At 40.8% G+C, this 103,721-nt stretch overlaps 1 protein-coding gene across 1 annotated transcript; it reads right to left on the bottom strand.

Annotated features, from left to right (window-relative positions):
• Nucleotides 1-6,457: 6,457 nt before the first annotated feature.
• On the bottom strand, nt 6,458-73,742 carry C13H1orf87 (chromosome 13 C1orf87 homolog). Its single transcript, XM_074376374.1, is given in 13 exon segments — nt 6,458-9,243; nt 15,373-15,580; nt 18,514-18,593; nt 25,873-25,937; nt 38,624-38,721; nt 45,571-45,736; nt 48,916-49,031; nt 51,437-51,567; nt 51,570-51,699; nt 52,257-52,385; nt 61,330-61,546; nt 72,467-72,596; nt 73,646-73,742. Coding segments are annotated over 12 exon segments (1,608 nt in total). The 5' UTR covers nt 72,574-72,596; nt 73,646-73,742; the 3' UTR covers nt 6,458-9,082.
• Between the last annotated feature and the right edge of the window lie 29,979 nt (nt 73,743-103,721).

Below are 103,721 nucleotides of genomic sequence, written 5' to 3'. Positions count from 1 at the left end.
TATATATTTATATTTATATATATATTCAGATTATTTTCCATCGTAGGTTATGTTAGATATTGAATATAGTTCCCTTTGCTAAACAGTAAATTGTCATTGCTTCTCTATTTTATGTATAGTAGTTTGCATCTGTTAATCCCATACTCCTAATTTATCCCTCCCCTCCTTTCCCCTTTGGTAACCATTTGTTTGTTTCCTATGTCTGTGGTTCTGTTTCTGTTTTGTATATAGATTTGTTTGTATTTTTTTTAGATTCCACATAAAAGTGTTATTATAAAATATTTGTCTTTATCTGACTTCACTTAGTATGATAATCTCTAGGTCCATCCCTGTTGCTGCAAATGGCAATATTTCATTCTTTTTTATGGCTGAGTAGTATTCCATTGTGTTTATATGCCACATCTTCTTGAACCAATCAATTGTTGATGGGTACTTGGACTGTTGCCATGTCTGTTCTGGGCTGTTGTAAATAGTGCTGTCATGAGCATCAGGGTGCATGTATCTTTTCAAATTAGAGTTTTCGTCTTTCCCAGATATATGCCCAGGAGTGGGATGGATGGATCATATGGCAACTCTTTTTTAATTTTTAGAGTAATCTCCATACCATTCTTCACAGTGACTGCACCAATTTATGTTCTCACCAACAGTGTAGGAGGGTTCCCTTCTCTCCGCACCCTCTCCAGCATTTATTATTTGTAGATTTTTTTAATGATGGCCATCCTGACAGGTGTGAGGTAATACGTCATTGTTATTTTGATTAAGAAGCAGAAGGATTTTAATCATTAAGAGCATGGTGGGAGCAGCTACAGCGACCTTGAGTCCTGCCCCTGCTCCCCCTCCTGGCCCCAGCCTCCACTCGCCAACCCTTCACCTGTCCTCCCAAATTGACTGGACTGCGGCCTGGAAGCGGGGGAGGGGAGGTCAGGAGAATCCATTCAGCAGGGCCTCATTCAGTCGCTTCATTCAAATGCAGAAAGCTCCCTGCTCAGGTCGGAGCCTTTGACCTGGCCTCGAGCTCCTCTCCATTGAATGGTTTTTGTTTTTTGGTTTCAGTTTCCCCACCCTTAGGCCACCCCTTCCCGACTGCACGGAAGGAGCGGGGAGGGAGGGTGAGGAGCTTGCCTTGTCTCAGGCAAAAGGAGTCCCCTTCTTTTCCTAACCCGGGAAACCCCGCTAAACCGTTTGAGAATCATGGAGGCGCATGGAAGCGGACCTCTGACTTGATATATTCCTCTGGGATTGGAGACTTTTTTCCCCCCGCTTTCAAGGAGGGAGAAAGGAGGGCCAGAGTGTCCCTCTTGCCGTGGTCAGTTCTTTTTTTTTTCAATCATTCTTTTGTTTTTTCCTTCCAGTTTTATTGAGACATAGTTGATATACAGCACTATATATATATATATATATGTATGTATGTGTGTGTATATATATATATTTTTTTTTTTTTTATATTTTTTTTTTTTTTGGTGCAGGGAAGGGAATTAGATTTTATTTCTTTGTTTTTAATGGAGGTACTGGGTATTGAACCCAGGACTTTGTGCTTGCTAGTGTGAACGAAAAATACTGCAAACTATATCAGTAAACAAAGAATGCTGAAACCATCAAGTCATCAGCTGCTGCTGCCACCCCCCAGTGAAGACAAACCTGCAGCCCAGCCTCCGCAGCCACTCACAATGGTGCCCTCTGAGGGGACTCAGAATAAAAAAGGACAGGATGCTGGCCCTAGAGAGCTAAGTGCCTGTCAAAGGAATGAATTCAATGAGCCCAAATGTTTGCTTCCTCCCATACATAGAAAAGCACTAAATTCTTTAACTTGAGATGTCAGGTTTTCTTTAGATAACAAGCAATCTTTTATTGTTCCAACTACCTAGTCTTTGTTGTAAAGCTCCTATATATCCTAGCTCCTCCCCTCCCTCTTTGGAGCAGCACCTCAGAGTGATCTGAGAGGCTGTCATCCCGGCTCGAGTCCTCCCGCCAAATAAAACATACCTCTCAACTTCTAGGCTGCGCATTTGTTTCAGTCAACACTAGGCATGCGCTCTACCCCTGTGCTATTCCCTCCCCCTTGGCCAGGTCTGAAGTCATTTTCACTCAACATAATCCATCAGGCACATTTTGGGGCAGCCTACTCTGGACCCCAACATTTTCCTCCTCTGTAACTTCCCTGAAATTTTTACATATTAAAAGCTGAACTGGTTTAAAAAAAAAAAAGCATGGTGGGAGGGCAAAGAGATAGTGGAGAAGGCCCAGCTGTTCCTTTAAACATCTGGCCAAGAAGAGACACATATGACTTCAGTTTACATTCTTCTGGTGAGAAATAGTCAGAAAGCCATGGCTCAGTGCAAGGAGTGCTGGTAAATGGAACCTCTGCTGGGCAGCTACTTTCTACCTTTAACTCCCCACAGTGGAAGAGGAAGTCAAGATTTTGATGGACAGCAAGCTGTCTCCACCATAGTGTCCAAAACAAAGTCTCTGTGACTGAGACAGAAAGTTCAGAGAATCTGGGTATGCAGCTTTACCCTGCATAGTTCCAAGGGCTACTGAGAGAACTATGTTCCACTTCCTCTCACTTGCAAGGGCATCTATATAAGCTTAGCCAAGTTTTGTCACGATAACAAACAGTCCCAAATTCTTAGTGGCTTAATTTTTGTTCATGATCCAAGACTGATTTTTGTTTATGTTTTACATCCATGATAATGTCTGTGCTATGATTTCCATTCTTCTCCATGTTGCCTTTGCTCCAGATCCCAGGCTGCTCTGAGAGAGCTTGCTAGTTTGTGGTAGAAGAAATTGAGAACGTGGAAGAACCACACGATGTCTCTTAAAGGTACTGTTAGGAGTGTGTGTTCCTTCTACCCATCTTTATTGACCAGAGTAAATGCCTGGATCGGCAGGATAGGGTTGACAATTCTACCACTGGGAAAGGAGTCACAAGTCACAGGCCAAGGCTGACATCAACGAGATGGGAAAGTGCCATCCCCTAGGGAGAGGATACAAGTGTGTAACGGCAGATATTTTGAAAAAATAATATAATACACTATACGGGGACCCAGAATTCCCACCCTTTGGGGTGAGGACACTGGAAGTTCCTGTGGAATTGCCCACCAATTTCAGGGGAGAACCACACCCTCAGGTGTTAGCAATCACTCAGCAATACATAAGGGGTTTAAATTTCCAGTCTTGTGAGTGTCACAGGTAATGTTGCTCGCTTGGGCTGCTCTCAGCACCACTGGAGCCCTGGTTCAATGTTCTCTGGAGGACAGCACATGTGATGAGGAAAGGATCCCAAATTGTGGCTTATGGAGGTGAGGGTAGAGTCTGTAAAACCTGGGGGGGGGGGTGTTTGTGTGTGTTGGGGAGGACAGGATGGTGAAACCTGAAAAACCATCAGATGGAAAAGAGATTCAATGTGGTTTGCATATTATCTTCCTTTTCCTGGAAAGATCATCACCCTTTACTCACCTGGAAAAATCCCACTCAACATCCCGAGGTGAGCACAAGTGTCTTCTCCTCTAGGAAGCACTCACTGATCCACTCAAGTGGAACAATTACTCCCTCTGTTTGCCTTCCTTATTCCCAGGAGAAGTCTAAGAAAGTGTTTGTCACACATACAATTACTTATTTGCTTGCAATTGTGGGTTGAATTGCATCCCCACATAAAAGACGTGTTGGAGCCCTAACCCCTAGTACCTCAGAATGTGACTTTATTAGGAACTGGGGATTTTATAGAGGCAATCAAGTTAAAATGGGGTCATTATGGTGGCCTCTAATTTAATATGACATGTCCTTACAAAATTTTGGAACAGAGAGGGACCAGCGCTACAGACACCTTGATTTTGGAATTTTAGCCTCCAGAACCGTGAGGTGGTACATTTCTGTTGTTTAAGCCTCCCAGCTGACAGTCCTAGCAAGCTAATACACCTGTTTACACATCTGTTTCCCCCAGTTTTCTCCTCCTTCCAGAGCCCCTCCCCAACCTGAGTCAGTTACCAAGGAAAGAAGCAAAGTTTTTTTCTTCCTTCTCTTCCCCCTCCCTCTTCTTCTTCCTCTCCTCCCCCTCCACACCCTCCTCTTCCTCCACATCTTCTTTGTCCACCTCCTCCACCTCCCCTTCGCCCCCTCCCCCTCCCCTTCCCCTCCCCTATGTCCCCTTCTTCCGCCTCTCCCTCCTCTCCCCCTCCCCTCCACGTCCCCTTCGTCCCCCTCCCCTCCCCCTCCACGTCCCCTTCGTCCCCCTCCTCCTCCTCCACGTCCTTCTTCTCCTTGTTCTCCTTCTCTTCCTCTTCTTCTTAGTCTCTGATGCCTAGAAGGCCAGGCACAGTGGTGGTTCAGTTGTTGTAAAGACTGAGCAAACTTTACATTCTCTTTGGCCCCAAGGGAGGACAGAAAAGGAATTAAAAGTGTAACCAATTTTAGAAGAACAAATTGGAACTGTCTGGGGAGCAAAAGATGACAAGTAGTGATCCACATCCCTGAAAGTGTTCACATATGAGGAGGCTGAAGGGAACACTGCTTAGGGCTGGTTCTACGAGAATGTGGAGAAGCAGCTTTGCTGGCTGGACTTTCCCCGGGACTTGCCTACTGATGAACGTTTTGGAATTCCAGAGACAGAAGCTCATGGAACTGTGGAAGACTGTGTGGGAGAGCAGGATGTGTGCTTTGAGCAGGGGCTTCGTACAAGGCGCCAGTTGCTCTCCACCAGACAAGTCTTTGTCAGAGCTCAGTCTGCTTGTGCATTTGTCTGGAATCCATTCCCAGCAGCACCATCTGTTCATGATTGTCCCACCATCTGACCACTTACCCTCTGTCACCCCACCTCCCCTGGGCACTCTCTCTGCCACTTAGAGTCCACCCATTGCCGGACCTGGATAAACTGAGTCTGAGGAGAGACTGGACAGCACAGAGTGGGAGGAAGAGGGAGACCTTCCAATGTGCTGGCATCAGAGCCAAGACATGTCTGGGGAGATTCCACCATGCCGTCACACAGAACCTGGGGAGGGAGCTTGCGGCTGAGCCAGGGCCATATTGTGTCCCCGGCAGGCTGATGGCTCCACAAATAATATTGATGCCTTTTGTTTGGAAACTCTTTGTGGAGGCTTCCCATGTCCCAACAAGCCACACTGAATGCTGGGCCTCCCCCAAGCCACTTTGCCTCTTACACAGTCCTGTGGCCAACTGTGCGGGCGGATGAGGGGCCCTGAATGCTAATGAGGGGAACGGCTGGCATTCCAGAGGCACCGGCTCTGGGAACCCCGCCTTTGTTGCTAAGGAGTGCTGGAACCAGAGCTGAAAGGCTCTCACAAGAGAGGGAGTGAGAAGAGGGGGAGCAGAAAGGCGAGCGTTTGTTTTCAGAGCCGTCCAGTTCTCCGACCAGCTCCAAGCTGTCCAATTTCTGATCCCAGTTAGAATATCAAACCCCGTTATTGTTTCTCTTAATGATTTTGGGAAATTCCTCTGAGGAGTCAGTGAGCACTTAGCAAACTCTCCGGGTGGCGTGATCTGTGCAGCGGCGCTGCTGCTTGTGCTGACGTGTCCCCCTTTATTCTCATCCCCAGAAGGCGGTGATGAGCTGGGAGGACTAGAAGAAGGCAGAACGCTGCTGGGCTTTCCAGATGTTCATATGGGGGCACCAGGTGCCCATTTGATGGTGAATCTGGGCTCCGTGCTGGGACAAGGAAGAAGACGACCTTGGCCGTAGCTTGGCGTGACCACTAGGCTTGCTGGGGAGCCAGGCTACACACACTAAAGGGAATTCTGTGGGTTGTTTGCTCTAACTGTGCCCTGCAGGTTGTGTACTGGGTTCTAGTCCTGATTCAGCCCCTCACTAGCTGTTAGTCCTTAGGGGAGTACACTTACTACTCTGAGTCTCAGTGTCTCATCTGTACAATGGGCATAGTAATGCCAACCTGGTTGGGTTATGGTAAGCAGTAAGGGGAGGCAAGAGAATGAAGAGTAGAAACTTGGAGCACCTGGTCTCTGCCCTCCAGGATCACACAGTTAGTGAGCTAAATGTTTGCTTATAAGGCGTCTATACCTGGAAAGTGTGCACAATAATTTGGCCCATTGAATATGGTAAAAGGAAATACTGTGTAAGAGTAAAAGAGAAAACCAGTTTCCCCTGATGGAGCAGGTCTGTGTGCTAGGTGTCGGCCGGGCAATTTGCACACATTATCTCCTTCAATACGTGTGACTCTAGGGGGAGGTAGTGAATTGCTCAGGGTCACATGTCTTGAAAAAAATTCTGCCCATATGGTGAGATCCAGCCTCTGTCATGTCTTCAGTGCTCTTTCCATCTTTAGAGGCTGAGGTTTTTGGACAGTTGGGGCAGACACAGTTGAGACCAAGTCCCTCCAGGGCATCCTGTAGGTTAATCAGTCTACTTCATATAGACACCCATTTAGAAAATTCAAGACCACAGACACTAGACTTCCTCTACCCAGCGTTTATTAGAAATTCACGGTGATACAGCCATAGGGAATATACAAAACACCACTGGTCTGAGAAAAGAAGGGCAAAAGGTAACAGGTTTTTCATGAGCAAATCACAGGGATGGCCTAGCATAGAGGTCATAAGGAATATTCTGAAGCACAGTGACCTCACAGCATTTTGCTGTTTGTGTCCTGTGGTTTGCTTCACAGCCAGGCCTCGTTTAACCTCTGCTGTCACGTTGTCACCTAGATAACCCAAGCAGTTCTCTAGGACTTAGGTTGAATTTTCATTTTTTAAAAAAGCTTACTTAGAGCAAATCTAATGAGAATTTACTTCAGCAAGTGCAGGTCTTGCAAATACGCCCCGTCTCCTGCCCCTGTCTGCGCCCCACGTATCCTGGGGTAAAACAGTGGAGAATTTCAGATGGCAGATGATCCAAGAGCAGTTGTCGCTTGGCTCTAGAAGGCAGAGATAGCTCAAAATTTGTTTTTGCTGTAGCAGTAGCCTCACCTCCATATGCTGTGTCACACGGACCACTGTTCAAACTTCCCGAGGCTCAACAGCTAAGGAAGGGAATTAAGCAAGGCCTGTCTCTACTGCGTGCAAGGAACTGTCCCAGTGGCATGGTTTGCAGTGTTCATAACACTCCCCTGAAAAGTACTGCTCCCATTTTACACCTGGAGGGACTGAAGCTCAGGGAGGTCAAACATTTGCCAAGGCTGGAGGGCTGGAGCTGGATTTTGGCTGGTTTTAAAGCTTATTCTTTCTCTGCTCTCTGCTGAAGGGTGGGTGGTCATGGTTAGGGGGTGACTGTGGGTCCAGATCTGGCCATGGCTACCCCAGTTATAGAAGCATTCACTCAGCCAGCACCGCAGGAGTATAGGGCACGCACGACCTGAGTCCCATGGTGTTGGGGGAACCTGTCACACTTTATTCTGTGTTGGTGGAGCCCCTTCCAGTTGTGCAAGTTAGTAGGTGCTGAGGCTGCTTTTCAGGAGCTTTACTAGATGCTGGGCACAAAGAACTGGGCAAGGTAACATCACCGCCCTTCAGGACCTCAAGACTGAGTCTAATTACTGCAGCTCCATGTTTAGAGCCTCTCTTCATCCCGATGCCTGCTCCAGTAGTAGGGCATTCTTGAGTATCATGTGCCCAATGCTTTTCAGAAGGTTCTGTCCCTCTGGCCAATTATCAACAGGCACAGGCCATGAGTTTTCTTCTGCTTCTCTTCTCTAAGCCTCTGTTTCCCCATCTGTGAAATGGAGCTGTACAACCTGCTGCCTCGAGTTGTCACAGTTAGATGAAACAAAAGATATCAAGTCCCCAGCACACAGTGGTTGCCCAATGCATATTAAATTGTCTGATCTCATATTCTAACTTTCCCCATTTGGCATTTTGGTAGCATGGGAAAGCCATGTTGGCTTACTTCTCTGCCCTGAAAGGTAGCTAGCAAGTCGGAGGGTTCTGGAACATTCGGGAGGTTGTCAGTCTGCCTCCAAAGGCTTTTTTTTTTTTTTTTTTTTTTTCTGGGCAACTCAAGGATTCTAAAAACTAGAGCAAGTCAGACTAGAAGGTCCTTTGAGATAATTTCTGTTAGTGGATTCAAATTATTTTGTTCTTAAAGTCTAATTCATAAGATTTTATGAGACATCCCACTACATAAAATGGATAAAAGCAAATGCTCAGGGACCTTGCTGTGTGCTTTTTCCTTTGACCTGATTCCTTCATCCTGTCTCCCACACAGATTTGAAAATCAGGATACAAGTCCCTCAGCATTAATGATGGTCCTGGGAGCACTTTTGTCTCTGAAGCCCTGGGCTTCTTCCTTCAATGAGCTTACACTGCCTGGGCTGTATGATGTGCATTAAGTGTGTGTATCGTGTGGGAGGTGCAAGTTGCAGGGGGTGGATGTTAAGAACAGAAGAACTATGGGAACCATGAGAAAGTTCTGCTTGATTTTCCTGCCAGAAAGAGCTCAAACGATGTTACCTATTTCCAGAATCCTTTGTCCCAGGCGTCCCTCCTCAAAACTTGTATCCAATACTCTGGGAAATATCCCTGGGGACAGTGTAATATCATGCAGTTTTTTACTAGGGAAGATATTGGACTTGCTTAGAAAATCTTATTTGAAATTCTGCTTCTACTGCTTAGTATTAAGATAATATATTATTAATACTTCTATTTGTCTTACAATGTGGAAATCCTAGAATAGTGACTAGAGGAAAGGGGCTGACTTACGAATCCAAAGAAGATGTATTTAGGTCTGTTATGTGTCTATTTTTAGGAGCTGACAACACCTAGCATGTTTTTTACTATATGGAATTGCAGGGTTTGCAAAAACACAGTTTGATCAGCAATATAGGGAAAAAAAAAGAATCATGGAATATTCATAATCAGCTTTATAAGAATAGAAGGGGATTTTAAGAGATTGGGTCCTTGCCACCTCAGAAGAGAAAACCTGGTTTTCTCGGATCACTTTGAGCTGCTCATGAGTGGGCATCATAGCCAGGAACCAAGTCCAAATTCAAAGTGCCTGCGATAGCTACACCGGCCCCGCTCTGACAGCGCCTCCACCACTGCACGCGAGCTGGGGAGAAACACGTGTCTGGGTAAAAAGCGAGATAAAGGGAACATCTGCTCTCACAATATGGGCTTGTTATCATAGCTCCTTTAAGTACCGAAGCGCTGGCTCCAAGAGCGTGTTTCCTCCCGCACGGAACCTCCGCAAGGCTTGGTCGATTTTCTGAGGGCTCAGGGACAGGTTGTAAATGAGATTGTAGTTGTGAATGAGGCGTCTGGCCCGTTCCTTCTCCAGAACTCCTGTCATCGGGTTGGGTGGGTGGGAGTTTTTTAAAAGAGGATGGAGGGGGGAAAAAAAAGAGGAAAATATATTATCCTGAATGACTTCTGAGCAAAAAGTAAGTGCTAATACTTTGTAATTTTAAGCTTCTTGGAAACCACTTGGCACCCTAAAAAAGAGATTTACAGTCCTGACTATGCATCATAGATGTCGGGAGAAATTTGAGAGTGATTTTGGGGAGAGGAAACAGAGCCCAATAAAATCCGTAGATATATTCTCCAGCAATTTCAGCTCTTCTTTGCAGCCATAAAACTTTAAAAGGCCAAGTTTTGAAAATGGTGGGCGCACCTGCCTGCTAAAAACAATTCCTAATTGCTCTGCTTTATTTTTATCTTATTGCGGTATCCAAACGTGTTCCTAAACATGCAGGATTTAAACAGCTCATTTTTATGCATTTCTGGACATGTGTTTACTGTGACTCCCTCCAGCTAGCTGTGTGATCACAGGTAAATCATCTAACTTCTTGTGGCTCAGAGTCTAACTCTGTGTAATAGAGATGGTGGTAAATGTCATCAGACAATATACTCCGGTACCCACATGTTTCATGTTCCAGTGCCAATATGTTTTCCACGCCAAGGTTAAGTGGATTTTGATAATTGAAGAGGAGTTTAAGTGTAGAACATGATGTCAGCAAAGATAAATAACTCATTCATAAGCCCCTAATTATAAGCTTATGTATGTTAAATACTGTGCCTGGAAATATAGAGGATTTCGAGAAGCCGTATGTTACCTTAGGAAGATCCTCAACCAGTTGGGGTGATAAGAGATGCAGAAAATTAACCAGAGTGCAACAACAATAACATATACAATGTCTCAGGCACCTGCCCCCAAACATTTTATCTGTACTAACTCACTGAATCCTCACAACAATGAATTTTACAGAGGGAGAATCTGAGGCATAGAGATGGTAAGTCACTTGCCCAAGGTTGTTCTGGTCCATGCATTTAACCACTAGGCTGCATTATAGAACAAGGGGGAAGAGACTGTTTCAAGTTAGGGCTCAGATTGTCTCCCATATATTTTCCTTGAATTGGTCTACGCTACACCGTATCTTTTGCAGGGGTGAAAGTCCCATCTCTTCTATGTTGCTTTTCTATCCTCCTGTCCTTGTACAGACTGTAATAATGATTGTGAAATTCTTTCTCAAAGAATCCAGAGGGAGTGGTCCCCGGGCCATTTTGTAGAAAGTCACGGCCAGTTTATTAGAGCTGGGCTCTAGTGGACACCTTTCGTCTCTGTTTAAGCTCTGTCTGTATTTAAATGTGTGAGGACAGCTGAGTGTGATGGTCCCCTTTGAGATACTCTCTAATGTGTTCTTAGCGGTGGACTACAGACAGCAGAGTCCTAATGTGACTTATTCCATTCAGTTCTATTTGATTGTGTCCTGATCCACCCCTTCCTTTCCCTTCCCATCCCACCTTATTCTCACCCCATCCTATCCCATGTCACCCCATCCCATCCTATCCAGTCCACTTTTTAAATTGTCTCTTCCATTCAGGTTTGTTTGTTGTCTATTTCTCCTGTTAGAATGCTTGTCCTTTCCTCCGCAGAAGTACCTTTCTTTGACTTGGCCAACTGCATCTTTGCAATTTTCTCGACTGGGTGGCTGCTCTTGATCTGGTCTAGGTTGGATCCCTCAAGACATTTCCTCATGCTCTACCTCTGGAAATATAAGTCCTGGGCTTCGGAGTAAGTGTCTGATTGAGGAAGGTACTTTAACTTTTTGAGCCTCAGTTTCCTTGACTTCAAAATAGGGATAATGAAATTGTGTAAAAATTAGTACAATAATAAGTGCTTAGCACAGTGCCTGGAACTCTTACGCACTCATTAATGCAGGTATTATTATAGGATGGTTATAATAGTTATATCATCAACATTATTTAAAATGCATAAGAATATATTTTAATTAGAATACGTTATTAAATATACATATAATTTAGTTTATGTTTTAATTAAAAATTAGAGGTAATGTTAAAAAATACATTCAAGAACCACCACTGGGGGGGGGGGGTGCTTTTCTTCTGTCTTCTAAGCTTTACTATTGGTAGAGGATTCCTAGTGTCAGACAAAAGTCCCCTGACTGAGATCTGTCTGTCAAATTAGCTGTCATTAGGGGATGCCCAGGACAGCTGCATAAAATAATGCTTACCATGCATCTTAGTGCTGGAAAGCCTATCTTTGTCCCACAAGAACCAAAATGAAAGAAATAAGAAGTCCCTCTTTACTCTCCACTTCATCTCACAGTTTACGAAGAACTTTTAAATCTCACCGGACCCCTTTCCAATCGGGGAGGTATGTTTCATTATTATCAGTGCCATTTTATAGACAAGGAAAGAGGCTTGGAGAACGTTAAGTGACTGTTTTTCAGGGCTCAGCAGTTGGTGAGGTCTGGACTTGAATCTCAGTCTTCTGGTTAAAAACACACAAAGAAACAAAGCAACAAGAAAAATCTCATGCTGTTTCTGGTATGTCCTGGGAGACTGGTATAATGGGGAGTCTGATAGAACTGGGTTAGAATGATGCCCTAACTTTCCACGGGCTGATATTTTATTGATTGGAGTTTGGTTTCTCTTCTGTAAATAAGGACATTAATCCCTTCGGCATGTGGCTGATGTGAGGAGCTAGTGCTGCAGTGTAAGTCAAGTCCAGACCCACGCAGAGAAGGTCCTTGAGGACTTCCATTGCATTCTGCCTCCTTGAACTCGACACTGTTTTCTATCTAGCCTTTAGTTCACTGGGAAAATTCCTAATCTACCAGCCACTCAAACATTTATCCCAACCACCCATCTTTCTTTAAAAAACACGACCAGTTGTTCTTAGTCATTCCTTATTCTTCCTCCTCAAGGATATTTTCTTGACAACCCCCATTAAAGCATAAGCATAGAGCAGGTTCCCAGAAATGCTAATTTGGTGATGGATGCTCTGCCTTCACCCTGGATGAAGAACACCCTGGCCTACATATTTCCTTGCACATAATAAAGAATTCATCTGATTCATCAGTGCACAAAGTAGGGATCATCTGCTCAGTGTCTGGAGAGGGCCGTGGTGGTCTGCCGAATGCTGGGGCTAATAAACCAACAAGATGACCTCAGTTAATCCTCTCTGCTCATTACAGACAGTTGTAGATGTTTCCAGATCTGGCTGACACATTCTTTGGCTATTGAGGAACGAATGAATTTCATAGAAACAGAGAAAACAGGCATAAATAGTGAAAAGGCCATGAGAAAGGCATTTCACATCTGCCGGAATCTGCCCCAAAGTCAACAAAACACTGTTTTTCCCCCAGAATAGTTCAGAAGTATGAGAAAGATCCTGGTCTTTGGGGAGTCTCTTAGCAACTAAGTTTATGATCCATCATCTGTCATCACAACTCAGCATTTGTTTCTTTAGAAATGTCTTTTCTCTCCACTTGATTTTTGGGTTTGTTTTTTTTTTTTTTTTTTTTTGTCTGTCATCCCCTCACCACTCTCACAGTCCTGACATGGACACTTAGACTCGTGGTTACTTCAGTAACCTTTTGATCTCCTTTGTTTTTTCCCCCAGTATGTTTCCTAAATTATCCATCTCAGTTTTCACTGTGTTCTCTGGTTGAACCCTTGGTGGATACTGGGTAGAGAACTAAGCCTCACCCTAACCCTCAGGATTCACAGTAGGATCTCAACTTCACTGTCCAATCCAGCATGACCCCCAGTGCTGTCTTGCTCACTCTCTTCCCCATCATACTCCTTCTCACCTTCAAGCCTTTGCAGAAGATGGTTTCGAACCGGAATGCCCGATCCAGCTGTCCCAAGCCTGCCTCTCCTCCAGGTTCATCTCAGGTTCTCTCTTGCAGGGAGCCCTCTCTGAATGCCCAGCCCACGTTAGACCAGGAGCTTCTCTGCATCTCTTCTCTCCTTTCTTTGGACTCTTAACTCTATTTTGTATCTTCAATTATAACACTTTACTTTATTCTGTCTTTAAAAGTTTTGTTTTACTGGCATTGAATTGGTATTTCCAGTCTCTGTGTCTTAACTAAAAGTTCCTTGAGGCCAGAGACCGTGTCTCATCCTCCCCGGTCTCCCTCCTGGTCCAGATGCTAGCACAGTGCTGGGCTCATAGCATATGTTTGATACATGAGCTTCTCATTCAGCTGGATGAATTTTTCATTTAAAATTTTCATCTTCCCTTCTCTTTGGTGTAGCTATTACAAGTCCTGGGGTATGGTAGGGTCTTTTTACTTCATGTGGTCTAGAATTATGTTGCATTCGAAATTCAAAGCAAAATGAAACAAAAACACTGAGAGAATGAAAAGACATTGGTGTTGTTACATGATTACTTCTAGAAAGTACTAATGTGTACACTGACTTTTATTGTGATGTAATGGACATATAACATTGCATAAGTTTAAGGTGTACAATGTGATGATTTGATATACATATATATTATGAAATGTTTACCACAATAAAGTTAATCAACACATCCTTTACCTTAAATAATTACCATCTTGCTGTTGCTGTCGCTACGGTGAGAACATTAAAGCCCTACTCTCATAGCAACTTTTAAGTATACAATACTACATTGTTAACAAAAGTCATCATGCTGTACGTTAAATCTCTGGAACTTATTATTCACCTTATAACTGAAAGTTTGCACTCTTTGAGCAGCATCTCCCCATTTACCCTGACAGCCACCACTTCTGTGTGTTCCAGGTTTTTAGACTCCACATATAACACTAACTCTTCATGGACCACAGTCTACAATTAAGTTCAACAATTTCAGTGTATGTGTTCTTGTATCTGCTCCCTCTTTTCAATTCCACAGTTTCTTGACCTAGTTCTGCATTTCATTCTCTCTCACTTGAACACAAAACAGTATCCTTTATCCTTTTCCTGCTTTCAATTTCTCCTTCATCCTGCACACAGCCATCAAGGATCTTTCTGAAATACAACTTCATCATACCACTCTTCGGCTTAGAAGCTCAAAGTGCTGCTCACTGTCTTTGAACTAAATCCACCTTCCTTGGTCTGTCATTGAAGGTCTTCCTAGATCTGGTCCCATCTTGTATTTTCACCTTTATCATTTAATCTTCTTCTTAATAGCCATTATATTCTATCCAAACCAAATTCCTTGTATTGAGCTTCACACATAATGCTTTGCTTGGCTAACCTGCACCTTTGCCAGAAAGGGCCCTCTATTTTATTCCCTTGTACACAAACTGTACTTTATCTTTAATGATCAGCTTCACACTAACATAACCTTCCCTGATCACCTCGCTAGGAAGGAAGCCTCCTCTCTCTGAATGCTCACATAGCACACTTTCATGGCATTTATCACCTTCTATTTTGGATTTAGTTATTTCTTTACATTCATTCATTTATTTGTTCCCTCAAAAAAAAAAAAAAAAAGATTGAGTAGAGTTGTGCAAGGTGCTCAGGATAAAAAAGGAATATAGTCTACTGGTAGATAATAGTAAGTCCCAAATAGAAACATACAGTGTATCGCATATGATGATGAGAGTTCAGGTGAAGGTTGGCCTGGATCTGACTGGGGAAATCGTGGGAGTCTCAGAGGAGCAGGGCTAGAGTTCCAACATAACAGATGTTAGGCACTGATTAGCCAGATGGACAAGGTGAGGAGTTGGCACAGGTAGGGTAGGTAGAGGAGAGGCAGACAGCTCAGGTGGAAGGCGTAGGGTTAGAAAAGGCACAGCCACAGAAGAAAGCAAGGCATGTTTGAGGAACTTATGATATGACAGCCTAGGATATGCTGAGAGAATTACAACGGGAAGAGAAGAGGCTGGTCGGGTGGCCAGGGGCCAGCTTCTGCCTTGCTGAAGAGTTTAGAGTTCAGCCTGTTAGCAGGCATGCTGAAGGTTTCAATCAGGAGAATTACAAGATTGAACTGTGGGTCAGAGTCAGAGAAACTGCAAGCACCCTGGTGGGGGATTCACGTCTGATTCATCTTTGTGTTTTGTGATTGTGCTCAGCACATGCCAGGCACACGATTTATTTACAAACTGTATTTGTTAAGAAGTGATAAAAAGGGAGGTGTCTGCTTTCAGCCTACAACACAGATAGAAAGGCATGTGGGCTGTACAAGGCACACCTCACCTGTATTACTTAGATCGCAGAGGTAGAGGGCATTTTCTAGCTTCCTGAACCTGTCGATCCACGTCTCACGTTCTTCAGGCCCATTTTTCATCACTGGACTCACAGAAGGCTGTGAGACTGGCCTCATCTTCAAAGGGCTCAGGGGATATGTGGGGGCTGAAGTTTTAGCAGGAGGGTTTTCTGGCTGCAAATCCTCTTCTGGAGTTTTCTATGAAAACAACACAAACATCTTGCTGGCAACACATTCTTCCTCAATCTCTTGGCCGATGATGAGGACACACAACTAGCAAGGTTTATTGCACGTCTAGTGAGTTTCAAGTCCTTAGTGCCACAGGACCATATTGGCCAAGACTTGCTGGATATAGACTACTATGTTGAGTGTCTTCTTTTTTCTTTAAGAGAAGAATGAAATTGTGGCTTTTATTCAGTTTGCATTTCTGATTACACACACACACACACACACACACACACACACAAAAGCGCTGGTAACTGGCTAAGACTTTCCATGATGTCCTCCTATGTTTTATACTAGTGGGATCCACAGGCAATGCTGACAACGTTTTGATGGGAGAATCTCTGGATCATGAGTGTGAGATTCTTGACAAAAAAGTGATTGAAATAATAATGATATTATCTTGGGCTTGTGGGCTGATAGTAACGAATCATAAAGCACCTTTAGTTCTGTCTGTTCTGTTCATTCAACAAAGGAAGCTGGAGCCCAGAGTGGGGAAGGGACTTACTAAGGTCATACAGTTAACGACAGGCACAAAACTAGAATGAGGGTGTAGAGTTATGCTTAGCTCATGCTGGTGTCCTAACCCCATGTCCAGTAAAAAATACAGAGATGTTTTAGAATAGACAAATGAGTCTCAGTAGAGCCACGTCAAACATCTGTCACCTACCATGTAGAGGGAGTGAGCATCTCCTCTTTGATCTGATATATACATATGCTTCTCTATCCTTCTGATCAATTCAGTTGGTAGAGTTGGCTATGTTAATTGCAGTCCAAATAATCTTAACTTCTTTGTCATAGAAGCAGCCCTCTAGCTTTGTATACCGTCTGTGCTTCTCCCAACTTCCAAATACCTGAATTTTTCCAGTTTTTTACCTTGTCTCAAACTTCTCACATATAAACTGTGGAAATCTCATTGCTCTAAAGAAAAGTAATTTCAGTAAAGAGGCCATGTTTTGCATTTGTTAACAAACATGGATTCAGCTGCTGCTGGGGAATGTGAAGAATTGCCTTGTTTGAAATAATATAATGCTGTATGGAGTTGTACTCATACGATGACCAGCAGCCAGTGCATTTTAAGAGGATATACAAGAATTCTGCTTTGATAAAAATCAATTTTGGAAAAAGCTGGAAGTTTTTATAAAGTAGATAGAGTAGTGGTTCTTATACTTTTTAGAGCTTTGGACCACTTTAGAAATCCAATGAAAACTTTAGATAATCTACCCAGATAAATGCACATTTACATACAGTTTGGTGGATGATTTTTTAGAGAATTCAAAAGGGGCTCCTTGGATCTGACCAATTGACTTTAACTATTTACATGTTTCTTCAGATAATTCAACACTCTGACTACTAAAGACAGGGAATGGGGGGATATGTATGGGCCTGAATTAGTCTCAACCTAGTAAATGAGGAAGTAAGAAGTAACTAGCTGGCTAACTAACTAACTAATCCATGCTCTACTGTTTTGGTCCCACTGTGTCAGAATGAAGTCCAAATTCCTTGTTGCCCATAAGATCATTCAAGTTCTTGTTCTTGCTTCTTTTTTTTCAATGTATACATCCTTTTCTCTAGCCATAAAACCAGAAAAAAAAAAAAATGAAGCTGTTTTATGCCTATGCCTATTACATGCTGTTTCCTCTGTTGTAAAAGCCCTTCTTGCCACCTATGCCTTAAATGAGTTGGGCTCCTACTCATCCTACAAGACCCCACTTGTATTTCACTTCTTGCAGGAAGCCTTCTCTGACAGCCCCAGGCTGGGTGAGGGGCAATTCTTTGCAGCCCCTTTAGCCATCACAGTGCTTATCATGGGATATTATAATTGTCTGTTAGAGTATCTCTCCCCTCCCCCAGACATCTGGAGACTGGGCCTGAGAGATAGTCATTTATGTATCTTTAAGGTCTGGTTAGTGACTGTCACATGGCTGGTTCTCAAAATATGTTTACTTTGAATAAGTGAATGAATGAGTGAATGATTTTCTCTGAGACAATAGGAAAGTGGCTTTACCAAACCTCTGCTTCAATCCCCCTTTCTAAAAAGTAGGACAACAAATGCTGCTTAAATAGGAATCTGAGAAGAATCAATAATTTCAGAGATACAGCAAAATCTTCAGACAAGAGGCAAAATAAAAGAGCAAAGTATATATTTTTTATAATCTTATTCACAACAGACTTAACACTCAAGGAGAAAAGCATTTGCTGTTGTCTCTTGCATGGCAAGAGGCTTGCCAAAATGGATACTATTTTCTAAAATATTTCAAAGTGTGAAGTGCACGAAGAGGCCTCCCGTCATTTTAAGATGAATTATGTTCTAATCCGGGCATTTGAAAAACAACAACAACAGAAAAACTCAGGCTGTTTTTCAATTCTGTCTGCATCTTCTCCTGGCTAAGCGCTGGGAATATTAAAATGGATTTTTAACTGCTTGCCAGATTTTCTTTTTTTTTTTTTTTTTTTTAAATCAAAGAGTCCATTACATTTTAAAATGTGATGTCTGAGGAAAAGGTCACCCTCAGTTTCTGGAAGCTGGACTTAGGATGTTATAAGAGGTCTCATAACCACCCTTCATTTTTGATGGCAGTTGGTGGACTGGTCACCAGCTTTTGGAAGGACACCCACCCACCCACATGCTACAGGTTCAACTTCTGGGAGCCGAAGGCAAGCCCATCACCAAGTGGTGATGAGAGGTTTCTGCATGCAAACCAGTGAGGACAGGTACCAACCACGCTCTCGGACTCTTCTGCCTCCCTTCACTGCTGGAAAAGAAGCTTAAAGTCAAAGACAGTCTGACATCAAGGTGTTGGGAGGAAATAAAAAACCCAGAAGGGCAGACCCCACCCAACACTGGAGACTAGATGGCGAGGGAGTGGTGAGGCCCTTCCCCGAGCTCTGTATAGCTAGCCGCATACCGTATGTGCAGTTTTGCATTGAGAAATCTCAGGAACTTCAGGATCCACTGGAGTGGCAGAGGTTTCCTTTCCTTTTTTTCCTGGACAAGAAAAAAAGAGATGGTTTTAGTTTGGCCTTTTCATTTTAACATCCACATATACACCCAGGTGAAGAAAATCTTGAGACCCTGCCATGTGGTTGGCACTGTATTATGGGGATGGGGATACACTGGTGGACAAGAAAGATCTAGTTTCTGCCCTGATGAAGCTCACAAAGGGGAGGTAAATGCTAAATAAGCACTCAATATTGTTATTTAATTACAAACTGCCATAAAAACAATAAAGGAAAATGTGAAAGTATTTCAAGTTCTTTTGGGTTAGGGGTATGAGTGGTGGAGGATCAGAGATGACTTCTTGGAGGAGGTGACACTTAAAGTGGGGACCTGAAGGATGAATAGGAGTTTCCAGGCAAAGGTGATGGTGGGTGTGTGAATGGAGCAGCGAGTGCCAGATAAGCAGAGACATCAGCCTGGAGAACTGCCCTGAATCAGGAGGGTCTTGACAGTTTGGGGCGAGGGAAGGAGCCTCTTCCTGTGGCCCAGCCTTAGAGAAGCAGGCACTTCTGCCGCCCTTTCCACTAAGGTTTGAAGGATCAGGTAAAACCTTTGTCTTCCCCCTTCTTGGTTCCTTTCAGTGGTCAGAGGTCCTGTATGGGAAGAGGTTTGAGCAGCATCCCTAACCCAGGGGATCCTATGCCCAGGTACTACTTGCTCAGGCTGCTGCCTTCATGAATAGAAGAAATTTCCTTAGGATGCAGGAAAAAGACATGAAGCCCGTCAGCTGATATCCTCCATGGCTTATTATGGGTATCATTCATTGATCGCTCAGCACCTGCCATCAGACTTGGCGATTTATCCATTTATTGTGCAAATCCATGTGATTACACAGCACAGATTTCTGGGAGCTTCAGCCTCAGTATTGGTGACCAATTCAAATATGCCATTAACAAATACATATAGTTTCTGAGTTGGCTGTCACCATTTTCAATAAAATGGTTCAATCAATGAATTTTAAACAAAAGGTAGAGGGCAATAGTGTGACGTAGTTATAGAATCTCTGAAGCCAGATGCCTTGGGTTTGAGTCCTGGCTCCTCTCTTGATTAGCTGCATGACCTAGGGCAAGGTACTTGTCCCTTTTGTGTCTCAGTTTCCACTTCTGTAAAATGGGGAGAAAGCCACCTCTAGGTTATTATGAGGATTAAATGGACCAGAAAATGTAAAGCAAATATCTGGAGCACAGCAAGTACTCAATACATGTTAACTAATAGTGTTATCTATGTAAGGATGTTTATATAAATTCACATATTAGATTAAAAAGACTTTATTAGAGCTTTAACACTGCACCTGCAACTCATTATGAATCTTTCCCCTCAGTTTTATGATGGAGAAGGCAATGTGATATTATAATTTTCTCTGAAGCCTCAGCACCCATCATTAGAATAAGTACTCAATGCATGTTTGTTGACTGTATGAATGAATGAATGACCACGTGCCCTAATTCGGAGGGTGGAAAACAAAGTCACTGTTCTGTTCCATTTCTGCAACTCCTTTTCCGGCCCTGTGAGAGGAGGGGTTTCTCTCTGCATCTCTTTATCCTCCCATACCTAATACAGATGCTATAGAAGAAAACTTAATGGCTACTCAGTGAGGACCGTGATGGTAGCCAGTTAAAGCAGCCCCTTCGAGGCAGATCTGATTTAATCTGTTAAAAATTTGTCATGGGAACCCATCGTCACTGAGTGGCACTGCTCATGCTTATTTCACTTAGTATGTGAAAGGAAAGCTGTTTACTACAGGTGGAAAAAAAGGTTCAAATTCTGAATCACAGAGCTTGAGAGTTAAAGGGACTCCAGAAGCAGTGCGTGGCAGGGGTATATAGCACAAGGGCTGGAAGATGAACTTTGATGTCAGATCGATACTATAATCCAGATGCTTCCCTTTACCAGCTGCAAGCTTTCAGATCCTAATTTTGGCAGATATGAAAAGGGAATGATAATCGCATTTTGCAATACTATTATGAAGATTTTAACAAATTACCAACATAAAATGCTTAGCATAGGGGAGATGCCCAATACAAGGTACTATTATTTGTTATTGTGTTGTTGTCATGTGATCTTAAGCAAGTCTAGTTTCCCCAGAAAAGAGGACCTTACATTAGTTATGATGTGCCAGGTTATTTTTACATGCACAATCCTTTTTACTATAAGATCTAGAACCTAGAGTTTGTCCCGGTTCCGTTTCTCTACCATCTGCACAGTAAAAGTTTCATTAGGAGAAAATGCATCCCAGTCTCCCTGTTCTTCTAAGCTTCCCTTTCTCCCTCCTAATGCCTGTAAGCATATTAACAAAAGGTAACGGTTTGCACATGTTAAAACTGAGAAACCCAAAGCAGATCTGATTTTTTTTTTTCTTTCTAACACAGCAGGAAGGATAAATAATAACCATCTTTCTAGCCTGCCAGTTGAAGATTTGTACTGGAGGAAATATGCCAAGCTAGCTTCTAGAGATTTCCAGGTGTTGGAAGGGCCAGGTTTTACAGGGCTCTCAGTGGATTTGGAGAGTTACACACAGCCAGCCCTACCATCTCACCCCAACACCCACTAATGACTTGAAATCAGTGGTCTTCAGCACTGGCTGCTAAAAATTACCAATGCCAAGGTGTCACACCAGACCAATTAAATCAGAATCTCTAGGGGTGAGAAACCAGTTTGCAACTTCTAAACAATTCCCAGGTAATCAACTCTAAAGTGAAGATAATAAAAGATTTAACTAAAGAATCTGGCCTCATTGGATCTACTGGATGAAGCTTTTGAGAGAAGGAAACAAATATATGTCAAATATCTATATATGCTAGACATTTCCCACAAGTTTCCTTACTTAATCTGAAGAATCACCCTGTGAGGTAGAAACAATCTCCACTTGACAGGTGAGGAGACTGAGGCAATGAAAGTTTCAGCTACCTGCCTGAGACAAGAGGTAGGGTTAAGGCTGGGATTCTAACCTGTGCGCTCATTCAACAAACATGTGTTAAGTGCTTACTATGACACAACAACGAACAAGGCAGAGTCTTCTCCTGGAGTGCACGTTGCAGTGGTGAGGGCAGATAGGCACGCAAAATAATATCAAGTAGTGACAAGCGCCAGAAACACAACTGAAGCCAATCATGGGCAGAGGAAGGAATGGCGGTTGCTATCTTAGAGAATTCGCCAAAGGCTTCTCTGAAGTGACATTTAAATAGATGGATGCATGTTACTATATGTGAAGTGGATTAGCAGCAAGGACCTACTGGATAGCACAGGGGACTATGTTCGATTTCTTGTAATGAGCCATGATGGAAAAGAAATTGAAAAAAATATGTATGTATGTATGTATGTATGTGTATGTATAATGGAATTGCTTTGCTGTACACCTGAAACTAGCATTATAAATCAACTACACTTCAATACAAAAATAAAATAATAAAATAAAATAAAATAAAATAAAATAAAATAAAATAAAGTAAAATAACATAACATAACATAACATAACATAACATAACATAACATAACATAACATAACATAAAATAGAGCCCCGAGTGGAGAAACAAGGGAGAAAGCCTTGTGAATGTCTGGGGAAAGAGCAATCCAGGAAAAAGCTATCACAAGGGTGAAGACCTCAAGGGAGGGAGGAGTGCTGAGTGCATTCAAGCAATAGCTGAGGGAAGAGCCTAGCTGACACGGATGAAGAGGGAAGGGAAGTGGGTTAAGTATTCACAGAACTAAAGGGTCTTACAGGCTATGCGTGTGACCCTCCATTACCCCCTTCTAGTGATAGCAACTATGTTTTGCTTTGTGGGGACCACCCCTCCCCTATCCCAGTGCTGTGGTTTGGTAGAGATGACCCCCATTTCCAGCTCCAACCTTGGTTTCCAATTAATTGAAGACTATTATGATATCCTAAATGCAGTCTTGGTTCAAAGATGGACATGAAACTCAACCTGAGTTTCTGAGAAGAGAGGCGGTATCTGTGACAGGTTTGGTTTGTTTTTTGTTTTGTTTTGTTTTATTTTGTTTTGTTTTGTTTTGTTTTCCGGCTAGTAAAGTTCTCTCCTTCTTGGCAAGACCTCCCAAAAGAGAGTGCTGTGAAGATGGGATGAACTTAGCTGGCAGAGCTATTTTGCTCTTCCAGGAGGAGAGCCCAGAGCAGTTGGGACACCAACATTTAGAGGCTGAAAATGATGCCAACATCAGGCAACCAGTGAGCCAGAGAGAGAGCAGGTTCTTGATCTGACACTCGAATGGCGAGGTCAAACCACATCTATAGCTCTTGATGCTTCCAGACTCTTCAGTTACATAAACCAAATATTTTTGTTGTCTGAACCAACTGAGTTGTCTTTTCTGTCACTTCAATATAGGTAGTTCTAACTAGAAATTACTACGGATTTTTTTTCCCCCTAATAAAAGGGAGATTAAATTCTGAGCCCTTTTTCTGTTATCTTCAGTGATAGGTTTTTCAGGAAACATTTGAGGGGATCAGTGAACCTCTGAGGCTACCATCATCGCTCCTTATTTCCCCCATCAGCAGCACCCTATCCGTGGCTTCCTGCTTCTTCCTCTCCCTCACTCATAGGCTCCCTTGAGAAGAGATTCAAAGTTGGAGCCACACTTCATTTTTGTAAAATATTAAGACCTTAGAACACACCATGTTGGGAGGGGGCTAAGGTCTTTTTTATTTGTCTTCATATGAGTTTATAGCATTTCTTGGATCTGTGGCTTGAGATAATACATCACTTTTGGAAAATTTTCAGTCATAATTTCTTCAAATATTGCTTCAGCTCTAGTCTCTTCCTCCCATCCTTCTGTGACTTCACTACATGTATGTTGGATATTGTCACCATTTCCTGTATGTCTCTTACATACTCTTTTTTTGCATATTCCATTGTCTTTTCTTATTCATGCTTCAACCTGGATATTTCCTACTGAACAATATTCCAGTTCACTGATCCTCTCTTCAGCTGTGCCCAATCTCCTGTTGAACCCCTCTACTGAGTTTTTTTTAATTTAGTTTTTGTATTTTTTTAGTTCTAGCTATCCCATTTGGTTCCTTTTATAGATTCAAATTATTTGTTCAAAATTCTCCATCTTATCTATTTTCTTAAACGTATTAATTACAGTTATTTGAAAATCCATGCCCTGTTTTGTGTCATTCCTGATCATTTCTAATTGAATGCTGGACATTTTGTATGAATAATTATAGAGATTTTATAAGATGTTAACTTCTTCCACAGAGTGATTTTTCCTCCCTTCTGTCTAGTTGTGCGATTTGAATTCCAAATAATAGTTTTCAAAGAAATATTATTTCATACTTTATATAGTCTTCTAGTTGATTTTGCCAAGTCCATTCTATCCTTAGTCTAAATCAAAGATATTAAGTATTTATGTGACATTTAAAACAAGTTCACAGGATTTTTGTGATTCTAAATGTGATAATGTTCATAATATGAGACTATATATATATAAATGAATAATTTTAATCGGGTTATCATAGAATCTTTGAGGGAAAAAGGGCCCCAGGAATGAGAAAATTCATAATTATGCACATCCAAAGTGACTAGCTGTCTTTAGTGTCTTATAATGCCCCCTTTTCCCTTTTATGACGCTTATCTGTGGGGCTAGAGAACAAGCAAATAAATGGCCCACGCAGTGCCCAAGAGCATTTAATAATCATAGTTCATCTTGATAGTAAAGTACAAATGGGAAAAGATCAAGACATTTTCTCAGTAAGCAACAGTCTATTACAACAATGCAACAATAGCACCCCACACTCCTGTTGCTCTGCAGAGCAGTAATATTGCCTGAAGTTTTTTTTGTTTGTTTGCCAGACTCACAATCACTCTATGAGATCTTTGATTCTACTAATAGTACACCTTCTGCCCTAATGATGGTATTTTCTTCCTACAATTACTAATCTCTGGGTTACCCCATGGTCATGGGTTGAATTGTGTCCCCTAACACAGGTATCACTGAAACCTGTTAGTGTGACCTTGCTTGGAAACAAGGTCTTTTTACATGCAATCAAGGTAAGATGGTGTCATTCTGGATTAGGGTGGGCCTGAAATTGAATGAACAGTAGTGTCTTTGTATAAAAAAGGAGAGGGGAATTTAGAGGCAGAGACATAAAGAGACAGAGAGGGAAGAAGGCCACACGTGAAGACAAAAGAGATTGGAATTATGCAACCATAAGCCAAGGAAGGCCTGGGGCCACCAGAAACTGGAAGAGGCAAGAAAGGATTCCCTCCTAGAGTCTTGAGAGGGAACATGGCCCTCCCGACACTTTGATTTCAGACTTCTAGTTCCAGAAACATGAGAGAAGAAATGTCTGTTATTTTAAGCCACTTGGTTTATAGCACTTTGTTAGGCCAATGTCCTAGGGAAGTGGATACACTCACCGTCCTCTTTTGCTCTTTCAGTCTTCCAGTATTGATATAACCAATCCCTCAGTCCCCTGCTATGAATTTCTTCTGTTTGAAATACCTAGTGAGGTTTCTGCTTTTCCACTGGAATGCAAACTGATATACTAACCCCCCTCAGACTCTCAGTACTTTGCATTCTGATCCAAAGAGTAATTGTTAAATGGTTGATGGATGGAGTAAATAGAGAAATTGCAACAACAGATTAATATGAATGCATATTTTTTCACCTGTCATAATTAGCACTTCCTAATTGCTAAATATTTTGCCCAATTCATCTTTATCATTTTACTTAATAATATGTCTTGGAAATCTTCCTGTACCAGGCCAGCATGTTATTTTACAACTGCACCGTTGATCAATTGAATATGATGTAATTTAATTAAATAGTCCTTGAAGGATCTTTTCATTGTTTACACTTTTAAAAACATGTACAAAAAATTGCATGTATATATATATGTGTATGTATGTGTGTGTGTGTGTGTATATATATATATATAAATCTTGGAGAGTTTTTTGATGAGATATCAGTAGGATAACTACCTAGCTGTGGGATTCTTAGGTCTAATGGACTGTGCAACTGAAATTCTGATGCATGGTATCAGCTTCCTGTACAAGTGTGTTATATCTATCTTAAAGGGCTATCACTGAAGAATGCTTTATGATATAATACAACTTAGAGAATTATGCCTTTTTTGATCCAGCTGACCTAAAAGAATAGCCATTAAGGCAATCCTCACTTTTATTTTTTCTTCTTTGGAGAGCCATTTACATTTCTGGGAGCAATGAGATGAAACCCAACAAGGAAACCATCGGGGCTAAGCCATAGAGACAACGATAGCTCTCTCAGGAACAACATAACCAAACTCACCTATAGGCAAATCAGATGATAAATCAGAGGAAGCTCTGCTCAACAACTCAACGAAATTCCGCCATCTGTGCAAGAAAAGGAAACATAATATTGATGATCAATGTCGGAAACTCTGGAAGAATGTGTAACAAAGCTTAAAGTTTGTATGGACAGTGGTGTTAAAGGTATCTTTGATGCCTGTATCATTCAGGACACAATGAAGGAAACAGAAACTACATTAGGTGTCTCTACTAGAAATGGCTTTAATATAGGAAATCAGGTGCCCACAAAATTAAGGCAGGAGTAGTAGAATGGAGGTCAGTGTTTGCTGCTAAACTAAGGGCTAGGCCTCAGCAGATAGTCTGGCATCCAGGGAACCACAGGAAACTCTGGCTGACGTCTCAGTTGCCCCCGACCTTGAGTTTGGCAACTAGGCAGTGCAAAGTGCATTCTGGCCACTGGAAAAACTGATGCCTGCCAGGGTCTGAAGTTGCTACTGCTGTAGGAAAATAATAAATACTTAAAATATCACTGCCCTTCTCCCCATTCTTCCTGTCATTCAAATCTCCTGCAATTGCCTCTCAATGATGGAAATTAAATCAATTCCAAAATACTTCCCATACTTGGGAAGGCCGAAAAGAGCATTTCCAAAACTCCTTGGGAAGTATTGCAACACAGGAAAGAACAGAAGGGGATAGAAATAGGTGCTGAGTGCAAACAGACAATATTTAGTGAACTCCCCAAGCAGAAATTTCATTGAGCAACATGTGGGCATGTGACAATCGGGAGCTATTTAAAACTTACAAGTAGTTTAAAAACACTTTGGTAGTGAAAATCACTTATATTTGCTTGCTCAGCATCCACTCTCCACTTATATATAGATACGTTTCTCTGGGGAATGGGCTACAGTCAATGTCCCATGTCCTCTCCTCGCCAATGTTGTGACCCACCTTGTCTAAGAAATCTCAGTCTATCTATCACTTTCCCCATCCATCCCTTCCTCCCTTCTTCCCTCTCTCCCGCTCTCTCTCTCTCTCTCTGTTTCTCTCATTAATTTTTGGTTCTGGTGCTTCCTCAAGTTTCATTTTCCCCTAACTTTGTGTGTAACTCCATATCCTTTCAAAATATTTCTTTTTGCTTAAGTTAGCCAAAGGCAGTTTCTATTGTTAGCAACCAATTTGCAACTGATAAGAATTTTTATCACCTCTTTGCCCATTAGGAGTCAAGAAAATATAAAGATCCAGTTGTGAGTCTACATCCTGGGTTTTCTACTAGAATTTTAATGTCATGTGATTTTATTCTCTTTAAATGAAAACAATTCATTAGATATGTTAACTAGTTTGTTTTGCTTATAACTCATAAATCTTTTCCTATACGTCAAATCAGAAAAATTCTTTGGCCAGCATAGAAAATGTGACCTCCAGAGCTTCATGTTACTTTGGGGACAAGAATAGATAAGGCACAGGCATGCAGAGTCACAAGCTGATGGCTATATCAGCTGCTGAAGGGCTAGGCAGGGAAAAGAAAGTTGAAGTAGCACTCTTAAGAAATATTAATAAGCATACAAAGATCTGATAGTTGCACAGATCTGGAAATGAACTGCAGTAGAAGCATCTCCTGTCTTTTGCGTTTCCTGCAACTCCCTCCTCTTAGGAGGGTCAGGTTCACGGCTACAGCATCTTCTGATCCATTGAACAACAATGACAACAACCACCCAGAAGCAAGAGCATGGATCCACTGATACTTCCACATCGCATAACATTTATTTTTTCAGAGCTGTTAGAAGTTATCAAATGTGCAATAAGGGATCTGGACAAAATGGCGTCAGAAAGTCTCCTCCCACTTCTTGAATGTTTGCTGATAGGCAGGGAAAGAAATTGCAGGAAATTTTTCTAAGTATTGAACTTGGGTATTTCCTGATGACCGATGACATCCTTAAGATCCTTCTAATATCATGTTTTCTTCCTTACATATTTTTTACATTACTCTAGGAACTTTTAGAAACATTGACAACTTAAATGTGAGAATGGGTTATTGTTGCCATAACAGACACTATAATTCTAATCACAGAAGCAGGTGCCAAACTCCCCATGTTGAGTGAGGGAGGTCAAGACTGGAGAACGAGGTCTGTGAGCCTAGATTCTGGCAGGTTCTGAGTTCAAATTCTAACTTCAACCAAATTGGTTAAATTAAAATGGACTTTAGCAAGTGTTCTGGGTCCTTTGCGTGCATTCTCTCATATAAATGAGAAAAACAAGTCATCCTGTGAGACAAGTAATGACTCGCCCAAGGCCACACGGATCAATGGGGCAGCCAGGATTTAACCCCTGACTGTCTGATCCAAGTCCTGCGCTGCTGTACTCCACGGCCTCACACATGGATGCAGTGTAACTTGGTTTCAGCTACATTTTCCCCTCTTTGGAATTCCCTGAACTTGGCTCCAGTGTCTTCTGATATTTATTATTGCAGAAGTTTGAGGTCAGTCTGATTTGGGTTCATTTATCATTGTTTTCTTTCCCTTTGTTTGCTTAGATTTAGTTTTATTTTGTTTTGACCTGCATCCTTAAATGATTTTCTTCGTCTCTGTAACACAGCAGTTTTGTCAGGCTAGACATAAGTACATGTTCTTCTTAATTTATCTTAGACCACAGTGAAGCCTTTCAGTCTGTACACAGAGGTTTTTGTTTTTTTGTTTTTTTATTTTTTCTTTTTTCCCACATCTGCAAAGTTTGTTTAGTTGTGGCTTTTGGTTTTGCTTCTTGTCCAGTTCTTCTGTTTCTCATTCCACCGTGCCAAGGCCGCTTACGCTCAGTCTCCGTTCTTATTCTTCTATCTCTACTATCCTTTCTTCTTTTCTTCTCTGTCCTTTTTCTCTAGATTTTGTGAAAACTGCTCGAGTTTGACATTCTGCACTAGATTTTCTCTAGTTTTAATTTTGCTATTTATTGATTTCTGATTACCTTTTTGGGGGGTAGTAAATAATTGTTTATTAAAACATAGCCACAGTCATTTGTCACACACAGTTTTTGGCTTCTTTCTGGGTATAATGTCATAGTTGAGTAGTTGCAACAGACTACAGACTCACAAAGCCTAAAATATTTATTATCTGACACTTCATAGAAAATGACCTAAACATTTAAAATAAATGTCTTAATACCATTAAGTATCTAGCAATATTCAGATTTCCTTGATTGTCTCATAATTTTAAAATTGAGATACAATTGACATATAAAATCTTAGTTTCAGCTGTACAACATGATTCTATATGTCCCTGTATTGCAAAACGATCACAATTAAGTCTAGTTAACATTTATCACCAAACATAGTTGCAATCCTGTTTACTTCTTTCTGCTGTGAAAATTTCAGTTTCCCTGAAACTATCCATACTTCACCAAGTTCCTTTTAATTTCTTCTGTTCATTTTAATAATTTCCTTTTAATAGCTTTTTAATCTCATTATGCTTATTACTTTCCAACTCATTCCAATAGAGACATGGCTCCTTACATTCTATAGAGAACACCAATGGCTTTCTAAATGTTTTCCAGCTTCTACAGTAAATCGTTTTTAAAAGTTTGTTGTTATTTGGAGTCTGCAAGATCGTGATTACTGCTCCATGTTGCACAGTATTTTTTAAAATTAGGCCTCCTACGTTGGGGTTTTCTCTTTATTCAGTATCAGATGAGGAACTGTTTACGTTCAGCACAACCCAACAGAACTGCATAGATTCCCCTTGGCCCTACTCCCTGCTCATTCAGTGCCTCAGTCAAGGGGTGAGTGACAACTTCCACCAATGCCTGGTGCTTCTCAGCCCCCTCAGTTAGGACCACCTCAAGGTGAGACCTTTTCACCACACCTGCTGGGTATCAGACACTACATTGGTGTAGTGTGCCACAATGAGTACACTCGCTGGCCTGAAACAAACAGACTGACAGATGTTTCTCCAGCAAAGATGGGTTTACTCAGGATCAGCAGAGAATGGCAATTTGTGGTCTGCAACCATGGTGAGCCATATGCTAGTCCCTGTACAGCAAGGGAAAGAGGACATTTTTAATAGGGAGGAAAAGGGAATCGGGACGGCTAGAGTAAACAAAGGGTCTATGGGACACTTGCCAGGGAACAGGAGGAGTCTTTCTTCTTCCTGTTGGGTTTTGCTGTCATCACAGGGCATAGGAGCTCCCTCTTCTAGTCTCCTAACTCTACTTAATTGAGATTTCTGTTTATTAATTTTTTACATTCTCCTCAGCATATGCAAATACCAGGGACCTCCTCTTTCTGCTCGAAACCAAGTGACTTTACATTTCCAGGAATTACATTACACCAGAATCAAACACTGCAGCCAGGTTTAGCCATTCCTGCCTTCTTCACCCCAACTTTCTGCTCTGTTATTCCTGGGATCTGTGCTCTCTGCATTGGTATAGAAAAGCAGTGTGTGGGCAAATGTGTGGGTGTGTAATCTTGGGTAAAGGAAGGAGAGAAAGGAACAGTACTCAGTACTCAAGAAAGTAGCACCTTGTGTCCTGCTCTGGTTGGATAAGACTTGGGCCTCCAAGTCAAGCAGAAGGCTGTGGTGAAGGGACAAAATATCTTCCGTTTTCTGCACTTCTTCTAAGTAGGCAGGGCAAAGCCTGGAGAGCTGACTCATTCATGTTCCCAGATTCTGTTTATAGTTAGTGGAGATTCTTTCTAGATTCTGACACTGGAGTGCCAATAGGTTTTTGCCTCTGGTGTGTTTTTCTGCCTCTTCATTTGTTCATTGGAATTTTAATAAAGGGTTTTTAAGCAGGTGAAATCTTATACAAAAAGGTCATTATCTATTAATACAAAACAAAATAAAAGTTCAAACACATCCAAAACAGAACATGGGGGCTATTTCATGGAAACAGTCTTGTAATCTTGATGAAGTAAGTTACAAGGTGACAGGTTCCACTATGAGCTTCATACAGGCTTAAAGGAAAGGTGTGCTGGTGTTTACTTCTTAAGCTCATCACCATTCTCTACCTTGTGAAATGTGTGCTCTGGTCATAACAAACAGTTTGCAGCTCTCCAAACTTGCTCTGCTTTTGCTTGCTTATAAAAAATATTTTTTTTATTGAAGTATCATTGATTTATAATGTTGTGTTAGTACCTGGTATACAGCATAGTGATTCACTTATACATACCTACATATTTTTTCACTATAAGTTATTGAGTATAGTTCTCTGTGTTACACAGTAGGGTCTGGTTGTTTATCCATTTTATCTATAGTAGTTTTTAATCTACTAATCCCAAACCCCCAGTATATCCTCCCCCCTTTCTCCTTAGGTAACCACACATTTATTTTCTGTGTCTGTAATACTCTTTCTGTTTTGTAAATAAGTTCCTTTGAAGCATTTTTTTTTTATTCCATGTATATCATATGATACTTGTCTTTGAGTTTCTTCACCTAGTGTGATATCTCTAGGCCCATCCATCGCTTGCTTTTTCGTCCTGGCACCCACTGCTCCTTCTGCCTCTGAAATGCTCTTGCCGTCTCTCATCTGGCTGGCTCCTACAAGTCCCACCAAGCTCTGCCGAGACACGGCACTGAAGACTGCTGAAGAGCCAGCTCTGTTAAGACTGCTAGAATCATAGGTTAAGTCCCATGACTTGAAACGTTTAACCATTAGAGCCATTCCCTTGGGGATCCTGTTACCTACCGTTCCAGCTGAGGGGCACAGAAGCTGCTGGGAAGGGGAGGCAGGTGGGCAGCAGCCACAGAGGAGGCTGTTCGCCTTCAGGGTCTGTCCGGTGTGCTCGGGCTGCTATAACAACTCACCGCAGACTGGGTGGCTTAACCAACGGAAGCGTATTGTCTCACGATGACGGAGGCTGGAAGTCCAAGATCAAGACATCAGTAGGTCTAGCTTCTTCTGAGGCTTTTCCTTGGCGTGCAGATGGCCCCCTTCTCACTGTGTCCCCACACCACGGTCTTTTTTCTGTGTGAGCCCACCCTTGCTGACTCTGTGTCCAGATTTCCTCCTCTTATAAGGATACCAGTCAGACTGGATTAGGGCTCACTCTGATAGACTCGTCTTAACTTAACCATCCCTTTAAAGATCTTATCTTCAAATATATGGTCTGAGGGCCTAGGGTGAGGGCTTCAACTTACAAATGGGAGGGGGATAAATTCAGCCCACACTAGGAACAAAGATTTAAAGAACCCCAACTGGGAACAATTTACTTTAGGTCTCTGAACTTCAGTTTACTCATCTGTGAAGTGGATATAAAACATGTTAATTCATGGGACTGTTTGGATTATGAAATGAGATGAGCCATGTAGCCCCATGCCTGGACATATTAGGTGCACATGCATCAATCCTTATGCCCTCGAGTCGGGAGCTCATTTTTCACAGCATTTAACTCAGCTGTTGGGATGTTCATCCAACTGCATCTTCCTTTGCTTTCACCTTCTTAATCATGTAGCCTAAACTGTCCTCTTCTTGCCTTCCAGTTTACTGTGAGAAGCAAGCCCTTCCCTGATACACAGGCAATAACCTCTCTAATCCAGATGAAAGGATTCTTTTTCCATTTGACAGATGGAAAATTACAATTCAGAGAAATCAGTTACTTGCCCCCCTTCTCAATGCAACCGCATTTCAGTGCCGGAATTTCCATCTAGGCTCATGTGATTCTAGTTCTCCTGCTGCTCCTCTGCACGGATCGGGGCTTGAAGGGGTAGTGGAGGTGTTAAACTTGTGAGGGGAGGCTGCCTGCAAGCCCCGGACATCTTTGGATCATACTTGCCCCGGAACATTTGTGTTTGTGTCCTGCACCTCTCCTGGATCCTAGGGCAGGAGGTTACTGAGCTCCTTAAACCCAGAACTGTGCTCAGCACCAAGCCCAAGGGTGGACAGTTTCCCTGAAGCCCCTGTGCCTAGTCACTATTCTAGAAGTCTTTAAGTTTCACTGGACTTGTAGAAGAGCTGGTACAGTGTATTGAAAGACAGCACCTCGAAGCTACAGAGCCTGCACTTGGCCTAACCTTACTGATGGATTCATTTATCAGTGACATGCTGGTTTTAGCCTCTGTGAGTCTCAACTTCCTCATCTGAAGAATAATAGTACCTATCTCACGGGATATGTGCAAGGTTTAAAAGACTTAATATTTATAAAGCACTTAGAACATTGCCTAGAATATAGCTAGCACTATATAACTATTGGCTAATAATAATAATAATAATAACTTTATTAGCAATATATTATTATTATTGTTATTGTTATTATTATTATTATTATTATTATTATTATTATTATTATTATTATTATTATTATTATTATTATTATTATTCTCACCCCATATGAATTACGGGATCTGGAAGCAAAGATTGGAATTAATGAACTCTTCAAAGCTACATCTGGTTTCCAAGACCCAACCAAGGGGCAGATCCACACCACGTCCCTAATGGCTCACTGCCTAACAATTTACCTATTCCCATTAAAAAGTGATTGCTGAATCAGACACCTCATGTTTCCCTTATCTCCTAAAATCCTCTGGTTGTTCCTGGATTATCAAACCAGTCCTTTTCAACCTAATTGCACTCTCAACAGTGGGCCAGATGTGTACGGTAAGTTCTACTCATGGCTGTGTCAATTACACCACTCTATTTATGAAGCTTCCATTGCAGCTTCATTCTTTATCCCCTCCCCCAACACAATTTGGCTTGTGAGCCTACGTTTTAAACTGGGTTTGAAGCATTTAATTTTGCCAATACAATTTTAGAGTATTAGTTTGCCTCCTGTTCTCTCTCTGCCCTCCTTAATTACCATTTATTGCTAAGTCACACAGAAACATTAAATGCTAATTCTGACTTACGTGTTTCTGGCCAAGAACTGGGATAATAATTTCCATCCAACACAACCCGAACTCATTTTACATAAGGGTGATTCAGAGTAGAGATTTGAAATTGTAATCAAGTCTTTCTCAAAATCGCCTTACCCTGGCAGTCATTCACTAATGTCTCTGCTAATTGGTAGGCAAATGGCAAAAAACAAAATCTCCATGTTAAAACACACACACACACACACACACACACACACAAACACACACAGACACAAAACAACGTTGCAGCAGCGTTCTCAAAATTGCTCCTCTCATCTGCTCTTGCAACGTGACAGTTTAAGAAAAGAACACAACTCATTTTATTTGGTTAGATGGGGCTAATCCCACAAACCATAATCCCTCCTGATGTTTTATTGATTCTAAAGGACATTTAATCAGGAAGCAGCTCAACACTAGAATCCTGCTAATTAAGCAGCCACATTCCAAATGGGTTCCCAATTGAACAGCAGATTAATGGACAGTATGTACTAAAATAATGATTCGTGCATTCAGCTTCTAAAATGTGTGTCTAAATTGCATCTTTAATCTCTTAAGGATATAGGTTTGCATACAAAGACCTTAACGGAATGGATTTAATTCAACAGAAGAAGCTTTAGCCAATGACTGTTTAAGGATGAAACAGGTTTATCACTTACAAATGCAATTCTTCATTGGTCTCATGGTTTTGATGTCCTTGAACATTCAAAGGTCAAAGACAGGTGAATAAAAAAATCAGAGTATTTCTCGGAGATATGCATAAGATAGTGTGAAACTGAGAATACTGATGTAACTATAGGTTCCTTAAATTCATATGCTCCCCAATCCCTCTTCTTATTCTCATGTCTCTGATTCCCAGAATCTTGGTTCTGGACCCCAACTTCTAATTAAGTATACTCTGTACCAGGTATAATGTGAACTTTGATACTTGCATCTTCTGCCTTTATACTGGTACCTTTAGGGGACTCTCTGTTTTAGCATATTGATTTTCTATTTGACTCTTGGCCCACTTTTTGCTTTTGCTGTCTAACCACCCGCCCTCACTCTCACCCAAAGCCCCCCAAGATTTTAGAGAAGGGAAACTCCCATGTCCAAATCTGGTCCAGTGGAAATTCACAAGCCAGGCTCAACCTCCTATCATCACTTATTTGTCACTTGATATTCCCAACCTTTATCCTTCTTTGTGTTTCTGTATTGTTCTTATCACCGTGTGATATGGCACATATTCTAGCTTGTTTATTATTTCTCTTCCCCAGTAGAATACAAGCTTCATGAAGAAAGGGGCTTTGTTTTATTCATATCTGTATTCCCAATGACTAAAATAGTTATTGGTATATAGTAGGCACTCAGCAAATATTTGTTAAATGAATGAATAAGTAGATTAATCTAGTATTTACTGTGTACCTACCATGTGCCAAGCACTGGCTCACAAAACATTGGAATATAATGTGTCATGACACTTGCAGCATGGAGATCACTATCTAGACATTAAATAAACAAATCACACGAATAAATACATAATTACAAATAGTGATAATTGATAGGGAAGAACATTACTGAATACTAAGAGAGAATACAGCACAAGGAACGTGATTTTGATGAGATGGTTAGGGAGAGCCTTCTTCAATGTGACCATGAGCTAAGGATTAGGCAGAATCATGTATCTGCGTCCCTAAGAATATTTTGAGGCTTTATTCTTCCCCTAGTTCAGTTCAATTCCATAGATATTTATCGAATACCTAGTATGTGCCAGGCGCTGGTCTGGACACTTGAGATATATCAATAAAGAAAACAAAGATTCTGCCTGCTCTATAGTTAATCAGAGATAGACAGATAACAACAATAAACATCATACACCAGCAAATTACTTAATATATCAAAAGTTTATAAATGTATAGAAGGAAGAAAAAGGAAAGCAGGTTAAGGGGGAGAACATGTGAGGGGATTACAACATTAAGTAGAGTGTTCGGTGTAAGCCTCATAGACAAGGTGGCATTTGAGCAAAAACTTAAAGATGGCGAAGGAGTTAGCATGAAGACGTTTGGGGAAGGACCATTCTGGGTTGGGGAATCATTTAGAAGGTAGGTGCTAAAGTGGATGTGTGCCTGGTGTGCTTTAGGACGTCAGGGAACACAGTGTGGCTAGAACAGGAGTTGTAGATGGAGCCAGAAAAGTGATGGAGGCAGATCATGTAGGACCCTTTAGAAGGACTTTGATTTTTTTTTTTCCTTTAAGTGAAATATGATGCTTTTGCAGTGTTATGAGCAGAACAACAGCATTAACTTTTTTAGGCTTTGATAGATCACTGTAGCTGCTATACTGAGGATAAACTAGGGACAAAGAAGAAGCAGAATTCAGTTAGGAGGCTATTATAGTAATCCAGGAGAAAGACCATGGTAGCCTGGATGGGTGTAGTTAAGTAACAATAAAGGTGGTGGGAAGGGACCAGATTCTGGACATATTCTCAAGACAGAGTTGATTTACTAATGGATTACTGTTGGATTGGATATGAAATGCAAGAAAAAGAAAAAAGACAAAAGATTACTGGTATGTTGTGTTTTGATTTTAAATAAATTTAATTAAAAATATTGTCTAATTTCCCCTGTGATTTCTTCTTTGACCATTGGTTATTTATAGGTGTATGGTTTAGTTTCATGATGTTTGGAGAATCCACGGTTTTGTTTTTTTTTTTTAATTTTTGACTTCTAATTCAATTACTTTATGGTTAACTGAGACTTGTTTTAGGCTCAGAATAGAGTTTATCCTTTAAATATTTCATGTATGCTTACAAGGAATCTGTGTTCTGCTGTTGTGTGGAGTATGGTTGCCACTTACATTAAGTTAGTTGATAATATAGTCTGTCTTCTATATTCTTACTCATTTTCTGTCTACTGGTTTTATCAAATACTGACAGAAATATGTTGAATTCTCCAACTATAACTGTGAATTCATTTCTCCTTCTGGTTTTACATTTTTACTCCAAGTAACTTGGAGCTGTATTATTAAGGACATGAACATGTATGTTTGTATGTCTTCTTGATGAATTGAATTTTTGGCAATGCCCCTTGATTTAAAATCTACTTTGTCTGACTTTAATGTAACCACTCCAGCTTTCTTTTCATTAGAGTTAGTATGGTCTATCTTTTCCACTGTTTTATTTTTAGTGTGTCTATCTTTATATTTTAAAGGGGTTCATTTCAGACAACATTTAGTTGGATCTTGCTTTTCAATGAAATCTGAAAACTCTGTGAAATATGTCCCAGGTAATTGGATAGGGATTGCATTAAATCTGTAGATTGCCTTGGGCAGTGTGACCATTTCAACAATATTGATTCTTCCAATCCAAAAGCATGGGATATCTTTCCATTTTTTAAAGTCTTCTTTAATTTCCTTCAACAATGGTTTATAGTTTTCTGTGTATAATTCTTTCACCTCCTTGGTTAGATTTATTTCTAGGTATTTTATTACTTTGGGTGCTATATTAAAGGGGATTGTTTCTTTACTTTCTTTTTCTGTTGACTCATTGTTAGCGTAAAGAAATGCAACTGATTTTTGAACGTTAATCTTGTAACCTGCTACCTTGCTGAATTCTTCGATCAGCTATAGTAGTTTTTGTGTGGACCTTTTAGAGTATTCTATATATAGTAACATGTCATTGGCATATAGTGACACTTTTGCCTCTTCTTTTCCAATTTGGATCCCTTTTATTTCTCTCTCTTGCCTGATTGCTGTGGCTAGGACTTCCAAGACTATGTTGAATAGGAGTGGTGATAGCGGGCATCCTTGTCTTGTCCCAGATTTGAGTGGGAAGCTTTTGAGTGTTTCACCGTTTACTATGCTGGCTGTAGGTTTGTCATATATAGCTTTTATTATGTTGAGATATGTTCCCTCTGTACCCACTTTGGTGAGAGTTTTTATCATAAATGGGTGTTGAATTTTATCAAATGCTTTTTTTGCATCTATTGAGATGATCATGTAGTTTTTGTCCTTTCCCTTGCTGATGTGATGTATTAAATTGATTGATTTGCATATGTTGAACCACCCTTGTGTCCCTGGGATGAGCCCCACTTGGTCATGATGTCTAATCTTTTTTATGTGTTGTTGGATTCCATTTGCTAATATTTTGGTGAGGATTTGGCATCTATGAAAATTGCTGCCTTTTAATTGGTACATTTGAATCATTAATACCTACTGTAATTATTGATATGGTTGGGTTTAAATTTATCATCTTTATTTATATTTACTTTCAATTTGTTCTATTTCTTGTTTTCTTTTCCCTCTTTTTCATCTATTCTTAGTATTTACATGTGATTATGCTCCCTCATAATTGTCTCTATTAGTATTTCAATACTGACACATTCTTTGTTCAAACAAAATTATACTCCTTAGCTAATAGTATAAGAACCTTTTTACAGTACACTTTCAGTCTTCACAGAAAGACTCAAAGGCAACTCTGTGGAAATCTCCAGAAGGAATCCTCTGGGGATCTCTCCTCTCTGCTACTTTGCACTGGGCATCCCAGCCTTCATGGCTTTCCTGCACTTCATGCTCTATCCCTTTAGCTTGGGGAGAATGCCGGTTTCAGTTTGGATTCCCTCTTCTTACCTCACTTCCTTCTTCTGGGAATCACTCTTCTGTGCTGCCTGATGTCCAAAGTCTGAAAAGTATTGCTTCATCTATTTCGTCCTATTTGTTAGTTGTTTAAGGTGGAATGGCAAATCTGTTTCTTGATAGTCTATAATGGCTGGAAGTGGAAATCTACTGCTTTTGTTTTTCTATGGTCAAGAAGACCTTTGGTCTTAATATAAGCAGACATTTCTTAATTTTTTCTTTAGCTGATAAAAATGATGGCTTCAGACATAAAATTTCTATCCTAAAGACAGATCTCTGTGTTTGATATTCTAATAAAAAACTGTGTGAATAAAAAAATCAACTTACTTTATTTCACCGTGGTGGCCCAAATCTTCATGGTTAAGCAATGTTTCCAGAAGACTCAAAGTCAGATGTAACCCATGTTTCCCACATATAGCCTTGACCTGCAGATAAGGCAATATTTGAAATTTCAATATAACAAAATGAAGGTTTGAATTTCCCTCCCATAATTAGAACTTTTATGAATTTGACTAAGAGTTAATAACCAAGAGTGCATTATACCCTTAGGATAGCATTCAGGACAAGAATGTCCACCTGAGTGCTTGTCAACAGCAAATGTTTATTTGGTTGACACAGAGGTATAGTTCATTACTCAGAAGCGACTGCATTTTGAAATGCTGATCTTTCATTTTTGTCAACCATGAAATGAGTGGTCAAAGCCTAGAAATTATACACATTTATTACACAGGTAAATTGCAAAGTATTTTTGTGCATCTACTTTGATTTACCAGAGAAGCTTGTTCCATTAGTAAGGTTACTATTATGGTGTGCATTTTGTATATGAGGAAACCAAGACTTAGAGAGATTAGCATTAAACATTTAGCATAATGTTTAAACATACAGACTTAGTTATACAAACAAATGGTTTATTTTGAGCAGCAGATAGGCTGCCTATGATCTACGTGACCTCAGGAAGTGACTGAACATTTTTATGCCCAGTTACTTCATCTACTAAATAAGACCAGTGTTTTCTACTTCCCAGGAGAAAATAAGCAGTTAGGGTAATGTCTGGATATTAGTAGGCATTTAATTAACATTTGTTGAAATAAAAGAAGGAAAGGAGTGGAGGAAGGAAGGAAGAAAGAGGCAAAGAAAGAAAAGAAACATCTAATTTAGTGTGTGGACTAATTGTAGCTACTGTTGTTATTTTGAGAAGAAGTTCAGTATAGTGACTGCATTAAGCATGTTTTTTTATTCTGATGCTTTGACATCATGGGGCCTTGGAGACCCTGGAGAGACAGCCCCTCCCAGGGCTAGCCAATTCCTAGAGAGAGCGAAGGACTGGCTTGAAAGTGTGCCTTATATCTGCAAACTAACTACCTCCTTTATTGAGGCGCTCACACTTGGGCCACTATTTCTGTGTCCTAATTTCTCTAGGGCCAAGTACTACGCAACTAGGGATGTCTCCTATGCTCCAGAGCCCACTGAAATTATTCGAACTAGCCAATGCTAAGCCTGCTTACCCTGCCTTACCCATTGCACAGTGAAGGCTCTCGCTCACATTTCCTCCTCATCCCTTCTGCAGCCTGACCTACCTTGGTTCTTCCCCGTGTGGACTGTGCGGTGTGCCCGGCCCCTCCTCTTGGGAACTGCAACAAACTCTCTTTCAATGACGTTCACCTCCTAATCTATTGGTCTGATCATACTTGAATAATAATAGTACCCAGATTTTAATACCATAACAAAAAGCTAATCTTCATTTGTCTTTAAACCAATCTGGGTTTGAAAGTTGCACGTGTTAGTTACTAGGTGTAGAGGAGTATGTCAAGGAAGGAAAAAGATCGATTTAAAACACGAAAGAATGATTAATAATTTGCCAGAAGAATAAGGAGTTAAGGAGAATTCCAGACAGAAGAAAAGCATATGTAAATAATGGGTGAAAAACAGCATAGTGCTTTAAAGAAACTGCATGCAATTTGACATAATTCATTCTATTATAGTTTTATACCCCTTTCTAGGCTGGGCAGTAAATATCTGTTCATTAGAACTTCTCCATTTATTTATTTATTTTATTGAGGTATAGTTGATTTACAGTGTTTTGTTAATTTCTGGGGTACAGCATAGTGATTCATATATATATTTTTTCATATTCTTTTTCATTATAGGCTATTACAAGGTATTGAATATAGTTCCCTGTTCTATACAGTAAGACCTTGCTATTTACGTATTTTATATATATAGTAGTTAGTATCTGCAAATTCCAGACTCCCAATTTATCCCTCCCTACCCCCTTCCCCCCCAGGAACCATAAGTTTATTTTCTATATCTGGGCGTCTGTCTCTGTTTTGTAAATAAGTTTATTTGTGTCCTTTCTTTTTAGATTGCACATAGAAGTGATATCATGTGGTATTTTTCTTTTCCTTTCTGCTTACTTCACTTAGGATGCACACGCCCACCATTTCTAGAGCTTTTCTAAAAGACAGTGGTTTTCTTGGGGCTAGAATTGTGTTTCCTTTATTTTCCTATTACCATTGCCTAGTACAGTATTGAAAATAATTATTGAATAAGCAAATACATGGATGAATAAGGAATAAATGAATGAGTTGAAGACACTGAAGAGTGGAATGCATATGGGCAGAGGTTAGCAAAAAATAAATCTGGAGAGGTAGAAATTAGTCACATGCCATTTTGCTCCATAAATAAGAATCGGCTTATCCTCATGATTGGAGTATATTAAAGTATTTTTTAAACAATAATATTAACAGGTTATTCTAAAAACAGTTTACTTACTTCTGGCAACACTGAGTTTTGCTCCAGGCTAAATGAATAGCAGACCATAAATAGTACATCAGGGTTCCTAGAGGCAGATTGATTGATAGCTACTGAGAACCGACGGCTGACAGTTGTAGAAGAGCAATAGAAAACATCTACCAAAAATTCCTGGCAATTTACTGTTAGTGTTAGTTAACAGTTATTTTAAAAATCCTTTAAAGCATGAATATTCATTACATGACCCTTGTTCAATAAGAAAATGTTTGATGATGTGTAGTTTCTTCTGTTTAATCAGGACCCTTTGAAAATCAAATGTAAATAAAATATCTACTTTATTTAGAAAATGACATGTGAAATAAATACTCAGTTCCTCAAAAGGCTCAAAAGAAAGAGTGAAGCACAGATGCTCTCTCAGCTCCCTGCCTTCCCATTCATGCCTCCATTTGCATTTTACCCCATCGCTCTACTTAAACTGTGCTTACCAAGTCACTGGTGAACTTCCCAGTTTCAAATTCAATGAATACTTTTTGGTCCTGATTATAGATGACCTCTTTGCAGCATGTGATCCTGCCGTCCTTCTCTAAAGCTCTTCTCTTGGCTTTCTTGACCACTTCCATGTTTCTTTTGATTATTTTTAGTCTCCTTTCTTGGCCTGTCTTTATCCACTTACTCCTTCACGATAAGTGCCCTCCGCAATCCTCTCTTCTCACTTTCCGTTATGGCCTTGAGTAATCCTAATTACTCCACATTGAAGACTCATTAAATCATTATTTTGGCTTTAACCTCTCAACACACATCAACATGTTCAAAACTGAACTCATCATCCTTTCCTTTACCTCTCCAAACTGCCTCTTTCCTGTTTCCTATTTCAGAGAATGGTACCACCATCCACTAAGTTGCCAAAACTAGAACCTTGCCAGTCAGTTTTGATTCTTCCTAATTCAGGGCCTACATCCAATTAAGTCTCCAAGACCTACTTTACTACCTCCATAATATCTCCAACCTTCCTGTTACTGCCCTGGTTTAAACCCTCCTAATTTCTTGTTTGAATTACTGGAACAGCCTTTTAAAGGTTCCCTTGGCCTCTAATTCTATCAGAGTGCTCTGTTCAAATTTCAAGTTTGATCATGTCCACTTGCTTGATACTCTTCGATGATTCCACTGGGGCTTCAGGATAAAGTTCATGCTCCTTAGAAAGACCCTTCATAACCTGATTCCTACTGTCCATTCTAATATCAGCTTGAGCAGCAGCCCCCGCCATCCCCAGCCACCAGGAGCTTACTTTATTCTGCCAATTGAATGATTTACAGTTCCCTGAATTAGCCATGTTCTCTCTCATTTCAGTGACATTTCACATTGTGCCTTTTACCTAGAACACCTTTCCTGTCCCTCCTCTGCCCTTCCCCCAACTCTCTGCCAAATTCACATGCGCTCTGAGATGCAGTGCTTGTATCATCTCCTCTGGAGAGTTTCTGGGCGAGGTTAGGCTGGTGTTCCTTCTCTGTGTTCAAAGTTACTGCCATCACTGCATTTGTCATACGGAATTGTAACCTGTTTAAAATATTACCTTTTCCCTGAGCTCCTGGAGAACTCTGGAATGAAGATCATAATAGCGTGTTGTCCTCAGTACCTTATCACACTACCCAGAACCCACTGAGTGATTAATATGTCGAATGCAAGAATAAACAGCCACACTGATCAGAAAGATGACTCGGCTTTGGAAGAAGGGAATGATTCGAAACTAGTAAAAATCGTTGTACAGTTTTAGGACAGAGTGTACTGATATAGCAACAAGCAGACACAAAAAGGGAGCCTGGCAAGCTGCAGAAGGATGTCTTACATTTCTGGTCACTTTGTAAACTAGTGTCATAGTGACAGTCTTGCCACGGGAACAAACTTCCCCTTCACAAACACCAGTTCCCTCAGTAATGGGACTCCCTCTTAAAGGTAATGAAGACGTTGCATGAAAATGAAGCAAAGAGTAGTCAGATGTAGAACTACCAGAGGAGTTTGGGCTAGCTTCTCCTGGCAGGAAGGGCGGGAGTAGTCTGGGAGGGCTTTGTGATGCAGAGAGGAAAGAGGATGAGTCCAAGAGTTGAGACTGTGGATTAGGTATGAAAGTGCTAAACTGAGCCTAGTGCTTGGAAACTCCTTAGGTTCTATGGACTATTTCAACTACGCCTGACTTGAATAATGGTCAAGGAAGTGAATAAATATATGTATGTGGATCCAGGACGAGGATGAGTGAGCCCATAGAATGAGGATGACAGACACTAGATACGTTTTTATACTGTTCTTTGAGAATGATGATAATGCCGTTGATTTGCGTGACAAGACCCATAGACCACCCTTCAAAATTGTGTTTATTTATCCGAGAAGCTACAGATGCCCAGTGAACCCTCTGGAACGTTGGCCATGAGGATGCGCTTTCTTCCCTCTCTGGGCGCAGGGCTCACAGATTTCAGGAGAAACTTGAGGAGGTCTGGGATTCTCTCCCTTGCACCTCAAAGGGGTTTAGAAGTGCTGGTCCAAAGGAGAAACCCTTCCAGCTCGGATAGCCTTTCCCAGTCCACGCTGAAGCCCTGCGTCCAGGAACAAGGATGTTGCGGTGAAACTGCTCCTGCCTTCTGTGTCCAATGTCCTTTGGGCCTCAATTCGTCTCACGTTCTGGGGAGACAGAATTCTATTTGACATGCCTCCCAGAACTGTAATATACTTTGAGTGAGTTCCAGATGTCTTAAGAGATGCCAGATGGCTCACAAGAGGCAGACCAGCTTCGAGGAAAATGTGCCCCATTTCCTTGGCTATGAACCACAAATTTAAGCTTTCAGGGCCAGCTGTGAGAGGAAGACATTCAGGGCCTGCTCTGATAGCCAGTGCTCAGCTGGGCCATCACTTAACCCTGGGAAAGATTCTCCTCTCTTAGGCTATTCTGCAGTGATAATTTCACCAAACCCTGATTTCTTTTTTTATAAGGAAGGGAAACATATTTACTGAGTGCCTCATATACCAGACAGTGCGCTAAGTGCCTTCACACACTTATCTTGCTTAATCCTCCCAATAGACACAGGAGGTAGATATTTGGAACCCAGTTTTTCCAGAAGGAAAATCTGACACTCAACGAGTTTAAGCAAATTTATTTTGATGTTCAGGTCATTTATGTTCCGTTCTATGAGTGTCATCTGAGAACATTCAAGCTTCACTGATGCTGTTAGGTATTTCCGATCTAACAAAAAATTGTTTCTTCGTAGTCAATTTCCACTGATCCTCTCAGTAACATAATAAAGGACATTTATGATGTGTGCAGTTGCTTGTAGGGGTCTCTCTCTCTTCCAGTGAAACATGCCTTCATGTTTAATATTCACATAGGTAATACACACGCACACACACGTACACACTACCACATGCTTTGCCTTCGCTTTGGTTAGTTCACTATATAAATGAACGCCCAGGGAGAGCTACTTCTGCCCTAGAATAAGAATCCTCTTCCAGCATATCGTGTCCTTGTTTCCTTAGTAAAGATCCCTTGTTCTTCTGAACTCTATGCCTCTCTCAGTTCTTAACCCTGTTCACCTAGACAAAAGACATTTTCCAATCTTTCCTACAGAACTTTTTTTTTTGCCTGTGAATTCCAATCCCTTCTACTCCTCTGGAATTCTAACTCCTGTATCCTGAACTCAGTCGAAACTTCAGATATGTTCTGCCTGTTGGAGTTCCAACTCCGTCTCTCAGTTTCCAGTATTCTCCTGTATTTTGAATCCCAGCTCTGCATCTTGCTAGCTGTGGTCCTTGAGTGATTCAATTGTCTTCTCTGAGACTCTTTTTTTTTTTTTTTCATTTATTAAGTGGATACTATAACATCTACCTTGACATTGTACTTATTTGTAAATGTTAAATGAGTTAATGTAAGTAGAGCATTTAACGCAGTGTTTGGCATTTAGGAAGTACTCAGTAAAGCCTGGTTGTGAATGGAATTGCAGTAATAGTGATCATTATTATTTTACCTGCATCCAAAGTAACCTCATGCCTGGGGTTGGTTTGGCCCAAGACACACGTGTGTCAATACGGTTAATATGGTTTTGGATTCTCTTTCATGAAGAGTAATCTATACTCTTAATTATTGCTCCAAAACAGCATGCTAATCTCTGTTGGCAATTAATCACATCAGCCCCTACAATTTGATCCCTAAGGAACAGGGCACCACACACTGACCTCACTGGAAGCTGTTAGAGGGTGTGGAAAATGAACATTTGTCCATTGTTAAATATGATTTGCATGTTATCATACCGTCTATTGTTAATATAAGACATAGACCAGTGTAAGTAATTCTGGGACCAATGCTGCACATTTCACAATTCCTTTTCTCTTCCGTTTTTCTTCTCTTGAGCAAAAAACACAAACAATTGTGTAACATAATCTACAGGCAGAACGCAGATCATAACCCAGCTGACTAACTGTAGACCCAGTGCCCCGAGGTAGCCTTCTAGAGATGAACGAATCTGAAACCTCATTTTGGTTACCTTGGGTGGGGGCAGGCAGCCGGAGAAGGAGCGATCTCCTTTTCGAAAACTCAGGTTGAGGTTCTCTGTGTTGAGTTTGTCATTGGTTGTCTTTAGCGCCATCTTCAAGATCTCCAACAGGCTCTTGTTCACTCCTGAGTGACAGCTGGAGTCTTGGGGGGCAGGACTACTTGGAGAGGCAGGAGAAAGGCTGTGAGAAGATGATCCACTCAAAGCTGCTGTGTGTTCATTTCATATCACATCTCTCACCCCTGATATACACTGTGGAACCAGAGAACCAACCCAGTAAGACCTTCTAAATCTGGGTCCCTCGTCATGGGACTGCATGGGGAAATGACATAGAGTTACTGAAATCTGTTCCACTCTAGTGAGCATCACTGTCTCTTCTTCCAGAGGTACCAACCAGTTTGACCAGAACATACACCAACATCTGTAATCCTCTAATTCTTTTTTCCAGGTGAGAATTGGCCACAGCAGTTTGCTCTGCCAGCTTGATTTTGCTTAATTCCAGATAGTTATTGACAGCAAATCAAATTTCCAAACTCCATGGCCACAAGCAAAGCAAGGCAAAACTGACCCTGCCAGATCCCTGTAACCAGGGAACCTATATAGAAGGAAATCTTGAACCAGGTGAACTTCCTGCATTGTCCTCGACTCTGCTCTTTGTATCTGAAAAACCCAGAAAAGGTTTGGGAGTAATAATTCACTTACTGCCTGGCATGTGAACATATGTAACTATTAAGATAGTGTATCTGACTATTGTTACTTTAAATAATTGGTGAAAAACAGCAGAGTGGTAAAGTGCTATAGTCATTTACTCCATGAGATGTTTACTCATCTGTCATTCAGATGTATGTGTCCTTCCAAATCCAAGCTGAACTATCTTCTACACGGTGAAGCTTCCCTAATTTCCACTGTCTCAAGTGCCACTTCCCTAGAAGGACATTCTATGACATCTCCCAACATCCACTCATGTAAAGCAGTTTCCTTTCAGTGGTGTGCCAGCAAATCTTGAAAGACCAGCTCTCCAAGATAAACCCCTAATCTGTAACATTACTAATTTTCACAGTGTAAATGCTCCCAGCATGGCTGATTTCAAGTTGCCAATCTGGTGTCACTGAAGGAGGAGCTGGGAACTGATGGTCACAACTGGCCCTCCTGGTGCTCCGGAACCCCACTGCTCGACAGATTCATAGTTCTTTACCTTAATGAGTGCCCCTCCGGTTGCAATTGCTTCTTTTTGTCCTTAGCTGTTGTCTCCTGTCTGATTTAGTAGACTGCGCTGTTTTTGCTCCTTATTATTTCCTGTGAGCCGTGTACAGAGTGGCGTTGCCAATCTGATGTATCTGTCCCAGATTTGAATCAGAAGTTTTCCTTCCTCCTTCCTTTTCTTGTTAACAGCGGTTCCCGTGGGTAGCAATGAATTCATAAGGCTTTGGCCCTCGGGTCAGTACACCGAGTCCTGAACGGCTCAGTGTTATATGGAACCCATTTACTGCAGCTGGTAGGGTTTCTTAGAAAAACCTGCTGCAGGAGTTTATTTCATCGGGTCCAGCTTAGGAGATGAGGGTGGTTGCCATTTCTGCTGCCCCTGGTGATGCTGGAGGCTTTTTCAACATCACAGAGCTGCCCCATTAAAGGCTCTACTTGATAGGACATGCGAGGGCATTTCTCTGAGCAGTAAGTACATTAATTAACAAAGAACCTGGATTCATCACAGGCCATCAGTTCTGCATTTTCACAAACACACTGTCTGGTTTGTATAGAGCAGCAATTTCTCTGATGAATTAAAAATGATTTCTTTATGCACCTTTTTTATATGTAGATATCCAGATGTCCCTGTAGGTGAAGTGATGCAGGCTCTTTGGATACTTGGAGGTGCCAATTACATTCCACAAATATTTACTGAGCATCTCACGTGCCAGGAACTATGCGAACTACACTGGGCACTGAGTTGGCCAGGAAAGACACTATTCCTAACCTCAAAGGTCAAATAAGTAATTACAAGCACAATGTCTGTAATGAAGCGCAAGGGCTATGGGGGCATACAGCAGAGAGATAACCTAGTCTAGGGCTCAGAAAGGCTTCCTATCTAGGATTCGAGACCCATACCTGCCAATAAGTGGCCATGGGTTCTAGTGCACAGTCTGCTACCTCTCAGAGCCCAAATCTCACTATCTGTACCATATGAAGTGTGGTTGCTGATTATTAAGTGTTGCTAGGGCTTGATGGCTCTCAGTAGACATCTACTATCAGTAGTGACATTTGACTGGCATTTCCACACGGCAGCGTCACTTTCTTTGGACTATGAGCCCTTGAGGGAGAGACTGGCCTTGCCAATCTCTGTATTCACTGTGCCCAGCAAAGTGGGCCTGGCAAGCAGCTGGCACTCAATGAATACATGTGGAATGAAGTATTGCAATTATGAAAGGTCACACTGTAGGAAGGAAGGAAGTCTCCCACTTGGCCCCAGGGACATTTTTATAGGAAATCCTGCCTTCTTCCTAGAGGGAAGTGATAAACTTCAATGCCATGGTTCTCAAGCACTGTGTCACATTGTTTGGAACTGGAAAGAGTGTCCTCTGGTAGGATAGTTTGAAAATAGTAACGAACATTTATATAGCACTTACTGTCCATCAGGCAATATTTCAGTTCCTCTTACAAATCTGTGAAGCAGAGGGAAATCTCTGATTGTTCCCATTTTACAGTTGGAGAACGGAAGCACAGAGAGGGTAAGTGACCAGCCCGAGGTTACAGAGTCACTAACCAGCAGAAACAGGAATTGAGCCCAAGCTTCTGTCAATGGAGATTATGCTCCTAACCACTGTGCTTTGTCTTTTTCTTGGAGACACAGAGATTTTCATGCTTTACTGTGCCTCACCTCTAATGCTGTTCCTTACATCCTCTTTTTATGTTGAGTCAGTTTCTTTCCTTTTGAGATTATGTGGAGGAATTATTGATTTCTGCACCTCAAACCTTTCTCTGCTAGTGCCTGTAACCTAGGAGTTCCCTGACCAAACATATTTCTGGAATCCCACTTTATAGACTGGAGCCCTGCCCTGGCACACAATCATTTCTTATTTCATAATCAGGTTTTTCATTTTCACGTGGCAACCTCATAAAAAAGACACGTGCGTGATGTTAAGAAGCATGTGATTGTTGCAACGGACATTCTATGCTGGCCTGAATACAAAAGAGACAGAAAAAACTATCAGCAGAAGCCACGTGTTGCTGAAGAACAAAGTGACTCTGCATTGGGTGAACTTTTCGAGTGCGGGACCTCCAGGATTCCTCCCAGCTCTGGAGGTTTAGGAACACTATGCCTGCAGAAAGGGAGAGAAGTACCTTCGATGGCTGCCACCCTGAGAGCCTTTCATGCTGCTGTCCTCAACAGTTTTGCTTTGCTGTGGGTCACCTAAAGCTGTGACTGTTAAAAACTGGAGTAGCTTTTCATAATTCACCTGAAAATGAAATATAAAACAGAACATCCTCATTTAATTTACATGTAAAGGAAAAACGCCTGCTGAGATAAAATGTACTTGGAAAAGTCTTAGGGATTGGCTGATATAGACTACTATGCACAGAATAGAGTAACAACAAGGTCCTACTGTATAGCCCAGAGAACTATATTTGATGGCTTGTAGTAACCTGTAATGAAAAAGAATAGGAAACAGAATATATAAATATATAGAATATATACACACACACACACAAATATATAGACCTGAATCACTATGTTGTATACCAGAAACTAATATTGTAAATCAAAAAAAAAAATTAAATTTCCATTTCAAAGAAAAGTTTTAAAACAGATTTTAAAATATAGTAAAATAAATATTAGTGCTTTAAACCAACTATTCCTTTTATTTTCCCCTCTGGACAAGTGGTAAAATTATACTTCCTGGCTGTCTTGTCGTTGGGTAGGGCAATAAGCTGTGAACAGAAGTGATGTGCTACTTCTGGGCTGAGGATTAAACTGACAACATGACACCCTCCAGATCTGTCTTTTTACCTTCTGCCATCATGTCCAAAAATATTCCAGAGTGGACACGTCATCAGCCTGAGTTTGGAGCTAAGATGAGGATAGTACAGAGAAGAGCCTGTGTTGGACTCATTACGAAAAATGGGCTTTTGCTGTTTCAGGGCACTGAGACTTTGGGGCTATTTGTTTCAACAGCATTACCTACCTCTAGCTTCTCTCTCACACATATGTCTTATATATTCATTATATATACTATCTGCTTATATTTAGATATATTCAACAGATATAGTCAGGTTATTTGAGGGCACAGCCTTATTTACCTAAGCAAAAAACTCAAGACCTTCTTTTTTTTAACATAGGACTTGTGGATGAAAAATGTTGCCTGCCATGTCAGTACACAAAGGATGCTGCAGCCATCAAGCCATCAGCCATGACTGAGGCCCCTGATGGTGAGCCTAAGGGGACTCAGGATGGAGACAGAACAGGACATGGCCCTAGATAGCTAGGTGCATATCAAAGGAATGATGTTAATGAAACCAGTCCTTTGTACCTTCCCATACACAGAAAAGTGCTAAATTCATTAACTTGAAATGTCTGGTTTTCTTTAATTAACAGTAACCTTTTGATGGTCTGGCTACCTGATTTTGTTCCTATATATCCTGGTTCCTCTGTTACTTCTTTGGAACAGTCCCTCAGAGCTATCTGAGAGGCTTTCTCCTGGGCTTGAAGTCCTCAGAAAGTCTGATGAAGAAAACATAATTCTCAGCTTTTAGGGTGTGCATTTTTTTCAGCCAACAGACTAAAGGAATGTCTTCCATTTCTATTGCTGGGCTGGATGACATCCCAGGGACTCTGGTGGGCAGACCACTCCGGGGCAGTGGAGGGGGTAGCAGTGAGGGAGGGGAAGTAGATAAGGTCCTGATAGAAACTAGGTCTCAGGCTAGAGAAATGGCTTGAACTGAAGAGTTGGAGAGGTTATACTATAGGTTAACATTGTATTGCTAAATATTTTTCATTAATAAACAATTAATTCTATTTTTGCCAGCTAGGGATGGGCAGGAGATAGAGCTAACATTTATTTAAGTACCCCCTAAATGCTAAGCACAAGACCAGGCAATTTGCATTTATTACATCACTAAATCCTCAGATTACCCCTATGAGGTTGGCTTTGGCCTGATTTTCCATCAGCACAGGAAATGACTTGCCCAGTGCTACCACTTCTTCCTATTTTAGCTTCTCTCCTATTTTCCACTAGCTCCCAGAATTTGGTTACACTTGGACTATGTTTTGTATTTACCCATAGTGTGAGCTTGGGAAGGGCACTGCTCAGAGAAAGGACCCTGGCCTTGTGTTTGGGGAATCTTTATCTCTATCCTGGATCTGCCATTAATTCTCTGGGTGCCCTGAACAAGTTCCTTAACCCCTCTGGGTTTCAGTTTCCTAATCAGTGAAATGATGGTGGTGAATTATGCTTCAAAAATACCTCCCTCCTCTATCCCTCCAGGAACTGTCATGATACGTCTTAGTCAAGTTCTCCTTTCTAACTTCAGAGCCTACAGACTGATCAGCTTGTAAACTGACTCAGGTGGGCCCATTATCTTGAACCTGGAACCATCCCAATGGCGTTATGAGCAGACAGTGAAAGCTGGGACAAGAAAGCCCTTTAAAGAGGAATTAAAGGGGGCTGAGAACCCTAAATCTATTTTCTATTGTGGTCTTCTCTGTAGAGATTTTCACGCATGGATATAAGTAAGCTTGGTATCTTAGGGGTCAATAGTAAAGGTTATTTTCCTAAAGACAGTTACCTTTCAATTCTGTTACTCTAGTGGGTGCAAGTCAAGTAGACTAAGGGAACACACACATAAAATAGCAAGACAGTCATACCACTTCAGGAGCGTCCCTCCTAGAAAATCTCTGGCAAAGGATCTTGACTGTTGGTAACTGCAGAGGGACTTCAAGCTTCAAGAAGAGGTGGCTCAGCTGAGATTGGAGAAGAAATCCTGAAGAGATAGGACCAGGGTCTTCAGCTCTTTCTGAAGCTTGTCTAATAAGCCAGAACTCAGAGGGTGTGACTTGAGTTCTCTTCTGACCAGGGCAAGAAGAAAAGTGTCTTCTCTTGTTGTTCCACTTGGCCTGTGGCCAATATCCTAAAACAACAACAACAGCAAATCAACATGGCTCTAAAACAAAATGACTAAAGGCCAATGTAAGGAAGCAGATGCCTAGCTGGGCTGGTGTCAGAGCATCCACTTTCAGGCCTCACCCAGAGGAGGAAAGAATACTTACACGTGAAGGTTAAGTATTCAGTCTGGGTATATTCATTAGTTGATGATGCCTCAGGACCTTTTCCTTCACGAAATAAAAGAAGCAAATCATTTCAGAGTACATGCTCTGTTAGAAGATTCCTTAAGGTGTCATCTGTCTTTTACAGAGTAATTTTTTGATTATATGAGAATTTAGAACAACAAATCTTAGATACCTCTTGGATCTGGGAGGAGGAAGGGGAAAGGAAGATGAGATGTTCAGTGGAGTCATTTGCCTGTGAACTCCCCAGGAAAGCTTCCTGGAAAGCTGATTGGCATATGGAGTCTTGTGTCCACCAGTCCCTGCTCAGAGACCATCTTATTGTCTGTTCTGCATCAAAATATACAGTCCACAAATACTACCCCTTCATCTACAATAGAAAAGATCTCAGTATACACACCTCAGGTTGGCCAAAGCTGCTCTTTGTCATCTGTTTTAAAGACCAGTCTCTAAGGTTTCTCCTGGGCAGGCCATGGATATAGGACAGGGACTGGTCTCCAGTTGGTACAGAGCTGCAGTAGACATTTGCCTGGTTGGGGATTTTAAAGAAACAAAAACAAATAGTGGTAAGGATCAGAAGGAATGAGGAAAGAGAAAGAAGAAAGAGGAGAGAATATGAGTGAGCCAACCAAATCTTAAAACAAATTCTTAGTTCCAAATGACTTCAGCCCATGTAGTCATTGAGTTATTGAATCCCCGGAGAAGAAAGCTTGCCTCAACATTAATTTCAGCATTATGAAATTAATACAAATTTGACAAATAAATTGACAATTAGATAATTTTTCATTTGTAAAAGAAAGAAAGTGTCTGTGGCAAAGAAAAAATAAGTAGAACATAAGGTGTTTATAGGCAAATGTAGAGTTCTTGTTAGAGATAAGAGTGGACTGTTTTAACTAGCAGATTCAGGAATGGCAGCAAAGGAAATTGTGAGTTTTGTCAAGAATGGACTAGAAGAGATTAAAAAGCCCAGAATATTATATGTTAAGGGTAATGTTATAAAGGTTGCAACAGAATAAATGATGGAACAAGGGTCAATGATAAAATCCCACTCCCTCATGCCATGGTGTATAATGTATTAATAGTGTTCCTTATTTTTTTGTATTTTATGATGGTTTGATATCTTGAGGGCCTCGTTGGCTGGAGGAGACTGCGCTCCAAGGGCTAATTTCTAGAGATAGTAAGCAGCTTGCCTGCTAATACACCTTTCATGTGTGAACCAACCAATCCTGAGTCCCTGTCTCCAACCATCTCCTTTATCTAACCTCACACACCAAGCCAGTATTTCCCCCAAATCCACCGAGGTCCAGAAACCAGACTGGGGACAGCCCCTCTGCCTAAAGCCCACTGGAACTGTTCTAACTGGCCAGTTGTAATCTCTCACCGGCCCTGCATTGCCTTTCCCATGGAAACTCCAACAAAGACTGTTGGCTGTGCTTTCCCCTCCCCGGCCTCCTGCCTGAACTTGGTGCTACCCCTTGGGGCCCCGCATGGGGTGGCATGCCCCCCTTTTCCTGGGAAATAAAAGTAATAAGTTCTTTCAAAGAGAGTTGTCTCTTTGTTGGTCTCCTTGCCATACCTGATTAAAATAAAACCCTGGGTGCAAATTGAATCACATGGCTGTTTTTAATATCAGGTAGCTGAAAGGAGACATTATCAGAAGGATTCACTGAAAACTGAGTATCTGTACTCAGTTGATAGTTATACTGAATAACCTATCAGTATGGATAGCAACCTACAGATGCTTTATAGTCATGACACATTTTAAAGAAATATCGAGAGGGTCTCCAGAGTGGGCAGAGGGAGAAGGAGTGGCAGAGAGTTCCCGAATAGGCATAAAAATAACACAACATTTACTGAACACACACTTTGTACAAGGCACCATAGGAATGCTTTGTTTTTGTCACTTAATTTAATCCTTACAACAACCCCGTAAGGCAGGTAGTATTAGCATTTGTATTTGGAAGGCTGAGGCTTACAGAAGTTAAGTCACTATTCCTTCATTTAAGAAGTGTTTATGGCTTGCCTAGGCTGGGCCAGGCACTGCGACAGACCCCCCCCCCCCCAATGAACAAAGCAGATGAGGCCCCTGCTCTCACAGAGACTGCAGACGGGCAGAGGCAGAGAAAGCTCCTGTGACTGCACACTATGGGGTGGTAAGGGCCACGATCAGAAGGGTCCCTGGGTCCCCCCAACCTGGCCTTGGTGGTCTAGGTCTAGGCTTGAAGGATGAGCTAGATTTGGATTTGGATAGGCTTAGGAGTGGAGAAGAGAAGGGAAGAAAGAAAAGTACAGGAAAAGGAAACCAGATGTAGAAAACCTCAAAGGTACACACACGTGCATAAGAGAGAGCAATGGATGCTCTCAGAGCATCATTTAAGTTTTAGGAAAGACAAAAGGCAAGGCTGGAGAGGAAGGCAGGATAAAGGAAGTGAACAGCAGTAAGTCTGTTAGTATCTGTGCTTTATTCCGAGGGCAATGGGGAGTCATGGAAATGTTGTTAGTACATCTAGGACTAGGTTAGACTTGCCCAAAATTTAGATGCTAGTAAATTATGCAGATAATATTTGGACCCTGCTTTTCACCTTTATGCTAGGATGAGAGAGATTCCACATTCAGTCCACAGAGTAGTTTCATTCCAAGGTATTTAGTTAAGTATTTCAGACATAGTGTTCTCAGAACAATGTTTCTTTATAAATTACTTATAATATAAAATATTTATACTTTCAGGCACATATAAATATTTTCTTCCTCTGAGAATTGATACACTTCTATATTACAGTGGTCTAAAGAAGCATTTATCAACGCTTATCATTCCTGTAGATTCAAGGTGTTCTTTAGTCTCCTTTATTCCCATTTACACACCAAAATTTATTGAGTGCCTTTATCTTCGGCACTAGAGGTGCAGGTGAACAAGGCAGGTATGATTGCTGACCCCACCTCATAGATCTTTTGGCCTAGACATCACAGAATAATTTTATGGCCTCATCTATGAACAAGGGAAAGTATAATATACTCCCAGGAATGCTGTGAAGAATGAGTGTTATAATGTATTCTAAGTATTTTGTAAATTCTACAACTATATTATGTATTTATTTGTTATTTTTGTGTATCTCCTTCCAAAAGAGTTTGAACTCTATGTGGGCCAGGACTGTCTTTATGTCCTGTGACTCCCAGTGTTAAGAATAGCAATGAGTTTGAAGAAGAAAACAGAGACAGTGTCGGAATGGTGATGATGTCTTATTTAGGCTAAGGGCACGCCAGGCCTCAGACTCCTCCCTTTGCTGATATAAATCATCCTTGCCTGTTGTTTTTCAAAAGCAGAGAGTGTCCCCAAAGTGGGAGAGAAGATAAAATGGGAAATTTTGATCAAGAATCGCTATGTTTCTGTCTGCAGGTGTTGCCAGAGTCTCTGCAAAAATCTTTGATACTATGTTTCTCCCATTTGCTTTACTCTGAATCCCTAAATACTGCTTCGGAATGGATGACACAGTAGCCTGAAATGACTATGGCAATGCCATTTTTGTGATACTGACCTAAAAGAATCAGTAGAAATGAAGCACAGAAATTTAACACAGATTTGGTAACTCTTCTTGCTATGTTAGAACTTGCAATGTCGGAAGCGTAAATAAGTCTTTTAAAAAGATGGCTTATAAGTAAAACTGTTTTCAAGTGGCTATATTGTAGAGGACATGAATACTCTGCACCAAGACAAGTGAGCACAGCAAACTGTCCTAGTATGATGGAATGGAGAGCTGCGACTTGGGAGAAAATGTACAGAGGCAGTATCGAATGCAGAATTTCCTGCATTTTTTAAGGCTGAATAATGTTCCATTGACTGCATATGTCACATTTTGCTTATCCTTTCATCTGTTCATGTACATTTGGATTTATTCTCCATTTCAGCTATTGTGAATAATGATGCTACGAACATGGGTGTACAAATATTTCCTTGAGACCATCCTTTCAACTCTTTAGAGTGCTACCAGATGTGGAATAGCTGGATCTGATGGTAATTCTACTTCTAATTTTTGAGGAACTGCCAGACAGTGGCTGTACGGCTTTACAGTCCCACCCGCAGGGCACAAGGGTTCTAATTTCTCTACATCCTCGCTAATATTTGCTGTTTCCTTTCTTTTTTGTTTACGTAGACGCTATCCTAATGGGTGTAAAGTGGCATCTCACTGCCGTTTTGAGTTGCTTTTCCCTAATAGTTAGTGACGTTCAGTATCTTTTCATGTGCTTACTGGCCATCTGTATATCTTCTTTGAAAGAATGTCTATCCAAGTCCTTTGCCATTTTTGAATCAGGTTGTTCTTACTGTTGTTGTTGTTGCACTTTAGGAGATCTCTATATATTATGGGCATTAATTCTTTTTATATTGTGGATATTAACCAGATACATGATTTTCACATATCTTCTCGCATTCTGTGGGTTGCATTTCTTTCTTGATAGTGTCTTTGGTGCACAACATTTGAAAATTTTCATGAAATCCAGTTTGTCAATTTTTTATTTTAGTGCCTGTCTCTTTGGGGTCAGAGCCAAGAAACTGCCAGATCCAATGTGAAGAATTTGCCCTATTTTTTCTTTTAAAAGTTCTATAGTTTTAGATCTTATATTTAAATCATAGGTTCATTTTGAGTCAATTTTGGTACATGGTGTTAGATAAGGGTCCAATTGCATACTTTTGTATGTGGATATAGAGCTCTCCCAGTATCATTTGCTGAAAAAACCCTCTTTTCCCCATTGAATCGTCTTGGCATCCTTGTCAAAAAATCAGCATATGTGTGAAGGCTTGTTTTTGGACTCCCTGTTCTATTTCATTTGTTTATTTATCTGTCTTTGTACCAGTACCATATTGTTTTGATTATTGCATCTTTGTAGTTAGCTTAAAAGTCAGAAAGTGTAAGCCCCCAGCTTTATTCTTTTTCAGGATTGCTTTGGATAGTCAAGTTCCATTGAGACTCCATATGAATTTTAGAATGAGTTTTTATATTTCTACAAAAAAAAAAAGTCTTTGGGATTTTGGTAGAAACTGATGATGTTAACTCTTTCTGTACAAGAACACAACATGCCTTTCCATTGTTCAAATATGCTCTTATGTTTTTCAGGAGTGTTTTATATTTGTTCCTCATAAATGTTTGGACATTATTTCTTTGAAGTTTACACCTAGGCATTTGATTTATTTATTCAGTTAGTTAATTTAGTTAAGCATCTGTTAATACTGTAATTGATGTTTTCCACTTTAGCTTCTAACTACTTTTTGTTTATATATATGAAAGGCATTGACTTGTGTATATTGATGTTAGAAGTCTGTTTTGCCAAATTCTCTTATTGCTTTAATAGTTTCTTCACTAGCAGTTCTGAGATTTTACATGTATAAACTTATCACCTGAAAAGTGTTTTTCTTCTTCCTTTCTAATTATTATGCCTATAATTGCTTTCTCTTATTTAAATACATTGGCTAATACCTCCAACCAATATTAAAAACCACTAGTGCTAATAGGTAACTTCGACTTCTCCCAGACTGTAATGTTAAAGCTCCATTAAATAAGAGGCTTTGTGTTAATATACAGAAAGAAGCATTTTGGAGACAAAAATGAATAAGACAAATTCTTATTCTCAGGGGATTCACAGACTCGCAGAAGGTGATAGACAAGGAAAGAACCTGTTTTAATAGTAGAACAATGTCTGCCATAGGGTGTGCACAGACTGATGTAGAAGTACCTTAGAAAAGGCACTTAGCCCAGTCTTGGTGATCAGACAATGATGCTTCTTGGTAGAGCTGATATCTACGTTGAGACCCTGGTGTAATTAGGAGTTAAATAGAGATGGAGGGGAGAGAAGTTCACATAAAAGGAATAGCATGAGCAAAGGATAGGAGATAAAAGGAAGCAGAACTCTATCTGGGAAACAGAAGTTCAATTTAGTGAAAGGTGGGGATGGGAGGGAAGTAGAGACTGGGTGGAGATTAGCTGGTATGGTAAGTCAAAGAGTTTGAATTTTATACTAGGGCAAGGGAGATTAAACAATGGTTTTAAGTGTTTTAAATAGAGGTTACACTTGATCAGTGGTTTTGACATTCTTCCTAAAAGAGATAGTATATATATATCTCCCTAATATCCCTGCCCCTTTGGTGTTGTGCTTTGCCATGTGGCTTGTTTTGGCCAATGGGATATTAGTGGATATGACATAAGCAAATACTTAAAACGTACTTGTGGTTAAATAATGTGGTTGAGTTTGTCCTCTTGAAATGCTTCCATTACCATGAAAAGAACTTGCCTGGAAGAGCCCACTGTATTCAGAACAATAAGAAAAACACAGAACAGACCTGAACCAAATTCACAGTCTGGAGCCAAGCCTCAAAAGTCCTACTGGAATAAGTAAAAGCTGTCTGAGCTCACATAAGCAACGTGAATAGAAATGATTATCACTATAAACCACTGAGTATTGGGGTTATCTGTCACACGGCATTGTTATTACCTCAGCTGACCAGTAAAGAGAGGGAATCATAGAAAAGTAAATCCTGTTTTAAGATCATTAGAATCTTCCCACTAATGTGTAATGGTGGTCTGACTAGGATGATGGCAGAGGAAACAGAAGAAAGAAGACACTTGAGAGACATAAAAAAGGTGTAATTTTAAGGGTTCAGTGATTAGTTAGATATCAGAGTTACAGGGAGAGAGGAGGAAAGCCTGTTGAGGTTTCTTGCTTGTGCAACTAGGAGAGCCATGGGACTATTCTGTGACACACAGACCACAGGAAGAACAGCAGGATCAAAGGTCTGGCTTGGAACTTATTGAATGTGAGCTTCCAATGCACAGTCAAGCGGAAATGTCCTTGACATCTGTCTGTTCATCTGTGAAGTGGGATAACATCCCATGTGTCTACCTATCTCCCAGGGCTGTCGTGGAGAACAAACAAGATAAAACCTGCAAAAGGGCTTTGAAAAGAACATAGTACTGACCTACTGTGATCATTATTAAAATTAAAGCACTAACACTTTCATTTTCATGCTGCCAGATGTAAAAGCACATTTTAAGTTTATTTTTGAAACGATGCTACTGAGTTTGTTGCTAGTCACACATTCTTTTTTATTGTCTGAGAGAAGGCAGAGCCGATGCTTCTGAGAAACAGTATAAACAACATATATGTATTTTAAAAGACATGTCAGAAGAGAATTTAGAGACAAAAGGTCCTAGAGTGAGAAGAGCCAGGCTCTACCTGTGAGATCTTGAACCATCATTTAAGCTCTCTGGACCTCTCATTCTTCATTTGTGAAATGAAATTTTGTGTTTGTTGATTTCTAAGATGTCTTACTGTTCCTGCATATATGGAACTATGAGTTCTTTTAACATTTTTCAGCTTTACTTAACTCCTGCTAATGATGCTCTTCAAATTTATCTGTAATTTAAAACAGAGTTTCACACTTGCCTGTCCTCACCCACATTAGCTCAAATCTTTATCAGCAAGTTTTCTTTTGGAGCAAATTCAGCTGGTCCAGATTGCCTGTTACGTCCCAGGCAGGAAAGCTTATTTTCATCTATGTGTGAGGGATAAGGATCTAGAAGGAGTTCTGATTGGTTTATTTCTCTCGCTGTGGCAGGATTCCATTTACCACTTAGTCAAGGTGGTAATGAGGGTCTCGGTACCAGGCAACTGTGGCTGCCATCTGGCCGGCCAGCACCATACACTCAGCAGACAGAACCAATTAGTCAGGCCCCACACCTCCCACGAGGTTTTGCTGTGTTTGGCGGCTGGGTGTTAGCCCTGCTGAGCCTCCCACAAGACACCTCCTTGAATTCAGGGAGGGGAGGGGCAAAACATCTCCCTCCGGCACTGAAGAGCTAGCAAAGAACCCAGATCATGGAGGTCCAAGAACAGCTTACCCAATGAACAGCCTGCCCGTTATAATGGCTAGCGCAGAAACTGTACCCCAAGTGGGCAGCTTGATGTGCTGGGGGAGTGTCAAGAAACACATTTCCATTTAACAATTTAGAGAAAATCTAGAAATGACATAAATGCCATCAATTAGGGATTAGTTAAATGAGCCATGTTAGGTCCATATAAAAGAATGAATACAGTTTGGGGGATTGAGGATCTAGACCCTGAGGCTCTGCCACTGCTCAGCCACTTGACCGCAGTTTCTCAGTTCTTTCATGTATGATCTGAAAGTAATAAGAGTTCCTACCTCGTTGGGTGTTTGGGAGTAGTAAGTTAGTTCATATATGTAAAGAGCTTAGATTAGTTCCTGTTATAGAGTAAATGCTGTCTAAGTGTTGGTTCTGAGTATGACTCTCACAGAGGCCTTGAAGACGATGTTTAGAGTGAATTTTTTCAAGCAGGGGGGATAATTCTTGATATGACGTGAATAGACCAGGGTAACAAAGGGCATACACATAATGATTCCCATGCTACATCTATGCATGGAAGAAGAAAGAGAAATATACCACTGTTTCTTTGAGTTTTATTTTCTTCTTATTTATATTCTCCTTCTGCTTTCCAAACTTTCTACATGAGTATATGATATTTATAATTTGAAGGATCAATACAAATTTTAGGAAGAAAAGAGAGAGAAGACCCCAGTGTTAGAGACCTTCCAGAACATGGTCTGAGGTCCACTGGTGGGCTGTTAACCACTCCAAATCATACTCTGCCGAGTTCTTATGAGAAAAAGATAACAAACCCATAGAATTTTATTTTCTCATGACTGAAAACTAGCAAGCATCTGTGATTTAGTAAGGGCTATTAAAATCATAAACTAAAAATAGTTATGTTAGAGTTTACTGCAGGCTGTAATTCAGTACTCTGCTAAAATATCTGGCTGTCACCTCATGCTTGGCAGTGCTGTAGAATTCCTACTCTATGTGTCTGTTTAATTGCAATTTTAACAATTTTTGGAAATGGTACTTTGTTATCAATGAATCATTAGTTTGTCTTGATTTGAATCCAGTTTTCAATTGCTGTTACTCTTGCTTTTTAATTACAAATTACTGATCATTTTGATTCATCATTATCAAGTTAGTTTATTGGTGGATTGTTTGGTTGATTCTTAACAGAGTGCAGTGATATATATTTCTATCAAGATAGTTTAGGGCTGATATTTTTTTGCCATCTAAACATTATTTCATTGGATTTTGAAAATAAATGATCTCTTCCTGTAATGTTGAAGTAGACAGAGCCTCCCCCTCCAACACACCCCAAACCTGCAAGTATGGTGGCACATCACTGTATAACTACCACTGAGTTAGTCACAGATATAGATTGACTGATTCAGTTGGTGGTCAGCAACGATGCAATATACAAAATGACCTCAAAATTCACTTTCAGATTGAAAAAAAAAAGATTCTAATTCTATCTGATGCAAAATGTATTAATTACCATTGGTACAAACCTGTGTTGGTGTGAGTCTGTTTCCAACCTAACTGAATTTTCCTAGCAAGTTACCAAGAAAAGCTCAGATGTTCGTCACTCACTTTGCCATCCAGAAATCTGTGACCGAGTACTCCTGTTAGGAGTTTCTGGTTGTGCTCTGAGTGCTTGCTCTCTTCCACATCGTGTGCATCAGGATTGATTTGATGATTGGTGGAATTAGTAGGAGCTGGGGGGTCTTGGCTCATCTGCCTTGCATTACCAGTCACGGATTTCTGGAGCATTGTTTGAGTTTCTGCCTTCAAGTTCTTATTCTCCTTGCTGTGAAGAAATAGTTTTACACTTGGTTATTCACAGCACAAGCAGACTCTGCATGCACTCGACCGACATTAGAAAAGGAAGGTGTTCATCTGGTGGTGCGAAGAGTGGTGACCCAGCATGGCGGAATGAAGACGTAAAGGCTGGTTGTTTGTCTAAGGGTCGTTTATCATAGAGACCATGTCATTCTCTTCTCAGGTTTACCTTCCTCAGATGCATAAAGATCATCTATCTTCCTGCTCCAAAACTCTTACTGTAAGAAACGGCAGTGTCAATGGGGAACCCTAAAGGTTATCGCGTATCTTTCTACCTTACAAGTCAGTCAGGTATTCCCAGTGTTTACCGTTAGAAAAGGAAGAAGGCCAAGGTGGTTTGCTCTGTGTTTCTTCTCAACTGCCTCACTGTGAAGCTTCTTTTTCTCTCAGTTCGTCCTCCATTTAAGTTTAATATTAAATGGGAAGTGCAGGATTTAAAGCCAAACAAAAATGGTCATGGGGCAGACAGTTAACTCTTCCGGAGGAAGGCAAGGGGGACAAATCACCTGCTTGAATCACCCTCAAAATCCTGTTGTAGGCAGTTTCTCAGGATGGAATTGCCTGAGAAATGTGGAATGTAAGTGCCTGTCTGTAAAAACAGCCAGAGTAGATGTAAAATCAAAAATAACCTGTTAAATCTGTTCAAAGTAAAAGCTGTTTTTGAAAAACTAACAACAACAACATACACACATAGCGCTTTAAAATTAACATGGAAAAGACTCCCCAGCTGAGAAGTGGGCATGTGTCTGCTGTTAGCACAAATAATTCCGCAGCACACTTTGGTGGTCGTACTGTTAACAAACCCACAGTTCTTGCTTCTAGGCTTCTGTGCTATCTACCTGCAATACTGAAAACAGAAATTTGCCATTTCAAAAGAAGGAAACAAAATGCCATCAATACTGTTTTGGAAGCAAGACACAGCTAGCTTCCTTACATGTACTTCTAACCTCAGCTGCTGCTCCCCAGGACGCTGTGAAGTGTTCGGTGTCATCTGGGAACTGCGGCAATTAGGGAGGATGACTGCATCGCTGGATGATGAATAAATGAGGAGAAAACTGTCCAGTTGTTCCCTCTCTCACACTGGGCTCTTCCTGCAAACCGGCCTTTTAGTGCCACCCTCTACTAGAGCTCAGAGTCCCAGGATTAGAAAGAAACATTGCAAGGGCGTCCAGTAGCACCCTCTGCCCAAAGCAACGTACAGATCCTGCGCTGGCCCTGCCTCCCGTGCAGTTCCACCTCACCAGATCGCACATTTGATTTGGATTACACCCCCGCCGAGAACATCAAGTCTCAAATGGAGGACCCAGGGGGCTCCGTGAAAAGGTCACCAGATGCCATCTTAAAGGTCTGCCAGCCTTGGCAGCGAGTCAGTGCTGCCAGTTTCCAACTGCGTGGCATCTCACAGGCCCCCAGCCCTCTGGAGGAGACAGCCCGGAGTGTGCCAGCATAGGGAAGGGGGATCTGATTTCAGTAGATGAAAGCATGCTCTTAGTTGGAAGTAATAACAGACAATCAACACAACCAGGCTTTTCTCTTTTAGAAAGACAGCAGCAAAATTAAAATAAGTAGATAAATAAAATGGGACTGGGAGGGGAGCACAGCTGAAAATCTCACCCAACTCCACGGGGAAGCTAACGTTGTGATGAAGTGTGGGGATTTCTACTTCTTCCTTTTTTTTTTTTTTTTTTAATGCCACGGAGCCATCTGTATATTATTGATATTTAATCTTCAGAAAGATTTTTAAAATACCTTAACTCCCAAACCTGTGTCTGAATCATTTCTTCCTCATTGTAATCATGCTAGCTAACAGGTCCTAAAGGCTTATTTCTATGGGGCAGCTACTGCGTATAAATTCACACAAATTCTCTTATGTTATCCTAAGAATCCTGAAAAGCAGGTATTATGATCACCATTGTACAAATGAGAAGATGAAAGGTCGGAGAGGTTAAGTAAGTTGCTCTTTGAGGAACTGATCACAAGGAGAGATCTGGGGCTCCGACGCAGGCCCATGTGGCGCCGAAGCGTGTGCTCCTCCCCTGACATTCCTCCTCGATCCCACACCCATAGTAAAAGGACTACCAGTAAACAACAGGATTTTGATTCTCTTTTAAATGTTAATAAAAAACAACATATATAAAAGCGCCTAGTCCATCTTCCAACCTAGGCCTGAAGACCGTCTCAGAACAGCCAAGTGGCCATCCTTCAGCTTTGCTTCCTTTGTGCCTTCCCAGGGGCGAGGGATCTATTACATCCCCAAAGTTATTTCCAAAGTCTCCCATGTCTTTCTTCATAGCATTGAACCACATTCTGACATCGGTGAAAATAACCAAAGTGTATTTTTCATGGCATTTCCACTATGCTGTTTTATAGAATAAAAATAGGTTCTCAAATGAGGGCCATTTTGGCTGCAAAATTAGCAACCAGTTCAATCAGCAATTGTTCTTTGGTATGATTTACCATTCTTTTCTTCACCCCTTTTCTTTTTTAATTGAAGTATAGTTAACTTCTACAAGGTTATATTAGTGTCAGGTGTACAGCATAGTAATTCACTATTTTTATAGATTTTACTCCATAGAAAGTTACGATAAAATGTTGGCTATATTCCCTGTGCCGTTCATTACATCCTTGTAACTTACCTATTTTATACGTGGTAGTTTGTACCTCCTGAGCCCCTTCACCCATTTGGCTCTCCCCCAACCCCTCTCCCCTCTGGTGACCACCAGTCTGTTCACGGTATCAGTGAGTCTGTTTCTATTTTGTTATATTTGTTCATTTGTTTTATTCTTTGGATTTCATGTATAAGTGAAGACAAACAGTATTTGTCTTTTCCTCTCTGACTTATTTCACTAAGCATAATACCCTGCAGGTCCATTCTTTCCATCCATGTTGTCATCTATGGCAAAATTGCTTTCTTTTATATGGCTAAGTAATATTCCATTGTGTATGTACATATCACATCTTCTTCATCCATTCATTTTTCAGTGGACACTTAAGTTGCTTCCATATCTTGGCTATTATCAACAATACTGCTGTGAACATTGAGATGCACATATCTTTTCAAATTTGTGTTTTCATTTTCCTCAAATAAATTAAATTGCAGGAAATGATATCCCAACAATCTCTTCTGCAACCTTCTTTTTCTACTTAATGCAGTTCTACAGCATCGGACACATTTGTACCATGGATATTTCCTTCTATCTCACTTGATTTTTAGCTATGCATTACTACCTTCTTAGTCAAGGCTGCAGTGAACATCTATCTAGTCCACTCACTGTCTTCAGACTGTGTCGTCTTCAAAGGTGTCATAGTTAAGTGTGGGAAGTAGACATTTAAACAGAAAATTATAATATAACCTGATAACTGAAAAAAAAAAAAGAGTATGTAAGAAAGAGATATAGAATCATAGAGGACTTTCAAGCCAAATCTGCTTAAGAGGGATGGAAATGACTCCATGAAGGAATTGACATATAAAATAGCAGTTGAAAGAGAAAATAAGAGATGGGAAAATATTCCAGATGGAGTGAAGGGCTTGTTCTTGGAGCAAAAGACAGTGTTTAAACGTCAGATCACCTGAGATGGGTCATAATAGCACCGGGTGCTGGATAATAAGACAGAAACTTGAATCCCTCTGAATTTATTAAATCAGAATTTCTGAAAGCAGCAGAAGGAAATGTACACTCTTAGCAAACATCTCAGCTGATTCCTATGTACACTGAAGTCTGAGAAACAACGGCATAGAGAATGAAAAAGGAAGGTCTTTTCCATAATTGTGCAAAATTTACACATAATTTCAGGCAGTGGTTAAGGACATGGACTATATGTTCAGCAGACTTGCTTTTGAATCCTAGCCCAAAACATAAGTTGTGTGAATTCTGCTAAGTTACTTCACATCTCTGATTTTCAATTTCTCATCTGTGAGATTAGAAAAATAATACTTATCAAGATAAAGATGTGTGAAATATTTAGCACTGAGCCTGGTTCTCAGTCAGCCTGTGGCAGATGCTAATTTTATTTTAGTCCTAAGTAAAGTGCTCCTTTATCAGCACCTTCCTCATCACCCAGGTACAGAAGGAATGCTCTTTCCCTTGGATCCCCAAACTTAATTGATAGTTAAAACTAAAATTGGAAAAAGATCAACATTTCATGGATCACAGGAACTGAGGAAAATCTATTTAAATAGCTAAAAAGAGAAAGTTAATATAATCCAGCCAGCCACCTTCTTATTTACTAATGCAAGTTCTAGAAATCACTCACTTAGAAAAAAAGCAGATTAATTAGTATTTAAAATCCGTTTTGATAAAGCACAATTCTTTGGAATCACTTTCCTTAACTTTCTAGAAAAAAATCCAAAACATTGTTGCATCACAATGTCCTCAGGCGAATTATACCCAGGAGCTGTGTAAACTGTGCTGTTTTTAAATCTTTGAGCCAACAGTTTCAGCTACAGGCTTGAAATTAATGTCCTGTGCACATGCATCCTCCCCTGTTTTGCCAGGTGATTGTGCAGCTGCCTGGCCTCTTCACCAGTTATGTCAGAGCTTTAAGGAGCAGTTCTGAGTCAGGTCTTCTCCCCATACCCAGAGAGGACGCAGCACAAACAGTTGTCCTCTCTCTGGGACCCCTTCTTGATGTATCCACACTGTCTATGGGAACAAGAAGCAATAATCACTGCTCTGTGATTTTGTTTAATTAGATTGAACTAAATCAGGGGTATGTGAAGAGATCATGGATTTACAAAGTGTACTAGAGAAAAGGAGGGGAGGAATGAATGGGCAGAGAAAAGGATTTTTAGGGCAATACAAGTACTCTGTATGATACCATAGTGGTGGATACACGTCATTATACATTTGTCAAAACCCACAGAATGTACACCACCAAGAGTGAACTTCAAGGCGAACTATGGACTTTGGGTGATAATGACTTGTTATGGTAGGTTCCTCAGCTGTAACAAACGCATCACTCTGGTGGGGGTGTTGATAATGGGGAACTATGCGTGTGTGGGGGCAGGAGGCGTATGGGAAATCTCTGGACCTTCCTTTCAGTTTTGTCATGAACCTAACATCACCCTAAAATACAAAATCCTAAAAGAAAAGTGTTCTCTATAAACATAAATCAGTGCTTTCTCAAAATTGTAAGTGGCTAAACTAAATGTGGCCAGGTATTATCTTTTCATAGAAAATTTCCATGTATGTACAGAGGAACTTTTGCTCTTAAACCAAACTAGGATTATATAGTTTTGTGATCTTCAAAAAATTTTTTCCAGTAGACAATATAATGTAGAAAACTTACACATCAATGTTTATGTCTCTACAAAAACATTTAAAGAGTCTAGATAGTATTTCATTGTATGGATGTACAAGAGTTTATTTAAATGGCCCTATATTGTTTGGGAACATTTACTGTGCCCAAAGTTTTACTAATTTAAATGTTGCTTCTCTGCTGGACGATTTCCTTTGCTCCTACTTTCTTGCCTCCTTCCCCACTCTGAGAAACTGACCTATGTGGACTGATCAGCTGGGCAGCAGCTACGACCTCGATTCTGGCTGGTTCTGGACAGAGGGTAGCCCTGGCAGGAGACAGTTCTCCTTGCAAGAGTGCCTCAAGTGACTTGTGTCTCTTGCCCAAAGGTGGGCAAAGACAGTATTTTTCTCGAGGTGGCCTGAGTACAGAATGCTCCCTCCTCAATACCGTTCCCCTCCTCCCATCGCTGCAGACCCAGGGCTGTGGTAACAACCTTGCAGCTGCTAGTTTCTACTGTATCTCACAGTTCTCTTACTCTTGTAACCAGACCCACCTTGGCTCATTCTAATCTGAGTTATGTAATCTGTTTCCTACTGGACCCAGACTTGTATTTTCTTGTGTAAAATTTTTGGAGCCAAACCACTACATCCATCCCATTTCCACAGAATTGATCCATAGATGGAGACTTCATGCCACAGTACTTGCACTTTTAAGGCTCTTGACAAGTATACTTTGAAACCAATAGTATACGAGTACTCTTTTTACCTTGGTCAACCCATTTGTCAACCCTTTATATTTCCATTATAAAAACATTTCCAAGTTGATTGGTAAAAAAATAATATATCATTGTTATTTAAAATTCCTTTGATTACCACCCACCCCACTCCCCCAACCATACACATATAAAGTGTTCATTTTTATATCCCCTTTGGTGAGTGGCCTGTCTTGATTTTTAGCCAATATTTGACACTCGGCTGCTCGTCTTTTTCTTACTGATTTGTAAGAACTCTTTACACATTAAGAGGATGAATTTTTTTTTCCTGTCAGATATGTTGTAAACAGTGTTCTATTTTTGCCTTTTACTATGTATTATATTTTTTGCAATGTAGAATTTTAAGTGGCAAAGTAACAATCTCATAGTCTCAATATTTAAGATCAATGGGCACCTATTTTTTATAAGATTGTTTTGACATTCACTCATATAATGCCACATACTCTTATCGAAAGTTTGATGCCTATGTCTTGTGCTGGAGGCATACATCCAAGACAGTATCACATGAGTCTTCATACTCCTCACAGTGGCTAGAATAATAATAATAATTGAAAACCTGTTGTGGGAGATGAACCAAAAAAACACATCAGAAAGGGCATAAGAGAAGTATGATTTTAGCATATTACTTCATTTCTCCAAACTTGTGAAAATAAAGATAATAGTTTGTGCTGATACTATCCTGTTTTAAGGAGAGATTAAATTCATGGATAGTAATGTAATATGTAAATTATGTAGCAAGAAATGCAATAAACAAAGATAAGGCATTATGACTAGTTATTTATAAGAAAAAGAGTAAGTATTTGAATTTTTAAATCACAGAGTTTATCCAGGTTTTATATAAGGACTATAATTGATTATTGCTGCCATTTCCTGCCTGGATTACTATAATTATTCCCTAAATGGTTCTTCTCTGTTTACTCATGTCTCTTCTGGCTTATCCTCCAAACAGCAGCCAGAACCATGCTATAGAAAGCGTAAATTCAATTGTGTCCTCCACTGCTCTCAATTTTCCAACGTTTTCTCATTCTGCATAGAATAAATCCAGAGTTCCTACCGCGGACCATGTGGCGGTGATCTGAGCCCTGGTCTCCCTGAGCTCACTTCCTACCTCCCTCCCCTTGTTCACTCTGCTCAGCCAACATTGGCTCCGTTTGCTCCTCCTTAAACACGCCAAGACGGTTTCTATTGGTTGTTCCCTCTTCTATTTGCATAGTTTACTCTCTGTGTAGGACTGCAGAAGCATGAGGATGGTGACGAACACCTGTGGTGTCACTTGGTACAGACTGAATCTCGTGGGCAGAAAATCAGCAGCTACACAGCTGCCCTGATCTCTAGGTGCTATGCTCCTGGGGATGGACGCTGTTGTGCTTTTTACGAGGTGATCTTGTACAAAGTATATCTGCTTGGGCTCCTGGTGCTCAACTTAGGTGCTATTTGTAGCAGTTGCTGAGAAAGTCCCATATCTGGAGAACTTGGGCTCTGTGGGAAGTTGCAGCCTCTTCTTCTGGAGCAGGAGAAGGAAGAAGAAACTAGTAGTTTTATGGAAAGTCGGAAACTGGTGAGCCATGCCCACTGGGATAAAGTTGGGCTAGTCATGGCCAGCTTGCTGCTAAGTAACCATGGATAATTCTCATTGGATAATTCTGACTCCCCTTCACTCAGGTAAACGTCACGTGCTTAGAGACACCTTCTGGGAACACCCTTTGTGACGTGATACTTTCCCTCATTGCACTATCCTTACTTGAACAGTCAGTGTCTGTCTGTTGTACATCTCCCATCACTAGAACTTTACGTACACTGCTGTATCCCTGGGGCTTGGCACTCAAGACTCAATTCATGTTTGTAGAAAACATGTTGATTTCCCATATGCATTCATTTATAAATTTGTTAACATTAACACTTTAAAAAAAGTTCAAGAACCTCAAAAATAATGTATTAATATGGACGTCTTTGAGGAATTTAAAAAAATGATAGAATATGGGCTCCAGGAGAGTCATGTGGAAAAAAACACCAGAGCTTTATATTTATTGGCTATAAATACCAATGCACATTATTACAGATATTGCTGCCCTTTCCCATAGAAATGTGCCATCAGCTTCCCCTGTGCTTAACAATGCAATACCAAGAGCAATGGAACTATGGAATAAAATGCACTGGATCATTGATTTTTGGCATTGGAAGGAGCTGTAGAGGCCAACTTTATTCACTGGAAGCATCTCTACTCGCAAGAGTTTCTTGAAATGGACCCAATTCCTCTTTTATTGAACAACTCAATTTCCAGAGTCTATAAATGTTCCCCTAGGCCACGTTTCACACCCTGGATCTTCCCCAATGCCACCCCTTTAGTGCCCACACCTTTAGTGGGCCAGGGTTCCTCCTAAGAGACGTGGCATCCGGGATGAAGGAGAGTACTCCCGGGCCTCCCCAGTTCCTCTGTCTGGACACCTTTGGCTCATGCTGAGCTCAAACACAAGTATAAACAGGGAAACAGTCCATCTCATCCTCTACTCTGCTCTTTACTACCATCACACACTTCTGTCATCACTCGTCAAACATGTGTGAGCTTTCCCCACACCAAGCAACTCTCTGATACCAGCTGGGTGTCCTACATTGCAATTCAGTGCTGACACTGTCTACCTGGAGTTAGCACAGAGACCCCCCGCCCCGGCTGAGTGCTCAGTCACACAAGACTGCCCCCCACCGCCTTCAGATGTCACTCACAAGTCCAGGTTGTTACTTGTGTTTCTGGCTGACCTGCTGCAAATCAGGGCTCCCACAATTCCCTCCTCAGGTTTGATTCATTTGCTAGAGTGCCTCACAGAACTCAGGAAAACCATTTACTTACTGGTATATTATAGAAGGATCTAACTCAGGGACAGCTGGATGGAAGACATGCAGAGGGCAAATTATGTGGGAAGGGGTGTGGAGCTTCCATGTCTTCCCCAGACACACCACCCTCCCCACACATAGATGCTCTCTGAACCCCATACTTTTGGGATTTTTAGGGAGGCTTCATCTATGGTTATGATCAATCATTAACTCAATCTCCAGCTTCTCTTCCCTCTGGGAGGATGGAGTGAGGGTTGGGGCTGAAAGTTCCAAACTCTTAAACATGGCTTGGTCTTTCAGATGACCAGCCTCCACCCTGAAGGTACCCAGGAGTCCACCGAGGGTATCCTCATCAGAACAAGAGACACCCCATCACTCAGGGAATTCCAAGGGTTTTAGGAGCTCTGTGTCAGGAACCAGGGTCAAAGACCAAATAGTAAAACAGATGATACTCCTAGTACTCTTGTATCTCTTAGGAAATTGTGAGTGTAGGCGCTCCATGCCAGGAACCGGGGCCAGAGACCTGTGTGTATTCTATTATTTCACAACAAGTAAAACCCAAACACTTATGCTGTGTACTATTTACGTGTACCCTTATCTAAGGACAGACATCGCATGCATTTCTGCTGATTTCATCTTGTTGGTTTTAGCTCATTTTCCTGCCAAGACTTCCCAGCATTCTCCTGCCTACCTGTTTACTGAAGTGATTTGTCTGTCTTCCTTCAGTTAAAGACTTAAAAAATGTTGACTAAGAACAGGGTCACACACAAATCCTCTCAACCTCTCCACTTCCAATGTGTGACGTTTCCATCCATTGTACAGCCACGACCAGGTTTGTAGGTCGCCTACCTTAACATCATCCAGTCCAGAATTCTCTGCCTTATTTCAAAGCTTGGTGAGAAAAGCATGCCTGATGACTCACTGAACTGAACAAATATTGTTTCTTTATGATTCCTCTCATTTGCACCACAGTAACCTCATCAATAAAGAGAATGGGACCAGTTTTAGCATGATCTGTTTTCCGTCAACTTGTATCTTAGTGACCATCACCTTTATGTTGTGTTCTCACATCTAATATATTTAAGTCTTTGGCCTGCAATTTTGCCAGGGATTGTCCACAAGCCTCAGGTTCTGTGACTTTATTACCAACGTTTAGCTCCTTGTAGAAAATGAGAGTATTTGTCTCCTGTCATCTGGTGTATCTTTTGGTCCTTCAGCTGTCAAGATTACTCGCCAGGGTTCCACAGCAACGTGACCATGCTATTTTAGCAACATGGGCCTTTAGACATGGATTTAAAGCAACTAAGCATTGTCTTTCTAGATCTTAACTTTTCTTGGCAACTATTTTACGCTCATTCATTTATTAGGCTTTCAATATGTACAAGACTTTTCACTCAGTGCTGAGGGTACAGTAGTACACATAGTATTCACAGTTAAATGGGGGAGACAGAAATGCATCAGACACTATGGAGGACAGTATGGAGGTTCCTTAAAAAATTAAAAATAGACTTACCATATGATCCAGCAATCCCCCTCCTAGGCATATATCTGAAGAAATCTATAATTAGAAAATTATGCTCTGAGAAACCCCTGCTTGGAGAAGTATGGACTAGGAAGAAAAGTAAGTGAAACTCTTACAATTTATGATTCATTATTAATCTCACTCCTTTAATTCATAACAAATTGACTAACAACCAACCTCCCCTCCTCCCCACCAAAATTACTACAAGTGGTAGATTACAAACCTTGTCAGGAGAAGCAGCAATATGCCATTAATATTTGTAAATGTCTCCATGCTTATATTTCCTACCTCTTTGGAAACTCAGCCCAAGTAATTAGGGAGTATGGGGAATTACAAAGATGAAAAATTCAGGACAACAATGCACAGAGATGTTATCAACACTATTTTACTTCCCCTGTTGCATCTTAATGATTTAATTTTCCATGGACGGCATTTTTTAAATGTAAATTTCTAGATTAAAAAAAAAACTCTATAACTTCATTATCAGCCAAGCAAAACAGATATTTTTCAAACAGTAAACTTACATCTTTGGCTTCTCCGCGAGATAGTGAAAGTGTTTACTTCCAATGATTTTCACCACCATCTCAGGCATCGCACCTGATCCACAGGGACTCTTCCGAACTGAAGACATAATGCTCAAAATTTCTTCAAAACCTTGGAGGCAAAAATTAAGTAAAACGCTTTCCTCTTGATTTTCCACTAGGCCACTGTAGCATCCTTGTCAGTACCAGCAAGAATAATAATAGTGAGGCCGAGTGCTTTACCCGTATTATTAGCTCACTTGATATCTCTAACAAAAGCATGAGTAAGATACTCTTAATTACTATTAACGTTCTTGTTTTACAGTAGAGGGAACAGACCTAATGAGCTGAGTAATGTACCCAATATCACACAAGGGTAATTAGCAGAATTGAGAACCCCACCTAAGAGGTCTGCAGAACTGGTCCACTGAGCCATCCCGCAGCTCTGCCTTCCTATACTGCAAGTCACCAGACAGGATTCTTGTGAGGTCAGAGAGGAAACCAGGGCTTTAGAGGGACATGTGAAGAACTCATATTCCTCTCTGATGCTCAGTTTCCCTATTTATGATGCCAGAATAATTCCGGTTCTGCTCTCGGGATTTAGGAGTAATCCAACGAGATTGTACACCTGAGGGCGCGCCATGCATAGGAAAGAGAGAGGTTTCTTGTTCTCACTGGCCTGTTTCTGCAACAATCCAGTGAATGTAAAATTGAGGTCCTGTGCTAGATATTCACTGGGTGTGTAAACAGGTCTGATGCCAAGGGAAACTTAGACGTTGTTCTGGAAACCTGGCCCCAGGCTAACCATTCCCTTCCAGAGCCTCTCAGAGACTGAAAGGCCTTTTGAAATCATTCTAGTTCAGAATCTCCCTTTACAGATTGGGAAACCAAGGCCCAGAGAGGCTGCTATTTGACCAAGGTCACACAGCGGGTGAGAACAGACTGTTTCCAGTACTCAGGTCTGATAACTGGGCCAGGGTTCTTCCCAAGACCCCCAGCTTCACTTAGCTTGTGGTCAGCAATAGGACTTGCTCTGCGAGGGTAGCCCCACCCCTACAACTTCTTTGAAGCCATCTGGAAACTTCAAGGAGCAGAATTTGTGATTGTGAGGTCCCCTCTACTCAGCAGCTGCGTGGGAGTCCCGGAGCCCCTTTCCTGGAGAGAGCAGAGGGGCGATCTTACCCCGCTGGCGGCCGCTGCGGCGGTGCGCGCTCAGCGCTTCTCCCCAGGAACCCGACCCGAGAAGGCCGGTGGGGACCGGGTAGGGCTGGAGACAGGCGCCCGGGAATCGGGCCAATCACAGGGCTCGGCTCGTGGGCGGAGGCTGCCACCCCCGCCCCGCCCTGGGTCGCTAAGGACGCAGAGGGCTGTTGCTGGGCGGGGACCCGGGCTCCAACTACCTGCGGAAGGAAGGGGCCTCCTCCGCGGGTGCCCGGGGTGTGGCTGCTGACAGGAGAATAGTTTGGGTGTTGTTTTTCAAATCTGTGCTTTGGAACTTCCTCAAAGACCTGTGAACGTCTTTCTGGAAGCCCGCCTCTCTCACCTGTGTGGTCACGCTTGTCCAGCTCTTTCCCTTTATGAGATGTGCACGCAGCTGAGAATCTCACACTCGTCCCTTCAAACCCAAGATCCTCCACTGTGTGGCTTTGAACAAATCCCCTTTCCCGCCTGAGGTTCAGTGTCCTCCTCCCGTAAAATGGGGGGAAAGTACTAACAGGGTACTAAAGGTAAGCGGGTGATGCAATTAAATAAGAGTATTTAAAACAATAATTTGGACTAGTATCCATTTGTCAGATCCCTCATTTGGGCCCGTTAATAATTACCAAAATAATTTTATTTCTATTTTATCTATTTAAACATTTTTTAAAAATTGAAATATAGTTGATTTACAATGAAACAAGGCTTAAGGTGTTGAGAAATTAGCCAAGACTCCACAGAGTCAATTGACAGAGCCAAGGTTTGAATATAAACGTACATCCCCAAAATTTCCAGGCGTTTTTATATTATGCTAACAGATTTCAGCAAATATGGGTAGAGACCCTTTAACTCCAAAATGGTGTTATTGCCATCATCCGCGGCAAGCCCAGCACCCCGACCCCCGCCTCCTGCCCTCTTGTGGTATCGTGTGTTGTGGTTTACTGTGTCACTTACTGGTATACGCTGCCAGAGACGGATGGTACACTGAGCTCCCCTCCAGTGTTCAGTCTGTAGTGGGCAAGACTCATAGGCATGTTCTATAACAGACAAAGTGCCTGGGGAGTCGAGGAGAGGGAGCAGCTCCCTTCTTACTCCTCCAGTCCAGCCTTCACATTGTCACCATGTGTCCTCCCAAGGTGCAACTCCGATGAGCCTTCTCCTAGTTCAATGTCTCTAAGGGCTCCCATTAGCCGTGGAGGTTGTCCACGTTTCAAAGTCTTCTGTGTCCTGCCTCAAGCTAGACCTAGCCTGCTCTCCCACTTCTCCTCCCAGACTTGCTGTACTCCATCCAACCTGGTCTACTCGCTGGCCTGAATCTGCCTCTCATTTTTCTGCCTCTGTGCCTTTGTCCATTCTGTTTCCTCTGTCTGCAACACCCTGCTGTTTCCTCATTGTGTCAGCCTGCGCTCCATTCTTTAAGTTCCATCTCAAATGGCCAGAAGTCTGCACCTGGGAATCAGATACCTTGGGTTCAAATCCTAGCTCTGCCAGTACAGTGTGATCTTGGGCAAGTCATGTAACATCTTTATGCCTTAGTTTCAACATCAAGAAGATGAGGGTGGCTTTTTGTAAAGATTAATTAAGTTATATAATAAGGCATTTAGAACAATACCTGACACATAGGAGCAATATAATGTTTGTGCTCATCATTGTCCTAAGTATCTGTCAAGAAGGCAGACTGTATCCCAGAAGCTGAAAATGATTTCTCCGTTTTCTGTATAATCTGTGGTTTCTCTCTTGTAAAATGAGTCTTTCTTTGCCTGAGAATTTGACTATTTGTTTGCATCCGTTGTCACACCTTCCTGGATTATGCCTGTGGTTGGCTGAATAATCCGCTCCCTCCTCCCCAGAGGTTCACATCCTAATCCTTGGAACCTGTTAATGTAACCTTCTGTGGCAAAATGGACTTTGCAGATGTGATTAAGTCAAGGATCTTGTGATAAGGCAGTTATCCTGGATTATCCAAGTGGGTCCAAATATAATCACAAATATCCTTTAAAAGAGGGAGGCAGTGGGAGATTTGACTACCAAAGAGGAAGTAGGGATATGACCATGGAAGCAAGAGTTTAGAGTAATCTGAAGGAGTCGAGAGCCAAAGAATTCAGGTGGCCTCCAGAAGCTAGTAAAGGCAAGGAAACAGATTCACCAGGGCCTCCAGAAGGTATCACACCTTGCTGATCCCTTGACTTTAGCCCAGTGAAATTGATTTTGGGCATCTGGCCTCTAATTTGTGTTGTTATAAAGCATCAAGTTTGTGATAATTTATTATAACAGCCATAAGAAATTTAATGCAATACCATTGAAGGATCTACTTCTGTATAGAACTGATCACATTTACGGCTTAAGTAGGCCAAACAGTTCTTATCAATGACTAGCACACAGATATCAGAGAAAAAGAAGTCTTCTATCTGCTCAGTTTAGTAACCTGTGAGGATAAGGTGTTGAGACTTTTGGCAGAGATCTATATCAACACATAATAACCTTTTTTCAGTAGAAGAAAAGAAAGCCAGATCAGACTGAAAACAGAGCTAGTGTGTGAAAGAGGGCAAGAGCAAAGAGCCTGGATCCAGCTATGTCTGAAGCTAGTGCTAGAATTCCCAAAAAAGAATGATAAATTTTCCTTTTACTTAGAATATTTTGAGATGATTTTGATAATCTTTACCCAAAGAGTCGTGGCTAATACAGAGACTCTTAAACTTCAGGTTGCTAATGTTTATATGCAGGCTGCCATTAATAGACTGAATGGCATTTTCAATTTTACTATAAATTCTGTGACAAAGCTTGAAGGAGTAAATTGATCCTTAATCAAATAGGCTATTTCACTAAAGACTATCCTTTAGCCTTATCTTGACTTCCAGGTTTTATGAATGCCAGCTTGACACATGACATTGGAGAGAGGCTTTCCATAACGCAACTCTTCTGTTGGTTTGGAGGTATTTAGATGAAATCTGATACATTTTTTTCAGACCCCAAGGAACCTTTGATTTGCTATTTCCTAGCCAAGTGACCCTGAACAAGCAGTTTAACACTTTCATCTCTAAGGTGGAGACCTTCAATAATTACCCTGAAGATCGCTATCAGGATTCGAGATAACATTCTTAGAGCCCTGACATGTAATAGGCTTCCAATAAATTGTCTTCCTGTTTATAACAATAGCAGCTAACATTTAGTGAATGTTTATTACGTGCCAGACACTGTGCTAAGAGCTTTTCATTCAATATCCCATTTCATCTTCCAAAGAATTTTATTTAAAAAAAACTATTAGTATCCCCATTTTAGAGATGAGGAAACTGAGATTTAGAGAAGATAAAAATCTTGCTCAAGGGAACCTAGCTAGGCAGGGTCAGCTGCAATGAAAATCTAGGTGTGTCTGACTCTAGAAGTAGCCTTTATAACCACTACTCCACAGCTCCTCTGTGGATGTTAGCCAAGATTGTTGTTATTATTATTACTATTAGTACTAATGTTTTTATTGGCATTGCTTTAAGGCTCTAGGTCCCTTAGAGAAGCAGATTATATGACAGAATTCGTAAGAAAGAACGGCCTTTTCTTATTTGGGATTCTCATACTTCACACTCTGCTTTATAAAATGACATAACCAGGAAACATCTCTCCAGTGGTTTATATTAAACAAGACAAAACAAAAGGCTACACAATAAATGTCTCCATAAGATTAAATACTGTGGTTAAAACTGCCTTCCTTGAATTCAACAGCTTTAGATTACGAGTCACCAGAGAAACATCTCCATCCAATAGAGTCAGCTCTCTCTTCCCCTCTACCCCACAAAAGATGAATAGCTGTAATAAAGGGGACCAAAGAAAGCCCCTCCTAAAACTTCATGATTTTACACTTACCATCAAGCAGACTAAGAAGAGGGGAAAAAAATTCTCTCCAATGTTTCTGTTTTGCCCATATAAGTCAACATAGAATGAGTTTATAAATAGGAAGCAATAAAGCACTGCTCTTTTGAACAGTCTAAGAATCCACATATAAAAATAAGGCATTTTTGCGTTGAAGTCCTGTCAAAAAAGAGAAGGGATAAATACTGATGTAAACTGAACTGTATTACAGAAAATATGGGGCATTATACTTTTTTTTTTCCACCAATGAAACATACAGAACCCAAGCCAATGATTTTTATGACTAACGGGGGACTTCAGGTAAAAAGATGAGCAAGGGCAGGCTGATTTTAGAACAGAATGCAAATATGGCCACCTTTCTTTCCTCTTTAAAATGCTCTCAGAGCTCTGGATAAACAAGGACATGTAGCATATTGACTAGATGGGTTGACTTTAGGTCTTATATTAAAGTCCATCACACGTACAACCTAGTGGGTGGGTTAGAAACAGAAATGTATTGTTTCACAGTTCTGGAGGCTAGAGGTCCCAGAAGGTGGCAGCAGAGCTGGTGGTTTCTGGGGATGTTGAGGCAGGGTCTCTCCCATGCCTGTGTCCTCGCTGCTGGTCGTTTACTGACAACGTTTGGCATTCCTCGGCTTGTAGCTTCTGCCTTCATGTTCTCATGGCATTGTCCCGGTGTGCACACCTGTGCCCACTCTACTCCAGGAGAACCTCTTCTTGACGAATTGCCTCTGCAGTCACCCAATTTCCATACTGGGGGGTCAGGATTTCAACATGTGAATTTGGGGGGGATACATCTTGCCATTGACTGAATGCTCCTGCTCCACTCTGCCCCTGCCACAACCATCTGTTGAATCCCTAATCCCTAACGTGAATATTTGAGGTGGGGCCTTTAGGAGGTAATTACATTTAGATGAAGTCATGGGATGGGTGCCCTTATAAAGCAAGAAGGGACCAGAGTGCTTCCGCTCCACCCTGTGAGGCTACAGCAAGAAAGTGCACCTCTGCAAACCAGGAAGGGGGCTCTTCTCAGGAACTGAATTGGCTGGCACCTTGCTTTTGGACTTCCTAGACTTTAGAACTTTGAGAAACAAACGGTTGTTGTTTAAATCACTCAATCACGCATGGCATTTTTGTTATAGTAAATTGAACTAAGATGTTCCATCCATAACAAGCCCCAACTGCATGGACCCAAAATCTGGCCCTTCACTTAATATGGTGTTCTTTCAGGCACGCTACTTTGCCTCTCTCTGTAGCCTCATGGCTACTACCAAGGCCTACGGTCATGCAGGGGTAAAAGGAATTAGCAAAGGTTTTGAACGGTGTTTGGTATATGGTAGGAGTTTGTTGTCACTAGCCTTCCTCCTTAAGACAACGCGCACGTCCTTTATCACGGCCCCCTCGGCTTGGCTCTTGCGCACTCCTCCAGTCGCGTCTCCCCCTCTTTCTCCCTCAACCTAATTAACTGAAGCTGCACCCAGTTGCCTGCAGTTCCTTAAACACCTTCCATGGAGTTTTAGCCCTCACGCCCTTGCAGAAGTTGTTGTTTTTTGTTCCCTTGAAATGTTTTCCTCACGGCCTCGTTTCTAACTTTTCAGGTAAGATCAAAGCTTACCAATTCCGTGAAGCTATCCATTCTCCCTGTCCCTAGGCAGGTAGGTCTGCTGTCTTGATGAAACCCTGGGTTAAATCCATTCCACCTGCCTCCACTTATCAAGGTCATTTTAAGACTTGCCTGACTTCCAGGCAGCAGCCTGCAAACAACAAGATGTTTGCCTGAGTTGTTTTCTAGGAACTTGGAGCCACCTGTGCCCACTTTGAGCTGAGCCAGTGGAGACTTGGTAGGACCACCGGCCCTTCAACTGGGCATGCGGGGAGGACTGCTCAGCGACCTTATGACCCTGCAGGGGCGGTAGCTTAGTTACGCCCGCGCAGAACAACCACTACTGTACCTGTTCCCAGTCACCTTTCCCCACGCGCCCACCTCCCCACGCCTCAGCCGCCCTGCTGCTTTATTCATTATCCCATAAATACCCTGAGCCCCTTTCCTCTGGAGGGTGGATTCGAGGTTTGTTTTTCCATCTCCTCGCTTGGCTGCCTCGTGGACTTCGCAGTCGTAGCATTTTGGCTTCTTGTTTGTCCGGCAAAAAATGAGCCGGGTCGGTAACATTCACGTCTACCACTCTCAGTTGTAATTACTGGTTTATTATCTTTCTCCCCTGTTCAATTGCTCCTGTTGGTGGTAAATTCTATGTCTTGTTTGTTGTATGGTCAGCTCTGAACACAGTGATGGCACATAGTATGTGATCATAAGAATATTTTAAGTACATGAAAGAAAAGCATATGTTGGATCATTTGCAATAGTATAATAATAATAATAATGATAAACACAATTTAACAAAGGGTAGCATCTTCTATTTAAGATTTACTCCTTGCCAGTCACTACGTGAGGTTTTTTATGTGTGGTATCTCATTTAGTTTCAATAATGATCTTATAAGGGATATGTTATTTATTTCTTTTTCTACTGGTGAGGAATCTGGTCTCACAGTTCTAGATTAGACAGGACTCTTGGTAGTGAATAGCAGAAAATTCATTTAAAGCCAACTCTAGCAAAAGGGGCATTTCTCATGAAATCCAGATGCAGAAATGAACTCAGGCCTCTGGAATAGTCAGAGACATGAAGGAGAATTTTTTTCCCCTAAATTTGGCTACACATCTTTCTGTGCATCAGCCTTGTTTGTTCTTTTCTCTGCTATAAATTGGTGTTTTCTGATACCAGACCATGGCAGGAAAGTCATGCATCACAGTTCATGAGTTTATATCATTTCCATTCAAGAGACCCCAAATCTAGAATGCCTTAGTTCCATTTACTAGGGAAAAAAAATATGGTTGGCCTAGTTTGGGTTAGGCCAGTTCATTGCAACCAATGAATTGTTGCACTGGGGGAAAGAAGATAAAAGCAGAATCGTAAACAAAATTGTTGGAGAAGCCCTTAGGTGCAGAGAAGGGATAGTATCCAGGAAGTTACAAGGTACAGGAACCTGGTAGAAGTTAATCTGACAGGAGGTTGAATAACTCGCCCAAGGTCTTGCAGCAAATAAGTGGTAGAGCAATCATTCAGATTCACTGTAAAGCACTGCTTCCTTGGAGGACACATTTTAACCTCTATTTCCTGGAAAAATGTGGTCTTAGTGAGAGGTCCTAGAGAATGACTGCAGAGTAGAAGTTCTAAGTCACAGAAAGATCCTTTTGGTCACCCCTGCCCTGGACTGTTAGGAGTCTTACTCTTCTTTAACATCTACAAATCACACAATCTCAAGGTTGAAAGGAATCTCACAAGTTATCTGATGTCTAACCATCTCTCCACCCAGCCAGATGAAGCATGGGTATTCTTTGTAACATTCTTGCACAGTGATTCTGAAGGCCCCATGGAGGTTACATGATAGAATTAAGAACATTGACTCTGAGGCCAGAAGGCTGGGCTCAGTATCAACTCCACCACTAACGTACGGGTGCATGTCCTTGGGCAATGGGCTTAGCATTTGTGCCTTGATCTCCTAATCTATAAAAGGAGGATAACAAATAACAACTACATCGTTTATTTCCCCCCCAGCAATATTCATTGTGCACTTATCACGTGCAGGCCTTCTTACAAGTGTTTTCTATTTACCAGCACATTTATCATCATCATAATTCTATGAGGTTGGAAATATTATTTTCAGTTGAGGAAACTGAGGCAGAGGGATGTTAAATACCTCATCCTAGGTCATACAATTACTTAGTGGCAAGGCTGGGATTCAAACACACGCAGTCTGGCTTCAGAGCTTACACACTACCCACCATGTTATACCACCTCTTTGCTGCTCTTGGGAAGAGCAAGTGATAAAATATACATAAGGCACGTAGCACGGGCCCTGACACACCCTACATTCTTAGTAAATGTCGCTGCTGCTGCTGCTGCTGCTGACTTTCCTCTCAGTTCCAGTCTCCTCACTACCAGTCACAAAGCCCAGGTGCCATCAACTCCTCAATTGCTGAATGTTCGTGGGCAGAGAGGGAAGCCCATTTCATGGCCTAGAAGAGGGGCCTTGCGTAGATGCAGGACTTTTCAAGACCCAATATCCCTACCCTGATTAGCATAAGGCTCCCTCTTTTGGGTGGGAAGTAAGAAAGTAGTTGAGAGAGGAACCACTTCTTGATAGTTCCCCCAAATAGTCTAAGTTCATTTTATAATAAAACTGGTATTTATTATATATTAGTATCACTGATACCTCTATCTACAAAATATTTATTAGATACAATTTGAAGGCACCAGGTTGAATTGTTCAGGATATTAGGATAAATCAGATTTGAATGCCTCTCGCACAATTACCAATAAAAGAGGTAAAATATGCTCATAAATAATCATAAGACAGGAATGGGAAGATTAATATTGTTCAAATGTCTATACTACACAAACAATCTACAGATTCAGTGCATTCCCTATCAGAATCCCAAGGGCATTTTTCACAGATATTTATCTGAAATTTATATGGCACCACAAAACTCTTAATAGCCAAAGCAATCTTAAAAAAGAAGAACAAAGCCAAAAGCCTCCAGCTTCCTGATTTCCTGCTATATTACCAAGCTACAGTAATCAAAACAGCATGGTCTTTGCCTAGGCCAGACACGCCAATATCTAGATCAATGGAACAGAATACAGAACCCAGAAGTAAACTCATGCATAGATGGTCAATTAATGTATAACAAAAAAGCCAAGAATATATGATGGGAAAAAGGCAGAATCTTCAATAAATGGTGTTGGAAAAACAGGACCATTATCTTACATCATACACAAAAATCAACTCAAAATGGTTTCGATGTGAACATAAGACCTAAAGCCATAAGACTCTTAGAAGAAAACAGACAGTAAGCTCCTTGATGTTGGTGTTGGCAATGATTTTTTGAATTTAACATTAAAAGTAAAGGCAACAAAAGCAAAGATAAACAAGTGGGACCACATAGACTAAAAAGCTCTTCATGGCAAAGGAAATCAACAAAATGAAAAGGACACCTCCTGAATGAGAGAAAACATTTGCAAATCATCAATCTGAAAAGGGCTTACTATCCAATATATGTAAAGAGCTGACACAACTCAATAGCAAATGAAACCAACAATCTAATTAAAAATGGGCAGAGGATCCAAATAGGCATTTTTCCGAAGAAGATACGTGACCAGGTACGTGAAAGGGTGCTGAGCCTCACTGATCATCAGGGAAACGCAAATCAAAACCACAATGAGGTGTCACCTCACACGTGTTAGGATGGCCATGATCAACAAGACAAGAAGTAACAGGTATAGGTGAGGATGTGGAGGAAAGGGAGCCCTTGCACACTGTTGGTGGGAATGTAAATTGGTGCAGCCATGATGGAAAACAGCACAGAGTTTCCTCAAAAAATTAAAAACAGAACCAAAATATATTCCAGTAATTCCACTTCTAGGTGTTTATCTGAAGAAAACAAAAACCCTAACTTGAAAAGATATGCACATCCCCAGGTTCACTGTAGCATTATCTGTAATAGCCAAGACATGGAAACAATCTAAGTGTCCGTTGGTGGATAGATAAATAAAATGTGATCTGTCTGTCTATCTATCTATCTATCTACCTACCTATCTAGATGTAAGAATGTTTTTCAGCCCCATATGAAAGAAGGGAATCTTGTCATCTTTGACAAAATAGACGGACTTAAAGGACATTATGCTAAGTGAAAAAAAGTCAAATAGAGAAAAATACTGTAGTATCTCACTTATCCATGGAATCTGGAAAAGAAAAAAAGCCAACAAGCAAGAAAACAAAGCAAACCAAAGGGAAGGGACTGCCAATGGACGTGGGGTGGCTTTTTGGGGTGATGAAAATTTTCCAAAACTAGATAGTGGTGATGGTTGCACAACTATGAATATAAAAAAACCCCACTGAATTATACATCCTAAAAGAGTACACTTATTATGAATGTGAAATTGTATGAATTGTGAATTATATCTCAATAAAGCTACTATTTTAAAAATTAAAAAAAAAATTGAAGCCACCGTATGTTCCAACAATTCCACTTTAGGGTATTTACTTGAGGAAAAAGAAAATGCTAATTTGAAAAGATCTGCACCCCCATGTTCATTGCAGCCTTATGTGAAATAGCAAGACACAGAAACCACCTCAATGTCCACTGATGGACATGTGTGGCGATGGACAGTCACTGAACTTATTGTGGTAGCCATTGCACCGTACATACATATATCAAGCCATTATGTTGTATACCTGAAACTAATATAATGTTATATGTAAAAATATAATACAGGATATAAAGAAAAAGTAACAAGAAGTAAATACGAAAATTTGAAGAAAAGAGAAATTACTTCAGAATGGCGGGATGAGGGAAGATCTCACTGGAAGAGTTAGCACATGAGTTGGGCCTTTTAAAGAGAGATAGTGATCTGACGTGGGTGAAGGCAAGAGACAGTACACTATGCAGAGGGAATAACGTAAGGAGAGATTAAAAAAAAAAAAAAAAAAAAAAGACATCATAAGATGTGGCCAAGGAATGGTATCCAGTTTCATTTGGCGAATGCTGGAAGACAAAATTGGAAAGGTAGGTTCAAGCCAGATTGTAAAAGACTTTGAGTATGAGGTTAAGACTCATACATTATTTTGGATTATGACAGAGGAGGTGTGTGCTGGTTTACAGAATGAATGAAATTACTCCACCAGCAGTGTTAGTGAAGAGGGTCCAAGTAAAGCTGTGGTAAGAGACAACACCTCATCTCAGCAGCCTAAGAAAATGAAAGTTTATTTTCATTCATGCAAGTTCTTCTGTGAATGGGGGCAGTCCTCCAGAACAATTATCTCTCATGTGTTGCTTATCTCAGCAACCAGGCCTCTGTGGACCCAATGGTACCTCCATTTCAACACCTGCTTCCACGATGCCTGTTGCAAGAAGAAAGTTCTGAGAGGTTACCCGCCTGGAACGTTACTCTGCTCTAGAAGCCACACGTGCACTGTTTCTGCACACGGTCCATGGCCACACGGGTGACACTGCCCTTCCTGATACAAATGGGAACTGGGGAGCCTGGTCTCTCTGTGCCTGGAAAAGGGGAAGACATGGAGACTCCTGAGCCTGGGGAATGTCTCCCACACTCACACTTGCAGAAAATCACCGTGACTCAGAACAAGATTGTATTTACAAACAACACAGAGATATGTACGATTTCTGATATACTATTAACAGAAATTTTGCCATCTGTTGCATTTACCACTTTCAAATGAAGGGAATGTTGTTTACGGTTTATCCACCCACAACACAAAATGAAAGGAAGATATCTACTTATGTCCGTAATCTGCCTGTTGTCATCTCTAGCACGGCATAAACCGATGTACGTTGTGGGTGACACAGGCTTGGCCGACATACAGCGGACACCTCGTTTGGCTTCAGCTGCAAGCTGCAGTCTAACCACTATGGACCACAGCTTCCAAAGGATGCCTCCTCGTCAGAAAGTGATGAGAGAAAGCCACACTTAAGAAAGGAAGAACACTGACATAATGTGTATACATATGGTCACCTGTATGTGATCTTAACATATTCTATGGTCTCAAAATATCTTCCTTTTATGGAGAATGGGGTTTAGAACTAGTATGGCTTATTCAAAAGTGCCTGAGCTTTGGAGCCAGAGAGCAATAAACTAGAATCCTAACTTCATGAACTAACTGCTCTGTGACTTTGAGCCTCAGTTTCTCATGTTTAAAGTGACATCGATAACAACAGAGTTGTCAAAAGTATTAAGGACCACAGCTAAATTTAATTAAGAGCCTGGTATGTGTCAAGCATTTTACACATGATGTTCTATCACATGGTAGTTTTCCTCTGTCCTCTATCCGTCTCTTTCTCTTCCTCACCAACAGACATAAGGACATTGATTCAGTTCTTATGCGGTTGGCGGGAGAAGTTCTAGCTTGAGTATAAACTGGGCTTTAATGTATCTGATGCACTGAGTGGATGAGTAAGGCCTCAGGTAGTGGGTTTGCATGCGGGACTGTTCCACAAGTGGAAAGGAGTTGCTGAAGGAAAATAATAAAGTGGTTTCATGTGAGTGTCTAGGGATGGGCCTGAAATAGGATGGACATACAGCGTTTGAGATTTCGGTATCCCACCCACATACCCAAGTCTGTGCACAGCTAGAAGTAGGTGGTAAAGGAGATGATGTGGGGAGACTCTGAGACACAGAGACAGAAGCAGCACCTGTTTGGTAAGCAGGTGACAAAGTGTACTACAAAAGAGAAAAGAGGGATATTTTCCTTCACTTTGGCACGAACACCACGAGAATCAGAGTGTGGCTCTGCTAGTGTCTCCCGAGGGTGTGATGCTCTGAGTGCACTGGACCACAGCATCCTTGGGAGGTAGTCAGCATCCTCCTGGTGGGCACCCTCACCGGTGACTGCAGCAAGGCTGTGCTACCCTCAAGTGGCTTCCTCCCAGTTACCATATCCTCAAGGGAGAAGAAGGAAATCAACAGAAGAACGGTGTTGGTAAGGAGTAGAATACCCGCTGGGACCCTTTGAAATCTGTGGGACACTGTGTCTTTCGTAACAGATCCACAGCTTCTAACCCAAGGTCTGACACGAAGGAGCTCAGACAACTCTTTATCCAAGGAGGAAAGAAGGAATGAAAGATTGTCCCAGTCCTCACGTGAATGCTGTGTTTCTCTGTGGGGATGGCATCGGCATTCTGGATGGAAGGCTCTTCATTGTGCACAACTACTTAGGACATTGAAGGGCATTAAGCAAGCCTCCCCCCTCAGCACCGGATTCGAGGAGCGTGCGGCAGTCAAAACACACGCCGTCCCCATCTCAGATGCTTACTGTGGGGACGCGACTCCCTCAGGGTGAAAATCACTGCTCTCATGGGACTCAACATAACCATGCAGGCTTAGAACCAACATTTCTGTGGGAAGCCACAGAGCCTCTGTAGAGCGGGACCTTTTGTCCTCTGTATGCTCAGAACACTGTGACCGGGATTTTCTCTTGCTTCCTTTGCTTGGTGCCCTAGAATCTCCTGGAAGGGATCTCCACTTGACATTCCAGTGTGCTTGTCCAGGGTGAGGAATCTGCCAAGGTCAGCCCAGTGCTCTCCCGAGGAACCAAGCCTGGCTCCTCAACATCACCACCTCCTTGGTCTCTCATCAGACGTCTAGAAGCTTCTCTCTACTGCATTCCAACTGGTAGAGATTTTGGAAAGAAGAATCAAATGGGAGTAAAAATATCAGCTTTGTGAATGCTCTGGTAGTAAAGATAGTAAAGATCAGGAAGATCAGGGCTTTTTGGCAAAAACAGATTTGGGGCTTTCACTGCCGCATGGATCACAATCCATAGTCCAAGCCTTGTAGATTCTGGCCGGAATGTTGTATGTACGTGTGTAAGGGGGAGGAGTTATTTGGATGGGGAGGGTGAGGTGAGTGAGGCAGGAGAGAAAGATGCCTATGAGGAACCTATGTTTGTGCCTTATAACTTAAAAAAATCTATGCCCTAAAACTCCAGCAGCAAAACTGGCAGTTCTACTATGCACCGCTAGGTGGCAGTAAAACAGAAATGTCTGCAAAGAAAGCAGAAATCCCTTCAGAATTACAGTAAGTTTTATAGACCAAGACAACTGCAGTTGTAAAACATTATGGTGTATCAATTGGCATATTTGCTGATCAAATCTTTACAAGGTTCGAATAGCTCATAAATACTGGGTTCTCTAGTTTGGCCTATTCATGCTTCATGCTTCTGTTTAAGACATTTTGGAGGCTGGAAATCCAGCAAATGGTTGAAATATCAAAGCAATATGCCACTGACAATTTGTTTTCCTGTGATTGAGGGAAAATATATATGCCTCGATTAGAAGCACCACCCAAACAAGCAGATTCTTCTACGTTCAAGGATGAGCTCATTTTTCATGCAAAGCTCAGCCCAGGCTGGAGTGAACTAACAGCTAGATCGTTTTGCTACGTGATTTTTACAAGTGAGTTCCAATTCCCTCATCATCCCCGAAAGAGCCTTATTATGCAGGGATGTCTTCATTTTTTTTTTTAATAAATGGTAACCAGCTGATGATAAAATCAGGCATAAATGCGTAAAATCATAGGGCAAGGGGTGACATCAAAATACCCTTTTTCATTAAAGTGTTGGTCTCATGTGAGTGGTTGAAGAGAAGAGTGAATTGGTTTATGACTGTCAACATTTGACAATGGGGAAACTGAGGCTTACGTGTCAAGCGCCTTGCCCAAAGATATATGACTGGTGAGAGATTTAACCAGCCTGTGAAACCAGGTTCCCTCCATAAGGCATTGGATGGGCCGTGAAACTGGTTACCTTTAGAGACCAGTTCAAAGAATTTTGGGGTACCAAAGCAAGTTGAGCAGCTAAGCTTGTCTCTGTTTTTGCAGATGTGCATACCAACCCTTTGGGAGAAGAGGGTGAAAGGTAGACCTTCATCATGTGTTGACTGCTCATTTTATTTTATTAGATTGTCTTTGGCCAATCAGTTCCCATAGATTCTGCCTTTGGAAGCACCTCTTGGGTCCCGCCTCAAAGCTAATGCATACGTGCCCTTTGCTCTGTCTAGAATCTTCTGCCTCTGTTTTCACCTGGATAAATTCTACTAAGGATGAATTTGGTGGCCATTGGATGTGTTCCCCAGATACTCTCCCTAGGTGTTGTCTCTGGGGAGGAACAGCTCTTTTTCATCATTGCCTGAACTTCCATTAGACGCAGGGTAGAGACCACATCTGTTTTGCTGGTCATTAGACGCATGGAACTGCTCGGCACATAGGCGGTCCTTGGACAATTACTACGTGAAAGAATAGAGTGATCCTAACCCTGGCTTTTGTACGATGATATTCTTTTTGAAGATGGAATATTTATTAGAGAATTCAAAATAATACAGAGTATAAAAGGTTTAATGCATGTTGCATATTAAATGTATTTATAAGTATTTTAAATAACTGAAAGCTTTAATTTTACCACAGTAGTTCTATATACATTTAACTATATCTATAATATCTATGTGCCTATGTATATATCTATTTATCTATCAAAGATATATAGACTTAATTGTTTGTTTTGCTCTAGGGAAAGAAGAACTAATAATTATTGATCCCTGCTACGTAGCAGGCAGTGTGTTAGGTCTTTGTACACATCGATTCTGTTTAATCTTCAAATATAAGCAGTTTGAGTGATGAAGTTAGATCTCAGATAGTTATATAGCTAATCATGCACTCAGAATGTAGGAAGGCTGGATTCACACCCAGATCTACCTTCCTCAGAAGTTCATATTTCCACTCTCCAGAAGCTAATGGTGCTTAGGGAGCAGGTATCATTTTCCTAACCTCAGACAGCTAGTCAGTGGCAGAGCTGAGAGGTAGAATGTGGGACACCTGACCTTTACCCAGATGAAGACTCTCCTTTCTGCATTAAACTTTCTACTCTGCTAATGGGAAAAGAAGGTAAGAACTCATTTTCATGCAGCTGGAGTGATCTGGCAGATTTCAAGATTTCATGAGACCCAGACTTTCCATCGGTTCTGTTTACACTGAGAAATGCATTCATTTGGCAACTGTCTGGGACCCTTGTGAACAGCTGTTAACTTGTGGTGTTAGCTAGTTCACAGATTCCTTGGTCCTCCTGACTCCAGCTTCTGCAGAAGTTCAGGACTGGGAGACACAGATTTTGTAATCCATTTGTTTGTACATAAAAAATGCATTTTCCAGCCCTCCCATTCCTTAGTCTCTTCCTAAGCTGTCTTGCTGTGCATTTGTCCAGAAATTTTGCCATTTTAAATTTGGAGACAATAATTCAAGTCAGAGAAAGCTAAGCACCAGAATTCATGAAAAAATATATTAGAAACAGTTTTTAAATGGGAATGGCTGTATTTGCTCTATCACAAGCAGAGCATTAAAAAAAATCAATAATAAGAACAACAACTAATGGTGATAATGTCTTCCCTGACTCACAGGGATATTTAAGAGCAAAATGATGTAATTGATGGGAAACACTCTGAAAAATAAAAGCACCATGCAGCACAAGACATTATGATTCTTATACGATTGTCCTTAAGCCCAGCTAAGAGTGTCCCTTGTCTCCCTCAGGACCAGATGTCACCACTGATAAATCATTTGTGTAATTCCCAGGGTGCAGAGGACGTCTGCAGGGCTCCAGGCTCTCGTACTTGTTGTTATGATCTCTCCACTGGGGTGTTCAGCGGATGTGGCCAAGGGCAAGTCACAGGCTCTCTGAGCCTTTGTTCCCACGTCTCTGAGACGGGGATTAGCGTTAGGAATGGCCACCTCCTACAGAGCAATTCTGTGTGCAAGGTACAACGCATCTGGGGTTTATTATTTCATTTAATGCTTACAGAGGAAGTGGCTTATTTTAAAGATGAGGAGAATGAAGCACAGAGCAGCGAAGTGTGTAGGGCTAGGTCACACAGCTGGAGGACTGTGGCGTGTCTGTAGGAGCCCACAGATCTTGAGTAAGTACACTGTGTGCAGTGGGTGGTGCAGATTTGACTCTCCAACGTGCTTTTCTCTACTCGCTCTTCTTCTCTGGAGAACTCCCCTCCCCCAGAACATAGTCCGTGGTATTCTGTTAGGACTGCTAACCCCAAGTGTTCTTCCCAGTGTGACCAGACCTCGCCAGTCAACACTTCTCTGTCCTGTACGTTTGCCATTCACCTACTGAAGGACATCTTGGTTGCTCCCAGTTTTGGGCAATTATGAATATAAAGCTTCTATAAACACCTGTGTGCTGGTTTTGTGTGGACAAAAGATTTTGACAAATGCAATTTTAAAGCTAATTAGAATTAGATTTTTGTTATTTGCAATGAAAAAATTTCTGACTAATATAATAGGTAATAAGGTATGTTTATATACATTTTCTTCCTCGATGCTTACAGCCCTGTGCCCAGCATTCTTGTGAATGGCTTTTTCTAATAGAAATAAAAAAGAGCTAGAAAAACTAGTGACACACTTCATATGTATACTCAGTGGGTGTGCCTCCAAAGACCTTGCTTTTTCCACACTGCCCTGCTAGACACGGGAGGTGGAACCAGGCATGCTAATGAGCTTTGACTTTACTGTAAGACAAAGGCAGATAATCAATCAAATTAGGTTACTCTCTTATTCCTCCTGATTATCAAAAAAGTTAACAAATACTTTCTAGTTATTAAGCATGTACATATAATGGCCCCAAACTCATTTTAATAATATTGTCAACTGACTATACTTCAATAAAAATAAATAAAAATTATTAAGAACTAAAATAATATCTTGTTTTAAACACATTTTACACCTTCATGCCTTCTTGACAACAGAACTCTAACCATGATCGCAGTTTCTACCTGATGATCTGGGTCATAATTTCCCCTGTCACAACAGACAACACACTTTTTCATGTTGCTAATGTAACTGTTTAACTTTCCAATTAGATGGAAAGGTCCATGAGGGTAGGCAGCGTGCTTTCGTCATCATCATCCCAGTTCTTAGCCCAGTACCTGGCATCTGCTGTTAACTAAAGGCCTGACTAATGAATGTATGTGTAAGTGGGCTCGATGGATTGTAAAATGAAGCTGAATAATTGTAATGCAATTAAATCACCAGTGTTTTAGAGGCAACCAAAATACGCAAGGTTGGCCTTTTGTTTAGCCCAGTATCACTAAGGTTTTCGTTTGTCTGCTTTTTCCTTTCTCATATTCTTCCCTCTTTTTCATTAACATTTTGCTGCTCATAAGAGCCTATGACTGTGGGCGTTATATATGCAGTATGTAGAAAAGAAAGACTGGTCTCTAGTATCTGATAGATCCTGGCCCTGTCCCTTAACATTTGTGTGGCTTTGAACACATCCCTTAAAATCTCTGACCTTCACTCTCTAATGCAAAATGGGAATCCAATAAGCTACCCCAAAAATGTGTGATGAGGAATAATTGCAATAAGGCCATCAAATCACCCAGTAGGTGAACCACAGACATGATTTATTGAGATTTCCAAAAGAGTAGGACACTTAATGCCAGTGTGTTAAAACGAGGCAACGCAAAGCTTGAGCGCTGCCTGGATGGAGGAAGTGCAGGGGGAGTGAAGACATCACTCAGAAGGTTTCCACTGTGATCGTGACACTGCAGGTGCCAGATCAGCCTGAGGCCAAGGCCAGGTTGTGAATAAGGATGTTTCTGAGTGATGGAAGGAACGCATTTGCTTCCAGAGCAAAGGACTATTTTCTTCATTGAGTCAGTGTACATGAGTCACACCGTTTTAGAGCCCCACTGCGTTCACCTGTGTGTGCAAATCTGCAAACACTTCCAAGGACCCAGCTCCAGGCAGCTTTGTGTGACCTCAAGTGGCTGTGTCATCGCTTTTCCTTTCCTGAGCGACACCTTCTCTGTTCATCCAAGATAAAGGACAATAAATATTAGGAAAACAGTTTGGGAAGTCAGAGATCCTTAGAGCTTGCTCTTATTTAGCCTTTTCAAATATCTATCTGAACAGATAACTCCTGACTCTTGTGTCAGCAGGAGAGGGTGGCAGTTGAGAATATGGTCTGGAGGAAGTCACATCGACGGGATTCACATCCTTGCTTCTGCCTTTATTAGTTTTGGAACTCGGCACAGGTATCTAACCTCTATAAGCCTCATTATACTCATCCATATAATGTGTATAAAATACCTCCTTGGCATGACTGAAAAAAAAGCCCAGAGCTTAGTACTTAGCAGTTAACTGACTGCTGGAGTTGCACGGGTTTTTGTACAAGTTACTCTGTGAATCTCAGAGCCAGCAGGAGATAGGTCGCCCAGGGTGGAACATCGCTGGCTGTTCCACAGTGTCAGCCTCTCCCTCCCTCTCTCCTCTCCTTTCTTTCCATCTTCCAGTCCTTTGTATATTTCTTTCTTACTTTCTGTTGTTGCCAGCCATCTCTTGACCGTCTACCATGGGCCTACAGCTGAGCAATCAAAACTTCTTTACAGAGTGCTTCCATGGGCATTCACTTTGCTTTTACATTATTTCTCATTTTACAAAGTACATTTATATACATGTGTCCTGTTTTATTTCAACATATTTTATACACCTATAATGGGTAGTCAGAAAAATGCACAAATCACAAGTGATCAACAATATTTGCAAAGTCCATGTGCCTATGTAATCAGCACTGAGATAAACAGAGGACGTTTCCCGTACCCCCAAATCTTCCCATGTCTCTTCCTAACCAAAAGTAACTACTCTTCTGACTTCTGTCATCTTAGATTAGTTTTGCCTGTTTTTGAACTTTAATAAATGGAATTATATACAAAGATATATATAAATACATACATACATGTAATGGAATTATATACATATATGTAAACATAGGCAAAATTATATACATAGATGTAAATCTTTTCTGTACGGTTTATTCCTCTCCATTAGTGTATGAGATTCACCCATGTTGCAGTTCTTTCTTGTTGCTGTGTAGTATTTTTTTAAAATTCATTCTACTTTTTGTGGACATTTGGGTTGTTTCCAGTTTGGGGATGGTATGAATCCTTGCGGTTGTCTTTTGATATACAGGTAACATAGACACACACTTCTGCCGGTCGTATGCTTAGGCGCTGAATGCCAGGTTGTAGACTATTCATCTTTAGCTTGGTTAGGTCCTGCTTAAAGGTTTCCCAGACTAGTTCAAACAATTCATTCCCACACCAGCAGAAAACGATTCTAACAGCGCCATATACTCACCACCAATTGGTATTGTCAGAATTTTTGTTTATGCCCTTTCTGTTGGAAGTGTGGTGGTATTATTTTTATTTCAATTTGCATTTCTCTAATGCCTAATGAAGTCTAGTGCCTTTTCATGCGTATTGACTGTTTGGAATATATTCTTTTGTGAAATGCCTATTTAGATTTTCTATCTTTTTCTTCGTAATTTGCATTTTTTTTAAAATTCTGGATGTAGATTCTTTGCTTTATATATACGCCAGATATATTCTCCTGCTTTGTGGTTTAATTTTTCACTCTCTAAATATTGTCTTTTGGCATATAAAATTTCTTAATTTTTATATATTTATTTATAATTTTATGCAATTTTATAATTGTATAGTGTATTAAAAAGTCCGATTTATAATATTTATGTTGATTTTTGAGTTCTGTTTAGTAAATCTTTGCTTACTCTCAGGTCATAAAGATATTTTCTTTTCTTCTTTTCTAGAAGATTTAATGTTCTACTTTTCACATGTAGACATCCATTTCATGGGGAATTAATTTTTTTGTTGTTGTTTTAGGAAGGGATGAAGGTTCCTTTTTTCCGTAATAATTTTCAGTTGACCTAGTACCATTTCTTGCAAAGTCCATTATCTCCTGACTGCACTGCAGAGAATTATCTGTCCAAATCCAGTGACCAGATATGGGTAGGTTTATTTCTGAACACTCTCTTGTCTTCTGCTGATGTATGTCTTAATCAATGTATGTTTAAACAAATCTTGATATTTGGTAGGCTGATCTTGCAGTATTGCCTTTTTCAAGATTGTCTTGGCTATTCTTAGCGTCTTGCATTTCCACATAAAATTTAGAATCAATTGGTCATTTTTTACAATATCAACTAGTTCTGCTTCAGATGTTGAATGGGGTAGTACTGAACCAACAGTATGAGTTTTCCAAGAAGTAAGCATGGCATATCTCTCCGTTTAATTTGGTTTTCTATAATTTCTCTCGCTAAAGTCTCATAGTTGTGAGTGCAGAAGTCTTGCATCTCTTTTGTTAAATATTTTCCTAAGTATTTTATATCTTTGATGTCACTGTAAATGGTATCATTTAAAAAATATTTTTATTATTGCTATATAAAGCAGTTTTAAAATATTAACCTTGCTATTTTCAGTTATTAATTCTAATTGCATACTCCTTCACATTGTCTATTGCATAGTTATGTCATCTGTGAAAAAGGATCTGTTTAATTTCTTCCACACCAGTCTTACGCTTTCAATTTTTTTCTTCCCTTATTGTGCCAGCCCAGACCTCTGTACAGTGTGGAATAGAAATGGTAGTATCGCGCCTTCCTGTCACATTCTCAATTTCAGGGAGAAAGTTTGACATTTCACTATTAAGTACAATATTTGATGTAAGTTTTTAAAGGATAATATTTACCCAGTTAAGAGAGTTCACTCTATTCCAAATTTGCTAAGAATTTTTAGAATGAATGGTGTTGGATTTTATCAAATGCGTTCATGTATTGAGATTATATTATTTTATTCTTTATTCTGTTAATGTGCTGAATTACATGGATTGAACTTTTGGGTGCTGACCCAACCAGGAATTTTTATTTCTGAAATAAACCGTAGCTGGCCTTGGGAACTATCATTTTTATATAGTGCTGGATTGGACTTGTTGATATTTTATTTAGGATTTTTACATGTTCCTGAGAGAGATTTCTCTGACATTTTCCTTTTTTTTTTTTTTTTTTTTTGTACTCTCCTTGCCAGGCTGTTGAATCAAGGTTATGCTGATCTCATAAAGCTAGCTCCTCTTTCCTGGAAAAAAATCCTTGCAAGATTGATGATAGTTCCTCCTTAAATACATGGAAAAAGTAACTAATGAGGCTGTCTGAGCCTGGAGACTTCTACATTTGATGGAATGTTTTAATTGGAGATTTAACTTTTCAAATAGCTATAGATTATTCAAGTTTTCTATTTATTCTTGTGTCCGTTTAGGCAAGATTTCTTCTTTTAGAAATTTAGCAATTTCATTTAACTTTTAAAATTTACTGACATAAAGGTATTCATAATATCCTCTCATTATCCTTCCTTCTTTTTAAAAAATATTTGTGGGATACGCTGTGACATGTTCTTTCTTATACCTGGTTATTAAATCTCTCTCTCCCTCCCCTCCTCTCTCTCTCTCTTCTTGATCAGATTTGCTAAGCCTTTATTCCTTGTGTTATTCTAATGATCTCCTTTGCTTTGTTTATTTCCTTTACTGTATTTATTTTTTTTCCATTTCATTATTTCTGCTCTTTTCATTTCCCTCCTCCTTTTTCAGTTAATTACATAAAATTTGGGGCTTGGGCCTTTTAAAATTTCTTTTCCAATGTATACATTTAAGGCTATACATTTTCCTTTAAGCCTATATACTTTAGGAGCATTCAAAAATTTTTGTATGTTTTTAAAAAATAATTTAGTACAAAATATTTTCTAATTTTCATTTTGATTAATTCTTTAACCCAAGAGCCATTTAGAAACATTTTGCATAACCTTTAGTTTTAGGGGTTTTCTATTTAAATTTTTGTTATTTCTAGCTATAAATCGCTGTGTTTGGAGGACATATAGTCTAGCAAATGGTCAGTTTTGATAAAGGCTCTATGTACACTTGAAAATAATGTGTGTTCTCACACTTTTGTTTTCAGTTGCAGTGTTCTATAGCTGTCAGTTCCAAAGTGTTATTTCTGTTATTCAGAACTTTCTTCGTACTGATGTTTTTGTCAGTGTATGTATCAGTTATTGAGAGAGGCATGCTGATATTTCTGACTGTGATTGTAGGTTTATTTTTTTCTTTTTCTTGTCAGTTTGTAGTTCATAGATTGCGAAGTTATGCAATCATATTTATTAATGAGTACTCAATCTTCCTTTTATCCTATGAAATATATTTTTTATTTCTAAGAATGTCTTGCCTATGTTGTCTGATATTAGTATGGCTCCACTGGTTTCGTTTTGTTTAGTTTTTAGGTTAGTATTTGCTTGGTACTTTTTTGTGTGTGTGTGTGGCCAAAGCTATGAATGCCCTGCTCATATCTCCTCAGCACTCACTCTTCTAGGAAATGCCAAACATCCTGCTGAGTCCTTCTGAAGGCATCTTCGACTCCCTGCTGACAGCTTCATCTGAATGACTCCCGTGGCAGGCAGAAAGTAGGGGGAGTCCGTAGTTCTCCAGGCAGAACTCTCCACTAACACGGTACAGGAGTTTAGGGATATGTACCTCAGTTTCCTCACCCCTCAGTGGAGACAACTGTGATATGTGTTTTATGCCTTCTCTCAGCAATCCACAGGAGAATTCAGCTATAGTTGCCCCAAGAATTAAACGGTGCATCAGTGCACCCAGTATCCCTTCTTTTCCTGTCTTATTTTCCCACTCTCTTACATATGATCCTGGCACCGTGTAATACTAAACTATTTGCACTCAAATTCTTGTGTCAGAGTTAGCTTCTGCAGAAATCCAGCCTAAGAAACTATCTTCTTACTTACAGTTTGTCTATATCTTTAAGTTTAAAGAGTATCTCTTACAAGGAGCATATTGTGTGTTGTTTTCATCAGTCAGATAATTTTTGTTTTTAATTGAAACGTTAAGTCCATTTATATTTAATGTGTATACTGGTATATTCGCGTGTGCTATTTTCTCTACCATGCCTATCTTTATTATTTCTCTATTAACTTGTTAGTTGTACATTGTTTTACTATACTTTTAGGGAGCATCCTAGAAATTACAACAAGCGTCCTGGACTAATTACAGTCTAAGGTAAATTAGATTTCTTACCACTTCCCAGATATTGCTATGATTTAAAACATTTTTATTCCATTTTTCTCTTCCTGATTTTTTTGTTATTAATGTCAAGCAAAGTAACACATACATTTTAGAGTTCATAAGACATTATTAACATTGTTTGTTTAGACAATATTCATTCAGGTTTATACATTTAATGTACCTATACCAATTGCCCTTAATTCTTTCCTGCATTTTGACTTTATTGTTTAGAATCATTTTCCTACTGTTTGAAAAACTGCTTTTAGTGTTTCTTTTAGTGTGATTCTGTTGACAGCAAATTTTCTCACAGTTTTCTGTTTGTATAGAAATATTTTTATTTACTCTTTGCTTTTTTTCTTCTTTATATAATTGACATTGTTTTTATTGAGGAATAACTTACATACATTCAAAAGCACAAAACTTCAGTGTTCAGCTTAATGAATTTTTATGTGTACCACCCGAATCAAGGTTTGGCATGTATAAAGCACTCCAGAAAGTCCTCCAATCCTCCCCCAAAGACAACACCATTCCATAGAAGTAACTGCAATTCTGTTACAGAATTGTGTTCCTTAACAATGATTTAGTTTCGCCTGTTCTTGAACTTCATGTAAATGATATGCTACAATATGTACTTTTCTTTCTGGCTTCTTTTACTCAACATTGTGTCTGTGGAATCATCCATCTTTTAGGTGTAATAGCAGCATTTTTTAATTGCCACATAGTATTCTGTTGAATATATCACAATGTGTTTATGCATCCTATTACTGATGGACACTTGGGTTGTTTTTCATTTCATTACTAATAATCAAGCTGTGATGAACATTATTGTACATGTTTTCTTCTTTGTAGGACATAAACACTTATTTCTGCTGGGTATATACCATTTTGTCACTGGTTTTAGTTTGGGGAGTTAATGGATATTTCCTTTAATCACTTTAAAAAGCATTTTTATAGTTTTATATCTTCTAAAGTTTCTATTGAAAAGTCATCCATTAAGATTTATTATTCCTCCTTTGAAGGTAAATGTTTTTTTCCCTCCGGCTGCTTTAAAATGATTTTATTTTTGGTTTTCTGTAGTCTTTTTATGCTATGCCTGGGCTTTCTTTTTATATATCCTGCCTTAATCTGTGACTTAATGTTTTTTTTGGTCAATTTTTGATAATTCTCAGCTGTTAATGTTCAAATATTGTCTTTGACCCTTTCTCTCTTTTCCTCCTTTATGTAATTCCAATTATATATATGCTAGACCATTGTGATCCTCTCATATGGCTCTCATGGTACTTTCTAACACTTCCATCTTTTCTTGCTCTCCTTGTATTGGCTTCAACAGTTTCTGTGGACCCACCTCTTGCTTCACTGTTAGGTCCACATCGAATTCTTAATTTGGATTAGTATGTTTTTTTAGTTCTAGAATTTTTATTTGACTTTTTAAGGTGCCAGTTCTCTGATTATCTTCTCCATATTGTCATCTATTTCTTAAAACATTTTACTAAGTTATTTTAAAGCTCATGTCTGATGGGTCCCCGAGTCAAGTCTTCTCCCATTCTTCTTCTTCTCCTGTCTGTGCTTTTCTTTAGTCTTGTGTGTTGATATGATGGATATGTTTAATTGATATGCCAGACATTATGCATGGGAATTTGTGGAAGTTCTGGGTCATGTCATTTTCCTCCAGAGTGAGTTTGCCATATGCTCAGGATGGTAAATAGAGGCCAGAACACATGAATACAATCTGAGAATGAGATGACCTGAAGCTGGGTTGCAACTTTGGTGAGGCTACACTTGCCTCTGGTCCATCCCATATCTGGAGGGTAGCCTTCCATAGACGTTATTTATTTGTTTCTAATACTGTATCAGGTAAGATTCCCTTGGATGCTGCAAGTTAAACAGAATAAATTTATCATCTTACATCATCAAATCCAGAGATAGGGTGGCTCTTTGGCTGCTAATTCATAAATGCATCTTGTTGTTGACCTAGCTTGCTTGGACTCTCTAAAATTCTCCTGGCCGTGTTCTCATAGTTTAAATGGCTGCTGTGAAGTTGTCTTTATGGGGCTCTGTGTAAGAGTGAATAATACATTTTCTAGAGCCCTCCTTCCCCCCAAAGACTTCCCTTCATGTGTCTTTGGCAAGAATTTCGTCACATTCCTATGCCTAAACCAGATTTTGTCAGGGGTGATGGAATGACCTCATTTGACTTAGACTGGTGAAGATTAACCACTTAGGCCTGGGGAGGGGTCCTTTCTCTGAGCATACAGCTGGGGGGAGTATGAACATCTAAGCAAAATTGGGACCTGATTGACAAGGAAGAAGGAGATAATAGGCATCTGTCACGTGGAGAGATAGCTGTCTCCCATACAGCAGTCCCATGGGAGGCATAATATTGTATCCATCCAGTTTTTTTTAAACATTTTTTATTGAGTTATAGTCATTTTATAATGTGTCAAATTCCAGTGTAGAGCACAATTTTTTCAGTTATACATGAACATATATTCATTGTCACCTTTTTTTTTTTGCTGTGAGCTACCACAAGATCTTGTATATATTCCCCTGCACTAATCTTGTTTATCTACTCTACATTTTGAAATCCTAGTCTGTCCCTTCCCACCCCCCGCCCCCTTCCATCCAGTTTTAATTACGGAAAACTGTGATTCACAGAGTTTAAATACCCAGCACAAGGTCAAGTGTTTAGTGGCAGAGTCTCTGTTAAAATAAATTTCATCTGACTTCAGATTCTGTACTCTTCTTAATGCCCTGGAGTTTTCTGACAAATATGTAAGTTTTCTTTTTTTTAGCAGGAGTGGGGAGGTAATTAGGTTTATTTATTTATTTATTTTTTTAATGGAGGTACTGGGGATTGAACCCCGGACCTTGTACATGCTAAGCAGGTGCTCTACCACTGAGCTATCCCCTCCCCCATGAGTTTCCTTTTTTTTATAACCACCCCTACAAGACATTCACATATACAGATTGAGGTGGATGACACCCATTTTACCCTCTGCCCTTCTAGCTCTTAGCCAAAACATCACAGATGGTCAATCAGGATGAGAATACTATGTGGAGAGTTAATCACCTATGGATCTAAGATTGCCTAAAAACTTTAATTCATATATTTCTGTGGCCATTCCTCAACAAGTAATGGACATAAGCCACCTACGGCCTAAGCATTATAAGGTGTTGCTGTTCAAGCTGAAACCACCCGGGACCAATTAGATTTTTCACTTCCATTAGCAAATATGATTTGTGTCCACTCCCTGCTGCCATTCATAATTTTGAACTCTACTCTCCTTAAAATATTCCCTCTCAGCTTCAGCTGAATGATTTTCACAAGAATCTGTCTCTTTGAGAAGTACCCTTAGGATGATGGATTGGTAGCCCTGACAACATTTGCTAAGTTGGGAGCACATTAGCCATTTCCATTTCTCTCCCCCAGAGCGGAGATGGGGAGCCATGAAACCCTGACATGAGGAGAGTTGGAGGGTAGACCTCTCCATGACAGAGCAGCTGGAACAACCACAACTCTAGCCCTTGAGAGCTGCTCATGCCGCGGGGTCAGGGGAGCAGCATTTTATGTTCCTTTGTAGCATAAACTGAATATTTTTATAAGAAACAAATCTTCCATCTATGATCCTGTTCCCATTAGTGGGTCAAGGCAAGAGCAAACCAGAGAGGCTTAATTTACTTAGGAGACATTCAGTATAAATACTCTATTCCCTTGTGTGATGTTCTTGTTCTGTTAGCCTTAATACGTGCAAACAAAGATGACTTACTCAAAGTTTTGATATGCTCAGAGACCATCCTTCTTATAAAAGGGTGTTCCCTTTCGGCTGGGTGTCAAGAAGATCCAGAAAGTCTGCATCAACACAGCATGTATTTTCTCTCCACTAAACTACTATACAATCTGTAATTGCTAACCCCACAAGTTTGAAAGTTTACCTTAACATTTGTGGGAAGCAGATGGTTTTCATACACTGCCAACCTGTTGTTACCAAAGCATTTTCCAAGAATTGTTTCCCAGCCACAGTCACTAGCATAATTAACCTTCCTGTGGATTGAATAAACAAGGAAACGGTCACCAGTCTGCCTGAAAGCCAAATGCACCATTCAAGATTTGCCTCCGAGCGAGCTCTGGGCCACTTATAAAACCACATGCAGCTTGATGAATCATCCTGTTTGGGATGCTTTCTCGTGGCCACCGTCCTTACCCTGCCTCCTTCTCCATTCCATAGTGCAACCCTCTCTTTCTAGCCCTACGTTCCCATTTACCTATTTCTATCTGCAGCCATTGGTTTGGCAGGGTCCGGAGGTATTTTTCTTAACAGAACAGTAACCAGGCAAGAAATAGCTAGGCTGTAAGAAGAAATGGCCTTAGATTTGAGGCTTTTGGACTAACCATCTTCAGCTGTTTGTTTCCTTACAGACTTCATCCAGCCTTTTTCAGTGCCTGTGAATTCCCTGCCACTGCCGCCACCCTCCCACCTTTCTGATCTTTGCATTGTGTCCCGCTATCAGTGTCTTGCTAATTTCTCTCTCTCATTTATATTTCACTTGTTTCGTCTTTTTTTTTTTAACCTTTTTACTTTGAAACAATTATAGATTCACAGGAAGTAGGGAAAAAAAAAGTACAAAGAGGCTGTCAGCTGAGGGGGGCTGGAGAGGGATTCGAGGAGGTGCGCTGCCCTAACTGGAAAAAGGCACAAGGAGCCAATGTAATGCGCAAGGGGCCGACATGGAGCAAAACAGCACTTAGCAGTACAAGTGGGTGAATGCGCTGGCGCTCAACACTTTCTTCTAGTTCAACAAGGTGGTGCGCCCCGTGTGGCGCACTTGTCTGCCCGGGCATGTGTATTGTTCATAATGCTGAGTCACGCTACTGGCGCACGCGTACATTTCCCTCTTACCAGGTGCAAGCTATTGTGAACTTTGGCCTGGGCCCCACGGCCTACTCACTTAAGGCTGCCGACAGGGGTCCTGTGTGTACCTTTCAATTAGTTTTCCCCAATGGTTACATCTTCCATAAATACAGTCTAATAGTGAAACCAGGAAATTGACATTGGTACTATCCTCAGAGCTTATTCAGGTTCCAACTGTTTTAGATGCGTGTGTGTGTGTGTGTGTGTGTGTGTGTGTGTGTGTGTGTGTGTGTGTGTGTCCTGAGTTTTAAAGAGGAAACGTCTTCAGTCTTCTGCCTGACTTCAGAATGTTTCAGAATGGGATTCAATAAACACTCATTTAAGAGGATGTATGGAAACTCACATTGTCAGAAAACACACGTTCAGTTGATCTTCACATAAATCCTTTTAAGAAGAGATTCTATTACTCCTTTTATCCATAAGGAATTCAAGTAAACGTCAAAGAAATCCAGTGATAGTCCCAGGGTCATCTAAGTAATGTCTGAGTCCAAATCCAGGGCTCACCATGCTGCTCACCTGGTCCTTCAGCCTCTGCGGAGACCAGGGCCTCTGTCTCATGCATTCTATTCGATTCACAGCCTGACTTGAAGCTCAGTTTTACAGAGGCCTGCAACTTTCTTGCCTCCCTGACTACTGATCCATAGCCTAGACTCACTTCTGACCAGTATGCCCTTTGCTTTTCTGATCCTGACGTCTGTTTGGGGGTCAGAGTGCTCAGTGACCCATGGTGGTATTTGTGATTGTGCCTTAAATGTTGGGAGTAGTTTAGGATGCTCTTCCATACTTGTGGTTTGTTGATGTCCCCAACATATTGAGGTAGGTGGGCTGATGCTACTGTTCCAATTTTGTAGATGTGGGTCATTGAGATTTTGGAATGACAAAGTCAGAAAATCCAAAGTCAAGCCGTCAGAGGTGGAACCAGAATAAAACTCAGGTCTTCTGACTCCTGGTGAAAGTAAGTTCTCCACACTGCTTCCTATCAGAGTGCGGGAGGGCGTCTTTCCGATTGACTGAGTGCCTACTGTGTGTCATGAACTAGCCTTCTTACATACCTGGCTCACTTTGCTCTCTCAGCAGTCCTGCAAGGTTGATTATTATTAGCCTCATGTTGCAGATGAGGACACAGACTCAGAGAGCATGGGTGACTTAGCACCAGGCAAGTGGTAACATCAGGATTGGAATCTGAATCTGTCTGATTCCTGACCTGAATTTGTAACCTGTACTTTCTATTTTGAAAGAAATAAATAATTACCTCATTTTCCTCCAGACACAAAAACAAAAAAGTTCAAATTGTGTGCTATAGGGAGATATTAAAAATAGAGATTAAAATTAATTAGGGTAGTGTATTAACATTTTGAATTATTTACTAATAACTACGCATTGAGAGATTTCACATAAAAATCTGGACTTCTAGATTTTCATGGCACAGTGACACAACTGGCAATGGGTTCTTGGCCCCTGAGTGTGTCTTCTGGGTTGCCAGTGTTCCCTGACAGCACCTCTGCTCTTACCTGCCAGCCCTGCAGGCGTGTGAGTTGTTGGTGTCTCCTCAGACAGTGCATTAAGGGAATGGTATTTCAAGTCAAAGCTGTGGGTTTAAACACAGGTCCGGTATTACCCATGAGCCTATGGCAGTCTTGAAACATCACCACAGGTCCTTTGTCATCTCCTTTCATGTAGTGATGGAGTTTATTTTCCCTCCTCTAGAATTTGTATGAGTATATGTCTGCTTTGGCCAATAGAATATGGGAG

Source organism: Camelus bactrianus, chromosome 13, assembly GCF_048773025.1.
Source record: "Camelus bactrianus isolate YW-2024 breed Bactrian camel chromosome 13, ASM4877302v1, whole genome shotgun sequence".
NCBI classification, from domain to species: Eukaryota; Metazoa; Chordata; class Mammalia; order Artiodactyla; family Camelidae; genus Camelus; species Camelus bactrianus.
The sequence above is the reverse complement of the archived record's forward strand: the minus strand, read 5'-3'. Positions and strand labels throughout refer to the sequence as shown.